General features: G+C 35.8%; 1 protein-coding gene across 1 annotated transcript; it reads left to right on the forward strand.

Annotated features, from left to right (window-relative positions):
* Positions 1-22,810: 22,810 nt before the first annotated feature.
* On the forward strand, positions 22,811-109,062 carry LOC145672098 (ly6/PLAUR domain-containing protein 6B-like). The gene is made up of 5 exons (XM_081741366.1): positions 22,811-23,476; positions 92,807-92,927; positions 95,378-95,458; positions 98,479-98,609; positions 107,381-109,062. The coding sequence occupies exons 2-5, from the start codon at positions 92,825-92,827 to the stop codon at positions 107,558-107,560; spliced, it is 495 nt and encodes a 164-aa protein (XP_081597492.1). The 5' UTR covers positions 22,811-23,476; positions 92,807-92,824; the 3' UTR covers positions 107,561-109,062.
* Positions 109,063-144,179: the final 35,117 nt, after the last annotated feature.

Genomic DNA, 144,179 nt, shown 5'->3' on the forward strand with positions numbered 1-144,179 from the left:
TTTTTATCCATCAGAGATGGCAAGCTAATCATTTGCCGCTGGAGACCACTTGTACAAGCTTCTTTAAGTCTAGATTACAATTCTAAGCCACAGATACTTGCTCTAATATTGTTACTCCCTGAAAAGATAATGTTCGTTAATTCAGCTCTTCTGTAAGCTATTCCATATGTTCAGAGCAAGAACACGCTTCTTTTATACCAATTAGAAATACAACAACTAGTATGAAAGTTATATTAGCGTTTTGCAATCCACTTTTCCAGTAGCTGTACTCATTCAGGTATCACGGCAGTGGCAGATATAGGCCAGGCCCAAAGGTCCTAAGCCCACCAGTTTTTTGAGTGACAAAAATCATTTAAGCTATTACTTAAATAGTTTTGAAAGTTTTTAGTAAACTCATGATATATCTATCATAGTCTGGATTCTTGCTGCCCCCTCCCGTTTTTATCTTCTAGATCCGCCAGTGTATCACGGGCTAAATAAATGGCATTGAGTGAAATGTGATTTGAAACAATTTATTTATTTACAATTACCAGGAAACCAAGGAAGTTCGTGCGGTTTTTACAAGTGCCGCTATTTTCGTGGGGTAGTAATCATTTCTGCCGCCAGGGGTGCCTGTATGTGACAGTATCTGAAAGCTGAGTCATTGGCACGTCGGCTAACGTAGATAACAGGTCGCATTCGACAGTTCAAGATCAAATATTTGCAGTGAACCATGTCTGTGTCGAACACACTAATCAGGGCTTGTTTGCTGTATGAGTTCAAGTTGGGCACAAAAGGTGCGGAAGCAACAAGAAAAATATGTGCAGCGTTTGGAGAAGGTACAATTAGTGAACGGACAGCTCAAAAGTGGTTTCAGACCTTTCCGACCAGTGATGAGACACTTGAAGACAAATCTCGATAGGGCAGACCAAAATATCTCGATTTGGATCAACTCACGACAGCAATTGGAGAGGATTTAAGTCAAACGTGTCAAGAACTTGCTCAACGATTTGGGGTAAGCGATGAAACCATTCGTGTGCACCTATATGACCTTAAAAAATCGTAGAAACTGAGTAAGTGGGTTCCTCACGTGCTAACTGCTGCGAACCGTCTCCAACGACTGAACATTTGCTTTTCCTTGCTAACTAGGAACAACAACTGTCCAATTTTGGACCGCATTTTGACGTGTGATGAAAAGTGGGTAATGCACGATAACAAAAAACGCTCGTACCATTGGCTATCGTCAAATGACTGCATGCCTAGTGAAAAACCTGCTTTTCATCAGCGGAGGTGATGCTCTGGGTGTGGTGGACTACTGCAGAGATTGTGCACTATGAGTTCTTGGAAAGTGATAAAACCATAACCTAAGAGGTGTACCCTTTCGGGATTCTGGCTTTTTGGGCTATTTTTTAGACTTTCAGTCAAGCAGCTACTGCATCGTCACTATTTATCCTAGGATCATGGGTCATACCTCATTCTCTTCAGAATAGAGCTGGCTTTCAAATGGTATCACTTGCATACCCATACTGTATACCAGGAGAGGGAAAAGTGATGTCAAAGGAAAAATTTCAAGGGGTATATTTTTTCAAACTTTGGGCCCCTTTGGAGCGGTCTTGTGTGAACGTAGAGATCTCAAAAATCTGATAAATAGTACTTGGTAGACTAAATGTGTGTACCAAATTTCAAATTTCTATCTTGAATAGTAAGGGCGGGAGAAATTTTATCAAGAATCCCCACAATGCCCCAAATTACCGCAAAACACCATGATCTCAGGGAAAAAATTTCTGAGACATCCCTATTTACCCTAGGATAATAATCCGTCCGTCATTCTCTTCAAAATAGAACTGCTTTTCAGACGGTATGACTCACGTGTCTCCATCGTGTATCTAAGGCGGAAAAATCCCGAATTACGGGAGTTTTTGGTCTAAATTTCAATTTTTCAATTCCCCCCCCCCTGTTTTAACGCAGAAATCGCAAAAAATCTGATAAATACTACTCGGTGGAGTGAATTTTTGTGCAAAATTTCAATCTTCTACGTGCAAAAATAAGCCCGCAAAAAAATATACCGACTATGTCCCATTTTCCCCTATACAGAAGTATATTTTGATAAAAATTCCCTGAGACATCCCTAATTACAATAGGATATTAATCCGACCGTCATTCTGTTCAGAATAGAACTGCCTTTCAGACGGTATGACACACGTGTCTCCAACATGTATGTGAGGCGGGAAAAATCACGAATTACGGGATTTTTTGGGTCTAAATATCCCTTTTTCAACTTTTTCCGCTCTGGACCTCCCTGTTTTAACGCAGAGATCTGAAAAAAATCTGATAAATACTACTAGGAAGGCTGAATGTTTGTACACAATTTCAATCTTCTAGGTGCAAATGTAAGTCCGCCAAAAATATATATATACCGACAATGTACCATATTCCCGTATACAGAGGGATATTTTGTAAAAAATTCCCTGAGACATACCTAATTACCCTAGGATTATGGTTTGCACATAATTTTCTTCAGAATAGAACTGCCTTTCAGATGGTATGACTCCCAAGTCTTCATCAGTATCTAAGGTGGGAAAATGACGAAAACCGGATTTTGGGGGTAAAAATATCCCTTTTTTAACCCTTTGCCCCTCTGGATCCCCCCTGTTTTAACGCAGAAATCTCAGAAAAAATCTGATAAATACTACTCGACGGAATGAATGTTTGTGCAAAATTTCAATCTTCTACGTGCAAAAATAAGTCCGCGAAAAAAATAATGAACATAGGCTTCATAAGAGAAAATATATATTTCAAAATTATGACGTCATCACCTCCTATGTCTGGACGCAGGACGGTCTGAGACCATACGTAATGTCTTTTACAATGCCTCTGGACTTGAAAAACAAAAAAACCCGGACGAAAAAGCTCAAATAGAAGAGAAATAACGCAATGTACGATGAAACACTCGTATGGTACAAATTGTACCATAGGATCCCCGAAGAGGTATTCAGCACAATCGCAAAGAGTAGCAGAACAGCTTGCAATAAAACAACCTTCACTAATGAATAGGAACGGTGTTCTTGTCCATCAAGAGAACGCTAGATCTCATACAGTAAAGATGATTTCTTCTCTCGGCTGGGAAATTCTGCAACATCCAGCGTATTCACCAAACATTGCTCTATCAGACTACTATCTTTTTTTTTTTTGTTTTTTTTTTTGTCTATGGACAATCATATGCGCAATCGACAATTCAAAACTCGAGACAAGGTTGAAAGCACGATGGCGCAGTTTTTTGAGTCCCAACACAAAGAGTTCTTCACAAGTGACATCTACAGGCTTGGGAAACGATGGGAGAAGGTTATAGAAGCGGATGGTGGATCTTTTTGCAAAATAAACATAAGGTAAACGCATGTTTTGGAACTTTTCTTTTTGTACTGAAACCGCACAAACATTCTTGGTTAAATGGTACACTTCCGGTTGTAACTGGAAGTATATGAGGAAAGGATCTCTGCGCAAGGAAACTCTGCCCGAAGTATATATAGCGAATAGTTTCGTCAATAAATGCACTTCATGTAACTGACCATAACTGATAAATCTTGTATTAAAACTGTAGAATTCAGATTTGAACGTGGGCCTCTCTACAACAAAAGAAGAATAGTAAAAGTTAATCTAAATCAGCCCACTAATTATATATTTGTTTTTAGAAACATGAATGTATTTAATCACGCCGAAATTGAAATTATACAATTTCTCAGTTATTATCCAATACATTCTGCTTTGACTGTCATTTTAAAAACAGAATATAATGTTCATTATCTTAACAAATAGGGTAAATTATTACCACAATATATTAATGTCGATTCATGGTCGGAAACAAGAAATATTAAATCAGAAATAATTATGTAATTATAACGTAAAAGAAAAACTATTGTCCAGGAGCTGTTATATATAAAACAATTCTTCTCAGAGTATAAACACCTCATCCAGTTCCTTGCCAGGTGGTAAAGTGCCAAGGAACGACGAGACGTTACCACGTTGCATAGAAACGGATATGTGCTGTATTAGATAAGATGTGGAGCAAACTTCGCCGGAAACACAAGAAATGCGTCTTCCTACCTCCCTAATGAATTCAAGACTTTTTGCATCCCAAGCACCACTGGTTTCAATAGCGATTGGAGGGAAAACAAACTTTTCGAGAAGGTTGTTATATTTTCTTTGCTTTTCAGCTTCTCTGCGATTAGCAACAGCTCCAGCGTTCATTACTGACAGAGGGAGACTTGAATGACGTATGTATCAGCGCATGTGAAGTCCCACAATAAACATTTACCTCTCATCCATGGAACCAGTGTCATCCCATCCGGCCGCTTTCCATCCGAACGACAGCAACCAGAAGGTTCCCGTATTGAAGGAAATCCAGCTGTATTGAGGGCTCGTAGTATTATATCATTTACAGAGGAATGTCGGGCGAATCTACCAGTGCTCTTCATGCATGAAAGGCCGCGCAGGCCACGTTGGTTAACCTCATGCGGACAGCGATGAGGCTCACAAACTGCTAAGCCTAAACGTAAGGCTACTGCAATTCGAAAGCTTTCATTTGACAAATGAAGGCCTAAAGGCGGAGAAGGTATCGTCATTAACCACGCACCCGCTTCCGGAGACGAGGCAGCAAGAAGCCTGGCTTTATCTTCCGGAACAACAACAGATTGTAATAAATGATTATGTAATTGACATGCAATTGGTGTATACCAAGATGACTGGTAACACTTTTTGTTAATCTCCGGAAGGCTTGTATCTGCTAAGTTTGCCCACTTATTAGAGCCTTCTTGAACTGAACCATCTGGGTCCAAACAATAACCCTGTGGAAGGAGAGCTTCGATTAAACGCACAGATCCGTGGTAGACGCTAAGAATGTAGGAATCGCCATTTCCACAGCTCGTCGAATACCAAGACCGCCCAAACCAACAGGTAAACATGCTTGTGTCCAAGAGTCGTCATTTAAGGAGCAGTTCAGAATTGATTCAAGGCCAGTTTTCAGGACAGTATCATATTTTTCCAGCAAAGAACTCTCATGCCAAGATGGAAAGCATCGTAAAAAGTAGGTTAAGCGAGGGATTGATAAAGATGCTCGTAAAAGGAAAAAGGCTGAATGGGCTGAAATTGAGGGAAGTCGAGACAAGAACAATTTAAAGTAGATATTTTATTCAATAGCACGTTAGTGAGTGCTTCCGACGTGAGAGCAGCTCCTAGAAGACAAGCATTCTGAATTGTTAGAGGGCCTATGCTTGGTGCAGCCTCATTAAATCTTCTAAAGATTTCGTCGAATGCGGTTTCATCTGTTCCAAGACAACCCACCTCGCATTTAGAAAAGTTAAGACGCAAGCCAAGAAGAGATGCCTTCTTATTTATATCTATTAAAGATGAAAGAACTATCTCGGGTTCACCACCAATTTTTCTATTGTCTAAGTACCAAATGTTTAATTCGGTATCCAGTGATTTAACTAAAGAGTGAATGGTTATAGCGAAAAGTGCTGGGCCCAGGGGATCACCTTGTTGTACACCTTTCTGAGAAGAAATAGTGTTTCCGTTGAAAAACAGATCACTTGGTTGAGCATAACATTGGTAAACATATGGATAAATTGAAGGAAAATTATTCATCACTGCGGAAAGCATAATATCCCGGCGAAGCTCATTAAATGCGTTACGAAAATCCAATTTTACAATCGCCTTAGTAGCACTGTGAGTAGAAGAGAAATAAACTCGGGCTGCGTGAACAGCTGCCTCGGCACCATTAGGAACACAAACACCAAGCTGATGGGGGATAAAAAAGTTCTTAACTGGCTCACTTGTTCTAAAGCATACAATTTTTGCCGATATTCTGCGCCAAACATTCCCAACCGCTATGGGCTGAATACCACCATCCTTTTTTCTTAGCGCTGTAAGTTTGGCATCAAAGAACAGTGGGCGAACTTCCGTTGGTATTTTTCCAGAAATGATTAAATTAAATAGATCACATAAGGATTTTAGGAGTTTTTTCTTCGATTCCAGTATTTGACAAGAAAGAAGGTCTTTAAGAATTGAAGGACGAAGCCCATCTAGACCTCCCGCGCTGCCTGACAGAAAGGAGTTAATTGCTTTTTGAACCTGCATAGTCGAAACTCCTTGAAAAGTGTGTTGACCATCAGGAAGATCCGGCGCAATGAAAGTGCCAGGGTGGGCAGGATGTTTTTCCAACAGGGTCTCCAATACAGAGCTATCCGGAGCCGCAACCGTATCATCAGAAATTAAAAGACGTGCTGCTCCACGGATGTCACCATCGGCAAGTTAGAAAATTTGTGGTTTAATAGAGATTTGTTCATCTTCGTTGAAGGCCAGGTTAAGGCATCATGGCCAATATTACACCAGAGGCGAACTCGCTGCTTCACCCAAGTAGTTAGATTCTTAACTTTATCAGATTGTTTGGGAGCACTTAAAGCAACAAATGGAAATAGGCAAAGGTTGATTCAGTCTTTTGCATCATTTGAAATTGTTATATGGTTTAACACCTCTGCGAATGCGTCAGCCACCGTTGAACGAGCACCTCTTGGAACACGTCTTAATATATGTGTCGAGCACCTTAGTGACAGTAATATCTTGCCCAGCTTAGAAATCGTCAAATCTTTCGTGTCGTTACTGCTGTTAGTGTTGGTAGCATTTGTAGTTTTACTCTGAAGGCAGGCATTAAAGGTGACATCAGAGCAAACATCATCATCTCACGCAACCCGATGTTTCTTGCCAATATGTATAGCTAAACCTGGCACTCACATAATGCTTTCCGCAATGAGGACAAAGCAATACATTAACAATTTTAGAAGCATCAAAGAAACAGCTACCATTGCTAGCACTTGACACTGAATCACTGTTTGTAAAAGCTGGCGTCTTTCCAGTTTGCGAAGCACATCCGTCACTTGATGATTCCTTTAATTTAGTTTATTACATAAATTTGTTTCAATTATATACATTTTAATTAACTTATGATGGTAATGTTTCAAACAATCAACCGTTAATTTAGTATTCATTGTTGAACGATGCATATGTTTGCTTCTGCTCTTAAAACCAAATCAGTTTTTGGTAATTTTAGCACTATTTCCGAACCGATTTGAAAACGGATTTCACCGCTTTCTTCTCCCAAGCTTCACGTTCACATTGCACACAGATATCTTTCACTATCACAAGTTTATCTATTGCTCCACACTGTAAAACCCTCAGAGCTCGTCAACGGCTTAATGAACGATATCAACAATCAACAATAACATCCCTTTGAATGTTATTATATAATTTATTTCTTTGAATAATCTTGAAAAATTAAGTGTAAATTACGTAATACAATTTTCTTTACAGGTCATACAACAAACGTAAGCTCTAAGAATTCAAGAAGCAAAGTAGTCATGCGACTCAGACAGCAGATCATGAATTGGTTATTTGCATACGCAATAACTCGTCAACACTGTTAGAAGGAATATCATAAAACGTTGTGTGAAAGTGAACGGAGTAGTTAAATAGATTACATTCCAATAATACTGCGTTACTCAATTTGTTTGAGTTATACATTTATTTTACCAAGTGAATTTGATCGTAAATACTAACTGTCCATAGCTGTGCTTTATGTTCTGCGTTGAAATGGATATAAACGCAAATCAACTTTAGTTATGTACATTGTTCCAAAAATATAAATGTAATATGCATTTCGGAACCTTGGCAGTGAAAAAACTCAATTTGTGAGAATGTTTGATATGTATTAATACGATATTAAGGACTTGTTTCAAAATCATATTACGGTGTGTTATGAATGTGAAGTTCTTCCAATTTGAATCAATATCGCTTATATCTGGAAAAGTAAGAGCAAAAAGACAATCTAAAAACAAGGTACGAAGCACAGTCTGGGGGACCTATGGTAATATAATGTTTTTACCATCTCTTATTATATTAGGTGGCTTTGTTATGTGTAATCAATTCACTTGTTTCAGTATATTTTGAAAGAATTTATTCTTTTAAATACTTCAGGTAATAATTTTACTGGGTAATAATTGAAGACAATTGTGTTGATGATATCAAAACTGGAAAGTATTTTATTTGACACTTATAATGACAAAGTATAGATATTCTCTAGTGTAGTAGTTACAAAAGTGTAGGAAACGTCTCCCATTCACAAAAGACAAACCCTGCCCGTTGCTATAGCTGGAAACTCGCCATCTTCAAATAAAAAGCATGACGCTGACAGCGATGAACAACCTAGAAACGCAGGATTTTTTCTCTCAATCTACAAAGGTAAACTTGACGAAGTAAAGGAATAAATACATATGTTATTCATAGAAATAATAATAAAGATAACTCTCTTTACATTTTGCTGTTTAAGAGAGAAAAAGTAATAATTGAACTATTGCTGCTTCCATAGTGGAAAATAGATATCAATTCTCAACACAGTAAGGGCAATACGGCATTACATACCACTGTCTCTCGCTGTACTACAGATATTGTAGAATTACTTTTAACTAAAGAGCCAGACATCAGTGTCGAAAATAAAGAAAGAGAAATTCCGTTAGACATTCCTAACCGTCTCAAGAAACAAGATATCGTGAAAATGTTTCAATCAAACACTCATTCAGTTCAAAAACCATATATTGAACATGAATCGACAAATAACAGAAGGTATGACCGAAACTTTTCCTCGACGTCAGGTGCAAGTCCAGTGCATACTAGAGATCTTTGTGAAAGTGAACGAAAGGCTAAATTAGAAGCAACTAATGAAAGGAAGAATCAAAGTGTGAAAAGGAATGGAATGCCTGGTGTGCATGGTGTAATGTATCAGCTGAAATTATTAATGCTGATTTTGAGTCGTGCTGTCCGGTTTCAATATTCCTTCCGATTAACTACCGAGAAAAAGGAAGCCAAAAAGTTTGACGATTTGTTCCTTGAAATCACTAAAGAAGATGGTACAAAGGAATACCGTCTTTTACAAGCTAAGCATAAAAGAGACAAACCAAAGGAAATAACTTTTGGTGGCGACAAACAAAAGCAGGTTACATTCTGTGAACTATTAACCGAAAGTGATGCTGATTATAGCTTAGTTAAATACTTCTTTTCGTATCAAGAGTGCAAAAAAGAAAACATATTCAAGAATGGAGTCATCAAGGATGTTATAGTTTGCACAAATGCTAACTTTAAATTACGAGATAAGTATAAATCTAAAATGCTTAAGGATGTCATAGGGACGATATCAGAAAAAGATGAACTTTTAGACATAAATAGTGATTTTATCCCTAGGAAACCTGTGCGATATCGGTTTACGAAGGATTTAATTCCACTGCTTAAGCCAAAACTAGAAGACTATAACTTAACTAGATTAGCAAAACAGTTAATCGAGTATTTGCTGAAGGGAAATCAATTAGATCATAACAATGATACTTTCAAGCCTTATCATACTGTGTTAGCACAAGAAGTAATTGATACCAAGACTGGGAAGTTTTATGAGACATTTGTAAACGGAACTCTAGCAGGAGCTGCTGAGAAGTTCAGAGAAAGAATAAAGGAAGAATTTGAGAGACGGAAGAAAGAAAAATTAAATTTAGAAAACATCAACGCTTCAAAGTTTGCTTTCATATTAACAGAAGAATTTGGAAAAGGAAGTAATACTGGTTGGCCAGACAACGTTATCTCTAATCAAGATGTACAGGATTTTTTAGATCGTTTAGTGTTTGCAGTAAATCAGCCAAATGAAGAGGAACTGGGCCAAATTGTTGAAAATGAAATAGGAGAGGAGTTCAACTTTGCTACGAAGGAATATGTGTATGATAATCTGTTCAAGAAAATGTTAGCTTGGTTACAGGGGAAAGGAGAAGAGTTTTTGTCGTATGAATATGGTAGAAATTTGCTTGACACTGCAAAGCAAAATCTGAGTGAAATAGAATTAACTGGACTTCTTTTGGAGTATGAGTTTGCAGTTAAGGAATTCGGATTAGAGTTTAATGAAAATGCAATTAAGGACTTGGAACTGGATAGTTTTCTCAATTCCAGCTCTAGTAAACAAGTTCTTAATATTTCTACTGAGCAACGTCTACTAACTGTTCTCAAAGTGAACCAAGTATTACGATGTAGTCCTAAATACAAAGACAAATATATTTTTATGCGGCTAGTTTCCATTTTGCGTCTCCAAGATCATATCATAGAGGTTTTTAAAGGAAGAAAAGACATATTAGTAATTGAATGCGAAGACGTAGACAAATCTGTAGGAAATTTATGTAATCAACTGTCTAATATAATACAAGGTGACAGTAGGAAACGTATTGTCCTCATTAATGAAGAAGGTAATGTTTTAACCAACGAGTTCAAACACGAGATACGAACAATGTATGAAGAGGTAAGGGATGAGAAGAATAGTCTAACGGATCTTGCGTATGAATCACAGAAAAGAATTCTAGAACAAGGGAAAGTTGTATTTCAATGTGAAGATGTAGAGGTTAGGTTAAGTGAATTAGTAGATGATGAGTCAATTCATCTAATAAAATCGAATGTTTTATCTAAGGTAATTAAAAAAGAGAAACTGAAAATAGGAAGAACTCTTACAAATACTAAGTATGAGGATGATAAGGAGTATTACATCGATCGATACTTACGACGCTATATAAACGTAAAACAAGATTTAATAGAAAATAATGAAAGCGTAACAAGAGAAATGTTCAACAAATGTAACCTCTTTCTTACTTACGACAGCCAGATCAGTGAATTAACTCCAAATCAAGATATTCTTTTAGTTGCTGATGAAGATAAATATTTTAAACAAATATCGGAATGTTACCCAATACGTAATATTCACTGGTTCAAGAATGAAGAAAATAACGTTTTAGTGTGGCAAAAATCTCAGGGAAATTTAGAAAAAGTCCAAAAATGTATTTCTAAGTCTGAGGAAAAAGCTTACAAGTTGAAACCGGAGACTATTTACAATATCGGTGACGATGTGGTGATCCTTGCGGCTGAACCTGGAATGGGGAAGTCTACTTTCCTTACCCATTTAGCAATAGAGACTAAAAGAAGCCACCCTTCATTGTGGATCGTAAAGTGTAATTTGTTGGATTACACAAAAGAAGTAAATGAATTGAAACAAAGAATAGATTTTCACAAAGGTGCTGTTGAGTTTCTCTATAACGCTGCAGGATTTCAACTTTTTACTGAGGGAAAAGCAGACACAAAAGAAAATGTAAAGAAAATAAAAAACGTTCTCAGTGCAATAACTACCAATAATAACAAAATTTATTTGGGAGATTGTAAAGAATGCACAAACGACTTGAATTTCTTGGAAATCGAATTGTTCAATAAGTGTTATAACGAGGGTAGGATAGCTTTCTTCTTTGACGGATTGGATGAGGTTAGTCCTGACTACACGGAGGTAGTTATTAAGTTACTGACTTTTCTAAAAGGTGCTGGTAAAGGGAAGATATGGGTAACTACTCGTCCCTATAATTTTTTAGAAGATCTCGAAAATAAATTAGGGTCATTTTCATTTTCACTGAAACCATTCTCACAAGATGAACAAAAGGAGCTTTTGAAGGAAATATGGGAAAAGGAGTTTGAAGAAAAATGTCTTGGAGAACGAAATAGAAAAAGACTTGTTATCTTCAGAGATAAACTTTTCAAAATATTATCTGGGTCTACTGATGACCGAGACAAGCAGTTCATGAGTATACCTTTGCATACATACATGATAGCAGAAAGTTTCAAAAATGATATGAAAGAATTCTGTTATTCTGAAAGTACAAATATATCTGTAAAGAACATTAATCTAGTGTCTATTTATGACCATTTTGTTAACATCAAATTCCATGAAATCCTCTTTGGAGAGAAAGCGCCTAATATGCCAATTAATGATCCCAAGGTAAAACGAATGATCGAGAGAGGTTTTATGGAAGCTTTAGAAAATCACAAAATTCTAGCTGCCCACGCAATATTTAAGGAACGTGATTTTGTGAAATTGCTTTGTCGGCAGGGAAGAAAGTTTCCCAGATTTACGATCCGTCAGCAGAGAAGAGATGATGTAAGTGATCTCATAGCAAAGATAAAAGGAGGAGAGGAAAAGACGGGAATTGTTGTGAAAGTTGTTAATGATCAAGTGAGATTCGTTCATCTCACTTTTGCTGAATATTTCGCTTCAGAATTCATCGCTGATAAATTGAAAAATTCCTCTTCTTCATCTTATATATGGAAATTCCTGATCAATATAATGTTAGAAGATAGAAATTACGAAAATGTGAGGAAATTTTTTGATAGTAAACTAACAACGGATCATGAACTAGAAGATTTGAGTTCTCATTCCAATTACAAGAAAGTTGTATTTAATCTTTTGGAGAAGCAAAAACGAGAAACATCTCTCTTTCGGGCTTTTCAAGAACGTTTATTAGGAATTACAAAGTTTCTGTTAAAATGTGTAGAAGATAATTTACATAAGAATAATTTGGAAAGCTTCATTGAAAGGCATAGGCTAAATACGGCAGTATTCTTCGCAGCTCATAGAAGGTATAACGAGATGGTAGACATGTTGTTAGAAATTGTACGAAATGTGGATCATACTAAAATTTTTGATGTCATCAATCACGTAGGTGGTACACTAAATGTTGCTATTAATGATCATAACTATGAAATGGTTGATATTTTACTCAAACATATAGAGAAATCCGACGAAATTGGAAGGTTATTGATGTATACAAATGTTGTATTCGATTACGGTAGAACAGCAGTACACTTGGCGGCTGAAAGACCTGATTGCGAGGTATTGTTCAAGTATATACAGAAATTAGATCCGGCTAACCGTATGAAAGTTTTTAGTGTAAGTAACGCCTTCCCCATTAGAGGTCCATATGTTGCAATGCCAGCCCATTGTGCAGCTGTTCGTAAAAATTATCATTTTCTAGATAAAATGCGTTCACTCTTAACTGAAGATCAATATAACGAAATTTGTAATGCTAAAGATGCTTCTGGCAAAACACCATTGGATTATCTATCTGGTGATGCATAAGATTTTGTAAGGATAGTCGTTTCAAATTTATCATTCACACTTGAATTTAACGCTTTTTAACTCTGGGGTCAGCAACCTTTTACTACATTCACTAAAATGTATTTGAAATAAAACAAATCCGTTGTGTTGATTTTAATTATTATAGTAATTTGCTCCTATTCCATTAAAATACAATACTATCTGTAGAAATAGATTTGATGTTTATAAAATAAGATCTACTTTTAGTTACACTGGACATTTGCGAATTTCAATATTGTTTTCCTTTCTAATAAATTACTTGATATTTGCAGTTTTAACTCCTTTAGTGAAAAGTTACCTAACATTGCCTAGAACACTTCTTTTGTTGTGTATTATTTGCAGGGACTATCACGTACATAATGTGTTAAGAGAAGCAATGTATATTTTTGTCAAAAAAATCTTGGCCACCCACTTTGCTTGTATAGGAAATTCCAATGCTTTATCTCTAGATCAAGGTTTCAGTTAGACAAATAAAATTGCATTTGTTGGATTTGTGGATAAGAAAAAAAGGATAAATTGTAAACAATATTAAAATTCTTTTCAAGGTGAGGTGAGTGTTCAGGTTTTAGGAACATGACTGTACATTGCAAAGAAATAATGACATGTATTTTATTTATATCTTAGAACGAAAGAGCGCCTTGATATAGTGGAAAAACAAACGATGATTAAGTAAGTATAAACACAACTTTAAGATAATTGCGAACCATTATTTTAGAGAATCTTTGTGCAGAGAGAACAGGAATAAATGCAACAGAACTAAAGCGTCTCAATCAACTGTAATTACTAATTACAGAAAGAATTATAAATTACATTTTAAATATTAAGACATATGAGGGAAAATCGGATTGTTAATTGTGTAAGTTTGAATTATTACTGTCAAATTTAATTCATATTGTATTTTTGTATTCTTACTACTATTATAAATAAAATATGTTACAAGTTGAAAATGTGTCACAAAGTATTTTTTTTAATATAGCTGAATCCTTCTTCGATACTTAATAGTTGCTGGAGTACATCCACTTTTCCAACTGTATTTTATTCAAGCCAATTCAAATAATTTGCTTTTGTCAATTTTTAGTAACTTCTTTAATATTATTAGTGACTATGGATATTCTAAAAAAAATGTACAAAGATTATATATAGGGTGTCCCAGACACAGTGGAAAATAAGGCAAGAGGTGATTCCCTAAAAGCAATATAGAATATGTTCCTGAGAAATATATAGGTGAAACGTTCGTCGTTTGCCCGTTAGATTGCTTTGCAAATGTTGGGCTATGTACAATCAGGGAGGACGAGGAAAACTCTGGAATACTATTGGAACATTTTCCTTCAAGAAAACTAGAGTGACTTTCTGAGATTAAGTCCAAGAAAGACATTGTTACCAGTTAGAGGGGAAGAATGGGGAAACATGGTTAGCTGGTCTGTTGTGCAAGAAGCTGTAAAATAAAATAAAATGTACCTCTCCACTTATATTCATGACACCGTTAAAAATAATGATATATACGTTTGGCATTTTAAATATGCCCGAATTCCTACTTTTCTTTGTAATAATATCTTAGCAGGAATTATAGGAGAACTCTGTTCACTGTAAGCAGGAAAATGCCCCACGACAAAACCAATATGGAAAACTATGTGTTTAAGTTTTTAGAGTATATTTTGTATGTGTATTTTATATGCAGTTCAGTTAATTACTATCACTTAAAAAAGTGGTCGCCAAACTTATGATCCTTCTGAGCTACCGTACAGTTTTTAAATCCTACTGTGAGCTACCAACCAAAAGAATTATCAACTTTTTTTTAAAAAAATCTTACATTTGTTTACTGCCTACAAACTTACCTTTCTAGTAAATATGAAATGAAACTATCCAAGTTAGCAAATGTCTAATATACACTTGAAAAGCATAAGGTGCGCAACCCTACGCGTATACAATCAACTGTGAGATGAGGCTGACAATGGCAGTTGCGCGGGAAAAAAACAGTTGCCGTCAGCGCCCCCTTTCGCTAGCGTTAGCTCAGTGGAGGAATCGGGTTAACCAACTGGAGCGTTAACGCGATCTACTGAAAATATCCCTGCGAGCAACTAGTAGCTCGTGATTGACGGTTTGGCTATCACTAACTTAAAAGAATTAAATCACAAATTTAAGTAAATAGTTACAAAGAATATAGAGGCCAGTTCTGTCTACAGCCTTCAGAACTACTCTTCTTGCTAATCACTTATCTCCACGAGCCATCCCCCGAACGACAGTTTGGTCAGTGAAACTAGAGCATGACAGACCGAAAGGAATTCCAGAAAGATAGAAGATGGAAAGCTCTTTCGCCAACCTTGCTACAAGAAAAGGACAGAAAGGGAGAAGTTGCAGTCAGTCAGCTTTGGGAAGTCTGTGTTAAATCCACGATTGAATCAGTGTTCACTGTGTATGTTCTAACTTTCGAGTAGCTTAAATTGGAAAATAAGGTTAACAATTTCCATGCAATTCAATGCAATGATACATACCGAATAAATTTCTTTGTCGTCTGCATGTACTACCTACATATTCTTGTGTGGCTCCATCATAACACATTGCACCTAATAACTCAATTTGTTCGGAAATGGTGTTTACGATTGGGTTCCTTGGAGTCGTTCAAATATGAAGAAGTAATATATAAAACTGAGTGTAATTATCAGGGAACTAAATTTGTAAATAATAAAATAAATAAATGAAATTCCCCGTAAATGAGTTTAACGTCCCACATAAGGATAAAGGAAATAATGGTTAAGGCAAGTGAATGATGATGGAACAATTGCTGGAATGAAAATGTGACAGCGAACGGGAGTACCCCGAGGAAACCTATGAACACCATGTTATCTACTACAAATATACTTGGCCGGGAATCGAACAAGGGATCCTACACACCAGAGTTAAGAGCTCTACTAATGAGCAAGCGTGCTCTTCCCACTAAATTTATAGTTTTATGTAGATGGTTAGTAGTGATTAACAGTATTACGAGTGAGCAAAATGAAATAAAAAAAATATGTATATTTGCTTTAAAGAAAAAATATTTTATTTAAAGATGGCGTGTTTTTGTGCTCATGTTGAGTAGTCAGTGGAACTTTGTAGCAAAGTATATAGTATTATACTTCTATAGTATAAACTAAAAGCAGACTTGCAAGTCTGGTAGAAGCAGCAAATTCAAGGACATTAGTGATGTGTGGACAGTCCATCAAAGCAAACAGAATAGTATAAATACTAAATACTATTATCATACATGCAGGTACTGTAGTGTTTCCAAAATCAAAGGTTTCATTACATAAAAAAGGTAAAGTGTTTTAAAAAGAATTACTCGGTTTAATATCGTATATGAATTACATTACTTATTCGTTATTGAAAAATATTTAATAATTATAATACCAAGTGTTGTTTCGGTGTATTAATCATTTTCAAATATTCATAAATTTGCCATGGTAGGTAGCTTGCCATTCTCCTTACTACAGAAGTGGTTCAACATTGCACTATGTGAAAGTAACCTCACAGAATATCACCCGTGAACGAGATTTTAAGATCAATGCCTGGTGGTTGGACTGGAGTTTAACATACCTTTCAGAGTCCAGACTATAGGAAACGGGATTCGAACCACATGAGCTTGCTTCGGGCAATGACTCATTGCCAAAACTGTAACCTTATTATTTATTAAAAGGGATTTGCTTGGTTGAGAGTTTACTTTTTACATAATGCAAAGCAGTTAAAAAGCTAGAATAAACGACATTCAGACCTATATCTGAAGGGAATTCGTAAGAATCTTACGTAATTTTATGGTATATATAGAATTACCATTTATTGGGACATATCAGAGTCTTTGTCTTTTTGAAAAACAAATATTTCATTCTACATGTTTTTGAAAAGAAAAATAGTCCTCAGTAAACCTCTCTCTATTGGGACGTATATTAAAGTCCGTTTGCAAAGTGTTAGTACACAGATTTCACATTACTGTGATACACTGTTTCCAAGAAATACGAACATTATTGACTGTTTGTCTTTGTACTTGTGTTGTTTGTGAGCAACAAGGCTATAAAGTACCAATTTCACAATTTAGGTTGGAATTCGTATCAATGCAGTAATTTGTGGGTTTTGCGAAACCCACGAAATCGAATAAAGTACCTCAAACACCAAAGGCATGGACTTTAGCCACCAGGATATGAAGAAAAGCTTCATATTTATGAAATAAGTTACTTAAATCTTTAATTAAAATTTATTGTCCCTATCTGCTAGTACTCGAGTGTTTGTGCTTATTGTGACTGAGTTGCAGTCCTGTATTCTTTGTCTGTGGAGTGTTGTAATACATGTATTTCTTATAATTAGTATGATTTGCATACAAAGAAGGTATATTTGATAAATTGAAATTCTTTTAAACACCATACGAAAACGTTGGTGAAGTATATTGTGTTTGAGTTTAATTGGATTTGAAGTTGTTCATTGCTTGGTTAGAACTCAAATAGTAGCTAGTTTAGTCAAGATAAGGAGTGCAATTCAGGTGGTAATAATACGATTATGAGATACTGGTAACAATGGACATATGTGTGAATCACACTGGTGTGTGTCTTTGTGTATGTTCTGACACGTGTGAGACAGTATTTGAACATAAGGGCAGTTGTTGAGAAGTAAACAAGGAAAACCGGATATTTGAATCTGTTACATATTCATTCTCAAGTACAATCACGTCTTTAGTAACAGATTTATTTTTTGTTTTTTCATGTGGAAAGAATTGATTAAATAAAGGTGATGCTAACAGTAAGTAAGTTAGTAAATATTTCGTTGACATTGATTCAAAAGCCATCTTCACATGACATAATACTACTGTGAATAAGGTCATCATCCGAAGCTATATTTTCTTTATTTTTTCTCATAATACTGAAGAAAATCTAAAAGTAATCAACATTTTCTCTCCTTCCTTTCTCTCTTTACATATTTCTCCGTAAACTTGTCCATGTTTATGGAAATTGTTGCGCAAAATAAGTTTATTAATATTTTACAGCGATCACTATTCTGAGATTCCCCATTAACTATAATATGAAACACACATGGATGCTATACTAGGGTGGGTCGTTTTGCCACTTTTTCTTCGGAACGAAATGTAATACCTGGCAAAAGTGGCCCATCCATATGGATATTATAGGTTTAGATTTTTTTCTCAATTCGGATATCTTCTGTGAGAACTATTGTCTCAAAGTTTCAAAATTTCAGTGAAAATTACAAAAAATACCAAAATTGTTCATTATTTTGAGTTATGTTAAAATAAACATTTTTTTTTTTGTTTATACATGCAAGATGCTATGAAAACTGACATTCATGTCACAAAATGCCAGTTATATGCCCCTGCGGTGGGATAGGGGTGCCTCTTCTGGGGCCGGAAAAGGGGGCAAATTCAGTACAATTAAGCGTTTCTATAGCTATTTTTGTCCTTGTCTTTTCCTTCGACAGGTGGTTCATAGTGATAGCAGAGGATTGTTATTTTAAACCATGACACTCCCACCTCTCCAGCTCACAATATCACATCGCTCTTCTCCAGCCCCGATCTGTCTAACTCAGCGTCGTAATCAGGAACGAGTCGGATACGCTTCGAATTGGGCGCCATTTCTCAAGTGCTATATTTTGTTACTGTTGCCTTCAGCTTATATGAATTGGCCGTTACAGATAATAGTTTGCTAACCACTATTTTCACAGAAAATACACCAGTTCCTTCTTGATCAAAGAGGTCCCAGAATTTGTCGCATCGGTCAGTTGATTTAGCATTTACACAATTATTCACCTTTTGAGTTATTTAGAGAGGTATTACGTTTCCAAACAGTACTTAATACAAGTCTTTATTCTTGTTAGTCAGTATAGATGTTTCTAAATTTCTGTTGGCTACATCGATACATGTTATTTTCATTCCTTTGTTTCTGGATTGCTATTACAGAACATATTATGAAAGGGAGGGATAAAATAACATGTATCAATGTAACCAATATAAGTTTAGAAACATTCATACTGACTAACAAGAATAATAATTTATATTGAGTACTGTTTGGAAACGTAATACCTCTCTAAATAACACGAAAGTTGGATAATTGTGTATATTTAGATGAGTTCATTAAGAAACAAATGAAATAGAATATAAATTCCTTTGATGCTGCAGGTAAAAAACTCCAGGCAAATGGTTATCGATCTGAACCCAGATATTCACATGGTCAATATCGTGCAATGCTTGGTTTATGTTGAATTTTGAATCGGATCCCTTTGAGTGCCCAAAATGCAACTTTGTGGTGTTTTAGTACACATATGGGACTACAATCTGAACAGTTTTGAACAAATCCAGAGGGACATTTCTATGCGAAATTCAAAATTCAAATTTTAATTTGAATTTTTGAAGTGTTATTTTTTATTTTGCAGGTTTTTCAATATAGTACAACTTGTAGAGCAATTTCTAAGCTTTCCAATGGTGTATGTTTCACGTTTCTAGTGTACATATGAACCATTTTATGACAATTTTTAATAATCACTGTAACTGAAAAAATGAAATTTTTTTGACATTTTTGAACATCCTGTATGGAGACACTTTCAGGGCGGGAGAAGTAATATTTGGGATTTATTCATCTCCCACTGTAATAAAGCTGTACACCAATTTTTACAAAAATCTGAGATGTTCAAGTCTGATGACTTGTTGATTTGACATGGAATGTACCTACTACAACTACTACTACTACTACTATTACTATTACTACTACTACTACTACTACTACTACTACTACTACTACTACTACTACTACTACTACTACTACTACTACTACTAATAATAATAATAATAATAATAATAATAATAATAATAATAATAATAACAAAGGAATAAGAAAATTACAAAATCAATTACGTAAACGATACCTTCCAATTAAAAAAAGCTGTTTGCCAGGACGCAGGACCGTAGCTTGAAACCGCCACTGCGCCGCAGGGATACTCCACGCCGTTCGAGGGGGACCCATTTTAAGACAAAATTGTCTTACTCCATATACGATACGAACATGAAATTATAAGTGAAGCATCAAACAACACATGAACAGCACATGAAAGGTAAATAAAACAAAAATGAGTCGTGGGCCCATTCCAGTAAAAAATGTCTACTATTAGGGGCAATAGAAATAATATATAATCGTGTTTATTATAAAATTTGTCAATATTGTTCCCTTAATTAATTTGTCGTGTATGGTACAGGTCCATAGGCATAACTAATGACCCCGCAGACCTCCGGGGACGCATAAAGAGTAAGAGAAGGGTGGAAAGAGTGAGTCCAAGAATCAGGAAAACGACTTTTTCTAGGGGGCGCAAATACGTGTATTAATGCTTGCCCCCTCCCCAGAAAAAATCTAAGTTACGACGCTGCCACGACGGGATTCGAACCCGTGTCTCCGCCATACGAGTTTCATAATTTGCCAATCTACCACAAATTTCTCATACAAAGATAAAACAATAAACTAGTAGTTACAGAAGATAAAAATAGAACTTTCTTTTTCTACACGTGTTGATGCAATTCAAAGAATGCGAAAATAATGTCTGATGTAGGCACGTAGCCAAGGGGTGGGTCCGGGGGTCCGTACCCCCTTCCTTCGAGACCAGAAATCAAAATCATTAAGAAAAGATGAAACAAAAAGAAACGAGAAAAAGAAGGACCAGTGTTAAGAATATAAAGCTACAGCAAGCGTTTGGTTACTCTTTCTTATGAGGAGCTTTGTGTGGGGGAAACAGGGGGAATCAAGTTAAAAATGGTTGTTGTTGTAACGGAGCATTCTGAATTGCATTTAGCTCCATGCTAATCCTATGGACTACAAATGACGATCAGATAGAGTCTCAGGTAGAACTTAAAAAATACTAATAATCCCCAATAATATGAGGCTGGCAACATAGGTTCCAGTGACACTTGTTAAAGAAATTTCCAATTTTGCAGCAACACTAATCCATTTCTCGATAGGATGTTTTCACTGCCGAAAGAGATCTCGTTGCTATCCTTAACGGCATTAAACGAAGACAAAGAAACAGAAGAAAAGATAAGAAGAACCGAGTTCGAAAGACCTCGGAAGACTATATCTTTTTCGACTTTTTATATCCTTTTACTCGAGATTTCTTCATAGTTTGTTACTAAAATACTTACTAACGTATTCTCATTTTATTGTCCTAACAAACCAATATGGGTACATTGTCAGTAAAATAGTTCAGATTGATCGAGCCTATTGTGGGTAATCACAATATTTCATGTCGCGCCCCCTCATTACAAAATCCTGGCTACACGAACCAAAATATTTTACCAGTAAAATTGTTTAGAGTGACCCAGCCTCTGGTGTGATAACCTCAATATTTCATCACGGATCCCCGCTTTTACGAAATCCTGGCTACGTGTCTGTCTGCCGATTTGCATTTTCGCGGACTCCAAGAATTTCAGATATCCTCTGATCTTATGGGCCGATACAGATAGAACATCAAGAGTCATGGTCTACATATAGCGGAAATTAAGGCCAACAGGAGGCGACAAGTGAGTTACTAGATAGGTTAAAGAATTGTGACGTACTTTCATCACAACTTTATGTTCATTTGTTTCCGATGGGTTCCAAAGACATAATATATACATATAGAACTTACAATACTTACTTTCCTTATTTAGCCGACGCATTGTTTGGAATCCAAAACGTGGGTTTTGGATCCTTGTATTTAGGTTAAGAGCGGAAGTGACGAAATCACTTGAGACATCCAAGTAACGAATCTAGAAGGGAAAAACCTAGTGCGTGGCAGCCAGACCCCAGTCTATAATAGGTATTCATGAGTTTACTATAAACTTCCAAAATTTATAAATAATAGCTTAAAGTATTTTTCTCACTCAAAAAATTGGGGGCTGGGTCCCCTGGCCCCGGATTCGATCTGCCAACCACTCATCCATTATTTTGGAAAGCGGAAAACTAAAAGGTGGCTAGTTGCACTATTGCCATTGACTTGAGCGAGTATATCAAGGTAACTGACTTTACGTACTTTTAAAGTGAATATACTCATACTATATCAGAGTTAAAAACATTGATAAAGTGGATGTATTTAGTCTTTCAGGAAACAGGTTGAGATAATATATGAAACAAGAAATTTTCTGTAGAAATAATTAAAAAAAATATATATGTAACATTTAGTGTATGTACACAACATTGTAATTATGCATTAAGCCTGTTGTGTTGTATATTAAATATATAAATAAATAAATAAATAGTGTATTGCGTATTGTCGTTTAAGTGAGGTTATTAAAGGAATGATGGTTATCACGCATATTGTAGGCCTAAATTGCTTACTTGTTAGATTTATAAAAAACTGTGAAAAGAAAATATTTAATAAAATATTTCTTTTAAGTGTAAAGATGTGAGTGGGCCGGCGCCAAATCTTATTCGTCGTTGGTTTCGCCTGGGCGACCGATGTGGTTGCATCTTTTCTATGGTCCTTATACCAGCCCTCAATTTGGTGTGACAGAAAACCTGTTAAAAATAAATACGTTTAGCATTAGCAGTCATTAAAATACGATTAACATTTTCTAGTCTTCGTGCCTATGGTGAAAATAGAAAGAAGAAAGATTTTGTTAGTTTCATATTCATGACACAGATAATATTTATAACGGTGCATCATGTACTTCTCATTTGTTTTTGTTTACTTTCTTTTTCTCTCAAATCGCCTTTCGTATTCTCTCCGACCGGTGGCTCCACGAGCGTTGATGGAGGAGCTTCCCATCCTCCAATAAATGATCCGGCGACCAGCAGACGATCAGTCGGCAGCGAACTTCGGTAGCAAAGAGGCCGAGTGGCGCTAGCATCGCTGACGCCAGAGCGAAACCAGATCCTTTGGTAAAAACAAAATGTTCACGAAACCCGGTTTTATTAGCATTTTACTAAGTTTGTGCCCACGTCATTAAGAGTATGTGAATCTTATTTTGAATTTAAGCTTCTTCTAAAGTCGAGAAAAAGAAAGAAAGAAAATAATGTTTAAATGTATACGGTAATGTGTAATTTGGATTATGTATTTACCGTGTAAACGAGTTTGTGAGTGAAGGGATACGTACACACTGGACTCATTATCTAGAGAGCAACAGTTTTAAAAACTTCTCATGGCAGACAGACACGCTGCTTGATATCAAGAGAAGAAGCACAAGTGACAGCTGCTTCCATGTATTCTGTACCTAGTCCGTGAAAACTCTTTCTGAGTTCTGTGTTTTGATGGCGCGTGTGTTATCTTGTGCGACATTCATATATTAATATTTAATGAAATTGTCAAGTTACAGAAGAAAGTTTCTGGCCACCTATCACAGTGTGTGTGAAGCGTATGATAATGTTATCTCTGTATCTTCTGATATTTAGTGGTTTTTAAGTTTTTATTGGAAATGAGCAACAACCGCATTCTCTGATTAGAATAAGTGACATTTTTCCGGTAAGTACATAAATTATTTTTACTATTAGATACAATAATAATAATAATAATAATAATAATAATAATAATAATAATAATAATAATAGCAATAATAGTAGTAGTAGTAATAGCAACAGCAGCAGCAATAATAGTAGTTATAAGTTAAGCGTCTATTGGGAAGAGCTTATCTTAATTTACTATTAGAATTAAAAGAAAATTAGTTTGACGTATCTCAAGCACAAAACGATGTCATTAAGTTGATTGATTCTTCTCATCTATTATTATTATTAACAAGAAAAGAAACTAAAAGAAGAAAAAATGTCAGATTCATCATGAAAACACAAATGTAACTGTAAAAGCTTATCCCATAATTTATTGTCAAAAATAGATGCAAATTAATTAAAGAAATAAATACATAAAATTGAGAAAATAAAAAAACAGTCATTTTCAGAGGGTACCAATCTCAAATGTTAAGAGAAGAACATCTTTTCCCTGTCTTTTTCTATTTCGTACTCAAGGGGTGGTCTTAAAAAAACTTGCTTACGAATTAGTGTTTAATGCATTACTCTTTTTTGTTTCCTCCCTAATTCAACCCCTCAAATTTCTTTCAATTTCTTCTCGAATTAGCTAGTTGTTCCTTTTTTCTTTCTTGTTTCTATTTTTAAAGTAAAATGGAAGGAAGAGAAGAAAAACGTCTCGGGATTGAGTGGATCTCGAGAGATGCTCGATCTATTCAATTTATATAATTTTGACCGTACAATGACAAGCATGTATGCTTTCGCTCTTAGTATATACTTACTTTTCAAGAAACGAGTCCTAACCTCTCGTTTGGTAAATGAAGAGCTAAGCTGTAACCTGAAATATTTCTAAAAGTCTCACGTCTTCAAGAAAACTATGGTGGACATGGTGTGATCATGACTTGATACATCTTGCGATTACCTCTAGCCTATTCGTCTTCTTGTTACAGGCGTAGAATCTTGGAAATCCGTCGCATCTGGTTTGTGTATTATGTTCACGCCGTGTACCTTAGCCTTAGTAGGGTAGGTAGGATTATTTGAGGAGCACAAAAATTTTGAAGGAGCAATTTGTGTTTAACTTTATCGAAAAGTTAAAAAATGGTTTCAAAAGAACACAAATAGTAATCGGGTTCCAGTACATGTAATCAGTTTTCTCTTTCTTCGAGTGCAAAATATGAAACCATCTTTACTTTTCAACAATATAGACCTATATACGTACAAAAATCACAATATACCATGTTTCTGTTTTTTTTATAAATTTTATTTATTTAGTTTAGTTTAACGTGCTAGTTTAGTTTAATTAACGGAGACGGAGATGATAATGATTGAAATACTAGAATGAAAAGAAGGAAACGGGAGAACCCATACACATGGTGTTTGTTCACCAGAAAGACACACAATATTACAAATGTTATATTCTAGACTCTTTACAGTAAACGATGTTTTGGGGTTAAATTCAAAGGATTGTATTTTTGAGATGCCTCCGAGCGTACAAAAAGTATTCTTTTAATTTTTATAACACAAAATGAGAACAGCTTTCAATATTTTAATTTGTAGCAACATGATTCCTATTGAGTTTGGATCTAAGTTTCCGACTGTGGGTAAACCTACCTATACCTCCGCCACTGCTTAGTTCAAAAATATGAGACAAAAAATCAAATACAATCTAAATCTACTTTCCTATGATCTTCACTCAAACTAGAGAGTGTCTTAATTACATCGATGGAATATGCACAATTTTTTTGAGTATATTTGTTGGATTACATATGCGTCAACATCGACTTACTCTGCTGATCCGGACCTACGCAAACTTTCTAGTTTCATAATTAGTTGCAAATTAGAAGTGTTTTCTTTTCTCAGATACTTTTCTTCAGAAAACTTTTCTTTGTCAGTAATCGAAACCGTTTCTCTTGAATTAGAGTGAGGAAATTTACCAATGATCATATGTTATTTTTTTTTTCCTCAGATATGATGATATGTCATAAACTAGTAGGGCTATCAGGTTGCTGTAATGATGAGACAAACTTGCTTAATTGCATACAATATTATTTTAAATTAAAGGATAATTATGCAGTGAGTGAAAATGTTGCAAAAATTAGAATACACGTACACTCATGTCCAAAATTATTGTCGCATGTCTATAAATATGTTGTTGTTGTTCGCCCGATATTTGTCATAATGTTAGTGTGTGTATAATCGGCAAAGACATGTATGTGGCAAATTTCATGTCAAAAGAGCAATAAATTATAACAATATAACGAAAACAAATCTTTCTTGTCCATTTAAAAACATTTTGATTTACTCATTGTAAATTTCGTATTTATAATTTTTTTTTCTATGAAATTTACTAGAAATATACATTTCCCGATTATACAGTTAGTATCAGTATTAAAAGCACCTTGCAAAATCATTATCAAATTATATTCTTTCAAGAAGACAGTTATAGATATGCGACAATCATTTTGGACATGGGTGTACATACGGAGTAACATGATTTTAAAATTATAATAATTGATATCACATGTGAAGAAGGATTACTAATAACAATAATCGTGTCATCTTCATTAGTCACACGGTGTTGTTTTAACGACAGTTATCCTCGCATATCTAGTGGCTAGTACGTATTCTTTTGATGCACGTGATACACGGTAGGACAGAACAAAATAATAATAATAATAATAATAATAATAATAATAATAATAATAATAATAATAATAATAATAATAATAATAATAATAATAATAATAATAATTTCACAATCATTCACTTTCATTAATCATCCGTCTCCAGCCTAAAAGGTATATCCATGGGAAATAAAAATAAAAATTTCATTTCAGTTTTAACGACAATAATACAACAACAACATTGTCATATGTTCCTTGTAATTTACTGACACCTTATAGTATTATTCTCGTGCATAAATTGCTTTTTCATATGTGGAAGAATTCCGAAAGTTTAATAGAATCTCCATTATAGATATATATTTTTACATTCTATTCCTTCTATAATACATGTTTCTATTTCTATTGGTTGAATTTATTTGCATTTGTTTGTTTGCGTGTGTGAAACAGACAGTGAAAGATGATTTAACATTTGATTAGAACTTTTAATAAACCAGGGCTATACTTTCTGCTAATAGAAGTAACTCAGCATTTCAAAAGAAGGTAGTGTTTCTGTCTTTCTTCAATGAATCATACATCGATCAATAAGTAAGTAATTCCCTTTCATTCTAACCATGGCCTATATATATGAGAAAGAAGCTGTTCTCTTGTTGCAAGTCTGTTTACGTTCCATTCCCTTTATAGTAACGCCGAAGTGTTCGACTAGAGATTGTTCCAGACTATTCTTAACGGCTCCTACACCCGTTCCTTTAACAACCTCCCTAATCCCCCTCAGACTAGATGGAATGAAGATTGACGTTGGTTATAGAAAGAGCAAGGAGTTCAAGGAAAGAGAAAAGAACGATATAAAGATATAAAAAGCCCACTGCTATAAAAGCAATAAAAAGAACAAAAAGATGCCCTAATATATAGAAGTAACCAAAAACGATCTGTCGCTTTTTCACCCACCACCTTCGAACATCGATATGTTAAGACGTACACATATCTGGAAGATCAAAAATAGTCCCCATCAGCATTGACGACCTTTTGCCAACGTTCTGGAAGGCCATGGATTCCATCGCGGTAAAACTTGGTGGGCCGTGAAGCGAAGAAGGTATCAAGTGCATTTTCCACCTCTACTAGGGATTTGAAGTGGCGTCCTCTAAGGTTATTATTATCCAAGTGACAATCGGACGGTGCAACGTCCGGGTAGTATGGCGAATGCAATAGTGTTTCCCATCCAAAGCGTACAATGGTGTACCGGGTGATCCTAGCCACGCGGGGCTCAGCGTTGTCCTGTAACAGGAGGACTTATTTGCGATTCAGAATTGCTGACTCCAGGGTTTTCAATTTTTCTTGAACACAGCTCAACTGCTGACAGTAAACAGTTGCATAGATGCTCTGACAAGCTGGTAGCAGTTAACGATGCACGATATCGCTATCAGTCCACCAAATACACAGGAGGACCTTCTTCTGGTGCAGTGCTGGTTTCGGCTGTTTTGGAACCGATTCATGGGATGATAGCCAATGATGACGGTGACGTGGAGTTTCGTACAGGACCCACTTCCTATCACATGTCAATACTCTGTCTAGAAATGACTTTTCCTCAGAGGAGACAGTAAAAAACACAGGTGTCTGCTCGCGTGCCTTCTGGCCAGGAGTCAAATCATGTGGGACCCATCGACCCAACTTGTAGTGCTTCTCAAGTTGATGGAGGTGCTGCCGAATTGTAGTCCCAGTTCCTCACATGTCTGATCACTGTTTGCCTCAATTGCTTCATTTTATAAAGTGTTGGTCTTCCGGCACGTGGTACGTTTTCGAGGGTTTCGTCACCGTCCTTAAACTTGTTAAACCACCGCTGCACTGTTAGCGAAGTCACGAAACCTTCACCAAAGACCTGGCATATCTTTCGCCCTGCTGCAGCGGTGTTTGATTCCAGTTTGAATACGTACAGCACTCGCGCTCTCACGACGCTCTTTGGAGGTCCAAGGTTCACTCTGTCCTTTTGCAAGTTGACGGTATAACTGAAGTGTCACAACCAGGTAGTATCTTGGATATACCCACACCAACAATTAGCCTTCATCTTATGTTCATTCGCTCTTAAATCACGGTGTGAGGACCAATTGAACACAGACCTAATCAAAAAGCGGCATAACCTTCTTGGTTACCTTTAAAGGTTGAAAATGTTTTTCTACCCACGAACATATGAATAAGATACTAATAAAGTACAAAGTAGATTTAGAACTATTGAGCTCACGATTATGTAGTCTAGTTTCAAAAAAAAAAAAAAAAAAAAAAAAAAACGAAGAAAAGGAAAAGAACTATAATAAAATGATTGTTTTAAAAAAAATCTATTCGAGTTGTCTACTTCCAAGGAAAAGCAATCATCTACCAATAAGAAACTAAAAGCTGTAAGCTTTGACTCTTTCATTTTCACATTTGTGTAATCATTTATGGATGAAGAGTAACACAACCTTTAAATTATTAATTTAAGAATCAGGCCTACGTTTTACGTTAATATTTTGTTTCCTTTAAAATTGTATGTTTGCATAGTATTCATCGTTAATTCTTGATTTATTTTCTCTGTTTTTCCTGACATATATATAATTTTTTTGAAAACTACGGTGCAATACATAGCGAACATTCATAAAATACTAGCCTGTACTAAGGGGTCAGAAAATATCAACAAGAGAAGGTTTTCATATTAAAAGTGTGTTATTTATTTAATTAATTATAATTCAATAAATAATATTCTCGGCATTGTCGGCATCTACAGCCTTAAGCTCGCCACGTGTGAGAGAACACATCCTTCGGCTAGCGTACTATCCAGGGAAGTTGGAAAGGAAAGAAGCTGTCTGGGACCTGTATGTTAAGTACCATCCCCGCATTTGCCTAGTGTAAAGGAAGCAAAACCTCGTGTAGGATGGCTGGTAGTAAAAAAATGATGTAATACCTTTTCGACCGGATAAATTTTGTACACAAATAAACAAAAAGAAACGAGATAATTTTGAGATGAACGGGAATTCGAGAAAATTTTACGATACGAGACAAATTATAAGGATTCCTCGTCTCCAAGTAACGCTACTACCTCCAGCTTATTCCGAAAGAAAATGTTTGGATAATCGTTTGACATATGTCTATGTATGTCTGGGAGTGAGTGTGAATAATCTAATATAAATAAAATAAAGAGTTTGTTTGTCTGTGTGTCTGTCTGTCCGTCTGTGTACGGCCTGGAGACCTGACGAGTGGACCGAGAGTTACCAAATTTGGATCTCTACATTGTATATGGAATCGTTAAAAATGTCACAGGCTTACGTTTGTTTGTATTCTAACTTGCATTAAAAAAATAAATCTTATCGTTTAAAGTGCATAGTGATTATGAGCGAATAAGAGTTGTCTAGTAAGCAGAATACCAAACCAATTACTTACGGGTGACCCCCACATAAGGGGAGGAGGTTGCGACGGTTTAGCATCGCAAATAGGTTGTATTATGAAGTGGGTCAATCCAATGCAACTATCATGATTTATCTTAGTAAATTTACTACTAATATTAAAATTGGTATAGTCTGTTTTCTTATCATCACACTAAAACGGCTGATAGTGAATTTTCGAACATAATTAGAACTTCCTTTTTCTTCTAATTTTGTACTCATAAAATGGTAGAAGCGAGAAGGCGCTTCAACTGTTTAAAATGCATTCTTGAATATAGCACTTAGAACAACCTGAAATTGTATCTTCATCATTTCACACGTTTATAAATTTGTATCCTAAGGAAAGGAAATGGTATGAAACGTCAGTGGTCCGGCTATGTGAGTTTGTGATGCATAACATAGCTCGTGTGTGTGTTCATGGACTTTGCTTTTAGATCCCGTTCCCTCCCACATTCCATTCCACAAATTATTTCATAATAAATCACCTTCGTTAACCAACAGTTTCCTTTAGCCAATACGGAATAAACATGAGACAGAAATTTTAATTTCACCTCATTTCATTTATTGTAGGAAATACGTTTTTTAAATGTCTTTTTCTTACTTTGGAGTGAAGATAGGAAAGGAAAAAGTATTTTGATCGCAAAAAGAATTCGAGATTTCAATGAATTTACGTGTTTCATATCTTTAGATACTGATTTTTAAATGCCCGCCCATCCTTTTGCCTCAAAGTGTATACATTCTTCTAGAGGTCCCACCATTCAACTTATTGTCACCAAATTTTAAATTTATTTTGTAAAAATTCACTAGTTTTCCTTTTTCGAATTTTCGCCCAATTTCCAAAAATGAGGATAGTTTATTAGTGTGAAAATGTTAGGAGTTAAAATGTTTGCGGAAACCCGGGGAAGATGTTGGGAAATAAGTGCTGCAATAAGTACATACATGTCGAAGTGAAAATGTTTTATAAAAGATAAAAATGAGACTGTATTATGTGGATTGTTTAGATTCAAATTATATAGTTTTGTTATGATGTATTGAGTGTTTGTTCATGGTTATATATTTTATAAATATGTTTTTGTTTAGATCAGCTTTTCATTTGAATTACAGATTATATTAAAGTGAACATTCATATTTACATTTTTGCAGTGATTGGTTTAGTGGAATTATATATGTGGAAAAATTAATATGTCGTTAGGCCTAACTTGTAAGCCTAACGTTATAAGAGAAGTTTTCGGCTAAAGTGTACAAAGCAGCACTCACCATAAACAATTTTTACAGGTATAACAGAAAATTAAAAAATAAATAAATAAATATAAAGCAATTTCTCCAAAATCGCTCCCACGATTCTTTTTATATTTCATACATCAACATTTCATTCAAAATCATATATACTGTGGTATATGTCATTTCTTCGGGACAAATCCGCAAGGGAGGATTTTCCTCTTGAGTGTGAGTGTTCTTTGAAAGATTTTCTCAAAATTTACAGACTACTTTCTTCATATTTCATAAACAAACATTTGATTAATAACCATATAATGTTGCATTAATGACTTTTTTATGAAAATATCCCTAACAGGTAGTTTACACTTGATTCTAAGTTTTCTTTTTACAATTTTCTTAAATATTATTTATAGGATGTTTTTGATATTTCATTAACAAATATTACATTAATAACGCTAATATATGACATAAGTCATTTCGCAATAAAAAGTTCCACAAGAACTTGTTTACGGTTGGGGATAAGTTTTCTTCGGACGAAATTCTTGTAAACCGTCTTATGATTGTGTTAGTATTTCACAAACTGGTTTAGTTTAAGAAATTGGAGCTAGAAGGTTTAGTGTGGTGGCCCGTACTTACCAGTTAGAGACAAATAAGTAAAATTTAGAAAAATAATCAATCGCAAGTTGAATTGAACCAAGTTGGATATAGCTACGCAAAAGAAAAGGAATAGCGCTTTCCTTAGTTAATCTCTTTAAGGGTCATTAAATAATTTCTGATGAAAACATTAAGGGAGCCGGAGAAGAAGAATACAAGTTAAAGACGATTGAACAATGAGAAAGGAAAGAAGGAAAAAGGAGAATGTGACATGAATTACTAAATCAGGATTAATTATGACGGTTAACTTGTTTCAAATTTCCCTTTCATATTTCACGCCATATTACTTGCTCCCTTCTGTCTTTTACAAGTTGCCGCTCCGTTAGCAAGAGACATCGTTAACAAAAGAACATATTGCTGTGGAAGGAGCCTTTCAAATTTAAAAAAGAACAAATACTCGTATTATCAGACCATGGTAATACTACCAACATTTCATTAACATTTAGTAATATGGATGTTTTTATATACTTAATATATAATATTTTGTATGTTCAAACATGGACATTTACTATTTATGCATGATAGAGAGATATCTATCTTATATTAGTTCATCTTCATGTCATAGTGAAGTTAAAATATAAGGATCTACTTTGTTGACACTATAGAAGGTCAGAATGCTCTTATGATCCCGTAATAAATAACTTATTAACTGAGGTAATTCATCTTATTTATACTATATAGTAGTGAATTCTCAAAAAAGATCTATTTACAATATTTTACTATATTAACATATTTCGAAAGGCCTATACACCCTTTATGGGTCTATTTAAAATCCACTAAAAGCAAAGCTTCGTTACTAAAGGAAGCAAGTACTCAGATAACTTCTTATAAAGATGTTGCGTTTAAGATATCATGAATCGACTCCATGGACCGTAACGAAGTCTTGAATGAACTAATCTCAGACTTCCAAAAACAGGTTTCCTTAGTACATCACAGCGCTTATCAGTAGCTTCTATTTAACCAGTGAATATGGCGAAAACATGTCTTTATACATCCTGGATTTTATCTATATACGGTACACTGCAGAAGAATAGTCCATTAAGAGAATCAAGGTAACATACAAAAGATATTCCATTTTACTAAATAAAGTATGAAAATTTCCAGAAACCTATGAAAACCAACCTTTGCATTTAGTGTCTTAATAAATGAACAACGAAACGATTTCTGTAATAATAATAATAATAATAATAATAATAATAGTAATAATAATATTATTATTATTATTAATAATAATAATAATAATAATAATAATAATAATAATAATAATAATAATAATAATAATAATAATAATAATAATAATAATAATAGAAAGAGGCAGAAAATTTAGATAATTGTGTAGTCTCCACAGCTCCTATGCAGAAAGGTGGAAATAAAATTTGACCTCCAAACTTCACGTGAAATCTTGAAACAACTGTCAAAAATCAGTATCAGTTAGCCTACTGCACGTAATTTAAGATTATTTAATTAGCTAACATCCAACATTGATCATGTCTAAATACCAGCTTAGTAAGTTCTAAATTTAAATTAGAAGACACCACAATCTTCTTACTTATATCAAAACAATTGTAAGCTTTCTTAAGTAATACTCTAAATGTACCTAGATAGATACATGTTGAAATGTCTGCAAATGCTCAGCGTATTGGCTAAAATTTTTTAGACTCCATATTTGGTATTTTTTAATGCATATACTGGCCCAATTTTCTCGTTGCTTGCGTCAATATAAAGGTGGTATGCTCGAACGCGAACAAAATTTTCAACATGCATGATAACATTTCTATTTACGTCTATAAAATATTAAAAATAGTTTCATTCGAATATCATTTACTGTTGTTATTTTTCAAACTATATTTCCAGTCTTTCTGTGATGCGATATCTCAAGAATAACGAAATAGTGACGTTTTCAAAACGTAGTTAGAATGGAAAAGTAATTGTTGCTTAACAGAAAAGATGGCCTGTACGTGAATATAATATTGTAATAATGAATGAAAAAATAATTACTTTTAAAGAAAGTAAAGTTTCAATGTTAGAAATGTCTAAATTGCAATTGTTATTCCTTAATATAGATAACACTTGATTTTTTTTTTATTTTATTGAAATAGTAATATTCAGCATGCCAAAGGGGAAAAATAAACAAAAAACTCAAATTGAGAAATGACAGTTTCTTCTACCTAATTTTTACCAGTGGCGGTCTTACATTGACGCGATTGTTTCGACGAGTCACAAAATTTCTGAAAAGAATGAAGTTGTTTACATATGGTTTTTGAATTGTCAAATGTTTTGAACCTCAAGAACTTGCATTTTTCATGTTGATTTTTTGCCATTCTTTTGCCATCAAATACTCGTTACATAAAATCAACCATATTCATGTTAAAATCTTACTAATTGCATGACTTATTTTTCCACTACTTGCACGACTTATTTTTCCACAGCTTTAGTTCCAAACGACAACCCGATCTTTCGAATTATACGATAAGAGGTTCATTTCAGACATTGCAGAACTGGGAAGTTTAAGATTTACATGCTAATGACAATAATGTAAGTCGTAACTTAATTTCATAAGTTTGGTGATTCTGCAGTTTGGATTCCATTGCAAAAGCTTCAGCATGAGCATCTTTGTTGAATAAATCAGTGTTGCCAAATTAATTTTTGCTATTGCCAAATGACAATTGCTAGTAAAATTGTCCTTTGCATATTGTATATAAATTTAGCCTTTCTAGCTATTTTGTCATTTGTCGATTATATATACATGGTGGACAATTTATCTGGAACATCCGTGATAACGGAGAAACCAGAAGAGGGAGAAATGCGAAACTTTGCATGAAGCAACTATAAGGAGGTGGACATCGTTTCTTGTATTAAGCAAAATCAACGGATGAACAGTGTTACCATCCCAGTATAAATATTTTTTCAAATAGCACTACGTCAGGTTATTACATATTTCAAATTAAAATGTTAAACGAAAACTTAAAATATAACGTTTATTATTCAGTGTTGCAAACTAAGGAGGTTATAACATCACAAACATCAAAAGTTTGGAAGCCTCTATTACACATACAGCACAATGGAGATAGACAAGACATTGAACATCGGAAGTATCTTAGCGTCAAGACATTGAACATCGGAAGTATCTTAGCGTTGGATACTATGGTGATGGTATGACTTATTTTGAATGAACAGGAACTAAGTTACAGAGGCTTGAAAATTTGAATTTTTTGAAAAGGCATTATTTCGAAAACATGCTTAGGTAAGTATCATATCTAATTACTTGTGCGGTTTGCAATTGGCAAACAACTCATTTTGCCGGTTACAGCACTTAGATATCTTAAACTTTTCCGGAGATATGATAAACATTGATAAAGTTCGCAACACTGCCGAAAATACGTATTTGTGGGCTATATTTAAACTGATTGTCGTTTTCCTTCTCTTTTATAGCTTGCAGGAATAACTTTTAGTAGGTGTAATTACAACACGTCCTCGCAATTACATGATTTAAGCAGTGTTGCAAACTTCTGCAATGTCTATCATATCTCCGGAACGGTTTGAGATATCGAAGTGCACTAAACGGAAAAATGATTTGTTTGTCAATTGCAAACAACACAATAACTAGAGATGATACTTAGCTAAACACTTTTTCGAAATAAAGGCTTTTGAATAAACTCAAATTTTCAAGCCCTTACAACTTCGTTTCTATTCATTCAAAACAAGCCATACCATGACCACAGTATCCAACCTTAAGGTACTTCTGATGTGCATTATCTTGTCTATCTCTCTTGTGCTGTACGTGTGATAGAGACTTCCAAACTTTGGAGGTTTGTGATATTATAACATCCTTAGTTTGCAACACTGAATAATAAATGTGTCTTTTTCGTTTAACATGCTAAATTCAAATATCTAATAATCTGACGTAGTGCTATTTGAAAAATATAATTTTATACTGGGATGGACATACTGTTCACCGAGTGGTATTGCTTAATACGTAAAACGATGCCCCCCTCCTTATAGTTGCTTCATACAAAGTTTCGCTTTTCTCCCTCTTCTGGTTTCTCTGTTATCTCGGATGTTCCAGATAAATTGTCCATCCTGTATATACAGGGTGTCACACAAAGGAGTTTACACTTTTGAACTTTAATGACTCGAATCAAAATTTTAAAAAATATGTGAATTTTTTAAGTTGCGAAGATATTCAAAACATTACTGATAATATTATAATGTACCTAGGTAGAATATATAATGAAAGCGTGTAACTAACTAACTCACTCTGTGGTCTATGGATTCCGGAGGTTCAATGCCACGTTCACAAAAGCTCTCCACTGACTTCTATCCTTAGGTAACTGGATCCAGTTTTTACTTTGTATTCCTTTTTCTGCGAGATCCATTTCAATATTATCCTCCCATTTGCGCCTAGGTCTTCATAATGGTCGATTTCCGATTGGTCTTCCAGTTAAGACTTTGAAAGTGGATTCTACTTTCTTCCATCCTAGGTTCATTACCTCCCACCTGAGCTTCCTAGATTTGGTTACCCTAACAATGTTTGGTAAACCGTATAAATTTTGTAGTTCTTTGTTATAAAGTTTCCGCCATTCTCCGTTCCCGTTCCTCTTGGGTCCGAATATTCGTCTCAGGATCTTGTTCTCAAATACTTTCTGACTGTGTTCTTCCCTCAGAGTAAGCGATCATGTTTCGCAACCATAGAGTACAACAGGGATTTTTATCGTTTTATATACTTTAAGCTTCAAATTCCTGGACAGAATTTGCGTCGACAAGAGATTTTGAACTGAATCGTTTGTATATTATATATATACTGTATATTCAACACTCTTTAAAGAATACTCAACAAGACAGATTAATTGCTTACATATGTATTGGTGAAATCATTTGATACGAGTGGAAGGTATATGTATGTAGTTTTGAACTTGAATCTGTTTGATTTACTAGTTTCCTAGACAAACACTTATTCCTTTGCGCTGGGTATAGTTCATCTGCAATACGTATGTATTTAAATGACAAATTAATATGCATCGTAGCGATTCTTTATCTATGGTTTACGATCCTCTGGCGGTAAGTAATTATTAAACTAGCAAGTTGCGAAACTCTTGTGTCAAATTGAACTGCTTCATATGGTTTAACAGTTTTCAAGGATGTAAGGAATGGATATTCTGAAATTTAGGACAAAGCATCAAGTAGTTCATGCCACTCTTCACTTTATGATTATGTAAAACAAGATCATGTTCTTGGATTGAAGTGAAAACGATTTTTGATGTATTTCCAGAATTAAGACTTAATTGAACCATCATTGAGGAGGATTACAAAGAGAAAATCAATGTACCATATTTATTCCTGCAGTATGAAAAATATTGTTTTGTATCTAAAATCTCATAAGAATTTTCGATATTATTGTGGTTTCTGTGAAGCTCAAATGGGCCCTGACGTGGGCACAGACCCTAAGGGGCTGAGAAGATATGTTATGTTCTCCTCTTAAATTTACTGGAGTCTCCAGAATATCGATATATTTGTTTCGATCTTTTCTTGAATATATGACAATTAAGCACACATATTGAACGGAAGACTCTCCCTCCTTCCACGAAAGTTATACAAAAATCTGTGCCTTTGGTCCCAAACTGGAAAGATTGAGAAATTACGATATATTGAGTTGTTGTGAGATCAAAGTATAATTTTGAACCTTAAATGTATACTGCTATAAAGTGCTCGAAGCTGACCAGAATTAAATGAAAGAAAAAGGCGTAATAAGCACAGGTGTGTTTACTATAGAATCCCAGCAATATACAAATTTGTGACCTGATAAAATTTTTGAAGAAATTATAATCACTCTCTTGGTTTTGAAAACGTATCTCTACAAGAATACCTCTAGACGATGGAAAAGGTGGAAAGACGTGGGCCAGATCTGATGAGTGATGGATAGGGCAGTGCTTCGTATTGCTTTACACTAAATAACAGACATTCGTAAGTACTCCTCACACTTTGTCACCTAAGATTCCCTTATCAGCCGGGGATCTTTTGTAGTGGTGAGACACTACACTCTGAAGTGAGAATAGTGTGGTCATCACTTTCTTTCCAATCAATGTATTTCTGAAATATTTTTCATTGGTGTGTGAGGGGTGTGTGAAAGTCTGGAGGGGTGTGAGGGGTGTCTGAAATATTGGGTGTGTGAGGGGTGGAATGGGAGGGAGGGAAATGGTACTCTAAGCAAGACATGAAATGACTGCATCCTTGTTTGTAGTGCTCTGCATCGAAGAATGATTATTCTGAGAATTCTTTTGACATTAGTTCAGTCATTAACTTCCTAAATGAGCATGCGTCCTCTTGAAAGTCAATCAAATATTTGCAAAACATGGCTATTTCTCTTAGGACAGAAGTGTTATGCAAACTTAAACTTGCATTACGTCACAAATATTTAATTTCTAGGAAGAAACATTAAAGAGCGAAAGTCCTGCTGACAAATCGTGTAAGATTTTTGATCAAGCGTTTAAGAGTTAATGATTGGCTGGGCTTAGCATGGCTGCTTTGTTTTTTGTACAAGAATGAAGATTGTTTGAGAACTGTTTGCAGATCTAGCTAGTAATCAATCATCAATTGCTTTTGTTCGAATATTTCAAGAAAGAAAATTCGAAGAATATGTTGTTGGAATATTAAAGTGTTCAATTAGAATCTTCCGATAGCACAACTGTCATCGATATGTAACAGTGAGGCTTCTATAAGAATGAAATTTCATGGTGATTCTACCAGGGGCGGATCCAGGACCGACTTCTGGGGGGGCGGTGGGTTGTCATACTGTTACTTAGAGCTACTTTTAAGAGCTCCAAACTCTGGGATGGGTTTTATTTATATATATAAAATAAGAAAGTTTCCTCTTCTGGGAGGGGCAATCGCCCCTATAGTTCCCCCCATGGATCCGCCCCTGGATTCTACAGGGCGTTCAGTAAGTCTCTCCGCAGTGGATGTTGATACTTGTTATTGTAAGATAAGTATTGTAATATACACATTTGTCCATGTGTATGTGTATGCCACATTATGTGAATGGACGCGAGTCTAAACTTTAATTTCCAACTCAACAGCGACAATAAGACAGCACCTATCGAATTATAGCCACTGTTTCCATGCATCTTTCTGCCGTAATTCAGTATGGAGAGACTTTTTGAACGCACTGTATAAGACATTATAAACTCTTGTATAGCACGAGAATCACATAGGGAGTAAATCTCGATAACTTCAAAGTGGATGATTATAGAAGTATTGTTACCATTTATTTTTCTTTTTTATTTCGTGTTTATGAGCCTATCTTATGTGATCCTCTAAAACTAAACATAGGATGAAATTCTTTCCCACAATAAGTTGCTTATATAGCTTCTCTGGCTCCAACACATTAGACAGAATAAGAGGATTTGATGTCTGAGCCTTACATTGAAACATTTTTTTTTCTTTCTACGTTTCTTGAAAATTCATGGAAAAACATTATATAAGCTAACCACCGAATAGAATCAAACCTACTTTAAAAGTCAATTATACAAGAAGATTTTATTCCCTAACACTTTCTTATAGCCACTGGGGAAATTTCTATTTAAAATTGCTTCTCTTCTGACCAGAGAAATAAAATACTCAAGTTTAGGAGAGAGATTTTATGGAATTATAGGAAAACATGGAGATAACCAAAGAACAGGAAAAGAAATTCTGACCCAGTTTCGGGAAAAATTATATTCCCATAAAACTCAATAGCTTTTTTATTATTATTCTTCCTCTCCTTCTACCTTCATTTTGATAGTGTGCTGTTCATTTGCTCAAGATGGTTTCGTTTTAGTTGCGACATCTTCGCGCCTCCCTTTCTCCCTTATAGCTATCCACGTTTTTCTAATATTATTCCCCAGACACTGGGAAGGTTCTATATCACTATGGAATGTAGGAGCTAAAATCTCATTTTATTATTTTTGTCTATGACATAGAGAGTGGAATGCATGTGTTCAATGTTCTATTTTGTTCTACGACTGACAGTTTTACAACATGATTTATGCATTTCGAATTGTGGTACGCACTTAGCATCGAACAGCAAACTCTCTTTCGAACCCAAGCACTCAATCTAAAGACGGCTTAGAAGAACTTTTATTTTCCTCCTGATATACTTCAACCTCTTGAGGATATTTATGTTGTTTCTTTGAGGGAGGAGGTCATCCAAAACAGATTGAATTACTTTCCATAAGATGTCGTTCACCATATAAGTAGTCCTCCAAACGAACCGATCTGAGGAAAATGAAATTAATCCATCCGATGTTTGAAAGTAACATTTAATTATATAAAATAGAGAGAAAGAGCGTATATATTATGTTGTGTTGGAAATAAGAAAAGAATGTTCAGATCGGTGACCAGTATGGTGTTTCTATGCTACTTCATCTTCTATCTGTGTATATTCGAAAGCAATGATCCCTTGCTAAATAATGACATTCCTTTAGAATACAAACTTCTTTACCTACCGAGTATGAATTTGAAATTTCGAAAATATATGCATGGGCAGGTTGAGTAATATTACAGTTCTTGAGCTGGAAACTTTTTTCTTTTTCTTTTCTTTTTTTCTTTTTTCTTTTCTTTTCTTTTCTTTTTTTTTTTTTTTTTTTTTTTGTTACAGCAGAGGTCGGTACAGACTTGTAAGTATTTAACAGAGAAAAATCTCTAAGAAATACACGTAACTAAACCATAAGGAGTAGCTAATAAAATAAACACTTATGGGAAAATATCAAAAGCCTTCTCGAAATCTCGCTTCGCTGCTCTCTACATTGAGTACACATGTGAACTGCAAGTTAGAAACTTACGCTTTATAACATTATGAAGAAAGAAAATCTGATTAATTATACAAAACATGTTTTCATCTTCGCTACAACACTAGCTGAGTTGATTTCGAATTTGTGTCAAGATCTACAATCACAGTGAACACCAAATCTTCACTTGTATCATTAATTATCCCTTGGTCATGAGAAAAGTGTTGGGGAAAATTAAATCACTCATCTCCGTACATTGCAAAGAGTCCGTACACTCTCGCTTTTTGTGTTGACGTTATGAATAGCTTGCTGTATTGGGCTAATCTTCAGAAGACCACGTTAATACTCATTATAAGAGTGTAAATGTAGAAAGTGATATGGTCAGACAGATATCGTTCTTAATAGAAAACAATGCGAAGTTGTGTCAGTAACTGAAAGATTGGATTGGACATCTACGGGTCCAAGAACACCAATTCGGACATAATAATAGCTATTTGATTAATTCGGCTTGCACCAAGATTATAGACAAGTACTCGCATATAGGTGCCTGTTGTGACTGCGAGTTAAAATCTGAGTAAAGCGGAGGAGATTAGGCGATCAAAGGGACTGTCTAATGTGACAGTTTAGTTCGGGGAAATATCTAATTAATGAATACAGTCATATGGTATTTGGTTATTTTGCATTGAATTTTTATTCTTGTAGTTAGATGATTAATCCTATTGTTCTAATCTGTGTAACTAAAGTATTTCCTTTCCTTCTCATTATAGCATAATAAGAAAACAGTTGTGACAAATAACACGATCTTATGTTTCGGTTTTCTCCTCCAGCGCTCTTCCACGATTAATAATAATAATAATAATAATAATAATAATAATAATAATAATAATAATAATAATAATAATAATAATAATAATAATAATAATAAAACAAGTTAGAAGCATCGGAGAAGGGAGACAACGCTTACGATGCTTGATTCCCTTTGTCTCTCTAATTAAATAATATTTTCTTCTAGTTTTCTGTATCTTATCTGGAAATTAGCCTACGTGGGAATCTCTCTTTCTTCCGTACTTTCTGTCTCGTGTTTAGGACAAGAAACGAAAGTGAAAAATGTGGCTGAGTTGGTGCTTTTTAGAAGACGAAAGGAAGAGAAAAGATGATTATTTGACTGAAGTCTGCCACATTTCACGTCTGGAGAAATATTTTGAACCATGGAAGTTGCAAATTAAACCAATCGTGCCATTGTTCATTTTTGCTCCCTGTCTTTTACTTTATTTTCTCTTGCGAATGGTACCAACAACTTGTAATTTGGCGTACTGCAGAACAGTTCTCATTCGTTATCTAGAAATAATATTTTTTTTTTCTTTGTTAACAACGTCTTAGATCCAACGGATGAAATCATGAACAATTCGAAAGATTTGCTTCAGTAGAGTGTTGGCGGAGGAAGTAGACTTGAAGATGGATTTTTTTTTTTTTTTTTTTTTTTTTTTTTGAGAAAGTAGACCTCAGTTGTGTGTTTAGAGAGAGTGTACAATCTGTTTTCTGGTGGAACTGTGGACACTCTGGGGAAGCAGAATAACACATCATATGTTTTAAATTTGGAGCCTCCTGATTACTAAACGAAAACGGCTATATTACTCCTTCACTCAGTCTCATATTCTAGATTTCTTCGTTTAGGAACCACTCGATTTTAACACAGAATGCATATTTCTTGATTTGTGTATTACTTCTTAACTTAGTTCTACTAAGCCTAGACCTAATTCTAATAGATTACAGTGGCCTTTATTACTAATTTTTCCTCGAATTCATCACCTTATAGCTATGAAAATAACACGTTTTCCAACTTGTGCCTATTTAAATACTTTTCAGTTATATTTGTTGCTATTGTTTGTTTGTTAACGTTGATCGTCTTGTTTCAGCACCGACGCTATATCTTACGTGGACCTTCAGTTCAAATTGAAATCCATGCCGCACCTTAATGCGTTCACATGCCTTTCTACCAGATTACATTTGACTTAATGAGTTAGCTCTCAAAATTTGCTGCTGCAATTTTAAAATTTTCTTCTCTTGTATTTTTATAATATTCGTTCACTTATTCAGTTACCATGAATTCCTTTAACGTCCTACTAATGTTTAGAACGTTCTTATGTGGCGTTAGCTAGAGTAGCATTATACTGTATATATTTACATTTTCATGTCGTTTAATTGCATTAGTCTCTAAAGTGGCTATTAGCTTTGAAAGCAGTATCAGTACTTTAGTTTCTGGAACTAAGCAAACGATACGTTTTCATTTCTATTCAATCCTTAGATTCCTGTGAAAAGCGGAAGGGCAAAACAAAATATAAGAAACGATTCTAATTGGAATTCACTTCCCTTCACTCGAAAAAGCGAAACAAAAACCCCATTCGTTTGATTTGTTCCTTCCATTTGGAAGAGAGAAAACGTCTGTTTGGAAGGAATTCAACAAAATTATTTGTGTTGTTCCGACTACTCCAATAATACAGCCAGATAATAAATATACAGTGTTCACTGAAGTTGAAACTTCTCCAAGCGTTTCTAGAAGAAAGCCAGAAGAAGAGAAACTAGCAATATTTGTCTTAGTTTAGAATTTGGCGCAATTAAACTATTTTTAACTTATTTTTTCCAAACTATAATGAGATTAAACTGTATGTTGAAGTTGTGTAATAAGTAATACTTATATTCCCATTAAATTGTATAGTGCAATTCCTAATAAGGATCAAATAGTTCATTAATCACAAAATGTTGTAACGCTTCAAACAATGGATTTGAACCAGGTCTCTGCAGGAAGGAATGCATTAGAATAAACAATATGCCGGTACCCTCAATATCGAACGGAACTTAGCATTACATAGTGTATTTGATTTCTGAGTCTATGTGAGGCATGAAATTCATTTTAAGATGAACTTCGAGTCAAACATAGTCATTCTAAAGACAAAATTAACCGGATCTGTGGCATTAAAGGCGAAAACGCTAAAAACCTTGTAGACGCGAATGAGCATTAGAAATTTCTTGATTCAGTCTAGAAAGAGACGATCAGAAGACCTGTATTCGGATGGAGTAGATCATTCCTGGCTTTCACCGTTATTGGTTTTCTCACTCTGTTTACATGTAAGTTGTTCCTCATTGTCTTACGACGTAAACAATGAAATACTGGGCTTCTACCAGAACCATGAGTAATGTCACAGGTACTTGTACTGCCCATTACACTATACAGAGTAAAATATTAATTCGGGTTGCAGTAAGAGTTTTATTTATTTATTCAAACTTCCGTTTCTGTATACACTATTTTCTAATAAAGAATTACATCACCTCTAGATTCCTAGCGTCAGATATATTAAGGAAACGTTTGAAGACAATTGTAACGCGAATCAAGAAAAAAAATCTGAATGCATATAGATAAAAACTGTCTTAGTAAAATATCTCCTCTTAAAACTCACTCTTTCATGGATTTCTTGGGGAAACGCTTGCAAGAAACGAGACTGAAAATTAAATCACAACAGGAAGCGCGACTTCCAGCTGGGTTCCTGAGAGCTCTAAGAACTTCAGAACTTGAAGAGAAAGAATAGAAACACATTGGTTATGCTTCAAAAATATGTTCTTCTCTATTTGATATCATTCATCAAATTGTAAACATGGTGGTAGGTGTTCAGGAAATCACTTCTACAATATATAAAGATTCTCTCTTTCATATTTTTAATACAAATAAACAGAAGCAAGTAGCCTTACATTGTTTATTTTCATTACTGTTTCAAAATACCATCTTCTTACATTAAAGGGCACTAATCGTGGGCATATATAAATTCATTTTCGCTTCGTCCTGTGCCCCTAAGCAGCCGTTTCACTACACTTTCTAATTTCGTAAACAATAACTGTTCATACGATTTGCTTAAGTTTTCAATACAAAAGATTATATACGACCTCTGCATCTATAGAGTTTCTTTTCTTAATTTTTATTATTGATTCTGTTATGTACTTTCTTTCTACTTAAAAGTGTTCTTATACCAAATTTTTCGACTAGATCCCATCAACCTGGAAATTGTTGCAACATTCACTTTACACTCTTCGATGTGTCTTCGGAAACGATCATTTCCATTCCCGTCAGTCTGTTACTGTCCCTATCAAAATTTTTAGTTCACCTTTCAAATATTTCTTTTTAAATTAATAAACATTACAGAAATTTATTTTGGCTTTTATAATGAACTGTTTCTCGCTTAACTTTTAGCGAACTTAAAGAATATTTTTATGCACTTACTTACCTTAAAAGCAACGTTCTCCTCTGTTTACATATAATTTTCTTACTTTTCTGGTAGATAATATCTTGTTCATCATTCAAAGCTTCTTTTTAATTTTTTTTAACGCTCTTGCATAGCCTAATCAAATTACATCTCATATTAATATTTCACCCTAGATTTCGAATGTATGTGCAAATTTATTGTGCTACAGTGGCATAGCTACAAGGGAACGTAGAAAGCTCGGTCTTCTATAGCTAAATTCTTACACTTACTATACTCTTCGTGCTTATTAAACTGGTAATAGGTGCAACGGAAGATCTATTACAGCGTGACATAAAAGTAGGTATACTTCCTTGCATTGATTAAGTATAGATATCATTCTAGTTTATGGATTTATTTGCTTCGACTGTTCCGGGCTTAAATTATAAGTAAAAAAAAACATTAAGAACAAATAATAAAGAAACTAGGCCTACCTGTTTGATAACAATAAGAAATTACATAACATACAAAAATTATATAACAAAATATATAAACCTACTTTTGGGCCACCCTATATATCGTTTTGTTTTACTTCATCCTTCAAACAGTCAGTCCTAAACAGAATTTAGCAGCAGAGAGAATACTGCATGGTACTCCATAAAACTTTCTTTTCTCAACAGTATAATGTAAAAATAACAATTCTGTGAAACTTTGAGCCATATATAGGGGTCTATCACATGTCCGTGATACGGGCCATACCCATACCTGTACTAATTATAAAACATATTTCAAGAGAGAGTGCGCAATTAGTGTTTATTACCTATAATGATTTTTTTTAAATGCTGCTACACAAATTTAGAGAAAAAGATAAAAAGGGCTAGGGTTGCTCTAGTCCCACCCACTCAACCAAGTAAGTGTTAAATTAGTGCTGACGATACCACATAGAAAGAAAATTATTGCTGTTGTCAAAAAGCCAAAAGATATATGAAAATCTTTAATGGTAGCATCATCAGAAAAAAAATGATCCCTCATTTTTAGGATTAGACAAATAGCACTAATTTTCTTTCTATGCGGTATCGTCAGCACTAATATACATTTAATTTTTGACATAGTTTACAAAATTAATGATGTATTATAACAAATGGGTGGGGCTACCTTCACATGAATATGCCCCATCCACACCCGCACCAATTTTAAAACACCAAAAATAATATTCAATTAGTACTGACGATATACAAAGTTCAGGCTAGCTCCACCCAGAATTTTTATTGATTCTTACAAATTTTTTAAAATTACAGGTCGTCAGCACTAACTGGACACTATTATTTGACATGTTTTAAAATTAGTAAGGGTGTATGTGGGGCTAGGTTCACGGACGTGCCACATATATCTATTCTGCTGAAATTCTCAGGTCATGCTTTTAGAAGAATCTTATTTCTTCAGTGACACTGACATTTAGGTTTAGCGTATTATGAGTTATTCTAAGAGGATCAAAAATCAGCATTAGCCTTGCACTTCAAAAAAAAAAAAAAAAAAAAAAAAGAAGAAGAAGAAGAAGAAGAACTTTTCTTGCAAAAAGTTAAGGTTGCTAGGAAATTTAACTTGAAATAACTTCTTAGTTTCTAATTTAGTTTCGTTTGCAATGTTATTTTTAAATTACGTTAAGTTGATAATTTATTATTCATATTTGTCTGCTGTCCTACTAAAATTTTCTGTTTTTCTTCCTTTTTTGTTTTAGTTTAGATACAAACAAAAGGAAACAAAATTTTGGCCTCAAATACTACATATTATTGAAAATACGTAACATGTAGTAATAACCATCATGTACTTTAATATTTGGCATCAAAACACACGCGTAATTTTTACCTGCTGCTAAGACAGAGGATCCTGGTATTTTTGTCTGTAACTTAATATTGGTAGGAAGAATGAGTCGTGTATAGTATGCAATGCGTGTACAAAAATGTTTGTTTGTATTTCTTTACTTTTTGTTAACCGGTTTCCATGACATTGCAGGATCGTGACTGCGAACAAAAACGCAAATGCTATTTGATACTAACTCTAAAGGGAAAGAGAAAGATATATATATAAGAATGACCACATCTCAATCTTCACACACGTAAAGATAAATATCTATATATAATAATGAAGTTACAAAAACATTTGTAAGTACCAAGGTCAGCTCTACCGTATTTGCAGCACGAACAATAAGTACACAAAATTCGAATACATAAAGAAAAACATGATGTGCAAAATAAATATTTTCTGTTGAAATCTGACTTCTTGTTGATGTTAGTTAAACTTAGTAATTTGATCTCTCTATATGCATATTACATTCATAAATCACGTTTACATTGTGTTAGCTACTTTATGGTTGCATGTACAGTGTTAGTATACAACTCGACGCAACCCGACAAAGCAGGTTAGTGCAACATTGAATAAATATAGATTTCTAATTCCATTGTTGACATATTTTATATTTATTTTATTTATTTATGACAGCAGAAAGGTAAATGTGAGTACTGTTTGAGTCATTGCAAAGCCGCAGATAAAATGTATTATTATTATTATTATTATTATTATTATTATTATTATTATTATTATTATTATTATTATTATTATTATTATTATTATTATTATTATTATTATTATTATTATTATTATTAAAAATAAATTTTAGAAAAAAATCTTATAATGTCCTTGATCTTATGAATTTATTAATTCTTATCATAAAGTCAAGAAGTCTGGAATCCCCTTGTTCGATCCCCTGTCAAGTAAGTTTGTGGTGGATAGTATCGTGTTCGTTGATTTTCTCACGGTACTCTCTTTTCTCCCACATTTTCATTCCACCGAATCTTCCCACATCATTTACTTGCCTTAATCATCCGTCTCCCTTAGCCTAAAGGACATGATGGTGGAAAGTTAAACTGATAAATTTCATTTCAATTTTCTGAGAATACATACAGTATATTAGAAACGATTGCCGCTTGAATGCCAAGTGCTCAAACTCCATAATTAAAATTTTCCAGGAGTGAAATTTAAACAATTCACATTTACGTTGTTGGCTACTAAAACCATATCTATTTAGTATAGTTTTATAATCTACAGTTTACTTAAATTTCTTTTACAAAGCACCATCTGTAGAGGTGAACGAAAGCATTAGTCCATTTAGTTTTATTTTTAGACATTAAGCCACTTGGCACCCAAGCGGTCCAATTATTGATAGCCTATCTTATATTCTAGAGTGTAACTTGGTTTCAGAAGTATACAATTGAGTTAAGATGAAGAATATACTTTTTTTTTTTTTTTTTTTTTTACTATTTACATACGACATCAAATGTAATAAATGTCTGTGAATAAATGTCCCATCACCTCTTTTTATCTAAGAAAACTAAAATGTTTAAAGTTTTACTGAGATCACCCAGTGATAATACTCCTTAATAAGTTTAAAAAACATAAAAAAAAGTAAAATTAGAAACGTTCACCGGTGCATGATCGTTTGCCAGGTGTATTTGGCTTCTGAAGACTTCCATCTAATGGCACGGATTTTGTTGAGCAAAAGCCAAACTGTTTCACGGCTGGGCAGGACAGCATGTAATTACCTATCACTCTTACCTGTGAATTAATCCACGCAGCGAGAATCTTGCAGCACTGCAGGAGATCCTTCTTATCACGTTGGCTGCAAACAACACTCAGCATGGGAGCTGCCTGTTTGATCTTTCCTTTTATCATGATATATGAATCCTGCAGGGAAAGTATGTGATTGATGACAAAATCTCTTCCACTTTATATGTCTTGCGTCTTTTAATACACCACTTCATTTATAATGCACTTGGTGTAAGGCCTACCGCTCACTGGCGACAAAATATTTGCGCAACTATCTCGTCGCTGTCGCCTGCAGTCAGCAACTTTACGGAGACAAAACAGTTTTGTTACCATACCCTCGCTCACTGGCGACGGCAACAGAAAACTTGCCGAGCATTTGATATCACAATTTACATAATCGGCAACCGGAACAGTTCATATAATCGCTGGTTTCGGAAATTTAAAAATAAGTATAGCCCATTCCAATGGTTAAATAAATAAATTTAAATAAATGAAATAAGACCTGCTTGGATAAATTTCAAAGTCCTCCTTTTCTACTAATTTCAAGACGCTCAATCCAATAGAACTATTTTCTTAGCATGTTCCTCTCTGGGGTGTCGAGAAAAATAATCTCAAAATTGGATGAATTGAGCGTCCTCAAATTAGTACAAAAGGTCTATTAGACATGTACCCTATCGTGGGCATCTTTACCATTTGCATTTTTTAAAAATCAATTCACACTCGGAATTAGTGTGCACAGGTTTTCGGGAGTGTTAAAGGACTATAAGTTTTAAAAAAAAGTCATGAGTGGAACTTACAATGCGGAACTAAATAATTTGAAAATATTAACAATGAGGACGGGGAATGGACTCAGAACATTATTATGACAAGATCTTCTAAAATGTTCTTGCAATTTTTTAGAAGTAAGGGGTCATGGCTCCCCAGCAAATTATTCTAATTATACCAATGCTATCAAGTTTTGGAAGGTAGCGTCAACGAGGGCGTCAATTCAAACTTCGCTTGAGGGGTGCAAGAGCACTACCGACATAAGGTTTTCACGTTTTGTACTAGTATATTAATAGACAATATATTAGAGTATTTATATATATATTTCTCATACTCTTGGGGGGGGGGGCAATTGCCCCCTCCTAGCCCCCTAAATGACGTTCCTCAGCGTCAATGAGTGACATAAATAACAGCGTTATATAAGCTAATACGAACGGGAACAATTATTCGAATCAAAAGATAACAATAATAACGAAAATATAAAACGACTGGAAATAACTAAGGGAACGAAACTAACAAAAGCGGCAATCCGACAACACTGTACCGTAACTGTACTCTCAGATGTTCTACGTATAGTCATAAAATAAAAATTGGCTTTCTTCGTTCTTCCTGCGTATTCTTCACGTTTTAAAACCGGCTACTTTTATACTGTACAGTGTTTTTTTTTTTTCTTTTTTATATTTGAAATGGAAACAATATTGAAAATGATAATTTTATCTCTATTTTTCTAGTTGTGGGAAATATAATGAAAGTAGTAGTGTGTAGTATGACAGCAATATGTCATTATCGATTAATGTACACTCATGTTCAAAATGACTGTCGCATATCTATAACTGTCTTCTTGTAAGAATATAATTTGATAACAATTTGCAAGGGTACTTTTAATTCTGATACTATGTGTATAATCAGGAAATGTATATTTGTGGTAAATTTCATAGGAAAAGAATTATAAATACGAAAATTAGAATGAGTAAAACAAAATGTTGCATAATGGACAAGAAAGTTTTATTTTCGTTTTATTGTTCTTACTCTTTTGACATGAAATTTTCCCCATACATGTCTTTGCTGATTATACACATACTAACATTATAAGAAATACCGGGCGAATTCGTTATCAAATTATATTCCTACAAAAAACATATTTATAGACATGCGACAATAATTTTGGACATGAGTGTACCTACCTGTGTTGTTTTTTCTTGGCTGGAAAGCTCATTCTAGTTTCTTACAATAGCAAAACAAACTTCCTTCAACAATTTCTTCTTTATATATATTTCTTCTTTAACGCTAGGCGTTTCTCTATTTCCTCAATTAATTTTTCATAGTCTTTATCACTAACTAAAGACATGGTAGTCACTAATCAAAGAATGTGTTAGTTTCCATTGCGGACACTTCTTTTCACGCGCTACACACGGAACGAACTGTTAATGAAAAAAACTTGTAGAAAACATTTATTTTTTACCTTTCTACTTGGCGGTACCTCGGCAACTTTTCTGTCGCCGTCGCCTCAGTGAGCGGACTCCCATAAGACTCAATGCATTTTTAGATGTTGCGCAACTGTTCCGTCGCCGAGCTGTTGCCCTGCTTGGCGACACCTCGGCAACATTTCTGTCGCCGTCGGCTCAGTGAGCGGACTCCCATAGGACTCAATGCATTTAGCCAGAGCAACAAGATAGTTGCCCGACAAAATGTTGCCAGTGAGCGGTAGGCCTAAGGCCTACCGCTCACTGGCGACAAAACAGTTGCGCAACTATCTCGTCGCTGTCGCCTGCAGTCAGCAACTTCACGGCGACAAAACAGTTTTGTTGCCATACCCTCGCTCACTGGCGACGGCAACAGAAAAGTTGCCGAGCATTTGATATCACAATTTACATAATCGGCAACCGGAACAGTTCACATAATCGCTGGTTTCGGACATGAAAAAACTACCGCCCATTCCAATGGTTAAATAAATAAATTTAAATAAACTTGCGAAGGTAGCGTCAACAGGGGCGTTATTTCAGACTTCACTTGAGGAGGGCAAGAGCACCACCGACATAAGACTTTCACGTTTTGTATTAGTATATTAGTAGACAATTGATTAAAGTACATGTATTCCTCAAACTCTTGGGGAGCAATTGCACCTCCTGCCCCCCTAAATGACGTCCCTGAACGTCAATAAGTGACAAAAATAACAGCATTGTGTAAGCTACTACGAACAGGAACAATTATTCGAATCAAAAGATAACAAGAATAACGAAAATATAAAACGACTGGAAATAACTAACAGAACGAAACTAACAAAAGCGGCAATCCGACAACACTGTACAGTAACTGTACTCTCAATGTTCTACGTATAGCCATAAAATAAAAATTGGCTTTCTTCGTTCTTCCCGCGTATTCTTCACGTTTTAAAATCGGCCATTTTTATACACTACAGTTTTTTTCTTCTTTATAGCTATTTGAAATGGAAAGAAACTTGAAAATGATAATTTTATCTGTTTTTTTTTCTAGTTGTGGGAAATTAATGAAAGTAGTAGTGTGTAGTATGACAGCGATATGTCATTATCGAAAAATGCACCTGCCTATGTTGTTTTTTCTTAGCTGGAAAGCTCATTCTAGTTTCTTATAACAGCGAAACACACTTCCTTCCATAATTTCTTCTTTACATATATTTCTTCTTTAACGCTGAGCGTTTCTCTATATCCTCAATTAATTTTTCATATTCTTTATCACTAAAGACATGCTAGTCACTAATCAAAGAATGTTTTAGTTTCCATTGCGAACACTTCTTTTCACGCGCTACACACGGAACGAACTGTTACGTGAAAAAACTTGTAGAAAACATTTATTTTTTACCTTTCTATTTGGAGGTACCTCGGCAACTTTTTTGTCGCCGTCGCCTCAGTGAGCGGACTCCCATAAGACTCAATGCATTTTTAGATGTTGCGCAACTGTTCCGTCGCCGAGCTGTTGCCCTGCTGTCGCCCTGCTTGGCGACACCTCGGCAACTTTTCTGTCGCTGTCGCCTCAGTGAGCGGACTCCCATAAGACTCAATGCATTTAGCCAGAGCAACAAGATAGTTGCCCGACAAAATGTTGCCAGTGAGCGGTAGGCCTAAGGGCGGATCCAAAACGGACTTTTGGAATGGGGGCGGTGGGTTGTAATACTGCTACTTACTGCTACTTTTAAGAGCTCCAAACTCTGGAATGGGTTTTAGTTATATATAAAATAAGAAAGTTTCCTGGAGCTCCTCCGTGGCTAAGCGGTTAGCGTACGCGCCTTTGGCGTGGGAGACCCGGGTTCGATTCCCGGTGGGAGCTCATGTGGTTCGGATTCCACGTTAATCAGTAGGTCCACGTCTCATATAGCCTCGCTGCTGAAAGGGACGCTAAACTAAAATCAACTCAACTCAAGAAAGTTTCCTCTCTGGGGGGGACAATCGCCCCCCTGGATCCGCCCCTGACTTGGTGTGTTTTCGTATATGTGTAATACAAAATGCCAAAACCTGCTACCATAGTAGTTGCAGCTCAATCGTTGGCTACCGTATATTTCCTTGTATACGAATATGTCAACTGCAAATGTTTCAAAAACAATGGCATCAATCAGGTTCGCTAAGACGGGGTTACATTGCACTTCAGGAATAACTTTGCACAAAATATGAAAAGAGTTACACAGTCCTCTGGCGGTAAAACCATAAACTGTAAAGAGAAAGTTAAAACTGCCACCATAGGACAGAACATCTAACTGTATTTGGGTTATTATGTTCGCGGTTAACATCAATTTTCATTACCCGGAGGGTTTGTTGTAGAGGTATGGAAATTGGTCGCTGTAAAAGGCGAGAAAATTTGAAAGATAGCCTATCATCCACAAGAATGTCCGTCCTAGATAAGTCAGTTTTGTAGAATACTACTGTGTATAATGGGACTTTGATGCAATAGTTGAAATTGGAATGTGTAACGTTTTAATATCATAGAAAAAATAAAGCTGGGAGAAGCTGGTTTGAACCGCTAATCGGGGTTTCTTTGCATCGGTCCAAAATCACCCCTTAGGTAGGAAATTATTACTGCTGGTACCTCCTGCCTACTAATTTTAGGTAAAGTTTCTATTTAGGTAGATGCCAGATGGATTTCTTGCTACGGTAGGTCCAGAAAATAGTTTGACAGGGGTTTCAATGAGAAAGGCTTCGTTTTCTTTCTTTGATTATTTTTCTTTTTTTTTTTATTACTAGACATTTTGGGGTGGTGGTGCTTGAAGCTTATATGCATAGGCATGACTAACATTAGATTTTTTTTTTTTAAAAAAGAGAAATCATCAAATTTTTGTGGACTTCAGCCTAAAAACACCAAACACCATAAGTCTTCTACTAGTTACCTTTGGGATGATATTCTTGGATATAAAGAGCAGACAAGCAAGGCAAATGATTTCACTGGGATTGTTTTTCTGTTTCTGAGTTGGCAGTTTTCTGAACATATGGCAAAGTATCAGAATGTGGTTCTTATGCCAGCACCAGAAAATACATAATTTTCTTTACAAATATCGATATAGTTCATACTAAGTACTAATACCTTACGTCTGGTGCAAAGTAACCCCTTCTTACGGTATTGTTATGGATGACTCAAAAAGACTCGAGAAAAAGGATCATTGCTTGTCTTCAGATTAGCGGCGTAGAGCTCGGTGTAAACCCAAAGTTCCAAATAGATCAACTGGTTAGAAGAAAATATGTTAGTACAGTAAAACCTGCCTTCAACGGACCCTTTATTAAACGGAAAACTGTCTTAAAGGGAAACATTTCATGGTCCCATGGATTTTGGAGTAAAAGACTTGTAAAAGTCCCTTCATTAAGCGGAAACTGTGTTATGCGGACAACGGAAAGCAAAATAAACCTTTAACGGAAAATTCTGAGTTTCAGACTACATCGTTTAGAAAATTTTTAAACATCCTGTGAGAGGGTAAACATATACTGTCTGCGATAAATACTTCGTTCTTTTGTTAAATCTTTATGGGCAGTGTTGACCTTCGTCAATCACTACTCATATTCAGCTCCCACAATTTTTCGCTAGTCCTACGTAGCATGTCAGCTGTCAGTCTTCTTTGTAGGCGTACTTCTGTTCCGCTTGTGTAGCAACTAGCGACAGCCAACAAAAGTGATAAGAAAACTGACAAAACAAAGTTCTGGAAAAAAGGAATTGAGGTAGAGCAGAAGTTATATATCTCCATCACGTGTCGTGAAAACAAGGAGGAAAGAGTTCAGAGGACTTTCAAAATTCCAGAGAAAGCTTTTCTGTGTCCTTAAGTATACCGCAGCCAAGTAGTAGCAATGCATGCAAAAAAAAAAAAAAAAAAAAAAAATCCTGCTTGACTATTGGAAAAAATAAAGGAAAATGTGCACAGCATATTTTGTGTTTATTTTAAGTTTTCTTGGGTATTAATCCGTAGAAGAAAAAAGTACTGTAATTGAACAAGTTGCGTACATCAATATATTTTCTCATTATGTCCGTTATAAGCATACATATTTTTTTAACGGAAAGGTCTATCTCCATTAAGCGGAAACCTGTCTTTAACGGAAATTTTTGCGAGTCCCGCTCGATTCCGCTGAAGACAGGTTTCACTGTATTTCTGCACACCTTTAGGTCTACATCAAAATGTGTTTTCCTTTGTTGTAATGGCAACGACCGGAAGTCAAGTCTATTATGTGATAATTAATGAAAAAAATATTATAAAGGAGGGAGAGCCAAGGTCGCTTAGTATTATAAACATTTCCCAGCCTTATTTTTAAAAAAAAAGAATTGCCCCGCCTTTATGGGAGTGGGAGTGGGAGGAGTTAATCAACCTTAAAACCTTGCCCACAACAGCAAATATCAACCAATTACAACAAAAGGAAGAGAAAATAAAGTGGAGAGGTGGATACATGAGTTGGCTATTTCTGCCTATCTCTGCTGAAGAGTTTTAATTTATTATACTTACTTTGTCAACTTATTGAAGGAATGCCAAACGGTTAATGGAGCGTCGACTTAGGAAGATTAAAAACTCGAAACAAGTTTAGTGACCTAAAATACTAGAGAAGTAGGCTTTCCGTTATTATTCCTAGTTATTAAAAGACGTAAGTTCATTTTTCGTTACTTGCTTCTTGTAAATGGTATTCCTTTTTAATATCAGAATCAATAATATCTTTAAAACTTTCCTTCTTATTAACTAAATAATTATTGATCTCAATCTAATATAAAAATAAAGAGTTTCCCAAGTAGCACAGTCACGTCATAAACACGTCTTTTTTTGGGGTTCGAATTCAAAATGACGTCTTTTGAAAATTTGGAACGTCTTTATCACGTACCAAAATGGTAACAAAAATGATGAGTCAAACATGACCTAAATTGTACGTGTTTATCACGTGCCAGAATGGTACAAAGTATCACGTGTCGAACATCACCAAAAATAGACGTCTTTTTTAGGTGCTAAAAAGCGCGGACGTTCCCCGTACTGTAACTGCAGTTTGAGCAGTGCATGCTGGGAATCGTGAGCCATTTGCGGAATCGTGTTATGATTGTGTGAATATAAATAATGTGTTTTGTGAAAGGCACCTGTGATAAAGGTCAGCTTTAAGACAAGTAAGTATAATTCCTATTCTATTCCTATCTAGGTGCAGTCTGTGTAAAATTCAGCAGATTGAGTATTGTAATTTTGAAGATTAGCTCCTCATACAGCGTTGCCTACGGTTTCTTATTACAGTGTATTAAAATACCGTAGAAAGAACGAGGATACCTACATTAGGTTAACATTTGCAGACGCCTGTATCAAATTAAATATTTTAGGTAGAATACTATATAAAATATTAATAGTGAAGGTAGTAAAATGATAATGTATGTGTTTTTATTCTCAATAAACCGTATATGGGAGTGACTATGCATGGGAAAGTATGTCGTTCTGTGGTGCAGTTTTACTATACAGATCCATAGATTGTAAAATGTACGAGAAAAATTGGACAAGTCTTTAATTTGCCTATTTCATGTCGAGAACAGGACCAACCAACCTCCGCGGGGCTTCTAACCCGTTCCTACTACTACTACTTTTACTATGAATCCTATAATAAAAGCTGTACGCATTGTGGTACTATTTGCCAAGGCGAAAGACTGCTAAATACAAGCAAACAACGAGATGACAGTAAGTGTATGCTTTTGGAGGCATTACTGGAACAGACGGTTCTACTAAATTTTGATACATTTCTTACATTTTCAGGTTAGGTTAGAGCATTGTATTTCCTATAGCAGAATATGCACTAAATGAGGAGCTCCATTACTACTTGCAGATTGACTTCACGGGGGTTAGTATAAATATAGAGTAGACGCATGGGGCAAGGTTCTAGAACACAGGTCCCCCTTCCCACTTAATTGTAACAAAGACAGAAAACAACGTGCCGTGCGGGGCTCTAACCCGCCTTCACTCGCTGACGCTCGCTCAACAATACTATGTGAATTAAATGTTAAACTTTGATACAGAAAAGAACCAATCTAGCTGTTAACCTATATGGGGGGACTTGTGTTCTAGAACCTTGCCGACGCGTGGCATATTAAGTACAGTGCATAAAACACGAAACAACTTTTGCTAAGTGCCCACTAAAAAGCACAAATGCATTCTATTGGAATCAGTGCAGGAGCACAGCAAGAGGGCCCGAGCGGCAACGAGGGGGTGCGTTCGTAGGGAACAGGCACGTCAGCGACGGGGACTATGCGCGTAAAGAAGGATAATGGAAAAGCACACTTACGCTTACAATGATTTCACTATCACTCAAAATGCGGCTTCATTCGAGCAGCCGGTTCTACCAAATAGAAAATTTATAGGTAAAATATTATAAGAAAAATTTTTCGTGAAGGAATAAGAGTGTGAATATAATTAATTACTGTCAGTGTACAACATATTGAAATGAATTTTAAGTGATCAGTTAAAGTATTGCGTATGTAAGTGTGGTCTTCCACTATTCTCTTTTAGACGTATATTCCCCGTCGCTGACGCGCCTGCTCCCTACGGACGCATCCCGTCGCTGCCGCTCGGACCCTGTTGCTGTGCTCCTACCCTGACTCGGTTATATAGTATTCCTGCTTTTTAGTGGGGAGCTGATATAAATTGGTTCGTGTTTTATTCACTGAAATTGTTACGCTTTACGTCCACGCTGTATTTGTACTGACGCCTGAAGTCAATCTCAAGCACTAATGGAGCTTCTGATTTAGTTCATGCTCTGCTAAAAGAAATGCTTTTAGTCGAGTCAAAATATGGTTTGACCTGGGCAAAATTGCAACCTTTAGTTTTACACCTGTATTTTGTTTAGGTATCTCACCTGATGAAAATATCCAAAATCCGACAAAATCGGACCACGGAAACACCCCAAAAACGGTTTTCAAAATGGCGGACCGTAGTTTTTCGAAAAAATCGTAGACCTTTACGTTGGAGGCTCTAGTAGCCCTCTTAATTGACACAGAGACATGAATTAAACCTAATTGGAACGCTCATAGACCACAAATTGCAACGAAGTGACTTTTGTACCCATCATGCCGAACCCATAGAAGAAGAAGAAGAAGAAGAAAGTATATTTTTGTTTTTTTAATTAATATTTCTTGGACACTGGCAACACTGTACGTCCTCATACTCCGGCAGAAAAATTCCTACGCGTAGACCAGACATTGGTAACAATAATATTAAAAAAATTAAGGACGTAGGTTTAACAGTAAGGGAGATAAAAAATCGGAACCGCGGACAAAGGAGGGTCACTGTATATTTTTTACTGTGCTCTAACTTCTGTTTCTTATATCTAGCATCCTCCCTAATTGCCACAGAGACATGAAGCATACCGCGTTGGAAAGCATATAGAACCCCCTTGCCAACGACGTATCGTTTGTGCCCCCTGTGCCCAACCTGTAGAAAAAGAAGAAGAAGAAACTTTGAAAAAATTGGGAAAATCTACACTTTTACCTTTCTTGGGCTCTGGCAACCCTGATAATCATTCTATGCATTAAAAAATCTTGTTTCTTTCCTTAAATCAATGGTCGCTTTAATATAAGTACTATACATAAAACAAAAATATTCTTAAGCAAAAGAATGGGAATAAAACGAAAGACATGGGGTGGCAAATTACACATCTTCATCGTCATTGCCTACGCTAACACTGTCCTCACTATATTCATTTAAACAGTTAAAACATTCAGTTTCTTGGCATACACCAGAAGCAATAGCAAATAGAAGGTCATACCATAATACAGTGTACAAGACAATTCGTTTTATAGAAACATAACACCTATATATAAAGCAAAAATATTCTAAAGCAAAAGAATGGGAAGACGAAATATTTTGGGAGGCAAATTACACATTTACATCGTCATCGCCTACGCTAACACTGTCCTCACCATATTCATTTAAAGAGTTAAAACATTCAGTTTCTTGGCACACACCACAAGCAATAGTACATGGAAGGGCATGCTTTCTGCAAGTACAAATACGTTCTTGCACACACGGTAGCACAGTTGCAATGAACAATGGTGAGCAAATTCCATACCCATCAAACACGATGTTTGATGTGCCATATTTACGAACTGCATACTCAGCAAATGATGCAGCGATATTGTCGTACGAACTGCCTTTACACCGTAGTAGTCTATGTAACAGAGATTCTCCGTCTAAGACATACAGAATATTGTCTGGCTCCCTTTCCTCAAACTGTGCGGTCTGCTGTTTGCTGAACTCTAGTATCGCATGAGCCAGTGGGGCTTTGTCTGCCTTAGGCATCATGCTGGGTGACCCAAATAAAGCTGGTGGGTAGGCACATAATTCATGCGCTAAGGTCTCCTCTAAAGATGTGCTGCCTGCATTAGCGACAACTAACAGTCTTTGAAACAAAAGATTCGAATCGACGGAGATATCGCTGCTGATTTTAACACTACTCTGGGATGCTAGACTTTTGACTTTCTCTGCACGTTTCCACTTCACAGTGAACAGCTCTTTGCCAAATAGTTTCTTCGCAAACTCTTCTCCAACTGAAAATAAATTATGGAAATTGACCGAGGAATCCGCTGTGACGCCAGTAGCAATGTTTCTCAACGATTTGTCTGCGTCAAATAGTGAAATGGGCTGCAGTCCTGCAAGAATGCGACGTGTGTCACTGATATCACATGACATTCTTGACGTTTCGGCTTCTTTATGTTGTTCGCTAGTGACATATCCTGTATGAGTAAGAGTTTGCATTGCCAGATTGTACTCGGAGCATGCTGGCATTGAGAGCACCCACAAAGATCGTTGCATCTTCGACATTCCACTCCCATGGGTTAGACCTCCAGTGGATGTTAGCGATCTCATCAGAACCTGGTCTATGACTAGATCAGTGGACAACCCAGCACAATATCAGTAGCTTCTTCTAATAACTCCGAACCCATTTTCAAAACTTTCGTGAACTGTTGAATTAACCGATGGCAGCGTTAACATTGTTTGCAGGTACAAGCCCGTCGACTTCAAATAATTGAAGTGTCCTGCTGCAGCAAATATGGGAATGCACTCTGCTATAGCATCAAGGTGATCCTCCCAGCTTCCTGTTCGGTCTGCTGCCACAAGTTTCCTTGCTGTAGTCAACATCTGCTGGTATGCAAGACACAACTGACTTGTTTTTGATGTGTTAATAAGTTCTGACTTTCGTGCTTCTATTTTTTCTCGGGCTTCTTGAAGAAGAAGTGAAGAACTAGCTCCACTTACAGTAATCTCACCCGACATCAGACTCTGGTAGAGAGAGTAAGCATCGTTGATAGTTCTGTGTGTTCCGTTATCGGTCTGCAGAAAAACATTTTCCACAAGCAATGCACTTAATGCGAGGTCAACCATCATGTGCGCACGGAAGGCTTTTGCTACGGACTTGCCACTTAACATATATACAACCGAATTTTCTCCATAAAGCTCATGCAAGATTTCACGTAAGCCTGAATCATCCATCAGGGAACCAATTTCTCCTAGAAGGTTCATCAGAGTAAGAAATGAGCCCAACAGGAGAACCGTGTCCTTAATACTAGTGTTATGTGATCTGTCATGCAGGATATGTGAATCTTTCCAAAACAGTGGTTGGTCTAAGGTGATGATTGGTGTGGCTTTATATTTTCTCGCAAGATTATTCAGGTATACTGAAGTGAAATAGGTGCATGACATATCAGATGGATGGAGGTCAATAATCGGTAAGCAGAGAACAGTGGATTTCCCTGGATGATGAAGAGATGGATCTGCGTGAATGGCCTGCATCATTCCTAACCAGTTAGGCGTGCGTGACGGAAAGTGCCAGGAAAGTTTCCACAAAATATCCAGGGAGCTTTCGTTCGGTGATTGTGCTGTTACCAGTTCACAGTCGATCTTTTCAAGAATTGCCCTGGCTTCAGTGTATGCGTGAATGGGAACACAGGCAAGGGACTTCACATCAGCATCAGAGACGGGCTTCCGAAGAATGGTTAGACTGGTAGTAGTGGATGGAGTAATGGCCGCCCACATTTCATACTATGGAATGTGCCTAAACCATTCAGCGTTTGGAGATTATGGTCTACATTATCCGCTGCAAAGTGGAGAGTCTGGTTTGCTGGCATTTCGATCACACGATTACCAAATGTACTTGCACCACAGCGTTCAAACCGCTGCACTTCCGTGTATGAAGAGCAAAATCCCAGGTGATGCAGCATGCCAATCAGGCGTTTCGATCGATAGTGGTGGTGCAGCTGCACAGCAACACCTAACTGCAGAGGAGCCAACATATCTCTTGGTCTAGCTGCTTGCATCAAACACTGGCCAATCGATGCTGTTTTGGTTTCATTGTCCTTTCCGGCAAAAAGTATGGCATAGAATAGTTTAAGGCTAGGTGCAATGTACTGAAGGAATTCCTGAATTGTCAAGTCGCTGGGTGAAGGATATGTATCACTTCCAGTTTGTAGATTGGATTTTATATCGCTTTTGGTCACTCGAGCTACGGTTTCTATTATTCTATTTTTTTCCTTTTCTTCATCATACTCTCGTGGTAAATCACGATATGCCCGTAGAATGTTATTGGCAGTTTCTCGAAGTGTAATGAAGTCGTTTTTTCCACTGTCACTAGAAATTATAATTTTTTCACCAAAGTACTCCATTAGTTGACGCTTCATGTGCAGTCTGTCATATGCAATGTCATAAGTCCCTACAAGAAATGTGCCCATTTTTGTAACCAGTGATCCCACAGTTAGTTGCTCATCATCGTGCTCTTCCAAATAACTACAGATGCGCTGAAATGCTCGGATTCTCTCATCATTTGTAGGTCGGTCAGCCCGGAATTTTTTTGACGCTGACTGATTGTCAGTTAGTATTGTTGAGGAATTGATTTACCTGTTCGAAAGTTGATACTACATGATCTGTGATAGACACAATCTCCTGCATGAAGATCAGATAAGAAGTACTCAATTCGACCTCGGACAGTTTGTGACCCGGTATCGTTTTGTTCATTGCAACACTTTAAAATGCTGTGTGACAATGCTTGTGTTTTCACTCGCACATTTTCTGATTTCAACACATGACGGTCATCAAATAAGACAGGCGTTCCGCAAAATAGGCAGTCGCTGTTGCTGTTCAAGGACCCATCCGACGAGCGGGTAATTCGTTTTTGAATCGGCGATGACGTTTTTCTTTTTAGGGCAATCGCAATCTTTTTTATCAATGTAACATTTGCGACAAGAGACATGAACCACCACACTTGTAGCGGCGAGAATGTTACTACCGCGAGCCTTACTGGCATTGTTCACTCCTTCAGCTCCCTTTTCTTGAAGTGTGATGAGGTTATCGTCAGGATCTAGCCTTCTGCAGATGATACACAAACGTGTAAGGGAATCAGCCATGGTTCTTCAATGCCTAGGTTCATGCAAGACTATGATATGTAGAAAGGCTTATGGAACCCCATTTCCAACGACGTATCGTTTGTGCCCCCTAGGGAAGCGCACGAGACAAGATTTGTAGCTGTCTCGTCCCGAAAATGTGCTGTAAAAATGATGTCTCGACTCGAAAAATGTATATTTCTCTATTGGAAGAGCCGTGTCTCGACTCGAATTTTGCCAGGAAAATCCTGTCTCGACTCGTCTCATGCGCATCCCTAGTACCCCCTATACCCAACGATTATCAGGGTTGCCAGAGCCCAAGAATGGTAAAAGTGTAGATTTTCCCAATTTTTTCAAAGTTTCTTCTTCTTCTTTTTCTTAGGTTGGGCACAGGGGGCACAAACGATACGTCGTTGGCAAGGGGGTTCCATAAGCTTTCCAACGCGGTATGCTTCATGTCTCTGTGACAATTAGGGAGGATGCTAGATATAAGAAACAGAAGTTAGAGCACAGTAAAAAATATACAGTGACCCTCCTTTGTCCGCGGTTCCGAATTTTTATCTCCCTTAATGTTGAACCTACGTCCTTAATTTTTAATATTATTCTTACCAATATCTGGTCTACGCGTAGGAATTTTTCTGCCGGAGTATGAGGACGTACACTGTTGCCAGGGTCCAAGAAATATTAATTAAAGAAATAAAAATAGACTTTCTTCTTCTTCTTCTTCTACGGGTTGGGCATGATGGGTGCAAAAGTCACTTCGTTGCAATTTGTGGTCTATGAGCGCTCCAACGAGGTATAATTCATGTCTCTGTGTCAATTAAGAGGGCTACTAGAGCCTCCAACTTAAAGGTCTACGATTTTTTCAAAAAAAAACATGGTCCGCCATTTTGAAACCGTTTTTGGGGGTGTCCCCGTGGTCCAATTTTGTCGGAGTTTGGATATTTTCATCAGGTGAGATACCTAAACAAAATACAGGTGTAAAACTAAAGGTTGCAATTTTGCCCAGGTTGAGGGTAAAATTGCTCTAGATTTCCTGGACTATTTGTTTTAACCTGATATGAAACTGTAAGAAATATGTCAAAATTCGGTAGAACCGTCTGCTCGAATAATGCCCAAAATTCACTTCAATTTGCTGTGTACTGACATTAATTACTTACATTCACACTTTTATTCCTTCACAAAAAATGTTTCACATCGTATGTCACCTATGAATTTTCTGTTAGGTAGAACCGACTGCTCGAGGGTCGAGGAAATGACCCTCGGCAATTGTTGCAATGCCAATCGTGTATGACTTCAAAGTTAGAAACAACGAGCCCTATGGGAGTTCTAACCCCTTCGCTCACTCAGTTATGTTTTGTTTAGCCTTTTGTAGCACTACTGTCTTAAATCTAGTGAAAAAATCCACAAAATCGATGAATATTTGGTAGACCCGTTTGCTAAAGTAGTGCCCCCATTGTATATGTGCATAATCAGTGGGAGGATATTACCCCAGTTGAGAGCACTCTCAAACTGCAACCATCGCCCTGTTGCACCTACACACCCTCACAAGACACTTGGCTACCGTAACTGTGCTACAGAATTCGGTGTGGAAATCGTAATAATGTAACGGATTTTTGACTGTTCGAATATTTTGTTCATTAATTGAGTAGACAGCTCCCTCGCATTTTAGATTACAGTACTTACTCCAGTGCCAGCATGTGATGATGGATACTTATCAATGTTGCCACTGAAGTTCAAAAAAATATATTCCAGCTCAATTAAGTATCCTCTACATGACTATATTATTATGATTTCCACTGCTAATCGTGAAACGATTCAAAGGAAACCAAATGTCTTATTTAGGGACCGTGGTTGGGGGCTGGTGGTGGTTCCAGTCAGATGTGTTTAAGAGAGCTCTTGACATAGGGAATATCCTCCTAATGTTTATGCGCACATTAACAACGGAAGTCTCTTTGAGTCAAAAACCTGCTTTCAGGTGGAACACCAATTCCTCATCATTAAAAAGAAATGAAATTAAATATTTAGTTTCACGCCCCAGGAAAAGCACCGAGCCTAAGGAAGATGGTGATAATGAAATGTGAAAAATGGTGGTATGAAGAAAGTGGGCGGAAACGGGAGAGTATCGAGAAAACTCAGGCACATGGTGTTTGTCCACCACAAAGCCCACTTGGCACGAGCTGGGATCGAACCAGGGACCGCACTTGAAGTGAACGCTCTACCAGTGAGGAACTGAAGCCCCATCAGTAAAAAACATACCTCATTGCTTCGGGGCTTACATATCTGCTGCCACCAAAAGGAAGGTGTGTACACAACAGGGGCGGATCCAGAGCAGGATATTTTTTTATTTTTTTTTAAAAATAAAACCTATCCCAGAATTGGAGCTCTTGATCTTTTCAAGCTTGTATTATAATTGTAAGATAAAAACTTTTTTTTACACGTTGCAGAATTTAAATGAAGCAATAGAAATTACTTGCCTTGGTGTTTTTGGTCAGAAAATGTCCGCGTTCGAAAACGCAGGTAGTCATTTGTGTTCTTCGTGTTCAAGATGCGATATTTTACGCTCTCACTCCGTTCTCAAATCCGATCCCTACTTCTTATGGGGCCGCGGTGGCTCAGTGGTAGAGCGTTCACCTCTGGTGCTTGGGGTCCCGGGTTCGATCCCAGCCCCCGCCAGGTGAACTTTGTGGTGGACAAACACCGTGTGCGTGGGTTTTCTCGGGGTTCTCCCGTTTCCTCCCACTTTCTTCATTCCACCATTTCATCCATTACTCATCATCACCGTCTCCTTTAGCCTAATCGGCATAACCGTGGGACGTAAAACTCAAAGATTTTCCGATCCTTGCTTCTTGTTAACAACGGGCAAACAATAATCCATAAAATCTATCTGTCCACAAGTTTGTCAATATTTATTTTTTATCCATTTAAAAAGTGGCCATTCCTGCACCATTCCACGACGAGGTTGGAATGATTTCGGACTCTTCTTCACACCGTCCTTTACGCTGAAAATATCCAGAACAGAAAGCATGTGAAATTTATGGCTGATATTTTCCTGCCAACTCATTTTTCTTTCTATAAGCTCTTTTTTATTATGATACAAAATGTAGTAAAAACCCACTTTACTGTTTACATGAAATTAAACTGCTTCATTTCATGTTAAATGTATTTAGTCGTTGTAATAAGCCTAGGTGTAAATACATGTTATTTCCCAAAATAAGCCTTGCATGTACTCCCACTTTCCAGAGCGTGTGGCCAATGCTCCTGCAAATGATGAATTGATCAACAGCAGACCACCTAGCACGGAATCTTTCTTAACTGAACTTGAAGCCGTTACCCTGACCCCTTTCTGCTCGTCAAGCTGCTCTAGAAATATCACTGTGGAGGATGATATACATACCAAAGTTGCGACAGGTGAGTTTTTGACATGTTATTTTATAATACCCATGTAAGAAAATGCCGAGTAAGAAGAAAAGAAAGAAAGTAGTAATATTTTATTAGTACTTATAAAATAAAATAATTGTTGAATAAGGCAATACTTTTATGTAAATGAAATATTCAATTTAACGTTCCACGATCAGGCACTGAAGCTAAGGGAGTCGGTGATGATGAGAAGTGAATTAAATGGTGGAATGAAGAATGTGGGAAAAAATTGGAGAACTCCAAGAAAAGCCGCTTGAAGTGAGCTGGGATCGAACCATTGGCCCCAAGCACCAAAGGTGAACGCTCTATCACCGAGCCACAGCTGCGCCAATCTTATTTAAATGTAACTGTTTCAGCAACTACCCTTGTCTTCTTCAGATACACTCTATTTATTTATTTATTATTTTAGATTTTTAAAGATTTCCTTGTTTATTAATTTTTATTCCTTCAGCAATTATTTTATTTGACTTGAGTATTTATATATAAGCAAAGCTTTAATATGGAATGTATCACATGTTATAGTGTTCGCGCTTTTTTTTTTTTTTTTTTTTGAATGGGTAAAAGTACTCCTCCGAAAATGTGTTTTTGAACAGAGGGGTTAAATATAATTTTCACCAAAGAGAAGTTTTATTTTTATTATTATTATTATTATTATTATTATTATTATTATTATTATTATTATTATTATTATTATTATTATTATTATTATTATTAATAATAATAATAGCTGCCGCAACTTCTAACCCTGCTCAGAACAAATAATGTGACGATTTTCACCCTACTGCTTGTGACAGAATTCTGGTTCTAGAAGTCTTATTTTTTAAAAATACTCCAGTAACAAGTGAGGGGGCGTTTGCTCACAATTTTTTATTTTTCGGAATACATAAGTTATACACCATTTTGTTTGTAATTTTCACTTTCTTTTTTGTCATATTTTGAAATGCTAATATATGTTTCGTCTTGCATCATAAATTTAACTTACTAAATCGTATCCAATCAGGAGGAAATTTCTTATGACAGTAGAAGGATACCTTTACTGGTTAATTCCACCTGTGTGCAGCTTGTCAGATTGCTGCATCCGATAGCGCAGTTCTGTCACGATATGTAAATGCGGAATTTTGACTCCATTTTGGGGGTTACATAGCAGTAGTGAAAGATAATACATGTAATTTCTATCGTTGTCTAGTTGTGTTTGATAAATGAGTAGCTATATTATTTTATTATTAGGAAGTTCTTTGTTTCATACCATAAAAACTATTCTTACTGCATGAGTCTGCATCAGTTATGATTCCAGTCCCCGCAAAGTGAACTTTGTGGTGGACAAGCACAGTGTGCGTGGGTTTACTCGAGGTTCTCCCACTTTCTTCATTCCACCATTTCATTCAGTCTTCATCATCACCGTCTCCTTTAGCCTAACCGACAAAACTGTAGGACGTAAAACTCAAAGTTTTTTTTTTCATCAGTTGTAATATTGTATCAATATACTTGATCGTCACTTTTAGCTCACATCCTAAAGTTGGTCTTGGAGTGGCATTTTATATTGTGAGCACATACGTAATGTAGCCTTCTATGAGTGTTTCAGAATTATTTGTCATGTATCTGTATATACAAAGTCTTATATCCCCCAACTTGTTTGATTTTCCTAAACAATCAGAGTTAACAGCTGCAATAAAATCAAAAGTTAAGCTATTACAGAATAAATAAATTAATGGTAGTTTAATTTCGCTGTATGGAAGGACGTTAAAAGTGGGACTTCATGCAAGCGAGTGCAGTAACTAATCGTTTTATTGCGTGTTGATTGTAGTTACACATGACGTATTGTAATTGTTTTTTTAAATTTTTTCCCCACCTGAAAAATTGCACTATGATTGTTCATGATTTTTTTTTTCTGTTTCAGTGTTCCTATCTGTCATCGTTGGGAGAAAAAGGGACCTTTCTCTGATGCTTGGTTTCCAAAGAGCTGGCGATGAAATTTAACTCCCGCGGAAAAAAGAGCAAAGTTCACGTTGTGCAAACTAGCCTTAAAGACACTTATCATTCGTGAGTAAAAATAAAGATCTTCAAATGAACAAATGCCACAAATCTTCAAAACGTTAGTAGAAAGATATTCACTTCCATCTACCTTGTTGTTTGAGGATGAAAAGGATTCGGCATGCTTGAAACATGTTGACCTGTTCCTCCTCGCTTTGTTTGGAAATCAATGTAAAGGCATCTCTTTCGAAAACTAAAAGATGGAAGAAACTGCTACTGGTATAATAGATGAAGAAGTGGGATACTTACTGCAGTCCCCATTTTTAACCTACTTAAGCTGGTGAGGCTTTTTTGATATGATGCTGTATTTCTGTACTTTCAATAACTATGAAAGGTGTTTTCCTTCATACGAAATTTATAGGAAAATTTAATTCTTTTTATTTTATATTATTAAAAGATCTCTGTAAGTTTTAGATTATAACCAACAGATTTGCATTGTCTACATATTTCTTGTTTGTATTACAAATAATATAGACAATCAGTGTTTCTTGTTGCATTACAAATAGTATGAATATTATTTTATACGACAAAACGTGCACATTGTACATATAACTAATAAATGTAGAATTCAAATTAATGGTTATGTGTTTTCGCTTTCATCCCTCAGAGATTAATTAATTTTAAAATGTACTTTCTTTTTCGATTTTTCACCTCCAAAATAAAGGTGTCTTAAATTGGAGTTATAAAAGTTTAGTCCTAAATTTTGCACTGTCAATAAAACCCATTGTTCTTGTGTATGTGAGTGTGTGTTGGATGTGGGTGGTTGTGTTTGTGTGTATGTGTGCGCATACTAGCGTAATAATGGATAGCTATAAAATTTATCGAAGCACGTGTTGTACCGTAATTTCATTAAGAAGAAGGTACAAATAAATGCACATGAATAAATTCCAGTGACGAAATGAGTGGATTCTTCTTAGTACTAAGGGCCGCGGTGGCTCAGTGGTAGAGCGTTCATCTCTGGTGCTTGGGGTTCCGGGTTCGATCCCAGCCCCCGCCAAGTGAACTTCGTAGTAGACAAACCGTGTTCGTGGGTTTTCTCGGGGTTCTCCCGTTTCCTCCCACTTTCTTCATTCCACCATTTCATTCATTTCTCATTATCACCGTCTCCTTTAGCCTAACCGGTATAAGCGTGGGACGTAAAACTTAAAGATTTCATTTTCTTAGGACCGTAAGTACAATGTTCCTTTATTTTTCCATTTCATTCTTTGTTTTTACAATGTTTATTCGTCTTTTCTCATTCTTAAAAGTTATGTAGGTTTTTTTTTCCCGCCAAGGGTGAGTCTTACATTCGAGGGCTTTTTTTTATGTTTTTCAAGTCGATCCAATGCGTCTCGGTTTTCTGTTTAATATATGGCTTTAAATTTATCCTTTCGTGGAGCAAGCGCTGCCGTTTCTTTTCTGTAGCACTACGTATATAATTATTCCTTGACAGCTATTGTATATTCGCTTCTTAATGTGTAGGTAAATATACCACACATTAAGAGGCGAATATATACTCTTCAATAGGTTACTATCCAAATACTAAAAAAATATAAATCAACAACACTAGAGGTGGTCAATTGGATATGGAAATCCCCAATCCATAGATAATACGAACCTTCGGAGAAGCGAAATTTCCAAATTCTTGGTACAGACCAATCAAATAGACCACAATACTTTGACGTTCCCCAATGTGTGCTTCCGAGAGAGGGTGGTGATGTATTTCGCTGTGGCAAGATCTAGGGTTCTTAGGGTCTATCCTGATCTGTTATTTATTACAATAACCTAGTGGTCTTACTTATCTGGTATAGGAGCTTGTAAATTATTATGCAAATTACAACACAATGGTGAAAAATCAAGCAGTAGCCACAAGGATAAATTTATTTTCATTATTGTTTTTACTTATAATAATCGTTGTCCAGTTGTTATTCGTAGACTTTTTTTTACCCAAGAAAAGTGTTGCGGCCAGAGATCAGTTCAGAACTGTCAAGAAAAAAAAGTATGATTTTTTCTTTTTTATCATTTTTTTTTAAAAATGTGTTGTAAGCTGTGTGTTTTAGAGTAGATATTATTATTATTATTATTATTATTATTATTATTATTATTATTATTATTATTATTATTATTATTATTCAGTTCCATATGTCCAAATAATCATAAATTGATGTGTATCCAGTGTTGACATTAGGAATCTCAATCTATGTATAGTAGGATCTCGATTATTCGACACAGTTTCAGGGTTATTTGTTTCAACCACTATTCAACCGATCTATTTCAAAATTTACGGGGCCAAAACTAGGTAGCTCTAGTAGCCTAACCCCTAACTTTGGTGCAAAACGGTTGAATAGGGGCTGATAAATAGCCTCAAAAGTGTGGCGAATAATCGAGGTAGTACATGGATTGAAATTCCTAATATCAAAACTGCGGATGCACATCAATTTCTAATGGTTTTGACATTTGGAACTGAACAATCCTGTCAGACTTCCATGACATTTGAGGTAGCGAGAAGCAAAGGGGTGTAAGTGACATTTTCAATAGAGTGTGTATGTCTCTAAAATGGATTCTGCATTGCAAAATATACAAACTGCATAATGAAGTTCGTCGTAGAGCATTCATAGGTAGACTTTCTATTTGACTGCGACGAGCTTCACCATCCAATTTGTATATTTAGCTGTGCAGAATCCATTTTTGAGACATCCATACTTTATTGCAAATATCACTTACACCCCTTTGCTTCTCGCCGCCTCATTTCGAGAACGCCCCCCCCCCCCAATTCACATGAAGGGTGTGAAAAAGACGTGATTTACACGTGGAAATCACGTAAAAAAGACGTGATTTACACGTCATTTCTATGACGTGTAAAAGACGTCATAAAAATCACGTCATATTCTATGACGTGAAAAAGACGTCATAAAAATCACGTCATATTCCCGGACATTTCCACGTGGGAAAAGACGTGTAAATCACGTCATGTTCGGTGTATTTTACGGTGTTTTACACCAAAAAAAACACGTCTTTTCGACGTCGGTGTGCTGCTTGGGTTGTGTGTATGTCTATATGTCTATGTAGCCTGGAGATCAGACGAGTGGACCGAGAGTTAAAAGAGTGTGGCCAACATAGCATTAGCCTTTAGCCCCAATTTCATCTCCTCATTAATTTGCTCTAACTTGAGTGCAAGCGATAGCGTCGATGCATAAAACACGACTCTGAAAGAACCAGAGTGGTCAGATGCACCATTTCTGCGTTATCGCGTTTCAAAGTGTGGAATGCTACGAGATGGCGCCAGTATCGAGGCGCAGCTGCGAGATCGCCTCTTAACGCCTCGAGGATAGGCTATGTGTATAAAGTGTGAAGCTATCACGTTATAATGGTTACAGATATAACTCCGTGTCATATTAAACTCGTTGATCAAGCTCGTTGTTGCGAGTCTGGAGTACGTACAGTAGGATGTTGTTCACACATGGCCACCATTATTTGGTACTTCTCTTACGGTCACAACCATGAGTTTGTTGTGCCCGGTCATCGACAGTCCAACGTTTCTCTTCGCATTGAAAAGGATTCCGATGATGAAGATATTTCTGATTGAGTTTCATAAACTAAACTACCAGGTCGATCTCAACCTCGATGCTGGCACCATCTCGTGGCATTCCACAGTTTGGAATGCGATATCTCAGGAACGGTGCATCTGACCACTCTGGTTACTTCACAGTCATGTTTTACGCATTAGAAACTATCCATTGCAATCACATTCGAGCAAATTCATGGCGTTGCGGTCTCGAGACCAGACGAGTGGACCTAGAGTTACCAAATTTTGGTCATGGGTACCTTGGTCCAAGCCCCAGACCAAGACGAAGCGTTTTTTTTTTTTAAATTCGAACCAGGGGGTCCGGGGGCGTTTACCGGTACATGTAAAAATAATAGAAAATGACCGATATTAGTGTCAAAATCATAGTTTTCGGGGACGTTGAGATCAATGGTGATACTCTCAGAGCCGTTGATTTTCAAATACAGCCCCATTGAACGGGGGCTAGAGGCGTTTCATTTCGTTTCTCAGTTTGCTTACATAAATATTTTATCCGACCTATGCGAAGAATGGCCATAACAGCTAGTTTATAATAAAACAAACTTATTACTTCCGATTCGAATAGAAGTGTGATTGCGGGTTTGATTCTCCGGGAGCTGAAAATTTTCGCTTTAAGATAAGTATTATCCCATTTGCCTAAAGTAGCTAGATGAAGCTGCTAATTAGTAGAGTGAAGATAAGGTTCTTTTCCTTTCCTATTGTAGAGAATATATGAAAATAATTGAAAGTTATGCAACTCCAGTTGGATGTTGGAAAGGGATAGATTCAGAAGTAGAATAACGTGGACTCCAAGTAATATGGTTTTCTTACCGAGATGTTTACTTTCTCACGTAAATTGATATCCTTCTAGTTTACAAATCTTGAATTCTTAACAAGTTTCAATAAACCAAGTCCTTTAAGAGACAGACAGAGAGAGAGAGAGAGAGAGAGAGAGAGATTTCAATCTTAGTAACGTACCAAGATGATGTAGAAATACAAAATATATAATTTTCAGAAGAACATTTTTATCTAAGCGATGTAAATGTAATTATAAATTCATTGTATTTCGTCGTGATCTTCATGCAGGAAAAGGTACAAATGATTTTTGCATTAAACAACGGAATGTTAATCGGAATAAATTAAGGCACATTTAGTTGCTGTTACATTATAATGTTTGTTCTAATGTTTCTAATGTGTCATTATTATATTGTTCAAAAAAAAAAATAATTGTTGGAGGACATCTGGCGTATTATTATTAGAATTTGTGAAAAGCCCATAAGATTTTCAATTACAGTATAACCTCGTGACCTAATAATGAAGTGTTGGGGTTTATACTGTGAGATTTATAACCTTAAGGATTACTACAATTCCCCGTGTATCCACATAGAGGAAAGTACCTAAATATGGAATACCGTTCCATTTTTTGGCAACTGTAGCTTACCTTACACGATTCTACATATGAAAAATGTATGTGCATTCTGTACACATATGGTAATAACTTCTGCCATTTAAAGTCAGTCAATAACAAAAAAGAGACCCCAAAAATAAATGAAAATCAAAACAGTACAAAATTGTTACTCGAAAAAAGTGCTCTAAATATGGAATACCATAAAGAACTCTCATGATATATACCAGAATGTTTTACATGCTTCTAATATAGGTATGCTAAGTAAAACAAAGGAAGTTGCCAATACAAATATTTTAATTACATGATATAAAGATGCAAATATTCCAAAGATTATTTGAAAAATGCAAAAAAAAAAAAAATGTAGTAAATGAGCTCTAAAGTTACAAAAAGAAACATAGAATCAAAGAAGCAAAATTTGCAAGGAGGCATTTATATCTTAGAGTTGTAAACTTAGGTAAAAGAAAAATTATTAGATATACTGCCTATTGTTAGATATGCTGCAAAATGTCCAGTGAAAAATCTATGTCTATTTACAAAAGTCACAGATATAAACACCTTTGTCATATCCACACATTCATTGTGAACCCAGGATTGGCACATCATACACATCACCCACTTTTCACCGCCTTTATCTTCAGAAAATTTTGATGAGCAGAAGAGGCACTCAGTGTCTTCTCCTGTCTCTGGTTGATCATTATCGGGAATGCTACTAAACGTTGATGATTGATCATCATATGCGCTGATGGACATGGATGTTTCGGAATCTGAAGTTTCACTTTGGGGACGACTGTCATCACATTTGTTTCGTAGCTTACTTTTCGTGCATTTCTTAGTTAATTTTATCTTTTCTTCTGTTGCATTCTTCTTTTTCTTACCCTTGATTTTTTCACTGTTCTTCATTTTTAATTGTTTTCCACCATCGACAGCTTTTACAGACTTCTCTAACAGATTTTTGTAAGGTGATGAAGTAATTATGACTGCAGAGCCAGCATTTCTTCCTCGACTGCCTTTCCTCTTCTTCACTGCGGGCACTGGTAATATTTGCCATGGAGTTATACTGCTGCCAGATGATCCACTTGCTGAAGCTTCAACGGTGATTGGACAAGCAGAGGTGGGAGAAAGGTTGTCTGAAGTATATGGGAGAGAAGTGTTTGATATGGTTGATGTCGAAGGAGGAGGGAGTCCAGGTGAAGATTCAGAGCGTAGTAGTGGCCCAGGAGGGGAAGAGAGATCTCCTGAAGGTTTAAACCCAGATACTGATCTATATTGTTGTGCGTGCTTTGCTTCAAGAAAGTCACTGTCATTGAAAATGTGGGAATTGAGATGCCAAATTCCCGTCACTCTAAAACCATTAATGGCGTTTGAAGCAGTTTGTGCTTTCATGTACGCTTTTCCAAAGAGTTCTGCTACCTCAAATGCATAGAGATGCCGCACACAGCCGTCTTCTGTCCTAACATTTCTCATCCAAATCCTGATCTCTTCACTGTAGTACGTTTTTAAGGGACTCATGAAGGTTCTGTCAAGAGGCTGCAGTTTGTGCGACGAATGTGGAGGAATACAAAGTATGGAGACGTTATTGCTTCTCGCCAAATATAAAACTTCTAAACTCCTTGAGTGGGCATAATGGCCATCAAGAATGAGCAACAGTGGAGATTCTTCAGATGGCCTTGTGTGTTTAATAAAATGTCTGAACCATTCAGTAAAGAGATTACTCTGTACCCACCCAGAACGATGACACGCTCCAATAGATCCTTCAGGAGCCCCGCGCATGAAGTGATTTGGCCACTTTTTCCTTGGAAATATTAGCATGGGAGGAACATAAATACCCGTGGCACTCATACACGTTATTGCGATCACTAAAGAGCCTCGTTCTGCACAGCTAATTGCGCCTATTTGACGTTTTCCTCTGTGTGCAAGAACTTGAGAAACTTTTGATTGAACGACAGTCAGGCCTGTCTCATCAACGTTAAATATGCTATCAGCAGAAATGTTCTTATTATCTATCTCTGATTGCAAATAGGTCAAAGAAGTGGGTCACTTTTTCTTTACAAAAGCCAACGGTTCGATTGTATGATGTTTGTGTCGGTTTTCTGAAAGAAAGTTTTCCCTTGTGTCTCTTCATAAACAATTTCAGCCAAGTCTTCCTGCAAACTCGTGGCACTTTGAAAACGAGTGTGCAAGTCCATTTTGTTTGGCTAATTGATATGTCATAATTCGTACATCCCTCCGAGTAAGACCAAAAAATCTGTCTTCCATAACTAGCAGGTACTGGGCCAATTCCTTCTCCATTTCCGGTGTTAGAATCGGTTTTCTTCCTAGCTTCATCACAACAGCTTCTTCAGGACTCAATTTAGATAACGCCAAGGGAAAAAGTGTTGTCCGAGGTGCATTATATATTTTGACCGCCTTCAAAAATCTCATTTTCTTCTTCCTCACATCGTGAATTGCACTCCTCATCGCGTTGCGGTCCCAAGTCTTCCGTTGTTTATTCATCTGGGAAACGAAACAAAAAGATTGCATAAGACTCTAAATATGGAATACTATTCCATATTTAAAACCTTATGATATTCCATATTGCAAGCCTCGCCATATTTGTTTTAATAACCACAAAAATTGTACTTAGCCTAGGTACAAAATAATCTAACTTCCATAGCCTATAGCTAGAAAACACCAACTTTCCGCGTAATTCACTGTCAATAATATCAAATTACAATGTGACTAAGAAAATTACTTCTGAAACACTCACCTTCGATAATCAACAATTGCGAACATCCACTCCTGGAAGTATTACGTGCAACGAACTGCTTACTTCACCACAAACTGACCAGAAACGCATGACAGGGTACATACTCAAGCATCTCCGGGTACCTTCACGAGAGTGCACCACCTACCAGGGTAGATACGATGGTATTCCATATTCTCAACCCTATTCCATATTTAGGTACTTTCCTCTAATTATTCTCGATCTAATATAGTTATAACATGCATTTACAAAGCCCGCAAGGATAAGCGTGCAAGCTGTCCTCAGTCAAACACTTGGTTCTCATGACACGATTAATTACAATGTCGGAGTGAAATTCCTGGATTGAAATGCAGTGGTTTATTAAAGGAATACTGTTGGCTCTAAAGTGAATTAATTATCCCTCTCTTAGTACAATAGTCGAAATAGATGTCTTAATCAGGGATGAGACAGTCATCCTCATTATTGCATTTATGTAATTGCATGAAATTATTTATTTATTTACTTCAAAATATAAAAGTTTAGAAAGTTTACTCTTGCCATAAAACAAACTTCGTCCTTTTTGTTCTTTGAGTACTTTTGAAGATTCAGAAACCTTGCATGATTTAACAATATTACGACAAAATGAATCTACGCTGGTTTTTCACATACAGTATATTCTATTTATTGTGATACATATATGAAATTAATTGAATACTTCAGATTAATGCCCCACGCTTACTAAGCTAAGGGAGACGGATGTTTAAGGCAAGCGAATGATGATAGAAAAGTTAGTGGAATAAGAATGTGGGAGGAAACAGGAGCACCCCGAGAAAACCCAAGGACTCGACGTTGTTCACCACTGAGTTACTTGACCAGGGATCGAATCAAGAACCCCACGCACCGGAGGTGAGCGCTCTACCACTGAGCCACCTTGCCCCCATAGCTTTAATTGAAACCACTGTAGCCTATACTCTATCAAGTGCTATAATTTCTTCTGTTTTTGCAGCATCAAAAATATTATTTTATTATTATATTTTCTTAAAAATAGTGAACTTAAGTATATTTGTGAAAGTGTATTTTTTTATTATTATTTATTGCTTTAACAAAAAAATTCTAGTTTATGTTAAATCCTACATTAGTCTCTAATGGAAAATTACTGGCTACTCCTCGACTAATGTATACAACAAATATGAAGGCTTATTTAATGAAAGAAATATGAGGATGATTAATTATAGATATAGCGAAAACAGAAAATACTGTATATCTATTTTGTTTATTTTTAGTTTTGGCAGTCTGTTGTCTTCGCAGCTATATATATGTTCCTCAGCAGCTTAATGTATTAAACATCGATAGCGGAAGAACGAAATTAAGAAGTTTATGTTTCTCATTATCCAATCAACAGTAATCCTTTAACAGGCCTATTCAGTAATATTGTCGCAGCAGATATCCTTAACCTAAAACAAAGAACAGAGAAAAGAACATTGATTTGCAGATATTCCAACTTCTGGCGCCATGTGTCACTTAAGAGCCCTAATCACTGCGAAATTAAAATACCACTAATTTTACACTAATTATGTGATATCTTCAAATATATAAAGGATAATTGAAATCTAGAACAATAGCGCGCTAGACAATATTATTTTACATGAGGTACCGTTATCACAAGCTACCTAGCAGCTTTCCACTTGCAGCCATTTAAAAACGCGAAAATAAATGCCGATTTTCTAAACGGCTGGAAATCGAAAGCAGATAAGTTCGTCGTGATAATGGTATGTGACGTAAAATAATATTGTCTAGCTCCACTTTTCGATTATCTTTTATCTGTTTGAAGATATCATATAATTACTGTAGAATTAGGGGTATTTTAATTTCGCCGTGATGGGGAATCTTAAAGCTTTTTTCCAGAGCATACAGTATTACCAAATTTCGAAACTAAATGGTGAAGTTTGTTGTGAGAAAATGAAGTAAATACTCGTATTATTTTAAGCAGAGCTTGATTTCTTACCTTAAGTAGCTATTCAAGGATTATGAGTAGTTGTGTTTTACACTACTTTGTGATTTTAAGGGGAAATATAACGATAGTTATTACTATTATATTATATTCGTAGTTCTAAGGAGGTCATTATTAGGTCATGAAGAGAATGCCAACTCTATGTACCTTTTAAAACCTCCTAATATATACGTTTAAATCACAGGCTAGAGGTAAGACATAACCATCTATTACATGGAATCCGCTCATTGTTTTGTGGAGCATAAAATCAATTTATAAAAATATTTTCTCTGTCATAGCTATTTGACTTAAGTCTAGGGTTACTGTCGACTAAGCAAGTAGTTAGTTTTGACTGAAGAATCCCGATTTGAAGGCTTTTCTGCTGGTATTTGTAGATTTTGGCCTGGATTTTAGTCATTATAATCTGTTTTACTTCTTTCTTTGTGTGCCGTGCCCTTTTTCTTTTTTAAGAATATACTTCGATAAAAAAAAAAAAAAACAATGTAATCTTAATTATAATTCAGTTGAATCTTGGTGGAGTGCACCAATTAAGGGTATACAATCCAAACAAAATTTTTAAAACATCGTGAATACAATTCATGAAACGAACAATTTGTTTAACGTGTCTAAGGGTAACACATTGAAGGACAATGATTAATGAATTTCAAACTCAAATAAATACTTTGTTTAAGGAGCAAAATATATTAAAACTGTTATAAATCTCAACATTTTAACTTATTAAATTTAAACCTATTGTATAAGCTGTACTGAAATAAAAGTTTCCGAAATCATTGATTCATACCGCACAATCACTAATTTCAGTATTTTTTAAAACAAATAGTTTCTATCGTTTATTAGGGATAAATTAAGGTTAATAAACAAAAATACTTTATCTTTGACATAAAATTAAGCTTTCTCATAAGAAATTTTAAATTAATGGTTTTTATATGTACACTGCTCCACAAAACTTAAGCAACCCGAGAGAACGTGGTATAAGTGACGTATGGGGCCCATTCAACACTGGTTATTGGCATGCACATACACGGAGACACACAGGCAAGGCGAGCACCCACTCTATCGCATAAGCAGCACCGTTGCAAGCGCGGTGAACAACTTACGCCATGAGGCGTACACCACAGTCCAGTAGTGTCCGAGGCTCCAAGCATTGAGTTAGTGGTTCTTGTGTGGGTACACACCTTGCAATGGCTGGTAGACGACATTTGAGTGACTTTGACCGCGGGAGAATAATTGGGCGGTTGGAATTGGGCCGATCGCAAGTGGAAGTGGCGCAGGAATTCAACATGAACAAAAGTGTTGTGTCGAGGATGTGGAGTCGCTTCCAAAATGGAGGTGAAGTCAGTGGACGTCATGGAGAAGGCCGTCCGAAGAAGACGTCGGCCGTCGATAACCGATTTCTCACAATTCCTGCCAAACGTAACTGTCAAGCTTCAGGCTCTCAACTGGCCAATGAGTTGTTTCAGGCTACAGGACAACGCGTGAGTCGTGAAACTGTTCGTCGGCGGCTCAATAGAGCAGGACTGTATGCAAGAAGGCCTGTGTTGTGTGTGCCATTGAAACTGGAGCACAAACGTGCGTCTTACACATGGTGTCAGGAACATGTTGCATGGGGGAACATCAGTGGGCGCGTTTCATGTTTTCCGATGAGTCGAGATTCAGCCTGTCGTCTGATTCTGGTCGAACGTTAGTGTGGAGAGAGTCAGGAACACGCTATCATCCAAACTTCATTGCTAAACGGCCGTTCTATGGCGGTGGTTACATTATGGTGTGGAGTGGAATTATGCTGGATGGGAAAACGTACCTCCATATTGTGCAACATGGCACTTTGACAGCACAACGGTACCGGGATGAAATTCTCATCATCATCGCCTCTTTTAGCCTAGCCGGCATAGCAGTGGAACTTAAAACTGAAAGATTTCACTTTCATTTCAAAAAATAAAGTTTAAGCTTTATGTCAAAATGTATACGATCTCACGAGACTTTAAGTTAGGGAAATGAAACTTGGTATATAAACTCCTAATTAATAATAAGCGAATAGGTGTCCAAGCATTTTTGAGAATTGAGATTTTATGGGCAGAACGGGGACAACTTCTATAGTTTTTCTCATGATCACAAGAAGAAAAGTTAAATAATTTTATAATGAATTTTCAATTAATTTAAAAAGTTCGTTACTGAATTCTCTGTCTGTCCGCGTGTGTGTGTCTGTCTGCTATTTGCATTTTTTTTTCAATTTTGATCCTTCCATTCGATAGACCATCAAAAACTATCTGAGAAAGTAGTGGCATTTTTCGTGTCACTCTTACCGTTCCCGAGATATTTGCCAAAAATGAACGATTTCCGGAGATTTAAGGAGCCATATATCGGAAACCGTAAGTTACAGAGAGATGATAGTGGTGTTGATCAATACCTAATAAGATGGTGAACATTTGGTACCAAATAGTACCCGGTGACTATTGTTCAACTGGCCACTGGTTTGGCCAGTGGCCACCAGTTAATATCGGTACCAAAATGGTTATCATCCTCTTAGGTATTGATTAACACCAATACTATTTCTCTGTAACTTACCGTTCCCTAAATATTGGCCAAAAAATAGTTCCGACCTCGGGAGATTTAAGGAGCCATATCTCGGGAACCGTATGTCATAGAGAGATGATATTTTGCGAATTTTTGCGAGAAAGAGAAGAATGTGCAGATAAAAAGATTTACATGTAGGAACAATCAGTTTTCCTTCCCGCTAAATCTCTCCATTCTTTGTAAGTTCGTTCTGGCAATGCTCTTGGAGCATTCTCAACTGGTTAAACATAATTATCGTTTGGTTTGGGCATAGGGTACCATCTTGTAATTTTCATTAAAATACCGCGTAACTCATGGGAAAAAATTGATCTAATGTATATTCGAAAAATATAGTATCTTATCAACTCCTCATGCTAAGGAGATTAATTTTTGTGTTGTAAATTCATTAATAAAAACAAGTAATCACGTATTTAAGCGTTTTCAGAAGATTCGTTTTGACGGAGGGAAGAAGGGTATATTTTTTGTCAGTATATAAAAGTGAATTAAGTTTGTCTGTCTCATTATCACAGATAGATGGTGAACCGTTTGAAGTGAATTTTTGAACATACTTGAGCCTGCCCAAGTTTTTATCATGCTATTTTCATTATAATGCATAGCCTAACAGGAAGGGTAAAAGTGGACTAACATATACGTGAAAAATACAGTATCTCATGTAACGTGCCTCGATGGACGCCGTTCTGGGCCGCTGGATATTAGATCCAGGACAACTATATAAAGTATTGGAGGGGTTTTAGTTATTAGACCTATTTTCACTATCAAAAGAAATTAACTGGTGTATTATCAAATCTATTGCTAAAGATTATGAATCTGATTAAATTTAGCATTAAATTCAAATATATTAATATTACACTTACGAACTGCTCTAGAAATATACCGTTTTATAGGTAATTCAATATCAGGTTCTTTTAAACGGAAAATCAGTACATTATCTTTTCTTATTTTATTTAGAAAAAACAAGAAAAAATGAACTATCAAAAATGTATCGAAAATTCAGATTAAATATTGAAACAATTGAAGAAAATATTAACAGTTATGAAATATCTGTAAGTACATTCTCCGTTCACACAAGCCAACACGTGTTCAAGTATGTTCATAGGATACATTGACTGACACTACTTGATTAATACTATAATACATTAAATCGTGGATAACTAATAGATTTTGAATTCCTCCTTAAATTCAATAAGAATTTAGAATAATTAAATATATCTCACAATATGATAAATTGAATAAATTACTAGTATTTAAATTGAAAAAGTATAACACTCACCATTTGACAATGACAATTTTATGCCTTGTTAAATACCAGCCAGAAGGAGTATTTCACAATATTGCCTCTGAATTCCATCAAATAATCACACAATTCGACACCAATTACAGATTTATATAAATTATAATATTATATAACACTTGATTAACTTCAATAGAACTTTAACACTTTTTGCCAACTCGAATAATAAATCACTTGAAACTTTTGAAGAATTACCGTATTCCGATTAAATTTAGATATATGTTATAGAACCAGTATAATTTCGATGTGCCCAGTTCTACATTTCGTTCCGAATGGCCGCTTAGGTAACCCGCAGCTCATTCGAAACTCAGTAGTTCTATAGTTTTCCTCTAGAGGCGCTGCATATGCCGAGTGTTCGGAAGTTTAACGTAACCTCTAGGATAACATGATTTCTTTCTTTCTTTATATATATATAACTAAAATAAAGTGTGATAAAAGTTATCACACGCAACAAATATCGCCCTCCCGGCATATAAAAAGTTGAGGCAATTTTTTATTTAATTAATTTAACCATATTTAGATATTCCATTTCAACCTTAATTATGAATAGATAGTATAAGTTATTATTAGTAGGTTAAGCTTATAACTACTTCTACACTACACTACTAACTACTAACTCTAACTAACCCTCACACTCAATAAAATTCATTACATACAAAATAAAAATTTAAACGAAACTTAAGAAAAAAAAATCCCCCCAAAAAATTCTAACACACCACTAACAATCTATCAACCACTCTAAGCTAGTTAAAATTAAATAGCCATTACTAATGTTGTCTATCTATTCATAAATTTACATTATATACTCTTTAGATGTTCTTAAACAATACTCATATATACCTTATATTCTAATATGAATATCAGGAGGTAACAATATTCTATTAATCTTACATATATTTAATTTACAAAAAAAATTATTATCCATTGTACTCATCTGATATAGCACCATTATTTTCCATCAATCATAGGAACAATCTTTAGAACTATTTTTCGAATAACCTTTGAAATAATATTTGGAATAATCTTTGGTACCATCTTTGGAATAATCTTTGGAATAATCTTTGGAAGCTTCCATATATCTGTTATTCTCGGTTTCCATTAAAATCTCCATGTAGGACATTGGACAATGACAATTCGTACAAACAATTATCAATACATTGACATAAGAACATCCAGATCTGGAATACTGATAAAAACATGCATTAGAAAACACATTAAAAACCTTTTATATATTTATATAACACTACATTTGTCTAAATAGCTGACTAGATGGAATTTATTTATTAAGTTCTTATAAACAGACTAGATTTTTTTTCTTTAGGCTGACTAGATTATCACCTATTTCCAATTTAGCCAATATTTACGATGCATTATTTCTAGGCTCTCTGTACTTTTTAGTTAAACTAACATGGCTTTTTCGTATGTCCCTCGGATTATTAACGTTTACAACTCTAATAGTATTTCTACCTAAGAAACTCTCGATCTGATAGGGCCCAAGCCATTTTGCACATAAGGATTTAGTTCTCTTTTCTTTCAATGAAGACAAAACCTGTGACTTAATTAATACTTTATCTCCAACCTTATAATCTGTTTCTACTCGTCTTAAATCATACAATTTCTTTTTACGTTTCCAGGCTTTATCTAGATTTTCTAAAGCTCTATTCCACAAGTTTGGATCCTTTTGAGTTAAATTCATAGTACTTATTTTCCACTTAACATCTAGAGGATTGCAAACGTTATAATTGAAAACTAGGTCCATGGGACTACATTTAGTTTCTTCGTGGACCGCATTATTAACGGAAAATTCTATTTCCCATAGTCCTTTGTCCCAAGAACTCTGTTTATTACCAAAATAAATTCTCAAGGAATTTTTAATTGTAGCCACGTATCTTTCACTGGGATTAGATGCCGCGTGATATGGTGAGATACTAATATCTTTAATCCCGTTAGCATATACAAAATCTTTAAACTTCGCTGAGGTGAAGATTGAGTGATTGTCATGACATATACTGAATATAAAACCATTTCTACACATCAATTTGTACAATTTGTTTATTACACTTTGTGTAGATAAGACCTTTATCGGTTCTAAGAATACTCTTTTTGAAAAAGAGTCTACTACAATTAGACAGTATCGTCCCGACTTACTCTCTACCATAGGACCTAGCAAGTCTACAGCCCAGAGTCCGTTTACAATGTTCTCATACTGTGATATTAATTTACCTGATTGTTTTCTGTTATGACTTTTATTTAATTGACAATCTACGCACGTAGATACGTATTCTCTTATGTCTTCTAGGATACCTCTCCAAGTAAATCTAGCACAGATCTTAGCTATTGTCTTATTAATGCTAGCATGAGAACCTGGTAAAATTTGTGTATGAAAGAATTCAATAATGCTGGGAACTAACTCCTTCGGTAAACAAACCTTATAGGGATTCCTAATTGCCTTCGTCTTTTTACAAAGAATTCCTTGAATTATTTTATAACCTTCAACCTCTTTCCTAGCTCTTATATCTTTTATAATATTAGCTAACTCTGGATCTTTGAGTTGATGTTCTTTTATGGAAATATTAGCGTAAGGCATGTTCCAGATGTTTATTAAGCAATAATTATTTACCTGTTCCGCATGGGATGGTTCGGTTTCCATTTCTTCAAAATTGTTATGATCATATAATCTAGATATGAAATCGGCTGAAATATTCATATTTGATGATATAGATTTCACTTCAAAGTTAAAGGCAAAGAGTCTATACAATAGCGATCCATATCGCTTGACCCTCCTCATATTTCTCATAGCATATACTAAACCAGAATGATCCATCCTAAGTTCGAAAGGATTATGTAAGTACGTACTGAAACGTTCCATTGTTTCAATTGCAGCTAACATTTCCAATAAATAAATAGGTTTGTTAAAGTCGTGTTTCTTTAAACGCCGACTGTAAAATGCAACGGGAACTAAGTTATTATTCTCATCGTACTGTTGGAGGACCCCGCCTAAACTCTTGAGAGAGCTGTCAGTATTGACTATAAATTTCTTACTTAAATCTGGAAGTTTCAACATAACATGGTTGACAAATAACTCTTTTACATCGTCGAGAGCTTTCTGCTGTTCCGCTCCCCAGACAAATTCTACTGAAGCCCCACGTAAACGTTCAATTGGTTCCATGACTTCATGGAATTGAGGTACAAACTTAGCATAATATTGTAAGAGACAACACAAAGATATTAAACCCTTTTTAGTTTTTGGTGCAGGTAGTTTTCTTATGACCTCTAATCTTGAAGGATCCATATACATTTTCCCATTTTCTATAATATAACCTAAGTAAGAAATCTTATTGGAAAAGAAAGTACATTTCTTAGTTGACAAAGTTAATCCTTTTTCTTCAAGTAATCTTAACACTTTTTCCAATAATTCCTTATGGGATTCAACATTTGGACTCTTACATATGAGGTCATCCATGTACCATTGAACCCCTTCGTCCTTCAATGGATATAACAAGTCAGTCAAGATTTTAGACAAAACATGGCTACCTGCAGCCAAACCAAAAGGTAAGACCTTAAATTCATACAATCCCCTATGCGTAAGAAAGGCAGTAAGGTGTCTACTTTCTTTTGTTAAAGGAATTGTTAAATAAGCCTTTAAAATATCCAGATGACTAAATACTTTTCCATCTGATAATTCTGCTAATATATCTTCAATCCTAGGAGTGAACTGTGTGTTCAAATACAAATGACGATTAAGATCCGAATAATTAACAATTAATCTCTTGGATCCGTCATTATTGTTCACTAGGAATCATGGAAAAGCATAGTCGCTATTGCTGGGCTGAATTAAATCTGCTTTTAACATTTCATCTAATATTTTATCCATTTCTCTTTGCGAACTCCGAGATAATGGATAAGCTTTCTTACGTATAGGAGTGTAGTCGTTAAGCTGTATTTTATACTCAAAATCTTTTATTTTTCCAACCTGCGATGCAAAAACTTTAGGATATTTATTATAAATCTCATCAACGTACCCTTGCAAGTCTGGGTTTGCCTCAAGTACATCTGGATCCACCCTCAACGGACAAGCCATTTGCTCCATATGGGTATTAGAACTGCTTTCAATAGGATTAACTGCACTGGCAACACTGCAAATCCCATGAACTGGACCACTGAGATGCCCCTCTCGATCTGATACCATTGTCTGACTGGTTGACTGTCCATCAGTGTCCGACTCACGCAAGAATAGCTTGGAAGTGTTTCCGGCCGCTTCACTGCAAAATAAATCACCCGGACGAGTTTCTGTTTTCAAATTAGGGGGGAGGGTGTTTAAAGTAAAGTTTAATGGTACATATGCACCTTCCAAAGGGAGAAACAACTTATTGTTCACTAAGTCGATGTTCGCTTTTAGAGTTTTAAGTTCATTCATCCCAACTATGAACACTGGTTCTAAGTCACTCACTAAGAAAAACTTCAATCTGTAAACACGGTATCTGAACTTAATTGGAATGATCACACACTGATCTAACGTTAACTTTTGTTTATCAACCCCAATTCCTACGAATTTTTCATTAATTATCTTAATTGGGTATTTTAACTGTTTATTCCAATTAATTAACCTTTGTTTGTTTATTAGTGACGCCGTAGAACATGTGTCCAAACCACCTCTTATGTTTTGTCCCAACACAAAAGCATCCACCAATGCTGCAGTCAAAGTTCCACAAAAATTGGCATTTTCATTTTCTATTTTATTCTTATTATCACTATCTTTAGTTTCAGAATACGGAAATCTTCTGTTTCCTATCTCTCGTTGTTGCGAATCATAGCAAAATCTATTTTCATTTCTTTTAAATAGGTGTTTTTTACTTTTATAGCTGTTCCCTCCAGAACCGCCACTGAAACCAAAGTCTTCGCGCTGTTGGTCACGCGTATTACTATCTTTCACTTTCGCATTAACTGGTATTGCTTTTGGGACCACTTCGTGTTGTTCTAATTGTACTCCCTTACGTCCATGACTTCTACCTCCCCCATGGGATCGAATCCTGGACCCCTTCATAAGAGTCAACACTTCATCATTACTTTCACTTTTTTGTTTCTCGGACCACCCCAACCTTGACCATTTACCTGCAAAGCGTCTTTCATTATTATTTAAAGTAAAGGGTAATTGTTTATTGGAGGTACTAACACCACTATGAAAGCTCCGGGTTTGATCTTCCGACCCCCTCATCTGAGTAGTACCCTCTAACCGGTCACTAATATCTGCAAAGCGTCCGTCCGAGTTTAAGTTCATATTCACTTTCACTAACTTCTTATTCACAAGATATTGTTTATGAGCCCTACAGTTAGCAACACGATGCTGTCCGCCACAAAAATAGCACTCAATTTTGTTTTTCTGGGTTTTACTTGTATCTGAGTTTCTCACCAGTGCATTATACGATTCTAAGTTCCGCTGATGATTATCATACTGAATAATGTCTCCCATTAGATCCTCCATTGAGACTGGGTATCGGTACTTATAAATATCAAACCTAATTTGTGGCTGCATCCCATCCATTATTAAACTAATTAATTCACTAGAGTTATTCCCATTTACAGTACCATAACATATTTCATATGCATCGCATATATTGTTTACAAAATCTAGTATATTTTCTCTAGGCTTCTGTATTACTCTTACATACCGATTTAAGAGTTCTCGCTTTCCTAAAGGTGTAACTAATTTAGTAAACAAATAATTAGAAATAAACCTCCAGTCAATTGACCTTTCATACAAAGCAAGCAACTCTTGATACAACTTCCCTTGCGCTTTACTTAACGCAGCAACTAAAATTGACTCGACTGGAAAAATTTTTAATTTCATAATTTTATGTACTGCTAATAGAAATTGAAATAAATTAAGATCATTTGTTCCATCGGTACTAGGTATTGATTGAATTTTCTCATTAAATAAGTTACCTGTAATACTACTATTTAATTTATCTACCCTAATATGGAAAGGCATAAAACTGTTTATTAAGGAATTTCTCCCAGTATTTAAATTGGTAGCTTCATATGAATTATCAACTACAAAAGGATTCTTACTTTCGTTTTCTTCGTTCTTTCCTTTTCTATTACCTGTAACCACCAGGTCAATAAACGGATTGGTAAAAAGACTTCCTCCCCTATCACTTTCTACAGACAAAAGCTGTTGTGAGCTATCACGTGACATACCTATTGCTGCTAGCTTGCTTGTTATGTCACTAGCGTTCGAACATAATTCACGTGTCTCGCTGTTTTCCTCAACAGACAAGGAATGCCTTGACCTTGACTCACTTTCAGTTTCTAAATAAGAAAGATCCCATCGCCGCCTAGCATTGGGAGGAATTACTACCCCTGCATTTCCATTTTCAAATCCATTTAATACCAACTGCGACTGATTTCTTTCGCCCATATTTTCCGAGAAAATAACAAAGCTAAAGAAAATTATTATTCTTAAACCTAAGTAATGTCTGTATGAACTACCTTTCTTTAGGATAAGCGATAGACTCTTTACATTCATTGACCTTAAATTTTAAATTTGTTATTTCTTTATTAAATATATACAGGGCGATCAAAAGAGTTTCACCTACATAACATAACTTACTATTATACTTTCCATCTAATTCGGCATTTGAACATTTGAACATACCAACCCCTCTATTTTAACTCCTAATTTTCTTCCTATAGAAGAATTAGCATTCGGAACGAAATGTTTGTAACGTGCCTCGATGGACGCCGTTCTGGGCCGCTGGATATTAGATCCAGGACAACTATATAAAGTATTGGAGGGGTTTTAGTTATTAGACCTATTTTCACTATCAAAAGAAATTAACTGGTGTATTATCAAATCTATTGCTAAAGATTATGAATCTGATTAAATTTAGCATTAAATTCAAATATATTAATATTACACTTACGAACTGCTCTAGAAATATACCGTTTTATAGGTAATTCAATATCAGGTTCTTTTAAACGGAAAATCAGTAAATTATCTTTTCTTATTTTATTTAGAAAAAACAAGAAAAAATGAACTATCAAAAATGTATCGAAAATTCAGATTAAATATTGAAACAATTGAAGAAAATATTAACAGTTATGAAATATCTGTAAGTACATTCTCCGTTCACACAAGCCAACACGTGTTCAAGTATGTTCATAGGATACATTGACTGACACTACTTGATTAATACTATAATACATTAAATCGTGGATAACTAATAGATTTTGAATTCCTCCTTAAATTCAATAAGAATTTAGAATAATTAAATATATCTCACAATATGATAAATTGAATAAATTACTAGTATTTAAATTGAAAAAGTATAACACTCACCATTTGACAATGACAATTTTATGCCTTGTTAAATACCAGCCAGAAGGAGTATTTCACAATATTGCCTCTGAATTCCATCAAATAATCACACAATTCGACACCAATTACAGATTTATATAAATTATAATATTATATAACACTTGATTAACTTCAATAGAACTTTAACACTTTTTGTCAACTCGAATAATAAATCACTTGAAACTTTTGAAGAATTACCGTATTCCGATTAAATTTAAATATATGTTATAGAACCAGTATAATTTCGATGTGCCCAGTTCTACATTTCGTTCCGAATGGCCGCTTAGGTAACCCGCAGCTCATTCGAAACTCAGTAGTTCTATAGTTTTCCTCTAGAGGCGCTGCATATGCCGAGTGTTCGGAAGTTTAACGTAACCTCTAGGATAACATGATTTCTTTCTTTCTTTATATATATATAACTAAAATAAAGTGTGATAAAAGTTATCACACGCAACACTCATGAACCTTTGCCATTAGGGATACGGAAATCGGTATGTGAGATTTTTATTCAAGGAAAATGGTCGCGGGCTGCAGTATTTTCGGAAATTTTGCTTCTATGTGGTAAGAAGAAAACTTTTACAATATGTATCTTATTTCTCCCAATTTATAATCACAAAATAGCCAAAGCAGCAAAACGTTTCAATTGTTTGAAAAGATGTTTTAAACTAATTAGAACTTGAGACGGTCTTTGATTTTAGTGATTCCAGTTACTTTTGAAATGAGGATTCTAGCAGTGAAAGAGGTTCTTTTCTTTTTATTTTTTTCTTTCTTTCTTTGTTTGTTTCTTTTATCTTTTTATATTTTTTCAAAAAATAGTTCCATAAATTGATTAGTTCCATTCCTACTCACGCATGTTCATTTCATTTAGTTATCATAGAACTTGGAGTTGCATTTCGGTATTTTGACATGCTCCCGTATTTCGGTTTACGATATGACTGTGAATTTTCTATGTGGTTCAGTACATATCAATATTTAAAAACAAGTAATTTAGACAAAATCCAGACCCAAATTGTTTTCCTGTGAACATAGGCACTATTTACACTGAGACAGAAATGTGAAAATACTGTTATTTTTTTTTCAGTAAAGATTTTTCACGGTATTTTCTTAGGGAAAATGTCTAACACAGTTACTTGCTGGTTTTCTGAAACCCACTATCGATCCATTCAGCGATTGTTAAGACATTTTATTCATAATTGTTGTTGTTTTGGAGGCATTAACCTTTTACGCTTCTTCAATTAATTCTCCAGAAGTGTGCACTATGCTAGTCATTTCTCCGGGCGTTCTATTGTGTGCTTTTTAACGGCGCTAATAAACCAACAAAGATATTAAACACGACAGCAAGCATTCTATAAGAAAGACTAAGTGTTGATGCAAAACAGTTCATGCAATGATTATCCTGCATCCCATTCAACAGCACAGATAAAAAGAAAGAAATAATTCAACAGAGAAGCAGGTTTTTACCTTTTGAAACAGGTTTGCAGCATTGCGTCAGCATATTCAGTTTTCTTATGATGGAAACACGGTGGGTGGAATTCTTAACATTGTTGGCAACACTGTTTATAAGCAAATCTCAAGTTCTCAGACAATAATTTTAAGTGCAAAATTGGTGGACACCTGGAATATATTTTAACATTACTTTCCTCTATTTCTCTTACAAGAATGGATGATTTTATTTAAATGTAAAAGAAATCTTTAATACATTTCGAAATTATAGTTATATTATGATTCAATACAATAGAGCAATGCTGTTAGTACAGATCAGAAGCGTCATTTTGGATTTTGCCAGGAAATGAAATATTTCAGTTTAACGTCCTACGATTATGCTTTTTAGGCCAGGGGAGATAATGACTAAGTCAAGTGAATGATGATGGAAGAAATAGTGGAATTAGAATGTGGGAGGAAACGGGAGACCCTAGAAACCCATGGACACGATGTTTTCCATCACAACATTCCTTGACCGGAGTGTCGAAGCAGGGACCTACCCATCAGAGGTAAACGCTTTACTTCTGAGTCACCGTGCCCCTAGATTTCGCCAGAAGATAAGATTTTCCACCACATATAAGTTTCGCCTTCTTCTTATACTATATTAGTATACAATTTATTTTAAAGCACGTGTTTCCGAGTTCAGGGAAGGTAATTGCTCTCTCTCTCTCTCTCTCTCTGCTCTTTCCAAATTACGCCCCTGGTACAGATCTCATTTCTTTATTTACTAGAGACTAATAAAGAAAATATCGACGTTTCACTGTTTAATGTAGGGAATGTTTGTTTAATGTCAACTTAATTTCTCTTATGACATGAATTGACATGCAACTATCATATGATGCCTGACATTTGTCAATGACAAATCAGTGTTTAATTTTTGGACCAAAAGATCCAATATATTTCAATCAAAAACAAATTTTCTTGTACACCTTATATCTGGAGAATTACATATAGTGTAGCCAAACCCAAGCTATTACTTAACTCAGTCACTCAATACATATAATGTGCTTTTTCGTAGAAAATATGAAAATTCGACTTGGGGGTAGTTAAAAAAATTTTGTGTCCCCTGATCCAAAAACTAATTATTGACCAAGATCGCAATCTTTTGATGCATTTTTTTTAAATCATTCCTAAAATTCTTGGCCAACATCCATTTTTTATCACTTCTAAAATTCTTGTTTATTTAACACTTTACAATGTAATAAATACGAAAAGAAACAGCGATGTCAACAAACAAAAAAATGTTTTAGAAGGGACGTTTCGTTTCTTCCCTTCAGTAACTTTTACATACGACTCGCTGCATCGAGTTTTAGAAACCGATTTTTCTAGTCTATGGAATGAGATCGTTCGTATGCGAATACATTGTGGAGATAATGCTCTTCAAAATATGCAATAAACTTTTTCTTACTCAAGAAACGAAAAGAAAGAAAAGGAAGTGTGTGTATGATCCAGACAATTTTGGGCTGTTCTGTCGCTGTTGCCTTAATACGTTTTGATACCTTCATTTTCTACGAGTAGCTTCATTTCCATTAGAGATATTTCTCTATTATTTTAAAATAAAAAAAAAAAAATGTAAGATTTTTTTTTACACATAGTATAGATGTTAATTCAAGAAACAAGATACACGGTTCATATAAATGGACATGAATAAATTTCTTTTTAAAATATTTTATTTGGAGAAGGGAAATTTATCACTTTTAAAATACGATTGAAACACTTTAATTTCAAGTACAATAATGTAAAAAAAAAGTTTTATAATAATTTGACCTTTGCTAAGATTAAGCTGAATTATAGTTTAGCGCCCCTTCCAGTAGCGAGGCTATATGACACGTGGAACTACAGCTTAATATGGAACCCAAACCATGTGCCATCCTGCAGAGAAGTGAACCATGGTCTCCTGTGTTGAAGACGGGTACATTAGTCACATACGCTACTCTAATCACTATGAAAATCTAAATTTTTCTCTGGGACTTTACATTAAAAAAAAACGACATTTTATGTTATGTTCTAGTAATTATTCTGACCGGCCTTATTGTATAAACCGCACAACATGCTTTGTGAGAAGTCTATGCCTGCTCAGTCAATTTCAATATGGGTTACTTAACACAGAAGCAGTGTTGAATTCAGACTTTTGTACAAGGAAAGGGAATACAAATTTATGGGGGGGGGGCTCTGTTCTAGATTCCAATAGAGCACCAGAAATCTGTCACAACGAAACTCGCGACTTGCTATTGTCTGGTCGGTTGCAATAACCAACACATTGACAGTTTCACTTAACTAACGTTGTAAAGCGTTTCTGTGGGTCTGTAACTAATTTCCGAGTTTTTATTTAACTTCGACTTCAGATGAGAACGCGGTTTGTTAATTAGAACAGTTAGATTGTTAAAGAGAAGAAACTAATTTTCTTTTAAAAAATCTTTGCTTTTAAGACTTTTATTTCCGGAAAAATTAAGCAGAAAAAGGCAAATATTTCAATGCATGTGTATAGATTTTCTACAGTTAGCGTATATATTCTAGGCGGGTTCATCCCCTCCATGAACATCAACAAAACAGTTACAAATTGACTAACTAATTGCGAAGTGAAGAGAATCTTTGAGAGGAAGAGTGCTTTTGTCATCTAGATTGTGCTCTTCACATTATATTTCTATCGAGAGTGAAGAAAAAAACAAAGTTGTGATCTATGTTTCAATTTTTTTAAGGATTGTATAATTGATTGCATTGAAACTTAGTGTCTAGTTCAACAGTGAGGCTATATAAGACGTGGATCTACAGTTCAAGGAGAAATCGAAACCATGATAACAGATTCAAATTCTAAGAATCTTGCATCTGAAATCGAACTCGGGACCAAAGGAGCTCCCACTGGTCACTAGACGAGCAAGGATGATACGGATTATATAGTGTTCCAACTTGTACACTTATTGAAAGATAATTCCAATTTCAAATAAAATACACAATATTCCGTGAGTGAAGTAAATGTGAATTATTTCACAACATTTTTTTTATTGTGTGTGGGATAGAAGCTGCTGTTAAACTGAAAACTGCGTCATATTACTCACGTCAGATTACTCATAGTTAGATATAACAGTTTACCAGATATCACTCTTTTTCTGCTGCTCGATAGTATCCTAGTTCATCCTTCAGTTATAACCGCGTAATTATTTTGGAAAATGGGAACTTGGTGCACTGTTATAACACTACTACACTTACCAAATATGTCTCCCGCCAATACAATTTGGCACTATTTTATTAGGAAAATTAGACTAACATTACCTCGTATTATTATTATTATTATTATTATTATTATTATTATTATTATTATTATTATTATTATTATTATTATTATTATTATTATTATTATTATTATTACATTGTGCAAAAATTTCAACAAACATTCTTTTCTTTCTTTGAAGGTGAAGTATTCATTTGGGATGGATTGGTGTGAGAGGAATCTGTGGATTACTTATCTCTTTTATATCGGATATTTACTCACTATGGCAACAGCAGGAGCCGATACCGAATCCTCGGAATGGGGTGAGTATTTTGCATTAAAACATAAGAGATATAAATGTTATTGTGCTTGAATTATAGATTATTCCATTGGATGGTGCTCACTTCACAGCCCCTATCTTCCGATTCACCGTTTCGAAAGCATATCATATAATAGTTCTTACAACTATCAATTAAATAGACAGATGCAGCAAAAGCCCTGTATATGTACATTATAAAATATTTTTGGGGATATTTTTGGCTGTATGTCTCAACTCTTTATGATAATTATGGAAGTCAGTATGTACTGAAGTAAAAAGCACGTTTGCTACGTGGTGGAGTTTTTAAGCTAAACTAACCGAAATACTCTAGTTATACAACCAGTGAAAGGTAATAAGCTGCAATTATGACTTATGGTCAACTGTGTGATGACTTATGAGCATATTGATATAGGTCCCTGTCGTATGTGGCCTCGGTACTGAAACGATAGCTAAACCGAAATCCAATAAACCAAATACATTACTCAAATGTTTTTGTTACCTTTTAATTTAATTTTAACGAAACTTTGATATCTTAAGTTTCACATCCTTTTTTATACGTGAAAAAAAAAAAAAAGATCTTGCAGGACACATTCCATAAATTTACAACCACTTGGGGTTCTGCTTTCATTAGCTCATCATAGCTTATGTTTCTGATCGATTTATCTATTTATTTATACATATTCCTAGGCATTATCGGCATCTATAGCCTTAAGCCCGTCACGTATGAGGAACATCGTCGTTCTCTGGCAAACACAATATCCAGGTTAGAGGGTGAAAAGGAAACAGTCCGAGACCTGTATATTAGGTACCATCCTGGCATTTGTCTAATATGAGTGAGGAAACCATAGAAAAAATCTCACTCAGGATTGTTGACCTGAAAACGCTGTTAACACCTTTTCGACCGAGAGTTGTTTTAATCGCATCTGCGATATGATCAAGACAGTATTGACAATGGAAGGCTAAAGATGGTAACACAAAATTAATCTTAAATATAATATTTTGATGGCGAATAGGTAGAAACCCAATCTGTAGCATTTTCTGTCTGGACACAAAGTTACATCGCTGGGTTACGCTGCTAACAGTATGTGAAGGAAAAAAACTCACTAACTCATATATTTTAAAATTGTTCAAGGCAATCGCTTCTTAATTATTTTAAAAGTGTAAGAAATCACTGAACGGGGAATTAAGAACGTATAAATTGAAACGTGATAGAAAAACATAAAACTTACCGGAAAACTTAAGATCTGGCGACCCCAGGTTTATTTTAATAAAGAACTATTCAGCTTGGTATAATTTGATGTATATCTTTTTTTGAGGCAGTCTATTATTTCTCACTGCTTGGGTTAAGCTAGGTTGCCATGCTCCAAGGGTCTTGTAAATGTCATTAAAAAAATCTTGCAACCCTACAATATTTGTTCATGTAAACATACTCTTCAAAGGGACATGGAATATTTTTTTTATCCTACAAGGAGTAAAATTATGTGCAATTTACTGGATCCTCTTGCTTGGTACTTGCTATCGCCCATTCATTGGCATAAAAAAAAAAAAAAACTGTTTCGCTGTTTCTGAAACGACAGATTCTTTTGGACGGGGAATCGAATCGCGCCGAAATACACGTTTTTAATGAGTAGGTTCACTATTTGTTCACTAGAGTGCAGTGCTGCATGGGTGAAGCTATTCTTCTTACTCTCATCAAGTTGTAAAGTGTAAACAATAAATAGAAAGATGGGGTTGCAAATTCTTTTAATGACAGCTAAAAGATTATTGCAGCATAGAAACTTAACTTTAAAATCAGACAAAAATAAGAAGTGTCCTTCGAGTTAAGAAAGATATAATCAATGTTAACTTGTATAGCAATGTATTCCATTTCGATGCAATATCGTGGATATATATATTTCTCTGGGGTTCTCCAGTCTACCCAATGCTTGGAATTGAACTCTTCCTTTCTGTTTAACGTTCCACGATTAGACCTTTTCCTTTTTAGGCTAAAGGAGACAGATAATTAAGGTAAGTGAATGATGGGAGAATTTGTGGAAATAATAATGTGGTAGAAACTGAATAATCCGAGTAGGCCTGGGATCAAACCAGGGACCCCAGTTACCAGAGGTAAACGCTCTACCACTGAGCCACCGTGCTTGGAATTGAAGGATATAAATTTAACCCGTTCACATTCAAATGAAGATCTATAATAATATTAAACGAAGCTTTCGCTTCCATGGATAACTATTCTTAATGTAAGCATAAGAAATAATTCCAATACTCATTCTCGTTGTTGATTTCCCCTTGTTCTTATTTCGTTGAGAGACTTTAATATATTCTGCTATCTATTGTTTACTTGTCAGCATTGGAGCCAGGTTCCTAATTAACATATTACTGAATAGATGTAAATTGTCACTAAGGAAACATCATTTCACATTTAGTGACGTTTGAGGTTTATTTATCTGTTCATTGCAGTTATCACGTGCTACACTTGCGTCAACGTTAGTGACAATGAGATGTGTAACAGGTTCGCCATTGACAGGCCTTGCCCAGAAGGTAAGCTTCACTGTCTTTGTTTGTTTCTCTCTCTGTTTTATTTAAATTTCTATTTGTTAGCATACGTCCAATACTGTATTCCCTTTAGGAAACACCGCAGTTTCTCTATAGGTATAAGAGATGAATGAGATAAATCACAAGCTCTTGGTTAAATAAACAAAACATTCTCCACAAATGTTGAATTCTATTTTTTATTATGATTTTTAAACAATCGAATAAAATAAAATAATTGAGCAGTGTTGCCAAAACGCTGACACAAAATATCGCTGAACGAGAAATGAAATGACTCCCAATTTCGTGAGGAAAGTCGCTAAAAACTGAACTTTTCGTAATATCGCCGACACAATTAATACTACAAAGTATACTATCTAAGGTTATATGATTTTTAAATCCATAAAAACTAGAACTATGTAAAAGAAGAAAGAATACTAGTATCACTCATTAAATGTTAGATCGCTGGGTGTTCATCGCATCCAGAACCCACAAAAGATTTCGTAACTTTACATAGCAATTTATACAGTCTCTTAATAAACACATACCGTACTTATTTAACAGTTGAATTTGTGGTATAGCATAAAGATTTTATTTTCCAATTGATCTGTACTTTTTCTTTACATACAATAAAATCTAGTTCTAAATATATAAGTGGCAGTTCCTAACAATTACTTATCGTGTTTTTGAATGTAAAATCACAGCGGTTCAATACTACATAGATGTAGGGGACTATTAAATATCGTGATCGCACTCCAACGCAAATTTTTTCTCTTGCTTCCCAAATTTACTTGTCGGCGAATCAAAAATACATATATTAGTCACATCACAAATTACGTTTAATAACGTTTGTAGCAAAATGATCGCAAATGATGCGTTGCGACCTCGCAATTCAATATTTAATCAGGGGGGCGCAGTATCTGCCGGTATTGGACTCTTCCCCATATGCGTATGATACCTTGGACCCCTCCGAACAAATACTTCTGGGTGCACGGTTGCTTGTATTTTTGAATGAAAGCTCTACAAACTAAATATCCAATTTATAATTCATTATAGCGCAAGCAGCAACAGAAAACAAAGCGGATTGACCGTTTTGGAGTGGTCAGGCTATATATCTGCCCAACTCGTCGGCCCTTATTCTAATTCCAATAAACAAAAAGAAAAGGAAGAAATATATATGAAAATTGTCTCAAATTAATAGTGAATGCTTGATTAACGAAGAGATTGTTCTAAGCATAAAACTCGCAAAATTTGAACCTAAATTGCCAAATTGTCATTTAAAAATCACCAAAAATGTCGGCACTTGGATTTTTTTTTTTTTTTTGTGTGTGTGAGTATCTATCTTTAAATCCGAATCCCCTGGATTTAGCTTCTTTTCCCTCAAATTGCCAAGACTGTCTTTGGTATAATCTACATTTTGATGTAACGTACATTTTCAATCAGATAATTAACAGAAGAATTGTTAATTCTTAATTAGTGAATGTATTTTGTTTGAAGTTTCTGAAGTGCTTTATGAATTCATTGAGCCTAGTTGTTCTTTTAATAAAAATATCAAAAAAGGTGTTACTGTCATCATTTGGTGTTTTTGTTAGCATGGAAAGAAGAAGGATTTTGGTTTAGAAAGAGAAACTACTAAGAGTAGAGAATCCAGACAAGATAGAAGAATACTCATTATTCGGTTGCAATCCGACCATTGTCATTTCGTCTCTTCTAGCATCACCTTGTGAAGATATGAAATAAATAAAATTTTAGATGTCTGTCAAAGAGTTAATGTGAATTCTCAGACGTACAAGATTATACTTTACGTGTTTCAACCATGGAAATAAGAAGGAGAAGGAAAACAAGTGTCAAAGCAGAACAAATAGCTATCGATTATTCTTTTACGCTGGAAGGAGTCAGGCAAAGATGAAGGAAGCATATTTTATATCCAATTGAAACAGGGTGTGGCGGTACCATAATTCATTCAAAAAGCTACCTAATTAGTGAACCCTATTCAACAGTTTGTGTATGTTTGTTGCACAGAAACTGCTGACTGAGGCGTGTATGTTTTAACCGCAAGTAGTAAGTGTTACTGCAATCTAAAGTAATAATTAAAGTCATCCAGTTTTCCAAAATACAATATATATGTGATTTGTTTCTCTCTTTTTCGAAACAAATGAACCTGTGTATTATTTCCCACTAATTCTCAAGTATAGTTCTATTTCGGAGATAGGTGGCAGCCATATCGTTAAGTTAGATGCTTTAATTACTGTCTGGGTACGGTGATGCTAATGAGAAACTTGTAAGAGAGATAGAGAAAAGGAAGAAACGTGTTTCTGCTGCCAGTAAATTATCGACGGATTCTTTCTCTGCTCTCCTGTTTCTCTCTCGCTCTGTTGTCGTCTCTCCACGCGCATACGTATGTGTTTGTGTGTACATTGAAAACATTTTGCCGGAGAGTTTTGTTCTCCAACGGCATAGTAAATGTGGTAGACCAGTAATGAGAGGACCTGGAAAATGGTGTCCCCTGAGCACCCGAAGAGCTCATTAGTTACATACACGTAAATGGTGATATGCTATTAGATAAACTTGATAAAATTCCATTAAAGGTATGAACGCATTAGAGTATTCTTAAGTTTCTTTTCGGAGTATTTGGGAACAGAATCCACTATGAACTGCAGACAGCAAAATTGGTAAACATGCTGTTGGCCGGATTTCTAATATACGTATATTTCGGCTAGCTTGCGTATCTAATTTCAGGAATCATCTCATTATGTTTTCTTAAAATGTATAGTATCTAAATAATATTAAAATAAATAAAGTAGGCGCGAATTACTCAGATCAGCTTAGACATTAGAAGTGAAGTTCATGAGAATGGACACTGCTCTACTTGCTAAGAATGTTACGTTTCCATTCATCCTGTTAAAAAAAATCTGCTTCCTTTCATTGTAGTTTTCAGTATAAAATTAGCTTGTGATCTGCCTGCGGAGTTCCCTTAATAAATTAATAAAATTGTTCATTTTTAAAATTAAAACAATGATTTTTTTCAGGCACAGCCTTCTGCCATACCGTTCATGTGATGGACACATCTGGTCAAAGTACTTTTGTAAACAAACGGTGTGCTCTTGCATCGGAGTGCACATGGAAGACTGTTGGATGCAGATCAACCAAAAATGGAAAGGTACGATTGTTAAAACTCATTTATTTTCTGTTGGTAACACAATAACATTAGAGGTATTGCAATAGAATACAAATGTAAGAAGGTGGAGTATAGTACGGTATATCTCAATGATATAGACTCTTTTGTGTTGCGAGGAATCAGTTCAATCCTAGATTACGTGTTTGGTGGATAACATCATACCCCTGAATTTCGTTTTCATTTTTTACGTTCTATTATCTCCACTATCTTTACGCACTTAAGCTTTCCATCTTTTTACCTTGTGATGGGGCATAACTATAACACCTTGAACTAAAGAATTTACTTCAATAACAAGTGTAAGGTAGGTATTTTACTAAAGACTAACAGAAGATCACAGATTCGCAGGAATTTTCCACTACTAGAGCTTATATGATCAAAGTATCTTGACTTAATCACCAACCCATTACACGTTTCCATTCGTTAAAAAGCTTCAAGATACATTTTAAGAAATCTGTATATATTCAAAAGCTTCCTCATACACAAGATCAACCCTTTCTGAACTTTTCAGCCATTTATCTAACAAGGAGAGTAAATAAAGTGGAGGTTGGACTTCAATAACAGGGATTCCCATTCGTTTTTATCAACATAGATATTATTTTAGAGCTGGCTTGTCAGAAAGATTCCACACGGAGAAAAATGCATAATCCAGTTGGCATGTAAATGCTGTTTTTACCAGTTTACGCGCGTCACCACATTAAATAATGTTGTTTCATTCATAGTACGATCTACACTACCATCCAGCGAAAATTTTGTATTGTGGGACCACCATTTCAAATCTAGAATTAACGCCATACCCATTCGGATGGTGGTAACTTACGTATATAATATTGTTACCACCTTCCTACGACTGTCCCTCTTGGTTCTTTCTAAATCTGTGACTCCCTACCGTGCGAGAGTAATAAGACATTATATCATTCTGTGAGAAGGAAAGAAAGGAAATATGTTTTTAACACGAAATCCAGACGCTTAACTCCAGACTTGGCATGATGTTCCCACCTGCTGTACTTTTATACATGATATTGCATTACTTAAGGAGCTCACCCGCGTAAATACGATGTATCCACCGGGAAATCCTAGTCCTCTTTTTTCTCAGTGCAGATGTCCTATTTATTATCTTAATTTTTACCACGTCTTTGCTTAGCAGAAGCAATCAACTTCTCAACATTATTTGTTCTGCACTTCAAAGTCATAGAGTCGTATGCATGATTCTATTAATTTCATTGAACTTCAATCTCATGACTCTTCAATATTATTAAACCTTAACAGTTATTGCAGAGAATTAGGTGCAAAATATTGGCATTCCACTTCTTCATAAAGAACTGTTCAAGTTTTAAGACAAATCCTTGATGGTTTTGACAACATTGTCAATTGACATGAAAGCACCTGCTCCAGTCTAGCGAGCTAGAAACTTTGCAATGAGGAAAGTGAAAACATGAATTTGATCTACTTCATCCTGCTATTTCCGTAACACATTTCTGTGACTTCCATTACACTGTAGAGAGAATGTGTGATAAATGAAATTAACATTTTCATATACAATGTGTACATAAAATTTAGCTTTTTCTTCTCTTCCTGTACAGAAGGATATTGGTGCTCTGCTATATGCTTAGAAAACAATTTAACGCAACAGGTTATGTCGAGCTTTAACCTGTTAAATTTCGTATATTCAAATAAGCAATATGTAGCGAATCTATCATTTATCAAAACTATTTTTCATGTTTTGTGCACCTGATTTCAGTACTTACTTCCTATCAAATCATTCACTATGATAATAAAAAGCATCCAACGGGGAATCGATCTCGAAACCCATCACCCTCGAATATTTAAGTAGAATAATCTTTATCAAGCCAAAGATTGACACGTGTAGTTTTTGACGACTTGTGAAGGACGTATCAGAGCTCGATGCTAACCTAAGATGAGTAAAGTCTTTCACTCTATTACTTTAACTCCATCTTTCTTTTTTAATATCAAGTTTCAAGTTACAAAAATATTTCTTAGTAATCAAAACATATAGCTATGAATGGTATCCTCCTTAAAGATTATTTTCTTCATTTGTTTCTCGCTTTTTCTTCAAACAGCATGAGAAAGAAAAATGGCACCAAAAAAAAAAAAAGGAACAACATTGAAACAATTTTGAAAGGAGAAGGAGATTGTGAATAGAGAATAGATTTCTGGAATTAATTGAAAGTGGTGTACCTTGGCTGGACTGCAGAACGCATTCTCTAATTCCTTTCTTTTCTCTTAAAAGCTCATTAGAGCTGCTTAACTAACATTCTAAAGAAAGTATTGCAAAAAGACAAACCAAACTTCAGAAAAAATAAACGGACAAAATCTGTCTAGCATTTTAAAAATATCTGTTGAAATAGGAAATGTTTTAACAGTTAACAAGTTCATACATGAATCTTTAATTGTTACATGCATCCCCTCAAACTTGCACAGTGTGCTTGTAGGCTGGCTGTGATTAACTTTTGAATTAAGTTCTCAGCAAATAAGAATTCCCTACAAATAATCTGAAATGTTCTCTACATCAGTGAAAAAAAAGTTCAATACTGTCATTTATTATTTATTTATTGTGATACTTTTTGGTAGAATAAAGTTTCACTGTGAAATTGAAATCACCTGTCCTTTCAAAGCTATTCCGAAAAGTTTCTGAATCATAACTTACAAAATGCATCTGTTCATCTATTAGATATTCTTCTTTCGTGCTGGGGGCCGCGGTGGCTCAGTGGTAGAGCGTTCACCTCTGGTGATAGGGGTCTCGGGTTCAAACCCTGCTCCCGCCAAGTGAACTTTGTGGTGGACAAACACCGTGTGCGTGGATTTTCTCGGGGTTCTCCCGTTTCGTCCCACTTTCTTCATTCTACCATTTCATTCATTGTTCATCATCACCGTCTCCTTTAGCCTAACCGGCATAACCGTAGGACGTAAAACTCAAAATTTCATTTCATTTCATTTAATTTCACAATATATTCCTGTTCTTCTCCACTATAACATTAACCATCTCTAACTAAATACCATGCATCTTTTCCATCTTAATCATAATTATTTCTATTTTCTTATATTTTCTACATTTTGTGTACAGATCTCTTAATATGTAGTATCCGGAAGAGTGAATATGAGTTTTGAAGCTGAAGCATCGAAATGTAGGACTGAAAATAGTAAAAATGTCAGCATTCAGTTTTTAGATTCAAAGTGGATAATGCAAAACATTGTCTGTTCTACACTTTTATAGAGGAAAGAGAGGAAACTACTATGAAACTCACAAAATTCTATTTAATGCAATTATTTTGTATCTATTACATATTCCAGCTTATCCAGTGCAATTCGGCTACTGAGTTATGAAAGTCAATTGGAGAGGGAAGGAAATCTTATGTACACATTTATCTTCAACAAAACGATGATCGTTTTCTCTTCAAGAATATATCCAAAGGGTATATCGTTCAAGAATATATCCAAAAAGGGTTAGCTTCATTTTGTTAGTTATACTGGATATATCCAACATTGGTTATCCTCGTTTTGTTAGATGTACTGGGTATTACTATGTTTTATACGAGGGTCATTCGGAAAGTAAAGAACGTTTTGCGCTAGCGCGTGCGCGTGTTCCCCCACCCCCGCTGCCGCTGGGTTATTGACCTGGGCATGCTTTAGCCTCAGTCTGGCACCAGGTGCGATCCGCTACGGTCCGTTATTGCTTCGCTGTGCGACTGTAAAATGTGCGATACAATTACTGATCCCGCCAAGTGTGAGGTTCGTGGTGTGATAAGATTTTTGAATGCAAGAAAAGTGCGTCTGATAGAAATTTATAGACAAATCACTCAGGTGTATGGAAATGTAATGAATGAAGCATCAGTTCGTAAGTGGTGCATTATGTTTAGTGGCGGACGGACGAATGTGCACGATGAGGAACGCTCGGGCCGGCCTTCTGTTGTGACTGACGAACTCAAAGGAAGAATTGAGCGGAAAATTCAAGAGGATAGGCGATTCACTATTGATGGGCTGCACGAATTCTTTCCTGAAATTTCAAGAACTGTGTTGTACGAAATTGTCAGTGCTGAACTTGGTTACAAAAAAAAAAAAAAAAAAAAAAGAAAAAGAAAAAAAAAGTGCAAGGTGGGTGCCTCGACTGTTATGGGAGGAACACAAAACCAAGCGAATGGGAGCCGCATTGACTTTTCTCAGCCGTTACCATAAGGATGGCGATGAACTTTTAAATCGTATTGTTACTGGAGATGAGACGTGAATTTCGCACATCACTCCAGAAACAAAGCGCCAATCCATGGAATGGCACCATTCAAATTCTCCGGAAAAGCCGACAAAAGCCAAACAAATTTTGAGCACCAAAAAGGTTATGGCTACGGTCTTTTGGGATCGTAAGGGTGTTTTGCTCGTTGACTACATGCAGAGAGGTGAGACCATAAATGCAGCTGCCTACTGTCAGACGTTACGTCGACTTCGCCGCGCGATTCAAAACAAAAGGCGCGGATTGCTGACCAGCGGCGTCATCCTCCTCCACGACAATGCCCGTCCTCACTCCGCGGCATTGACGAGGGACTTGCTTCAGCAGTTTAAGTGGGAAGTTTGGGAGCATCCACCCTATAGTCCAGACTTAGCCCAAAGTGATTTCCACCTATTCCCAAAGTTGAAGGACTTTTTGGGTGGAAGCCACTACGGCAGTGATGATGAACTTAAGGAAGCTGTTAGTGATTGGTTCAACAGTTTGGGGGCAACTGTGTATGCCGAAGGCATAGAAAAACTTGTACCACGGTATGACAAGTGTTTAAATTTACACGGCGACTATGTCAAAAAATAACTTAAGTATCACATAGTATGTAACACAAATTTCGCATTTGTATATCAGTTATTAAAGTGCTTATACAAAAACATTCTTTACTTTCCGAATGACCATCGTATATTTATCCTACTTCGCCCAAGAGTTTACTTTATTTCTTTGGTTCTATTATTCTGGAGAGATGAGTGACTATTTGCTTCATATGTGGTGAGTGGAAGTTGCTTGTCAAGTTCCCTAGAGAAACAGAGCCTGAGGATTTGGAAAACAAATTTCCGACATACTTGAAATGAAATATTTAGTTTTACTTTTGTTGATTGTGCCCTGGAAATTAAGGGAGAGAGAGAGTTAAAATAGATGATGACAGAAGAATTATTTAAGTGAGAATGTAAGACAAATGAAAATGGTTGAGGAAATTTAACAGAGACAGTGTTTTCCATTACTAACTAGTATCAAATTAAGAACTCTTCACTTACGGACTCTCAGGATAAGCTTTGTACCTCATATTTATTGTTTTCCAAAGGGGGATGAAGAAAATATTTGATTCAAGAACCAATAAGCGATTAAATACAGAAAACTATAATGTGGAACTTCATAATATGCACCCATCACTGAATCTCATTTGGCAAATAAGATCGAACAAACCACTCTCATGGGAACTACACACAGAGTGTTTAGATGGGGATAGAAAGCTTGAACAAGACATTTAGACAAACTAAGAAAACAGTGGAAGGTGGCATAAGCAAGATATTAGAGTAGTGGATAATGACATGTAAATGGATTGTTCCGCTCAGAGTAAGATGCAATGCGATTACTTAAATCATAGAGTAAATGAACTAAATTTAGTGAGAATTTAATTAACATTTATGGTTATTCAATGTTGATATACTTGGCAGCAAGAACCTTAGGAAAGTAGGAAATGGAAAAATAGAAAAAGTAATTACTTGCCACGAGTCCACCAAGTGGAGGCCCGAATCGTCGATCTGACCACGAGCTGCGCGGAGCAATTGACCAAGAATTTTTAAGAGAAGTTACCACCAAAAATTAAAACGTCCAACACTTGGGGTTACATTGTATGACTTGATGTATTGGTCTAAGTTACTAGAAAGTCTTCACTTCCTTACCTTCCAAGCAATGTCGGTGGAGCAGCTAGTGCGTACACTTTTTTACATGTAAGTGTGTGGAGATAGACTTTAGTAAACTGCACTTGGACTTAGACACATTTATAGTGAGGTTGAACTAGCTATAGTTGTAAGCGAAATAACATTCATAACCATTTTTATCTAACTCATTGCTATATCATTTGAACGTGTCACTCCCAACTTGGTAATTATCTATACCTTTGTGTATGTGTATTCTTCATGCGATAGCATGGTGATAGAGTTTATTCCCATTCGGTGCTAGGGTTATTCTGTTCCTTTTACAGTTTGCAACATGCAAACATTTTACTTTCGTTTTTTATTGGAAGGTAGCAATTAATGATTGTAAATAGGTGTGATACCGATGTTGTGACAAAGTCATTTTGGAGATCCAGAGAGTTGTTTTTACCTTCGTACATCATTTGCTTTAGCAACTGCTACTTTAAGATGTCTTTGCCTTGACTACATCCCAACTCTAAACTTGCTCTCCCTAGTTTTCCTTTCTTCTGTTATTACATTATGAGCTACATTCTCCCCAGTTTAACCCAATTTCCGTCCCGTAATATTATGACAAATGAATTTGGTGTAAATAACTCTATACAATTTAAGTGCAGTCAAATGGTTAAACTTTTTGCTTTGTTGCAATCAAAAGGATTTTCCACCCATTTTATCACACTTGCACCACGCAAATATTACATTTAAATACACACACTTCTATATAATTTCTTTTTCACTGTTTTTAAAGTTGATGATTATTAATGAATCCACTATAGTCTGGAGCCTGTGCCTGGAAGTAAGTTAAATAAATAGTAAACGTGTAAATAATATATTTGTATGAAAAATAATATTTTGAGTATGAGAACAATATTTAAGTATGAAAAATAAAAGTATTAATAAGGGAATCTTGTACATGATGTTCTGAGAAATATTTTCTCATTAATGCTAGGTAAATTGTTTTATTGCTTTTGAAAACAAAATTCCACACATTCGTTCCATTTAAAAGAAACTCTTAAATATATTTAGTTTTGAAAGTTTACCTTTTAAAAAAGTGGCTCGAGATGTTAATAAATTAAGATTAACTTTTCTTGTAGTTATTAATAGTAGAAAGCACTGAATCTTTGACAATTGAATAGTGATTTCTCAGACGTACTTTTTTAACATTAAGTATTTTTTAAAGTACTTATATATAATTTTTAACATGCTCACACTTCACATTTTTACGTACCAGGGAAGCAAGAAAGTTCGTGCGCTTTTGAACCACTCCCGCTTCCATTTGGCTGCTGCGGCGACATCTGCCCCGTAGCATGAAAGTTTTGACTGTTTGGGAAAGCTTATTCATTAACGCATCAGCCACAGTGAATATAACAACGCATTTGTCAATGTAGTGTGTAAAAATCGCAAGTGATCATGTCAGTGTCATATGAAGTTTTTAGAGCTTGTTTGCTTTACGAGTTTAAATTGGGGACAAATGGTGCAGAAGTAGCTAGAAAAATATGTGTTACGCTCGGAGAGGGTGTAATAAGTAAATATACAGCACAAAAATGGTTCCAGACCTTTTCAACTGGTGACGAGACCTTTCAAGATAAGCCTCGCTCTGGGAGGCCTAAATCAGTGGATATGGACCACCTGAAGGCCTCTATTGAAGATTATTCCAGTCAAACATGTGAGGAACTTGCTCACCGATTCGAGGTAAGCAGGAAAATTATTCGGGTAAGTCTGCATCAGTTGGGGAAGACCTGAAAACTGGGTCAGTGGGTCTCTCACGAGCTGACCGCTATGAGCCAAGTTGTAAGACTGAATATCTGTTCATTTTTGTTGACGAATCACAACATCTGTCCAATTTTGGACCGTATAATAACTTGTGACGAGAAGTGGGTAATGTATGACAAAAAAAGCGGTCTTACCATTGGCTACCACCGAATGATCCGAAGCCTTTGACTGCAAAACGGAACATCCATCAACACAAGGTTTTGCTCTGTGTTTGGTGGACTACTAACGGTATCGTGCACTACGAATTCTTGGAACGTGGTAAGACAATTACCAAAGATGTGTACTCATCACAACTGAGAACGGTAGCCACCAAACTGACCCAGAAACAGCCAGCACTAGTGAACAAAAGAGGTGTGCTCTATAACCAGGACAACGCGCGCCCTCACACCGCAAAACAGGCGCTGGAAGTAATCTCAGAACTTGGTTGGGAGCTTGTATCTCATCCTCCCTACTCCCCACATGTCGCCCCTTCGTATTGCCATTTATTCTTGGTCATAGACAACTTTATGCGTGGCAGGCAGTTCAAGACTGAACAAGACATCAAAAATGCAGTTGCTGAGTTTTCCGAGTTTCGGGAACAAATATTCTACAAAACTGGCATTTACAAGCTTGTTGAGCGCTGGGAGAAGGTTGTAGAAGCAAATGGAGGCTATTTTGCCGAATAAACAAACCGTTAAAACCCTGTAATTGCCAGTTTTCTTCCATAGTATAAAAGCGCACGAACTTTCTTGCTTCCCTGGTACTTTCAAAATTTTACAATTGGTTTTAACATTGTTTAATCCACTTATTTTACATTTGGCATTAATGAATAGTGAATGTAAGTAGTTGTCAATTTTTTGAATCTCTAACTATATCAAAATTTGTGTTTTCACTCTAATTCTATGAATTCGATCTTCCAAATCTGATTTCTTATCGTTTTTCTTAAGATATCAATAATATTGTAAAACTTTGCGATCATTTTATAATTTAGGGAGCTAGTTTTGAGAACGTATAGATATTGCATACAATTTACAACTACTTATTTGTATAGCTGAGGTCCATTTATTTTTTATTTTCAGATTTGCATCTCCTGCTGCGATGAACAATATTGCAATGAAGAAGTCCCTACAGATGCTTCGAACGCCATTTTGATCAATACCCATTCACACAGTCAGCAGAAACACTTGAATACATGGATACTTCTTTTCTGTGCACTGTTAGCCACCTGGACAATATGGCAACGAAGTGAGATAACATGACAGTGGAGAACATTACCATGGTTTCTAGTCATTTCTATTACAATATCTAGCATGAAAAGCAGGTGTTAGTTTAATGTAACGTTGCGTATTTCACACACATTGTTAATAAAACTGACCATTTGTTGTTATATTAAAATATTTTTCTGACAAAAATATCTATGTATACATCCTAAGTGTTGAACCTGCACAAATGAATAGAAAGTGACGTATGTCGTTGTGTGTGATACCAGGTTTAGTATTACCCATTATAGCAGTAGTAAGAGCGAAAGTTTAGGGAAAGTGTGTTGATGCAATTGTTAACACTGAAATGTAATATTAGTGCGTTGCGAAGGCAGAAGTCAACATCAAGAATTTAAAACTACAGAAGATGAAATTATGCAGCCATATTTGTTAGCAAAGGGCATATGAACAATTAGATTATCGATCCTTTATTTCCTACAAAACAAAAGACACTTGTTTGTGAAGATGAGGCTTTAGCTATTTGTTTCCAAATAAAACATCAAATCTGGAATATTATCAAAACCAATAAAACTGTATTGCTCCAAGCTACACACAAACAAAAAGCAAAGAGGGAAATTATTAGCAACAAGATCTAAATATAATTAAATTATTTGGTTAGAAGAGAATTATAGTTTGTATTTTATCAAATAAAGGATAAAGGAAAAGACTGATCAAGCACTTTGTGTGAAGTTTTGTACTGTTTCAGGCAGATAAGTGGATATTACGATCGGTAAAGAAGACACTGGAGGCTGAAGTAAGAGCAATTACTTGAACAGTGAAAGAAGAAATTAGACTATTAAATAGTTGTGTTATTAAGTATGACATAAAAAGTGGTACAATGTTAGAAAACAAGTGGAATAAGAAGCTTAAAAGTAGATAAACGTGTTAAAGCTCACCGTTTTCGTCATACAATAACATGCACATTGCTTTCAGACTAAGGCACCAACGGAACTAAAGAGAATTTGTGCAGCAACTAGTGACAAAATTACGATCTATGAAGTCTAAAGAATGATTAAGATTACTAACTCCGTACAAGTATGATTTTTTTCTGGAAACACGTATTTATACGTAATCCACAGTCTAAAGACAATCGGTTACTCCTTATATATAGATAATTAGCACTCAAAACGATGGCTCGCTTAACGTATTTCAACACATTTATAGGCTTACATATGTACAAACAAGCATTTATACAAATGTTGGTGCCTGGAATTACCAATCGGATGCGCCTATTCTAAGCAGTTTTTCAACTTTTGTGTCTAGCTGAAAAGAAATATAGAAACACAAAACGTACAATTGGTCAGAGTACAATAAGGCAACAAAAGTGACCTTATAATGAGAAAGCATCTCCTAATGACTTAAACGACATCTCTGACTATTCTAAGAGTTCCGTAAGATGTGGAAATGTTAAAAATTCATTCTTTGTTTCTGAATTTTACGTAAATTTTCCTTCACTTTAAATATAAGATTTTACAAACACCACTTGCACAAATGAAAAAGAATTTTTTTAGATGCAAATAATGTATATTTGTACCTGTGTATTTAATATTTAGTACATGTGTAAGTGGAGACCAAGTAAAATACCTGTGCAGATGGTGTCAAAACTGTTCCATCATTAAAGACTAGTGAATAATGGGTTTAAGAAATATTCTATGAAATATCACAGAAAGATATAAGATTTCGAAAATGTATTTAATTTGCTTATATCAATGCTCAAATAATACTTTTGCTGAAAAGACATGTCCAAAGAAACTAAGACTGACGTAAGACCATTATGTGAGAAATTTCACCTTTTATATTATAAGGAGACTGGTGGTAGAGATTTCTGGTTTAACATGAGGTCATGTGAGCATGTGGTGGACAAACTTATGTCCGTGGGTTTTCTCAAGATTATCTCGTTTCCTCACACATTTCTAGTCCACCAATTAATTTATAATTATTCACTTCCATTAATCATTCGTCTTCTTTCGCCTAATCGTGGGACGTTAGATTAAATAAACAATTAATTTGTATATCATAAATGAATATACATAAATGATGTATATATTCAATTCTTTTTAAACATCTATCATAAAGAGTATTAAAAAGGAAGTATACTAAAAGGAGTACTCTAGTTTGTAGTGATTGCTTTTTAAACACATTTCATTTGGTCCCAACTTTCTATTCTATTTTATATTCAAAATATTAAGCGTACATTAATTCTCCACACTTCTGTAAAAGTATTTTGCTTTATTGCTGTATTCTATGTTTCCATCAAAAGTGGTGATAATATTTCTAAGGCTTTTCCTTAAGATTATTCCCATTTTTCAAAAATTTTTAGTTAATAAATCAAGGATTAACTAATTGATTCTATAGCGTATGGAAAGCGTTCACAAAAGCTCTCTGTTGATTTCTGTCCTTAGCCAATTTGGATCCAGCTTTTACTTTGTATTCCTACTTGTCCGAGATCCATCTTAATATAGTCCTCCCATCTGCGCCTAGGTCTTCCTAATTGACGTTTTCCGATTGGATTTCCAGTTGAAACTTTCAAAGAGTTCCTATTGCCTTCCATTCTGGCTACATGACCTGCCGACCTGAGCCTCCTAAACTTGATTACCATTACAATGTTTGGTAAACGATAAAAATTAAACAGTTTCTCGTTATGAAGTTTCCGCCATTCGACATTCCCGTATCTCTTGAGTCGGAATATTCGTTTCAGGATTTTATTCTCAAATACTTTCAGTTTGCGTTTTTCTCTCAGAGTAAGCGACCATGTTTCGCTACCATACAGCAAAACAGACATGATTATCGTTTTATATATATTTTAAGTTTCACATTCCTCGGCGATAAAAGATTGAAGAATATAACAGATGTAGAAACTGAGTCATGTAGTATCTACAAAACGATATTATATGAATTAATAACAGTTTCCAAGACCCTGTGTATAGTGTATACATTTGCATGTCTAACAATAATGACGTCATAGACTACGCACGCATATTTCTGAAAACAGTTCATTAGTTTACTTATTAGAACTTTGAAGGTATCAGCTAGCTCTTTTACATATTTTTTAACTATGTTTTGCTGTATTTTAAGTTCTTCACTAAATTTCAAAAACGTGGGGAAGCTTACCGAAGAGCCATATCTGAAAATAGGTCCTCAACATGTAATATTTAGTTATTATTAAATTTCCCATCAACATAACGTATATCTTGATTTAATTCCCAAAACATTTCAATTTGCAAAACAAAGAAGATGAAGAGTACTTTTATTTCAGGAAACAGAAATATGTATATTACTACTTGTAAATTTAAAATATTCCAATGTTTTAAACTCAAATCACTGTTTTGTTTAAATCTAAATATCTAGTCGTTTCTGTCTACCTCCATTTGGTAACAAAATGAATATATATGTATGTATTTTTTATTATTCATCTAGTCCGTTGGTCCAAGTGAGTATTATGATTCTAAAGTTTACTCCATATATATAAACAACTATGTATTAATTTATTTAATAAAGTATTTTATAAAAAAATAACCACACATTTATTTTAATCCATAACCAAATACACTTTATTCTGTGATTTTGTTAGGTAGATCATGAAAATGTTCCATAATCATTCCTTTCACGTACAGGATGTTTATAAATACCAAGCACAAATAATTAAAAAGTGCAGTGTATGTATAAATGCAATACATGCAAATTATTGCATAAGCATAAAGTACATACAAATTAGAAGCAGTCACGGTTTAAGATGCTATTAGATAATTGTGCTGTCTGCTTTATTTCCAAGTCTCTCTCCTAAGTTTAGAAATGTAAAATTGCGGCTCTATACCTGAAACTTTGTCAAGAAGTACACAATTAAATATAATGATTTCAGCGTATTTTCCTTTGTTACGGTTTCTTGTTAAAGATACTGATAGAAGTAGACAAGCGTTTTAGCAAAAGATATGCAATATACTACCCAAGGACCTGGTTAGACAAATTATCAAGGTTGAAGATAAATTCAGAGGTAAGTCACGAAAAAAACCCTATAACAAAACGTTATTTACCAGAAGAACGCATAGATATGAGAACCTGGGATCAAACCTACAACTCTTGTCACAATGGACGTGGCGTACCAATAAGTAAATTTCCATAGTATCATGTGAAATTTATATTGCTAAATATTCGTGGCAATATATCGTTCCTTGAATTTTAAAATAAATATTGAGGACAACTCTGAAGGAAACTATATTTAGTTCTCGAACGACGCGCTGCATTGAATTTTAACCCCTTGCGCACCAGGCCAATTTATCTATAAAGGGACCGTAATACCAGATTATTACATTTTGTTCCATATAAATGTATCTAAAGTAATTTGATTTAATGTAATTCCACCTTCATCTACTAACGTCGTTCATAAACACTCCGCTTAGTATGTTTGCAGAAACTCAATGACTACTAATGCCATCTAGCAAGTGTAAATGAAGGTTAAAACTATCGACATGTGAAAAAGTCACGGCTTAGAATACCAGATAACAATTATACCCTGTGTTTAAGAATACCAGGTAGAAAAAAGTTAAGTTTATGCAATAGTACCCCGAACGTACGCAGGTACGTGTTTGGTATTTATGTACTACATTATAAAAACGTAGGCACGTACTTCCCTGGTGCGCAAGGAGTTAACAGGACCCGTTAAATGTTACTTAGTAAATAAGCCAACAGTTCACTTAATGACCAATACAAATACAGACCTTAGGATCTTTAGGTATAAACCAAATGCCTCTTATGAGGACTGCACACTTTATCCTCTTTCCCAGAGTAAAGAAAAGTCCTCAAAGTACACTATCACGGAACCCTGGATGCTGTCAAAGTGGCTTGCACGCGTACTCTAAAGGCTGTTTCAGTTGCTGACTTTCATGGAGCGTGCTAAGCATGGAAAACTCGCCTGCAGAACTGTGTTGGCGGTCAAGGAGCATACTTTACAAACCACTAAAGATTTGTAGCGATATCTGTAATAAATTTTGTTTTCAGGATTTATTCTCATTACTTAAAATACAGCCCTTGTATGTTTTCATAATGAAACAATTTATTAAACTAATACAGAAACAAACTGTGTAATAAAATCAGGAATCAAACGGAAATGAACTTTAAAGGATATTATTGCATACAAATTTTAGGCTGACAAGTTCCAAATCTACTTTCGAGGACACCGTTGAGGAAAGAGAATACTCTTTCCAGCTCTAAAGCAGTAGATATTACTTTTAATATTGCCAACTGCACAAACAATGCTACTAGTTTATACAATGTGCCATATATAAAAAGGAAAGTATATACAATGGTAAGTAGTAGTTTCACTGTCCTGATCATGTTCTTAGGACATGTAAATAAAATGAGATGATGAAAAGAATTAGTGGAACGGAAAGTGCAATGAAATGGAAAATGAAACCCTGAGAAAACCCATGTGTAGAAATATCTTATACAGAATTTCAGCAAGGAGTGCAGGGTTTCAAGGTCCCTAGTTCATGCCGTTTCCAAATTTTTGTATTTCTTAATATAATAAAATTACATTTTTTATCAAAGATTTTTGCGTACGCTACTGTTGTTCAGTACAAAATGGATGTAGCGCAAAGCAGGAATTTTATAAACTATTTTAAAAGTTAATTGTGCACTCCAGTCCTGTAGCTAGGAGGTAGCCAGGGGCTGAGGAACCCTCCGATCACTGAAGCCTGATGAAGGTAGCAATTCTGCTTTAGAAATTGATATATTAAACAGCTTTCCTTTTGTTAGAACCTTTTTACATCTGTTTGTGGTTGAAAAATATATCAACCCACCCTCGTGGGCTTCTTTTCCTTTTCTTGTATCTTCTCATATATTATGATGTTCCTTATCTTAAAATTCTTCCTCCTCGTCTAAATATATTGGGAGTCTTCATTTCTTGCTTCCCATGTAACCATTCTCCCTTTCACCTGCCTTCGAAAATGATCGAGAGACAAGAAAATGGCCGTAGGGAATCGTTAGCAATGCTCTGGAACCACTGTTAGCAGCATCTTAGCAATCGCTGTATTGGAAATTCGCCATATTGCCACGAGCAAACGTACACACATATATTCGAAAAGAAAGCCGCTTCCTTTTTGCATACGAGAGCATTACTAGAAGGGTAAGGAGTAAATCTTCACTAGCTTATGATGCGTCGAAAGAGACACACAAAATGTCAGTGGAAGAAGAACTTTTCAGAATCCATATTTTATAGAAACATATGAACTTCTCCAAAGATTTAATTATTAGTATCTTTCTTCTCATACTCGTCGTTTTCATATTGTTAACTTACAAGCAGGGCCGGATTATCACATCTGGAGGCCCGGGGCTATAAAGTATATGTGGGCCCCTGATGACAGCCTAATACATTTATTTCTGTGAAAGTACAAAAATAAACTGTAGGGAATACTCGTAGTCCTACGACATAAAGCAAGCCATGCATTAGATTATATACCTAATGGAACTTTCCATATGCATGAAAAACACACACAGTTACGCTGTGCGTCAACGCGGTGACTTAATTATTCTGCCGGATTGAGACTGGATATTCTATAATTACTTGAGACTGGAGAACTCTTCTATTCTACGAGAAAATATGAATTACGATGCTCATGCACTAAATTTGATCTTTTTCAAAACTGATTTACGCTAATATATTAAGACGTTGGATGTAACAAACGAAGAAATTTGTTTAGTATTTTTGGCCATATTTTATCTTATGATTATTATTGTATCTTGTGCGATTCTTTGTAGACAGCCAGATGAGATTTTGACCAGAGTGGAGGCTCCCGTCCACCTGGAGGCATGGGTCTATAGTAGGGATGGCCAGAACCGGTTCCTGGTGGAACCGGTTTTCGGGTCTGAACGGATCCGGTTCCAGAACCGGTTCTTCGGATCCAGGTCTAGAACCGGTTCTTCGGATCCAGATCTGGAACCGGTTCTTCGGATCCAGGTCTAGAACCGGTTCTTCGGATCCAGATCTGGAACCGGTTCTGAAAACAGAACCGGTTCCGCTGGAACCGAAACTTTGTTACCATCCCTACGCTAAACGCGAGCTGCTGGCAAGCTGGGAACAGTATGCTAGATGAAATGGTGGAAGCGACAGGCAGGCGCCTAGGCGGCGGCAGCTTGTCTCATTTGGCTAAATAAACTGGGTAACTGGCAAACTCATTGGCTAAACAGGCAAACTGGCCAACTCATTTGGCTAAACACCCACTGGTGGACCAAAATTTTTTTTCTGGGGGCACAAGCGGGTCTGGACGGGGAAGGCACAAGCGCAAGGTCCTCTTTGCATTATTTTTGAAGGTGAACTTTGTCTCTCCTTTACGGGTCTTTGGGGGTTTTCGGATCCAGGTCTGGAACCGGTTCCTAAGATCCGGTTCTGGAACCGGGTTTTCGGATCCAGATCTGGAACCGGATCCAGAACCGGTTCTGAAAATCGGATCTCCGACAAACGGTTCCTCGCGGAACCGGTTCCGTCGGAACCGGAACTTTGTGGCCATCCCTAGTCTATAGCCCCCGTAAGCTCGCTCTTAATCCGGCCCTGCTTGCAAGTCAGAAGATGTATGGTTGGCAACTAGGCTTTAAGGTAAATGGTAGAGGAACAAAGCACCAGCGTTGTTATTTTTTAATTCTACAAAATATTTCACTGTCTTTTAGTTTTAGTCCCAAATTGCTGAGAAAGCACCAAAAATTGTTTCCACACCGAGAATAGAACCAATTATCCAAGTGGGAAGGGGTAGAATCAAAATATCAGGGAGACTGCACTAGGACATTTTTTATTGAAAATATTTCCTTCTAGTCTTCAGAGTTTGACATTTGCAAGAAGGTACCTGGACATATAGTACACATTCCAGGTTATATTTTTGTCCAGTTTACTTACATATAATAAGTTAATATGAATCCAGAAAAGGTTTGTTCGAAGTTTATTAGGATATTTTGAGTAATAAAATAATCACTTTAGAAACTCCCACTCGCACTTTAGTTATCATAGTTTCATGGTTTTTACGTCATTTTATTTACTATGGTGCAGGCTTTCTGAAATGATATTTCATGGATATGTCATTGGGATTTTTTTCCAAAATATTCCTAAAACAGTGCTTTTTTGCGCGATTCTACACAGGTCCTAATACCAGATTGTCATATATATATAATGCTTCAAAAATAATGCATGCAATAAGATACGTACATTTCTCTCAAGTTTTATTGAAATACGATAAGAACGTATGAAGATATGAAAATAAATTCAATTCATATTCCGCCATTTTGAGCAATTAAAGAAACATACTGCACTTCGGATCTTACTATAAACAACTTAGATGGATGATTTGACATCGTTGTCCGTAGAACAAAGTACACTTTTGAATGATGCCACACATTTGTAAATGAAAATGAAACGAAATAGTTGAGTTTTACGTGCCACGGTTATATGTGGGCGAAAGGAGATGCGTTGATGAGTAATGAATGGAATGGTGGAATGGGGAAAGTGAGAGGAAATGAGTAGTAGAAAACCCAAGCACACGGTGTTTGTCCACCACAAGGCTCACTTGGCGCGAGGGATCCCACGCGCCGGAGGTGAACGATCTACCACTGAACCACACCACCCATTTGTGTCTTTAACCATAAATTCGGGAGAAATTTCCTGGAAAGTATAGTGGGTGTCCCTATCGAAGCCTCAGGAACGTATCTGCAGAAAAGTAAATCAAAAAGTGTTAACAAGTACAACAGATGTGTATCTTGTGGACAGGCTAAATTTTTCTTTGTATTTGAGACAATGAGGTAGGACAGTAGCAGTGTTTTCTTAAGAGAAACTGTAGAATCAGACACTGTTCTTTTCGCATCGTAAAAGTGTCCGCAGTGCCAATATAACACGTAAAAATCACACTTTTATGTTGCATGCATGTATACGTCGGAATTGGTCGTCAGATGGCTTTTCAACGTTACTTTCAATGCTTGTCTGTCTTCTTGACTTCTTTCCCTGAACCATTCCTAATAATTTTTCGAAGTTGTGTGAACAACTGTGTGAACAACCTCAAAAAATTATTAGGAATGGTTCAGGGAAAGAAGTCAAGAAGAGAGACAAGCATTGAAAGTAACGTTGAAAAGCCATCTGACGACCAATTCAGACGTATACATGCATCCATATATATACTGCTTTTGAGAGCAGGTTGTGATTCTGAAATTTGCGTCTGATACGATAATCTATTAAATAATTATCTTTTTCTCAGAGCTGTGTCATTGTTAGCATTGAATTAGGAGGTTGACTAACGCTTGATGCTTAGTAACACGTAAGTTAAGTTAGGAACGATTTATTTCGAAAAAGGCCTATCATGAGTTTTCTCCAGAGTTATCCAAACACTTTAAGAAAAATCAAGTTAAGTGAGTCATATTCTGTCTTATTTTAATGTCACCTGTTCTGTTTGGACAACTATATGGAAAAGTCGTCATTGGCCTTTTCCGATATAAATCGTAACTTCACTTAGGTGTTATTGAGCATATACAAAAGTTAGTATATCTATCACTCGTTAGTCAAGCTGTTAATACAACACTGAAAACAACTATGCATAGGGTTCATTGTGTTTTAGATTTTGGACATTTAATCTACCTTCATTGAAGAGGATGCAAACGACAGTTCTCGAAAACATCATCTACAAACTGTCGTGAGATGATTGGTATGCAGTGTCAATGGCAGAAAGAAACATCAATTGCAATACATCAAAATCAATCAACTTTGGGAGTTTAGTTCTCTAACCCCTTCGGTCCCTATGTTCAAATTTGTGCACACAAATTGATATATTTTTCGCGATCGTTTCGTTAAATCTGCTCGATTAATTCCTGGCGTACACACGCGTGGACGTCTGAACTCCACATAGGTTTTTTCCGGTAAGCTCGAGTGCAAGTGGCAACTGCTTTTCAATTGCTTTTAGATGGCAGGTGTTGGTGGAACACAGACTTTTGTAAGTTGGAAAAGCAAGTATCATTTTTGCCCGAATATATTATTGCTACAATCAAGGTATTTTTGTGATAAACAGTTAAAGTTTCAGAGACTTGTTGGCAATTATTAGCTTCGCTTTATCTCTGGAGAACGAAAAATAATGAGGACTTATTTTTTAATGTCCACAATCGTGTGCACTGGTTTTATATTAGATAATTGTTTCTCTCTATTCTTTCGTATACTTTTTAAGATTTGTTTTGCTACAAAATTGTACATGTTAGAAACGAAACACGATATAAATACATTGAAAAAAGTAAAATATATATTTTTAACGATAGCATTATTTCATTTTCGTTATTAGAAAGTATAGGAAAATTTGTAACTATAGAAATTTCTACTATTTGTGCTAATCATTGTTGTAACAAATATTGCAAGCATATAGTCAATGGTTTCGTTCTTTCCATTCTTAGGAGAGCTAACCACAGAAGATGTTCTAGATTTGCTTTAGGGTTCAGATATCGACGATCCAGATAAATATCCAGATTTTGTGGATAATGACTCCAGTAACTCTAGCAGTAAAGATAGCGATGGTGGTGTTGCAAAAGACGAAAATGGCAAGGAATGAATTGTTGTACTCGTTATCTCTTCTAAAGAGCTGAGTTACATACACGAGGTTATTTGGCCAATCAGAGGCGGGTCCATTTAGTTGTAGTGCAAGACGTTCAAATTTGAAGTTTAACTACCTTAGAATTTTGTCCAATTGTTGTTGATCCAAGAAACAATTTTGTACAATCCAAATAAACGACGGTGGGCCATTTCAAAATGTGTCCACTTCAATTATCTATACTGCTACATCTTCTAAATAAACAAACTTGTAATTGGCCAAATAACTTTGTGTAGATAATTCAATTGTTTAGAATAGATAACGAGTACAATTTATTGTTTACCATTTTTGTCTCTTGCAACACCGCCATCGCTATCTTCACTGCTAGAGCTATTGGTGTAATCATCCATAAAATCTGGATCATTATCTGAATCGTCGATATCTGAACAATAGAGCAAATTTAGAACATCTCCTGTGATTAGCTCTCCTAAGAATGAAAAGAACGAAAACTATATGTTTGAATATATGTTTGTTTTTGAAAAGTAGAGATGAAGATTGCTCTTATTTGTTCCACAAAAATAAGAAAATGGGTATTCAGAAACGCAACAAACAATTTGATGTCACGTTATGTTCTCAAGAAAGAAGAAAAATGTAAAGAAAACATTACTAAATAAAATAGTATGGTATTCCGTTCATGCTATTTTGAGTATATAAATGTAGCTGTTGTTTTATTGTGTAAGAACAATGTAATAATATGTCAAAAGAAAAGTGTAGTATAGCAAGAAACGGAATAAAATGTATCATAATTACTCACAAATATTAGATATGCAATTGCTTGTTACTGAACCAATGTGCACAAACGTGGACATAGTATTTTCTTGTAAAACAATAAACAAATTCAAATTTTGAAAAATAAATAGAAAATTATGATTTCAAATCATGCAGCATACAAACAATTGAAAGATGGTTTTAAAAGTTTGGTAGTCTAGGACCGCAGGGGCTAAAGTATTAATGGACAAGATTCACAATAATAAGGTCTTTAGGAATAACCATTGTTGACACTAACCTGTTTTATTACTTATATTGTTTGTTATATAACATTTACACATCGATTTATTTATGTATAGTTATGTAATAGTGATTTCTTTCCGGCTTTTATTTCTTTGTATTACTGTACTAGAGCAACTCCAAACAGTGAAACTGTACTCTTATAAATTTTCAATGAAGGAATGAATTTGCACAAAAAAGTGCATGTATTTTCAATCAATCATCATTGAATTAATGTCGTTGAGCAAGACCAGTTCGTTTACAAAACACATCAATTTATTATTTCTGCTAATAAATGCTTCAGAGTCAGAATGGGAGGTCCTATAGAACCAGAAGGGAATGGAATATTTTAGTTTAACGTCCCACGTTTATGCCCGGTAGGTTAACGGAAACGATTATTAAGGGAAGTGAATGATGATGGAATTATTAGTGGAATAAGAATGTGGGAGGATACGGGAGTACCGCGAGAAAAAACATATTTATGATGTCCGTCACAAAATTACTTAGCCTGGAATCGAACCCCACACACCAGAGGTAAGCGCTCAACCACTGAATCACAGTGCCCCCAGAACTAGAAAGAAATAAACAAATTCAGTGAGAGAAAATGTGTTGACTGCACATCACAAAATTAAAAACCATATTTACCAGTCATCAATGTTAGGTTAGTGTGGCAATAACCGATATACGGGATGTTCCAAAGCGAAGTGTTGCTACCAGACGATTCAAGTTAAATTTAAAATAATAAAATATGCTATTTGTAGACTTGATTTATAGGCACTGGAGGAAGATTGGACACTTCATGTAGTGAAACAGAAATGAATGCAATGTTTCTTTCTAATGTTCTGCAGTTAATATAGTTGGATTCTTCTTAACGTGCATTAACATTAGCCCAGTCTTTAATTTTCTAAGCACGCCTCTCTTAAGAGTAAATCAAAATGTTCGCAAGGCATGGCTTTTTATACTAAGGAACAATAGAAAAGCAACACAAAATTTTAGTTGTATCGAATCGCAACACTTATATTAGGAAAAGAAAAATAAGAAAAACAAAAAGCAAAAGTAAACTTGGTCTTTCGAGAAATAACTTAAACAGTCTGTTTGATATGAAGGTTCTTCTAATCTCTCTCATCTATTCTCTGGAGTAATTAAATATTAAAGCTGTACTGTTTTGTAAGAAAAAAAAGTTATATATGCATATCTTACAAAAGCAAACAGAAAATACCACCAACAGAGTATACTTTCTAATGAAATTGTTCTTTCCCTTAAAGTTCGTTCTCCCCAGAAGAACAATCTTCATCAAAACATATACTTTTTGTCGTCTTTTTTTCCTATTGTAGCTTCTGTTCCCTCACATTTTTCTGTGTTATTTTAATAAAAGCAAATTGTCTTAAGATTACATTGTAGCTAGTACATGATGATGGTTCTGCAGCTCGTGATTAAAACTGCTGAAATATTTAATTTTCTTCCTTTTTTTCAACGTTTCTTTTTACAAACATTATTCATTTGGTGACTTCTAAAAGAGAGATTTCTTTTCACTTAATTCCTTCTTCTGTTTTCTTAAAGTACTCTACCATAATTTTAAGCTTAATCATTAAAGATTATTTAAATGTTATATTTATCAAGTTTAAAGTTGAGAATTTGTGGTTCTAGGATGAATTTGATCGTTAATATTACACACTGCGTAAGACTTGGTGTATATTTAATTGCATTTTAAACATGCTATACCGGTACTTTTATTAAATAATGGAATGTTAAAATTTTATTAGACTTTTTTATTATTTTTTTTTAAATTGGATTAATGTTTCATTCCTTATTTTGAGCTTATTTTTATCATATCTCTCAGTACATATACCGTATTCACTTTTGTTGTACTTACATACATATGAATTGGCATCAAAAAATTTCGAGACTAGTTCTGAACATGCCAACTGATAGCAGTGCAAGGCTGCATGCACAGGCGCAGGCACCGACCTCTAATGTCAGTGTGCCAAGAAACAACGTTCCCAGGATCCAGACCATCAATACCGAGTTTAAAGCAACCGGATCTGTAGCGTGCGAAAAACGGGCTGCTTCATGACAGCAATGCAGCCTGTCACCATGCATTCCTCACACGTGAGTTTCTCACTAGAAACAAGGTGATTGCACTTCTGCACCCACTGTACTCACCAGATTCGGCTCCTAAAGATTTCACTATCTTCCCGAAGCTGAAGATCCAGCTCAAATGTCTCCGTTTGGACACCACTGCGGTGATCCAGCGTGAGTCGCAAAAAGTACTTGACACGCTGGGACAAAAAGACTTCCCAGGACACATTCCAGCAGTAGCACAGCCACTGGCAACGGTGTATTGATGTACAAGGTGATTATTTTGAAAGTGATAATGTGTAAATGTGAATAATTAAAATATTTTCTTGTAAACGGAATTAGTCTCGAAAATTTATGATATGCATCTCGTATTATATAAACGACAAAGAGACAAATACTGAAACACCGAGGACAGTTAAAACATGCACATATTCTTCGGTAGAACTCGTTCTCAGGATATTCTGCGTCTTGGAATCTTCAGTCAAATGTCACAGAGCACTCAACTATAGATGCTGACTACAAGATTAACGTGGAGGCCTTCGAACTTACTATAATCGTTGGTCTGGAGAACTTAATATTGCCACCGGTGTTTGAACTTCCTTGGAAGATAATTCTAGCATATTGAAAACCGATAAATTGTTTGCGATATATAGATCCAAGTCTCATATAGCCTTTATGCTGAAATTAAATTTTAAAAAGACAGCACTCATCGTCAGTTTTTTCCATCAATTATTTATTTCTTTTTCCTCTCAATGGATACACCAGGTATCAAATTTTCCTGTTTGCTGAATAAGATTGTTTCAAAAGAAGTATTCTGACGAAAGTCATAATCTCATGGCAACAGCCCAATTTAAAATAAGAACTGTAAGTGTCTGAAACAAACTTAAATGTCAAATATTATGAGTATCTTTACATTTAACTTCACAACATAAACAATCTGAATTACTTTCCTAATATTCCCGTCTAGTACTGCTGTTCAAATGATTGTTAAGAACTATTTTAGAAATTTTCTTCCTTTTATTAAAATATTCATTACTTGATTATCCTCATCCGTACAGGCAAATGTCGGAATGGTACCTCACATAATGGTCCCAGGCTGCTTCCTTCCTTTCTTTCGTCCCATTTCCCCGAACAACATAATCATTGAGGGACGTCATTCCTTGTATGTGACGGACTTAAATTACATGGTCATAGATGCCGAAACCCTAAAAATCTTCTATTTTGACCAGGGGTAAAAGTCAGGGGGAACGCGGGAACGAAATTCTCCTACTTTCAAAAAATATCTATGGTAACCTTCCACTTTCTAAAAAGATACAATGGGCAAATATAGTCACGGGGAGCGGTGTGACGTCATGCGTCCCCGACTTTCTCAAATCCACTTTTACTTCTGATTATAACCTAACTCGTATTGTTAGATCAGTTTTCATGTAAGTATTTGATTTATCATTTATCGTAATTGTATTCAAGAAATTTTAATTATACGTATTGCTGGTCGAAAGATTTATTTTAGTAGAATAACACCGATTGGAAAAAATACTAGTTATCCAAATAACCTTAGAACAACTGTTCATTATTCCAACCATCTCCAAAAAAAAAAAAAAAAAAAAAAAAAAGTTAATTTTTAATTTACTTTCATACAACTGTTTCTAATTAGAACATATTTAATAACTGTTCCTCGTAATAATAAATAATATTTTTATTTGAATATTTGAGTAAAGAGCATTAGAAGAGTTAGAAGTTATTTCATCTTTCAATGTACGACCGGTTAATGTATGAAAACGCTTCCCGTAAGAAAAACGAAATCAGAACCAAATGTAACATTAGAATAGTTTATGTAAAATTCCTGTATCTCCGAAAAGCAGATAAATGCAATAATATGTTAGTTATTCCCTAATTTTTATTTCGTGTTTATGAGCTACCTTTAAGTGATTTCCTATATACAATAGTCTGTTGTGAAATACGTTGTTTATATTGTTTTCTTGAATAGAATATGTGACGCAAGTTAAGGATGTCTCAGCAGTATATTTAAAGAGATGTTTTGTCCTTTTCATATTTTCTATATATATATATATATATATATATATAGAGAGAGAGAGAGAGAGAGAGAGAGATAAAATAATCGAGCACTGTAAGTAGTTTAAGATTTTACTGCCAAACACAATCAAATCTGCTTTCGACGTGACATGAGAAACACAGCAAGATCGTATCCAAGAACACGTTCATTTTGCTGATGTTAACAATTCTGTTTAAAATTACTATTTATATTCCTGAGACCGATATTTGAAACGTAAAAGTTTAGGAGAATTGCTATATGTTGCGATTTGGATCAAAACTGAAAGTACTTGAAGGGTATGAAATCTCTTGCCGACAGGCGTATATTTTCGTAAAACTGTCCCATTTTACGATATACTATTTCCTTATATGTAGTTCGTTGCATTCAACTCTCTTTTAGTTACGAGCACCTTCATAGTGCTCACATATCCACCTTTGTAACTATATTATTATGTACCACAATGTGTAATCAAACAAAATAGTTAATTGAATTTTTAAATGTGTATAAAATAGGCAATGTATGAAGTGGAGGCAGTTTGAATATTCTTTAGGATTCATAATCCAATGGAAAATCTACAGCGCCTTGACTTCTACTATGCAAATGACCAGCTATGACTTCTACTACTAGGAAGACGCAGAAAGAATGTGTAAGAATGTTGACATGACGGAAAAATGATATAAATACTGCCGGATTGTCTTCCGGATATTGGAAGTTCTATTTTGACGTCGAAACTCTGCGAGTCAGATTATTCATTATTAGTTTTTCTACTTCGTCATTCTGTCCATCAGAGGTTCTGCTTATCAGCGTTACCAAAAGTAAGTGACTATGCATTGTCTTCTCTAGTCTTTAAGTCATACCAGTCCATAACATGCTTCGTGATTATTCAATTATTCAACATCAGACCATTAAATTCTTATTCTAAATTATTTCTGTGTTATCGAATTTTATCTTTGAATTTCTATTCCCATGAATCAATTCTGAACTACGTTTTCTACGCCCCCAAAACTTGCATTAATTTAAATTACTTGGAGGAACTGGGTGGATGTTAAGGCCATTCAGTAATTTCATGTATGAGAATGGTTTGGGATTCGCAACCCAGGCTAAAGGTCTTTGTTTGACATGCCTCCGGAAGTTTCTAACTGCCTTTTACGTCACAAAACCGGTCACCTTTAAGGTAGATTGCGAACCTATTTTAGGTTTTAGCAATATATATCTTTGTAATTTTATTCTTCTGGATTTGACAGCTTCTATATTAGAATGGATGGTGGGTGAAGAGAAAGATTTTAGTTGTTTTACAGCTTTTCGCAGACACAGGAATAAGACATTTTTATGTTCGATTTAATATTTATTTTATGACTGAGACAGGAGCGTCATTTACGAAGGCAGGAGGGAGCAATTGCCCCCCTTCAAAGAGTACAAGGAATACATATACTTTAATCGATTGTCTACTAATATACTAGTACAAAACATGAAAGTCTTATGTGGGTGGTGCTCTTGTCCCCTCAAGAGAAAGTTTGAAATTACGGCCTGAACTAACAGCTTTATAATGTTATAATTTATGAATGTTTATTAGTGGTACGTGTTAGGTGTCAATCTGCAAACTACCATATCCTGCTACTTTAATCCGAAGAAAAGTACCAGTCTGGATGATTTAATGATTTTTATTTTATTTCTGAAATTGTTCCAGCCTCTGGCTTTATTTTATTTCCATATGAAATCCAACGAATTTCTTTCCTTGAGATGTTTATCTCCGTGTGTTTTTTATGACGAAAATATGTTAAAAGTCAAATTCAATTCACTCCGCAAAAACCGACGCGTATTACCTTCCTTGTGCGATATCGTGAAATGTGACTTCTAGTCATATAATGAATTAGTTGAAATTTGGTTAGGATAACTAACTGTAAGATAGAAGATAACACCAGACAAAAACTTAACATGTGAAGGTGCAAAACAGTTCATCAGTAATTCTTTGAACTAGGACAAAACGCCCTGGTACTTCGGATAAAATCAAAACTCTTTTCTCCCATTCAAAAATAGTATCAACATTCTCGGATGTTTTGAGATACTTTTATTATAATTTCTCTAAGGTAAATAATTCTTAAATAAATAAATAACATTTATTAATTTCTCTCAGGTGAGTAATATTAGAATCTTCGTACTGAATACATCTACAGGCCACCATCATAAACTGTCGGAATGGAAGCATGATTCATTTTACATGCTTCTTTGTTCGTTATATGCTCTTTCTGCCAGGTATAAGAAATCTTTAAAAAAGATGCTGTTTAACAATCAATCTACTCATCGACTTTATCTTACATCCTTGTATAATATCAAGAATATAATGTCCATGAAGTTAGCAGGCCACCTATGGCAGGCCAGAACTTCAACTTCACAGATCGTTAGTGCTTCGTTAGTGCTCGTTAGTGCCGCAAACCCCATCGTTAGTGCTACAAAAATAACGCCGCAATTTTAATAGTTACTATTGGCCTGCTAACTTCATGCCAGCAGGCCAACATATCAGAATCACACCATAAGTGAAATAGCCGGTTTCAGCATCGTTAGTGCTCGTTAGTGCTGTAAACAATAACGTTAGTGCTTCTATATATACAGTTTTTAGGGTAACAAAATGGGTCAGTTTTATGAAGCTAGTATGAACTTAGCAGGCCACCTATGGCAGGCCAGAATTTCAACTTCACAGATCGTTAGTGCTTCGTTAGTGCTCGTAAGTGCCGCAAACCGCATCGTTAGTGCTACAAAAATAACGTATGAATTTTAATAGTTACTATTGGCCTGCTAACTTTATGCCAGCAGGACAACATATCAAAATAACACCATAAATGAAATTGGCGGTTCAAGCTTCGTTAGTGCTCGTTAGTGCTAGAAATATTAATGTTAGTGCTTCTATATATATAGTTTTAGGGTAACAAAATGGGTCCGTTTTATGAAGCTAGCGTGAACTTAGCAGGTCACTTATGGCAGGACAGAATTACAATTTCACAGATCGTTAGTGCTTCGTTAATGCTCGTTAGTGCCGCAAACAATATCGTTAGTGCTACAAAAATAACGCCTGAATTTTCAGCAGTCACTATTGAGCTGCTAATTTTATGCCAATGAAGTTGGCAGGCCATATATGGCAGGCGACTACTAGGATTTTACACATCGTTAGTGCTTCGTTAGTGCACGTTAGTGCTGCAGACTCCATCGTTAGTGCTACAAAAATAACGCCTGAATTTTCAACAGTTACTATTGGCGTGCTAACTTCATGTCAATGAACTTGGCAGGCCACGTATGGCAGGCTACAACTGTGATTTCATATATCGTTAGTGCTTCGTTAGTGCTCGTTAGCACCGGAAACTCCATCGTTAGTGCTACGAAAATAAGTCTGAATTATGATATAATAGATACTATTGGCCTGCTAATTTCATGCCAGCAGGCTAACATATCAAAATCACCCCATAAATGAAGTGGCCGCTTCGAGCATCGTTAGCGCTCGTTAGTGCTAAAAGCACTAACGTTAGTGCTTCTATGTATTCAGTTTTTTGGGTAACATAATGGGTCCGTTTTATGAATCTGGCATGCCACATATGGCAGACCACGATTTGGATTTTACACATCGTAAATGCTTCGTTAGTGCCCGTTAGTGCCGCAAATCTCAACGTTAGTGCTACAAAAATAACGTCTCAATTTTTAAAAGTAAATGTTGCCGTGCTAACTTCTTGCCAATTAATTTTGGCAGGCAACAATTTCGATTTCACATATTGTTTTTGCTTCGTTAGTGTTCGTTATCGCCGCAAAACTCATCGTGAGTGCTTGAAAAATAACGTCTCATTTTTTAGTCACTATTGGCCTGCTAACATCAGCCTAATGAGTTTGCCAGGCCGTCTATTGCAGCCCACAATTTCGATTACACACATTGTTAGTGCTTCGTTAGAACAGCAAATCCCATCGTTAGTGCTGCAAAAATAACGCCTCAATTTTTAACAGTCACTATTGGCCTGCTAACTTTATGCCAATGAACTTGGCAGGCCACATATGTCAGACCACAATTTCGGTTTCACATATTGTTTGTGATTCATTTGTGCTCGTTAGTGCCGCAAAACCCATCGTTAGTGTTACAGAAATAACGTCCCAATTTTTAACAGTCACTATTCCCTTGCTAACATCTTGCCAACGAACTTAGCAGACCACCTATGGCAGACCACAATTTCGATTTCACACATTGTTAGTGATTCTTTAGTGCTCGTTAGTGCCGTTAGCCCCGTCGATAGTGCTACAAAAATAACTTCACAATTTTTAACAGTCGCTACTTCCCTGATAATTTCATCCCAATGAACTTGGCAGGTCGTCTGTGGCAGGCCACAAGTTCGAATTCACATATTGTTAGTGTTTTGTTAGTGTTCGTTAATGTCCCAAATCCCATCGTTAGTACTACAAAAATAACGTCTGAATTTTAGTAGTTCTTTTGGCCTCCTAACTTCATGCCAGCAGGCCATCATATCAAAATCACACCATTGGTGAAATTGTCGGTTCGAGCAACGTTAGTGCTCTTTAGTGGCCTAAATATTAACGTTAGTGCTTCTATATATACAGTTTTTAGGGTAACAAAATGGGTCAGTATTATGAAGCTAGCATGAACTTAGCAGGCCACCTATAGCAGGCCACCTATAGCAGGCCAAAATTTCAACTTCACAGATCTTTAGTGCTTCGTTAGTGCTCGTTAGTGCCGCAAACCCCATCGTTAGTGCTACAAAAATAACGCCGCAATTTTCTCCAGTCACTATTGGCCTGCTAACTTCATGCCAATGAACTTCGCAGGCCACATATGGCAGGCCACAACTTGGATTTTACACATCGTTAGTGCTTCGTTAGTGCTCGTTAGTGCTGCAGACCCCATCGTTAGTGCTACAGAAATAACGTCTCAATTTTAATTGTTACTATTTGCTGCTAACTTCATTCTGAAGAACTTGGGATACTACCTATGGCAGGCCACAATTTCGATTTTGCACATAGTTAGTGCTTCTTTATTTCCCGTTAGTCACGCAAACCCCATAGTTAGTGCTACAAAAACAACGTCTCAATTTTTAACAGTCACTATTGGCCTGCTAATTTTATGCGAACAGGCCAACATATCAAAATCACTCCATAAATGAAGTGGACGGTTGGAGCAGCGTTAGTGCTTGTTAGTGCTATAAACATTAATGTTAGTGCTTCTATATGTACAGAGTACAGTTATTGTTTAAAAAATGGACCCGTTTCATGAAGCTGACAAGCCACCACCATTTAACCTCACATATGAATTGAGACGTTATTTCTCTAGCATTAACGATGGGGTCTGCAGCACTAACCAGCACTAACGAAGCACTAACAATGTGTGAAATCACAGTTGTGGCCTGCCATATGTGGCCTGCCAAGTTCATTGGCATGAAGTTAGCATGACAATACTTACTTTTAAAAATTGAAACGTTATTTTTCTGGCACTAATGATGGGGTTTGCGGCACTAACGGGCACTAACGAAGCATTTACGATGTGTAAAATCCAAATCGTGGTCTGCTATATGTGGCATGCCAGATTCATAAAACGGACTCATTTTACTACTCAAAAAACTGAATACATACAAGCACTAACGTTAATGCTCTAAAGCACTAACGAGCACTAACGGTGCTCGAAGCGGCCACTTCATTTATGGGGTGATTTTGATATGGTAGCATGCTGGCATGAAATTAGCAGGCCAATAGTAACTATTATATCATAATTGAGACTTATTTTCGTAGCACTAACGATGGAGTTTCCGGCTCTAACGAGCACTAACGAAGCACTAACAATGTGTGAAATCCTAGGTGTGGCCTGCCAAGTTCATTGGCATGAAGTTAGCTGGCCAATAGTCACTGGTAAAAATTCAGGCGTTATTTTTGTAGCACTAACGATGGGGTTTGCGGCACTAACGAGCACTAAGGAAGCACTAACGATCTGTGAAATTGTAATTCTGTACTGCCATAAGTGGCCTCCTAAATTCACGCTAGCTTCATAAAACGGACCCATATAGAAGCACTAATGTTAATATTTATAGCACTAACGAGCAATAACAAAGCTCGAACTGGCAATTTCACTTATTGTGTGATTTTGATATCTTGGCCTGCTGGCATAAAGTTAGCAGGCCAATATTAACTATTAAAATTGCGGCGTTATTTTTGTAGCACTAACGATGGGGTTTGCGGCACAAACGAGCACTAACAAAACACTAACTACTTGTGAAATCCTAGTTTTGGCCTGCCACATGTGGCATGCCAAGTTCATTGGCATAAAATTAGCCGGCCAATAGTGACTGGTGAAAATTCAGGCGTTATTTTTGTAGCACTAACGATGGGGTTCGCGGCACTAAGGAGCACTAACGAAGCACTAACGATCTGTGAAGTTGAAATTCTGGCCTGCCATCGGTGGCCTGCTAAGTTCATGCTAGCTTCATAAAACTGACCCATTTTGTTGCCCTAAAAACTGTATATATAGAAGCACTAACGTTAATGTTTACAGCACTAACGATGCTGAAACCGGCTACTTCACTTATGGTGTGATTCTGATATATTGGCCTGCTAGCATGAAGTTAGCAGGCCAATAGTAACTATTAAAATTGCGGCGATATTTTTGTAGCACTAACGATGGAGTTTGCGGCACTAACGAGCACTAACGGAGCACTAACGATGTGTAAAATCGCAGTTGTCTCTTGCCATATCTGGCCTGCAAAGTTCATTGGCGTGAAGTTAGCAGGCCAATAGTGACTGGTGAAAATTGCGGCGTTATTTTTGTAGCACTAACGATGGGGTTTGCGGCACTAACGAGCACTAACGAAGTACTAACGATCTGTGAAGTTGAAATTCTGGACTGCCATAGGTGGCCTGCTAAGTTCATGCTAGCTTCATAAAACTGACCCATTTTGTTACCCTAAAAACTGTATATATAGAAGCACTAACGTTATTGTTTACAGCACTAACGAGCACTAACGATGCTGAAACCGGCTATTTCACTTATGGTGTGATTCTGATATGTTGGCCTGCTGGCATGAAGTTAGCAGGCCAATAGTAACTATTAAAATTGCGGCGTTATTTTTGTAGCACTAACGATGGAGTTTGCGGCACTAACGAGCACTAACGGAGCACTAACGATGTGTGAAATCCCAGTTGTTTCCTGCCATATGTGGACTGCAAAGTTCATTGGCATGAAGTTAGCAGGCCAATAGTGACTGGTGAAAATTGCGGCGTTATTTTGGTAGCACTAACGATGGGGTTTGCGGCACTAACGAGCACTAACGAAGCACTAACGATCTGTGAAGTTGAAATTCTGGCCTGCCATAGGTGGCCTGCTAAGTTCATACTAGCTTCATAAAACTGACCCATTTTGTTACCCAGAAACTGTATATATAGAAGCACTAACGTTATTGTTTACAGCACTAACGAGCACTAACGATGCTGAAACCGGCTATTTCACTTATGGTGTGATTCTGATATGTTGGCCTGCTGGCATGAAGTTAGCAGGCCAATAGTAACTATTAAAATTGCGGCGTTATTTTTGTAGCACTAACGATGGAGTTTGCGGCACTAACGAGCACTAACGGAGCACTAACGATGTGTGAAATCCCAGTTGTTTCCTGCCATATGTGGACTGCAAAGTTCATTGGCATGAAGTTAGCAGGCCAATAGTGACTGGTGAAAATTGCGGCGTTATTTTGGTAGCACTAACGATTGGGTTTGCGGCACTAACGAGCACTAACGAAGCACTAACGATCTGTGAAGTTGAAATTCTGGCCTGCCATAGGTGGCCTGCTAAGTTCATGCTAGCTTCATAAAACTGACCCATTTTGTTACCCTAAAAACTGTATATATAGAAGCACTAACGTTATTGTTTACAGCACTAACGAGCACTAACGATGCTGAAACCGGCTATTTCACTTATGGTGTGATTCTGATATGTTGGCCTGCTGGCATGAAGTTAGCAGGCCAATAGTAACTATTAAAATTGCGGCGTTATTTTTGTAGCACTAACGATGGGGTTTGCGGCACTAACGAGCACTAACGAAGCACTAACGAACTGTGAAGTTGAAGTTCTGGCCTGCCATAGGTGGCCTGCTAACTTCATGGACATAAGAATATAAACTACGGAATATACAGCAAACTTAGCTATCTCTTTAAGTCAACTTGGCCACCTGTTCATTTTGGCCTGATTCGCCTTGAGCCTGCATTTTCCCACAAGACATTCGTTACATATTACTCTGTAAATTGGCCACCTGTCTCTCTTGGAAGTTGGCCGTATTGAAGCAATATTTATCCTATGATGATAATGATACATTTACCTGGGTATCTTGGTCACACAGAGTACCGTTTTGTTACTTTTCTTAACTCTTTAGTATTCCCATATGAGAGGCAGATGTTTTGATTTTGTGACTTGGGACAAAGAAGCATTTATTCCCACGATTTGTTCTTGGTGGTCAATGGCCAGAACACTGCCTTGATAAAGGGGTGGTGAAGGAGAAGAATAAGAAAAAGCACGTACAGGAATTCAGGAAATGATTGTACGTATTTGTTTACGCTGTCTGTTTTGATAAAACCATTAGTTATATCGGCTCCTTTCATCAGTGGGGAGCTTTAGTAATTTCGGAAAATTCTCAAGGTTAAGGCTAACCATCTCAATTGTCAACTATTGGCACCTGATAGCTTGTCGAACACTTGTAACTCTAGATAGACAATACTATACAAGAACTACAAAACTAGAACTATACTAGAAATACTAGAGTATACTAGAACTGTACTACTATCCATTTCATAAAGATAGGCCCCTGACTTCGCGGTGCTGCCGTGACGTCCAGTCAAAACTTATACTGCATTGTCGTACCTCGTTGGAATTGTTGGAATGTTGTCTTTTCAATACTTAAGACATACAAATTTTCTTTGTACTGTGTAGTGAGAAAAAAATAGAAATTAATGAAAAAGTGCGTATTTTTTCGTACTTTTTTGGTAAATCAATGTTTATAGGACTATATCTCGGAAATGAGATAACATGAAATAATTTCCTGTGCACGATATGTAGGTGCATCTATTACCTGTAAGTTCTGAAAATTTCGTTACTCAACACGTAGGAATTTTCTTGTTATTCAGTAAAAAGTGAGACATCATTATCTCTGAATTGCTGCGGTGTATTAACAATCTGAAAAAAACTTTTAGAAAGATCTTAAAATAGCTTTTTCAACCAAACTGCTTTGACTTGTTTTAAAAGATAAACAATCACAAATATGACATTATGATTATTTCTGCTTTGCGCCCTTCGCTATCGCAGTTTATACGGAGTGCTACGTTGCCACATTTTCCTGGCGCGTATAGACTCTCAGCCGGACGGGTATTTAAACCAAGGGTGGATAACTTAACGAAATGTGCAATATTTACAATTTGTTATCTGTTACGGTTACTATTTTGTAACCCATTTCTGCACCTAGTTAATAACGTTATTGGTCAGTGTAACTTTTAAAATGGTACGCTCTGAATTATGTTACGCTGAGTAACGTTACTCACTGGAACATTCTGCATTTTGGTACTGTGGTTACAGTCACCAAGGGATTAGCGTTACTCGAAATACCCACGTATGTCGTACCTGCTTGAGATTGTTAAGATAAAACTGGTTCCACTGAATACCAGTTCTCTCTCGAACCCAAAGGGTTTTGTTCCTTGATTTTAGCGATATGAAACGTATTGAAATTCTGCAGAACATTTTTGTGTAAGTAGACATATTTTTGTTATGATGAGTACCATTTCTATGTTTCTCTTTTCTTTATCGGTTACCTTTTGTATCTGTATTTCATATTCTACAGTTCTGATGGTCTTGCAGTTACGCTTGAGTAACGTTTAAACATCCTTGGCGACAGGGAGTCTAAGGTTAGCTTTAAAAGAATCTCCATTATACTAGTAAATAAATTCCACGTTTTTCAGTCTGTTTTGTTTTTCCTCATACTTAAGATTCAGTAAACACCTTAGGCCCTCAGGCACATGTCCTTTGAGAATAGCATTACTTTGATTGTTCTGTATTTAAAAAGAGGAAAAAGAGAAACGATCAAAGAGTGAAGTTTTTAATGTAAGCTTATTGATAAGATTTTTACTTCTTGTGATGACACTGCCGATAGTTGAGTTGATTTGGAGTTTAACGTCCTTTTCGGCAGCGAGGCTTTATGAGACGGGACCTACTGATTAACATGGAATCGAAACCACATGTGCTCACGCCGGGAATCGAACCCGGGTCTTCCAGGCGAAAGGCGCGTACGCTAAGCGCTTAGGCATGAAGGAGCTCACTGCCGGTAGTCACCATATATGTTTATTTTACAACAGTCTTGCACTGACCAATGTGGTTGAAGCTCGAGCTCACTTCCCAACAAGGATCGAACCCGGAGCTACATACACCAAAGTTACACATATACTGGCCCCCAGGGAAGCAGGAAGGACATTTCATTTGCTTGCAAGCAATTTAGTTTATAAATCAAATACATATCAGACATCAGTGGCGTAGCGAGAAACTCATCAAGGGGGACCAACACACAAGATTTGGTAGAAACGATCTTCTGAGGGTGCACCAATAACTACCAGTAGGCCTACATTTGAATTGAATTGGATTTTTTAAAATGCCTTTAGGCACCTGTGGTGTGAATGAGGAAATGCCCTGGATATCCTAAGTATCTGTTCTCGGTGAATCCTTTTGTTGAACTTTTAGAAAATTGACTTAAACTATCGACTTTGCAAAACTTCCCTTTGATTTAAGCCCAAATCGAAACATGACAGAGGAAAATTTCGGAAAGTGTTGCTATTTTCACTCCTAGCTTCTCACTTTAGGTAGTGTATATTTACAAGGAAGGGGGTGCACGTGCACCTTTGCACCTTTAAACATATTTCTATTTTATCTTATTTTTGTAAAAAAAAAAAAAAAAAAAAAAAAAATCTGCCAGAGAAAGAAAATTGTCAAAAAGTGCTACCCATTCAGAAGACTATTTTCTTCTCATGTGAATGTTTTGACTTCTCGTGGCAATGTGGTAATCTACAGTTTATTTTGTCTCTTTTTCTCCCTTTGATTTTTAATGTTCATTGTATTGTTTAAATGCTTATAAGTTAACTTGCGAGAAAGTGTCATAGTCGAAGGTTGTACTACTTGTAGAACTAATATTAAAAAGTAAATAAAAGAATTATCATGGAAACAAATTTTTCATGTTGTATTCAGAAAACAAACATAGGGTTCTTGCGGTTCTAAATTGCGGTTCTGAAATTAATATATCGCAGGCATTCGTTGATATAGTAGCCTACATGTTGGTTTTCACCAGGTACATTCGTGAAGTGTCCCCTCGAGATTCGTGTAAAATTGATTTAAATACGAAGTTCTCTGCTGTCTAATGTGTATTGTACTAAATTTAGCTGCCCATGCCGGTAATTGGCATATTTATGGGCCTTCATATATCCGGAATTCTATCATACACTACCATAACGCTCGGACACAAAATTCATTTTAGTTTCTTTAGATGTTACTCACTGGACATGAATATGGGCATATGAAAAACAAATTGGATCAAGTACTGCTTCTGACACATGTCACCCATCCCGACCGCCATCTTAGATCCGCCATATTAGATTTTACTTTTGGTTTTTCAAATGGAAATAGGTGCAAGTGTTACATCGGACATTTACGTTTACATTCACTGATGTAATGTATTTTACCGTAGCTTGTACCATTTGGAAGGTATTACATGTTCATTCCCTCCAGCCACTTTGCGAATAGACATTGCAGGTTAATATCAGTTACGCTTACGTTTTTGATGTTGACAAATCAAAACAATTTCTAACTGGTAAACTCCTTACAACATAGGTGTCATAATCTTATTACATTTCCATGAGTGATTGTTATTACTTCCATGTTATAGTATAATACAGTGTGCGAATTAGATAATCTATATTGGGGGGGATAAAATTAGGCCAACAAGACTTCAAGTCTGAAGGTGCAAACTTCAAAATGAGACAATAATGCCTTACTCCCATATATATATATATAAATAAATGTGACATCTGTAATAAATAAGAGATTTATTAATTTAATATATTTACCAACAATAACTATGCACGTATATATTGTCTGACATACACACACTTCACCAAACCTTTCAGAACGTGTTTAAATGTACTCACGCTTGTCCCCGTAGCTCTCTATGGTTTATTTAGTTGTTAATTCGGCACGAGCGATAGCCACGATCACAAGCCTTTGCTAATTTTTCCATCCATATTGAAATCTTCCACTTTGCGTTATTACATACAGGTCGAAAAAAATAGTTCAGTCTTATGAAAACCACTAAAATTATCAGTTAAACCTGACATACTTTATTTATTTATTTATTTATTTTTAAGAAAATCTAAATATTAGCGTATCAAACAAGAAATGGATTATTGCTGGTCCCGATTTCTGATATCAAGGTCAAATCGAAGGACAAATATTTAAAATCTTTCAATTCAAATTTCGAGCTTGTGCTTCTACTCCCCGCTAAAGCTGCGCTCTTCACGCATTTTTCTCCAAATATCGATTCCGTGATGGGACTCAGGAAGTCAACACTTACAATTACTTTACTGTTAGGTTGCAGATGAGTTGATTCACTATGGGTTACGTTATTCAAGTAAAGTAAAACATTACATTGAAGTTTTTCTGACAACATTATTAGCGTGGACAACAAACTGTACAGCGAAAAGAAAGGTGGAAAAATGAAGGGTTAACTTTAAAAAACCCGCTCCAGTTGAAATGCTTATACAGACACGGACAATGACACAGAGAACCAGTCGTATTAACAAATGCTGAAACAAATCTTCAATTATGCGCTTATTTACCTAATCATCACGTTCACTAACATGTCCGCTCACTAGCAGCGTATCCCCAGCCTGTACGTTAAACATATACTTACGAGAGAATACCTATATCTCAGATTTTGAGTACAGTTTCAAAAGTTCATTTCTGTAAACTGTAAAAGGCAGTGATTACTATGCTAATTATCACAAATTGAATGCGATTTTTGAGTTGCATACACACAAACTACTAGGGAACGAAGACCATGTGCTAACAAAGAGTACACTGGAAAATAAATTGAGTTGAGTGGATTTTAGTTTAGCGTCCCTTATAGCAGCGAGGCTATATGAGACGTGGACCTACTGATTAACGTGGAATCCGAACCACATGAGCTCCCGCCGGGAATCGAACCCGGGTCTCCCACTGGAAAGTAAAATAACATGTTATAACAAAAATTAAAATAAGATGATAATCGATACAAATGTAGAGGATGAATATGACATGGCCGAACTTCTCCAAGTATGGTAGAAGAAGTTAATTATTTGTCTACTTCTTGGCCAACCGCTAAGAACATTTATAAAACCATATGTAGCCTTGTTGTACGCAATTAGTACATTCACATTCACGAACGATGACGAACTGAAGGGTACGAAGGTGCAATTGCAAGTAACAACCGTAGTCATAATAATATAGTTCAACTAAACAACTTTGAAAATAGTGAGTAATTAGGTGGTAAGTAGAAATGACCAAAACTGAATAGTTTCCATCGATCATTTCGAAATACAGCTAGAAGATTAAACTTACAAGATATAACAAAAATCAGTGAAATTTGGAGTTATACTGAGAATAGTTTGGGGGGGAAAGCAAGCATCCAAACTCTTTTGCGTGATGTACATGTGGCACTGCTACTTGTTTTTGAACCATTTTCTTTATCTTGTGGATAATCGTGGCCTCTATTTTTTAAATAATAAAATAAGTCAAAGTCGAGGTCATATGTAAACTAGTTTTACAAATGATTTACCAGTAGAGCACAAATTATTTACTAGTCTGCTCATTCATTACTGTTCAAGATTGAATAAGCCAAACCGAGTAGCGTGTCTGAACAAAGGAGTGAGTTAGGGAAGCTAATACATGAGATTATTTGCATGAATAAAATCTACTTTAGATATGTAATAAGGGATAAGAAATCTTAAACATCTGAGAGATTATTTGGTTCACACAGTTACAGTTAAGAAATTGATAAGAGAATAAGATATATTGGCCTGGAGCCTAAGTTAGGATAAAGCGGGAAGTATAAAACACATTTTTGTAATGAAAGTCTTGATTCTGAGCGAAAACAGCTAGTTGACCTTTGACCTCGAGTTAGACCGGTTTGCGGTCACTTCTTAAGATTGAGACCGAGATCAGTCGAATTAGCACCCTCAAGTTGCAGTTATTCATTAAAAAAAAAAAAAGGGCCATGGCTACAAAACTTTTACTTTATTTAGATTACATATGGATAGAAATAAGTTTTTTTTAGGCCCATTCTTATGTAACAGGGGGTTATGAAGGACGGGACCTACAGTTTAAAGTGGGTTACAAACCATTACTCGGTTTGAATCGGAGAGAAATTCTCCTCTAGCTGGGCTCAAACCTGGGACCCCTGCTTGATTACAAAAGTGACAATTCTACAGACTCATCCACGGAGAACACCTGATAAAGATATATTGTACTGATCTTGCATGTACTGTACTTGTGAATATTTTAAGAATCACTTTACAAGAGGAGAAAAAAAAACGCACAAGTGAAATCAGTACAAAGTACAGAAGATATACTTTATTCCTCCAAGTTAGTTCACAGAGTCAAAAATTTAGCGACTTAATTTAATTTGCATATAAATATAAGAAGTGAATAAAGATATGAATCATTTGAGTTCACTCTGGTTCTGAACCATTTATATTATTTTATTGGTTTCAATCAATTGTTTGTTTAACATACACATACAAATTCTAATTATATGTATTTATTTGAACTTCAATAGGAAAATAATTTTGGATCACACACAGCGGAACAGGGATGGGCACCAGTCGAGCTAAAACTCGACTCGACTCGAAACTCGAGTCAAGTTTAGAGTCGAGTCAAAGGTAATTTTCTCGAGTGGGGTTCCGAGCCGAGTCACTGTTTTTGACGTCGAGTTTCGAGTGAGTCGAGTTTCATAAATGGCTCGCTCGTTCAGCTCGTTTTAACTCGTTTTGAAATCATGGTCTGATTAGACTGGAAAGCGAAAGCCATGAGAAATGTAAGCAGTAGTGTGGAATACTTTTAGTGTTGCTCAGGACAAGGAACACTACTCGCATCTCGTCTCGTCTCGATAACGAGACGACAATAATTTTTATAACGAGAGAGCCTCAAGTGTCATGAGCACCAATATAAGTATATACTGTAGCTCTTACTATCAAAGCTGAGATCTGCACGTTCGAATTTTTGAGCTCAAGCAGAAGCCCAACCCGAGTGGTGATGTCAATCGGGTCGGCACTCGGTTCAACTGAGCGAACAACTCGAGCCGGCTTGGTTCAGATGAGCCATCGGCTCGGCTCAATTGAGCCAATGGCTTGAGCCATCTCGGTTGAGACGAGCCGTCCGTCGACTGGCACAATTGAGCTTTTGGCCCGAGCCTGCTCCGTTGAGATGAGCTACCGACTCGGCTCAGATGAGTCACCCACTCAGCTCAGATGAGCCATCGGCTCGAGCCAGCTCCGTTGAAACTAGTTCATCGCCTCGGTTCGACTCGGCTCAACTGAGCCGATTGCTCGAGTTGGCTAGGTTGGGTGAACTGTTGGCTTGGCTCACTTCTCGGTTCGGCTGATAGTGAATGAGCTATGAACCAAGCCGCTCGAGCCACTGACAACCCTAAACCCGAGCCGAGCAGTTTTGAACATGTTTGACCGGCGCCCTATAACTTTTAACAATTTTTGGCTCGAGCCTGAATACTTGCTTCTCCGGAACTCAAACCCAGATCCTCGTGAACAATGTCCTTGCCTCCTGAAGACTTCTCGGCGACCGAGCTCGGAATTCAACTAATTTTTAGTATACAGGTACACCCCGCCTACTTTCTTGGTTATACATGATATAATAATAATAATAATAATAATAATAATAATAATAATAATAATAATAATAATAATAATAATAATAATAATAATTAGTAGTAGTAGTAGTATCATTGACCTATTATCTATGTTGGATACTTAAAAATAGTAATTGAAACTACACACGACTCGACTCGACTCGAAACTCGACCTGAATTCGGAGCTCCCTCGTGGCTAAGCGGTTAGCATACGCGCCTTTGGCGTGGGAGACCCGGGTTCAATTCCCGGCGGGAGCTCATGTGGTTCCGATTCCACGTTAATCAGTAGGTCCACGTCTCATGTAGCCTCGCTGCTGAACGGGACGCTAAACTAAAATCACCTCACCTCGACCTGAATTCGAGTCGAGTTGGAGGAAATTTTTCGAGCCAAGAACTCGAGTCGAGCTCAAAGATGTCTGCTTCGAGTCGAGTCGAGTTTCAAAGAAAACTCACTCGTATCCATCCCTACAGTGGAATAGGTATGAAGTTCGTGACCCGAGGTCTCACTATGTATGTTCACAGGGTGTTCGAAAACGACATCAAATCACGTTGCTCCAAAGAGTACATTATTGTAACCGTGTCCTGATCATATTGATACAGTAGCACAGCATAATTCTCAATACAACGGCCCAGTTTCTTGTTTCTTATTGACCGTCGCGAGATTGCCATCTAACAAAAAAACTCAAATCTCCACACCGCACCTCACCTAATTCCAATTCGATACAGTGGTGAATATTTGCTGTTTTTTTTTTTAGAGGCGTAGCCGATATTACACCAAATGAATTTAAACCAGTAAACATAGTTCCATAAATCTCCCATGTTTCTTGATCATTTGCCACAAACCGCATGAAAATTCGTGAGTTTTAAAAGAATCACCTTGTATATGTTCTATGATGTATTATAGGAAAGGTGTTTTTAGTTGTTCCTATAACTATTCTCTGAACTTATAATTGTTTTATTTCTGATAAAAAGTGTCAGCTTCATTGTGTGATGAAAAGTAGTTTATAGTAATACCCCGCGAAAGACATGCAAGAGGTAGTGGACTGAAGGCAAAAAAGTAAATTTGCTTTTCTTGAAATAGGAAATAACATTTTATTCATTACATTTTATGGTTTTCGTTTTCACAATATGAAGTGTCGTAAATTATCGTAAGTAGTAATATTCAATATGTATTACACCGAATCAACCTTACACCTAAATTTCCCCACACCGAATTTTCCTACACCGAGTTTTCTTACACCGAAATTTCCTACACCGAATTTTCCTAGACCCGGCCTACATGTGTAAACTTTCAACATGAGATTGATTTTACTAACTCCCTTCCCCCTTTTATACTTGATCAATTGCAACCTCAAACAACAGCATTATTCCTTAAGTAAAAGGAAGGCACATAGCACGTAACCGGACTCCGCTAGTCTACCGTAAGCTTTTCCATTGTCTCAAGATACTGAATCAACGCCGGAAAAGTACTTTAGCTCCCACTGGGAATTGAAACCAAGGCCTATGTGGGGATCCACAGGATTCAGATTCCTCCCTACAAAACTTCGCAAGTCGACGAACATTTGTGAACTTTCTTACTATAAGTATACTTCTTTGTCATCGAAATGATTGACATAGCCTAAAAATTTTAATATCTTTAGCTCTATCATGTTTAATAAGAGGCACTAATTAACAATTACTTGTCGTCTTTTCGGGTGTTGAATAACAGGTTAAATACTACATATACGTATTAGACCTGCAAAAATCTTTGGATCCCTCCAAACAAAAAAAATTCTGGGCGCGTGCCTGGCGTGCTATAAACATTCATTTATTTATGTAAAATATTTCAAATGCAGCTTCTAAGGCCAATTTACAACAAAATATTTTAATATCAATAAGGGAAAAAGGAAAGGAGAAAATCAGGCAGGATTTATGCTTAAAGATAACATCCCGACATTCACTTTGTGGAACAACGAAAAAAGCTGGTAAAACCGGTCAGGGTAGCAGGCCACAAGCTTTGAACCCAGGATCTCCCTTTTGCGAAAGAAGAACGCTAGCCACTAGGCTATGCACGCTAGACATAATAATAATAATAATAATAATAATAATAATATAGTTTGATTCAATATAGTGAACAAATTGGGGATGTGCCTGGATTAAGAATCAGCAAACAACGGTGAAATATTCAAAAAATAATGCAGATTGATAGCCAATGACGTGGCCATGCATCACACAATTTCCTAGCTATTTTGTGGGCTTTGTTTAAATAATAATAATAATATGATTTTCACAGGCTTGCGCCCACCATTCATGGAACAGTTCTTACATAAATTAATCCTACTCTTGTTGTGGACAGCGAAGAGCGCTATGAAAACAAAGCAAGATGAAGAATGAAAGAGATTGTCTATTTTCCCTCCCCTTTGCTACTTTTGTCTCACTCTGTGCTTCCCCCTGACCCTGCTGTCCCCTTCCACCTGCCTTTTTCCTTGTATGTGACTGACTTCCTCCTATGATATTCACAGAAATCGATCTCTTTTTTCTCCCTGTCTCTACTTCATATTTGCAATAACAACATATGAAAGTGAAATATTTATTCTGCTTCACCACCTGAAGAACGAAATTCAATGTGACCCTCTGAAGAACAATACAATAGATACCATGTCCGAGGAACTCTCCAAAGATCTGATAAGATCTGTAACTGATGAACACAATACCTTTACCAAACCTGTCTGGTCAACTGTGTTACTCATGTGGCAAATAGTATTTGTAACGAAATAGCTTCTGTTCCACACATTTTCGTTCCATTAGATACCCGCAGAGGAAAGAATCTCATTCAGCTGGTACCAGTTGTTGATTTTCTCTCACCAAGCGTGAAAGGAATACCCGAAACAGATTTGTTCCTTCAATTAGTTACGGTACAATAACGTTACATGCTCGAATAACGTTACGGTGTCGTAACAAAAATTGGTGTTATACCTTGTACCTACCTACATTAAATAACCAATAATTTTGTTACAGAGAACTATTTTCGTTACGTTACAGTTACGTTAAGTTATCCACCCCTGATTTAAACTTGTCACGCACACTGTCCGGCACTTTTTAGAGATATTTTTAAAATGTAATGTCTCCACAGATTTTAAACCAATTTCTTAGAAATTAACAGGATATACAGTAAATGTACCAAGTGTTCAAAATTAGAAAAGCAAACTCTTACCTTGTTTGGATTTGCATGTGATGGTCCTCGAAAATTTGTTGCTTTTTGTCAGTTTTTCACTTATTGCACGCAGTACAAAATACAGTTGCACAGAAACAAGAACATGCACAAAGTTTATTATATGATACAACCTTAGTTGATATGTAATATTGAGTTTACACTTCACAGAAAATCTGTTTTCAGATCTAAGAGCTCCAAGCTACATTAGAATCTGCCTTTGAATAGGAATGACGCGTTTTTTTTTTTTTTCGACACAGCTTCAGGTTTACTTGAAACAGAGTTACTATCTTGTTCACTCCCGGATACGCCACTGAGCACAGAATAATCAATGTCCTTACTATTAATTACTAACTCATAACCGTCTGAGTCGGAGTCATTCATCAGTTCTGCAATTTCATTATCGCTAAACATTTTGCCTCTTCTTTTTGTAACATCGCCGCTCGTGAAGGAATATCCATTTTTTTCAATCAAAAAGCACAAGATATACTCACAAAAATATAAATGCCCATTCGTCCGTTTCATTGCAATGAACCCATATGATGTGAGTGTGTGTGGAAGTTTTTGACGCCTACGAACCGAAGGGAAGATTTAATCAGTGCGACGTGATTAGACGCAAATACAGCCCTCGTCACCTACTCATTGCATTGTTTACTTTCGTTGAAAGAAAACAAAGGACTCATTCTATGTTACATTCGGCAGGGGAATTGATCGCAGAACTTGGGTGAACACATGATTGCCAACATTTCTTTTTAACCTTTAACATGTTCGTAAGCTGTAGAGTGTGTATGCTGATAAATCTTGAGGTAGAAATGGAGCCATTGTTTATAAATATTAGGGAAGATAGCAGGAGCAGCGATGAGTCAACAAAGCCATGACGAAAGTGAATGAAGTAAGTAGATTAAGAGATGAGTTTTTGGATGTGTTTCTTCAACGTTTTATTTCGATTACATTGAGATGTGTACACTCATGTCCAAAATTATTGTCGCATATCTATAACTGTCTTCTTGTAAGAATATAATTTGATAATGATTTTGCAGGGTACTTTTAATACTGATACTATATGTAGAGTCGGGAAATGTATATTTGTAATAAATTTCATAGGAAAAGAATACGAAAATTAGCATGAGTAAAACAAAATGTTCCTAAATGGATAAGAAAATTTTAGTTTCGTTTTATTGTTCTTATTTACTGCTCTTTTGACATGAAATTTTCCACATACATGTCTTTGCCGATTATACACATACTAACATTATAAGAAATACCAGGAGAATTCGTTATCAAATTATATTCCTACAATAACATATTTATAGACATGCGACAATAATTTTGGACATAAGTGTGCATGCATTAATATTTTTATGATGTTGTGAAAGGTTATAATAAATACTTTTCCTATTACATTCGTATGAAGTAGGCTTCATGCTACAAGCTTCCTGAACGCGACAACAGTGCACGACAGCGTTGCCACACTTCCATTTACTGTATGCTCTTTCTTCATATAAGCGCGGGGAATTTAAAGATTGGGTTGCAACATGGCTCACCGCTTAACGCAGAGAACATGTTGAAGTAAACATTTTTTTAAAAAAATAAATACTCTACCAACTAAACCCTTTTTTGTTTATAGTTCCAAATATTTGGAACACTAGACTTCCAAATTTTCGAACAGTGTTTTGTACGTTTCTCTACCTACCATGGTAAAGGAGATCAGAGCGTCGTACATTTGTTTTAATTACACAAAAAATATCAAGTGATGAAAACTGAA

This window comes from Thermobia domestica, chromosome 15 (assembly GCF_964235325.1).
Source record: "Thermobia domestica chromosome 15, izTheDome1.hap1.1, whole genome shotgun sequence".
Taxonomy (NCBI): domain Eukaryota; kingdom Metazoa; phylum Arthropoda; class Insecta; order Zygentoma; family Lepismatidae; genus Thermobia; species Thermobia domestica.

Coding starts and splice junctions, on each gene's coding strand:
- LOC145672098 (XM_081741366.1), top strand. CDS start 92,825: ATGGATTGGTGTGAGAGGAATCTGTGGATTACTTATCTCTTTTATATC. Junction 92,928..95,377: donor TACCGAATCCTCGGAATGGG/GTGAGTATTTTG, acceptor TGTTCATTGCAG/TTATCACGTGCTACACTTGC. Junction 95,459..98,478: donor TGACAGGCCTTGCCCAGAAG/GTAAGCTTCACT, acceptor GATTTTTTTCAG/GCACAGCCTTCTGCCATACC.